The sequence below is a fragment of the Epinephelus lanceolatus genome, chromosome 2 (genome assembly GCF_041903045.1).
Source record: "Epinephelus lanceolatus isolate andai-2023 chromosome 2, ASM4190304v1, whole genome shotgun sequence".
NCBI classification, from domain to species: Eukaryota; Metazoa; Chordata; class Actinopteri; order Perciformes; family Serranidae; genus Epinephelus; species Epinephelus lanceolatus.
Window position 1 is genome coordinate 40,823,208 of NC_135735.1, and position 121,896 is coordinate 40,945,103.

Consider the following 121,896-nt stretch of genomic DNA (forward strand, 5'->3'; position numbering starts at 1 on the left):
CACACACACACACACACACACACAAAAAAAAACAGTCAAAAGTGTTGAAATCTTACAGTTTCCATGATGGAAGTCAGTTGAACGGCGTTCAGTCAGTCTCTGTGAGTCTTTAGTCCTTGTCAGGATGCAGCAAGTCCTCAGGAGAAGCGTTAAGTTTGAAGAAATCATGGAGTGATAAACTTTTCTGGACTGCTCTCTGTGTTGTCTGTGTTAAAATGATGACCTTGTGTATAAATAATGCACCTGGAGACAAACCATAGCAACCGTGGAATCCTTCACCTCCATTTTGTGCATGTGTGTTCTTACAGCCACATCTAACCTCTGTGTGTGTGTGTGTGTGTGTGTGTGTGTGTGTGTGTGTGTGTGCAATCTTCTTCAATAAAATAATTTCACTTTGCTATCAATGTGACCATTATTGTTTTATTTATTAATAATTCATATAAATAATAATTAATATTAATAATTAATAAAATAAACAATACCAAAAAACAGAGCTGTCCAATCAGTCACACATAAGAAAAGTCATAAAACTTTACAAAGTCTGCAGAAACAGTTCCTCTACAGAAGAGATATGGATTAGGCATTTCACATTTTTGTGGGAGGCTCTACAGAGACTCTCATGTCTGTAAGTTAGTCCTTTCAGTCTTCACTTACAACTCCCTAGAAATGGGTTTACAGAAAATTAGAATCAGATATCATCAGATAAATAAACAGACAACCATAATGCTGCAGTGTTTTTATATGCAAAGACTCTGCCCACTGCCTTTATTATTTTATTTTATTTTCATGCTGCTGTGTTCAGGACAGGTGTTTCTGGACATATAGCCCCGAGCCAATCAACAGCATGCAGGTGAGGTCTGAACTTTATATAAATGCAGTGACCAAACCGTGAGCAGCGCATATCCAATAACCTGACGTTATCCTTACATTGGATGAATACATATTAACCCTAAAGCAGGGGCCTGTATCACGGAGCGAGATCAACCTTTCCTGGGTTACCCAGACCTATCCTGGGTTGACTAACCCTAACAATGGCAATCACGATAATCAGTATCACGACACTGGATATCAACTCAGTAACTCAACCCAGGGTTGCTTTATCAAGAACCGTGAACGCACACGCAGCGGACCAATCACAATCATGAGAGAAGCGCAGCATCACTGAGCGTCACTGAGCATCCTCACAGAGCGCCGTATGTGAGGGAAAAAAAAGTATTTCTCATGAGGATCAGAGATTAATTCTACTAAAATATGAGGAGAAAAGCAACATTACAGAAAAGGCCAACACCGTGGCAGCTGCAGGAGGAGGAAACATGCGTGGCAACGTATAACGGGATGAATAATGTTCAGTTTTAGTTTAGATTAGTTTATTTGCACATAATGTTAAAAACAGACAGTATAAAATTTACAAGATTAAAAAAAAGAAAAGTGCCGGAGAGGTTAGAAGCCACTAAAAGCTTATCAAAGAAATTCCCCTGTCAAAACATCAATGAAATCACGTAATAGAGAAGAAAAAAAAAACCGGGTCAGGAAAGAAGAAATAGAGGAGGAGAGAGGGAAAAATCAAGACAAAACAAGGTAGCAAATAAAATTATGTGTAAGTTAAATTACCATCACTGGTTCAAGCAGCTACAGTACCTGTACCTGTACATCTGACACTGATCACACCCTTGAATCCCATGAAATCAATGCTGCGCAGATGAATTGCGTGTATTACAATTATTGTCTAACATCATTGCGTCTGATAAATTGGTCTTCTTTGTCATAACGTTATATATGCTACAATAAAGCTTAAAGCTGACGCCACAACTAAATCATATCAACACCAAATTGATAGTCTGAATACAATCATCCTGATATTGAGCTGTGTTAGAAATTAACAGCTGCGCGAAAATATACCTATTCTCCCTCTTTAAAAAACAAAAAGGAAAATCCCTCAAACACCATGAAGTGTAGGCATGATGGGCTACTTTCCACATTTCCAGCAGCAAAGCTGTCAATTAGGCCCATTATGTTTAACAGGGATCATTTCCTCCAACAAAACAAAATGTTGGCACTAATTAATGGTGCTATTAAGTGTCCGCAAATTATCAGTTTCTTTCTTATGAAGGGGTGGGATGAAATTTCGACTTCTTTCCACTCCTTTTTGAAATATCTTTTCATTGTCTGTTGATGTTGCTTTCTTTCTTTTTTTTTTTTTTTTTTTTTTTTTTTTAATATTCAAAATAAACTTTCAAATCAAAATCAAATTAATTAAACTTCCTGTCATGACTGGGCTGCATTTCTGCGACTCGAGTCTGAGTCCCCATCTCTGTGTTGGTGTGAATGCTGAATTTTATTTTGATGCAACTACCAGTGATGGTGGCTTTGCAGCCATTTTGCTGCTGTTTTATTTTGACTTCTGTCAGTTATTTATTCCAGCTGGTGATATTGTAGCTGTTGGGGGTGGGGGGATGGGGGGTGGGTATCATATTAAACTTGAGGACCTAAGGCATCCATTAGTACCAAGTTAAGCTGCGGCAAGTCAAGCTATCTTGTCGGAAAGGGGGCCAAGTAAGACTCTAAAGTTACACTAAATTTTGTTGAAGGAAAAAGGAGCATTGCCCTTTCTCAAAATGGTGTAATGAAATATTTCTGCATACCGGGGTCCCTAAATTGCCTTGGAATTACATAATTTGGGTATAACTGGAAAGGTGAGAGTTGACACCCATATACTCTTCACACTATTTCATTTCTGCACACAATTTGACCATTTTATGACTAAGTAGCCCTCAAAATTGAGTTAATATGAAGAAAAAAAAATGAAAAAACTTCTGATTTGATCTTATGATTTATTACCTTACAGTAGTTTCCTCAATTAGTTGTTAATTTGATTTTCTCTAATCATTCACTGGAGGGCATTTTCTTTGGCACAGGACAAATATGTGACTACCTCTGCTTTTTAAAGTAAGAAAACAAGGTCTTAACAACAAGTATAAGCTGATACAAAATACATGTGGAAATATGGTTAATCTGACTATAATAGCAGGAAGAATGAAAATGTGTAGGAAAATGTCCTGCTGCCTGGATTTCCTAACAGCTGGCCCGCTCATTATGCAACACAGCTTAAATACAAAGAAAGGACCCAGAAATTCTCACAAGCAGCGAGCAGACCTTCTGCACAGACCTATTCACATATTACACACCATCAATTGGTGACTGACAGGTGAGTACACAACCAAATAATACAAAACTACAGAAATGTCACAATATTGCAGATAGCAGCAAAAACACAACAGCTTCAGATAAACAGCATACAGCACAAAATATAACCTTAATAACATTAACAGGCACACTGCAAAGATAGACAGTCTCTGACTCACATTTGTTGTTTAAGTCCTTTCACCTTTCTTTCATGGAGATGAGGCAGACACTGATGTCCAACTGCACTTTGACAGCCTTTCTTTTTTATTTTTTGGTTTATTGGCAAGAGTCTACTCCCTCTTTGGCAGTCATTTTGTTTGTTTGTTGACAGTCTTTGTTTCCTCTGTCTTTGCTACATGGAGCGAGCTTAGCACATTAGCCGATATGATTAGCAACACTGGAAAACTAGCTAACGTTTCTGCTACTTGGAAGCTAACTGTTGTTTCATTTAAAGTAACTTATGTTGTTAACTTTCTGCTTTGTTTTGTGACGGGCTTCACAATATACAGTAATTAAGAGTTTCTTTACCTGCGACGTGTCTGTTAACAGTTTTGGAGTGTCTTTAAAGAGGACGCTTTTAATTGTTTGACACTTCAATGTACTTTAATTAGGAGATGAAACTCACCTGGCGTTGATTTCAGTAAGGGTGTAATATCCCGTTTCCACCACTGACACATGGGGGCGCTTCTTCTTCTTCTTCTTCTTCTTCTTCTTCTTTTCATTTTATGGCGGATTGCAATTAGAAGGTGCATACCGCCACCTACTGTACCGGAGTATGCAGATGAATTACTATTATTTCATGTGGCTATTGTTTAACCGAGATATAACAAACAAACAAACAAACATCCAAAAATAAATTACTTGATTTAACAAAAAAAAAAAAAGAATTACGTACTATATTCATCTATACAACTGTGTTTCTTTCAAAAATTGAATCAAGGCTTTCTGGGCACCTTTTACCCCATCTCCATACATCCCCATTATTCCCTCTAGACTCCACTCCCTTCCTATCTCCCCGATCCGTCTTTGCAGCTGTTCCCTCTCCTTGATGTATTTATTGCATTCCATAATTATGTGTTCTGTATTTTCTGTCTTTTTACACTGTAAACATTCACCTGACTGTGATTTCCCTGTCATGAATGATGTCTGATTAAGTCCTGTGTGATCAAATCTTAATCTTACATCCTCCCTCCTGTTTCCCCTCAAAACACCCTTTGAATGTATTGATTTTTGTACTCTATAATATGTTCACCCTTTGCTGGCTCCATCCCATCTTTCTTGCCATTTACTCATTATCTCTTTTTTAATTATTGCTTTTCCTCCCTTTCCAAACAGAACATGGATGTTATATGTAATATTAGTTGATCTTTTAGCAATTTTATCAGCTGCTTCATTACCTTTAAACCCTACATGTGCAGGCACCCAACAGAACCTTACATCCTTGCCTATTTGATGCAGTCTATACAGGCTCTGATGTATTTCAAGACATAAATCAGGTCTTACAGAATCCATAGATTTAATACAAAGTAATGCTGCCATAGAATCAACACAGAATACCACCCTATCCGGCTTAACATCTTCCACCCAATGCAGTCCTATTATTATTGCCATCATTTCTGCTGAGAAAACTGACAAATGATCGGAAATCCTACTCCCTATACTGGATTTTGTCTTTGGTATAAACACCTATGCCTACTTTACCAAACTCATCTTTTGACTCATATGTGTAAATGTCTAGATAGTTGTAATATGTACTTGTTATATATTGACCTGTCATGATCCCTATTTCAAAATCAGCCCACTCCTTCTTTAATTCTTTTATGTTGACGTCTACTTCAGGTTTCATAAATAGCCATGGGGGAACATTGCTCACAGGAGTAGGGGAACTAAAATCATAGTAATATACTTTTTGCTGTCCAGCCAAATCCATTTCCCTGTAACCCATATTCACAACATTCCTGTAACACCCCTTTAGCTGGATTTTCATTGCCACACCCGCATAGCCTGATCCAGTATGACATCATCAGTTTATCCCCTCTCAGATCAACTGGTACCTCTCCTGCCTCTACTTGAATTGCATTGATAGGTGTTGTTCTCATTGCTCCTGTGCACATTCTGAGAGCTTTGTTCTGAATTCTTTCAATTCTGCTGAAGTGTGTCTTAGCTGCCCCTCCATACACAAAACATCCATCATCAATTGACGATCTAATTAAGGCCCTATATACATACATAAGTGATTCTTTATCAGCTCCCCAATCTCTTCCTGCTATTGCTCTCATCAGATTGACCACTTTTTTACACATTGTTTCCAGTTTTTCTACATGTATTTTCCATGTGTTTCTTCCGTCTAACCAGACTCCCAAATACTTGAATACACTGACCTTTTCCACTGATTGCCCATATAGCTTGAGATTTTGATTTTCCCTCCCCCTTTTTCTTGTAAAAATCATGTAGCAAGATTTACTTGGTGATAACTTAAACCCCCAGGTATAGAAAAGCAGTCCAGTGGACTGGTTTGGGCCTAGGAAAATGCCCTTTTTATAGGACAGGGCTCCACTGACAGCGATTATGCAAATTCTACACACACAACTTAAGCATTTAATCCAAATGACCTTAAGATTTTTTAGGTATAGTATGTTTTTTTTTTTAAAAAGGAACATTATTTTGATCCTAAGAGTGGAGATGGGTACCTCGCATATAGAATCAAAACCATTCAGAGGAATTTGGCTTCATCTGAGAAACGACCCATTCAGCAATACTCTGGAGGGACAACTGTTGAGCGGGAGTCCGGTACATCTACTACTTCGGTTACCCTGAGTGAAGACCAGTGCAGAGAGGCCATTTCTCCCATGAAGCATTCTTCTGATAAAGAAACAGTCAGACAGAAGATGAAACTGACCTTTGAGTACAGGAAGAAGATGACCAACGACCCAATTAAATGCTCCACCATCCTAACTGAATTCCCATGCTTTCTGGATGTGAAGGGCTTGGTTATGCTTTTCAAAAAGTTATTTTGTATGGGGTTACATCTCTAGATGCTAATTCAGGTTGACAAGTAATTGTAAACAAAAACACTCCTCTTCTTCTCAGATTGAACAGGATTTTGTACAGCTGTTTGGAGAGGAAACATCAGCCAAGTTTTTGGAGAAGTTGCCAACTACCTTCAAGCAGAAGATCATCCAGCTAAACAAGACCCTCACCAGTCAGGGAGATGAACTCCAGGCAGGAGCTGATCGAGAAGGCAGAATCTACACTTGATGAGGGAGCTGACACAGATGCTGACGGTGAGATGATTAAAATGTGTCATTTGTATTGATGCTGCATTTCACATTGCCACGTCTGTGTTCATTTAATGGACTGGTTATTCTCCAGAATGACACTCCAAACTATTTTTCAGTTGAGGACTGGTGGCTTTAAATGTCACTTAAAACATTTTTATTCAGGATTTCGTCTTCTTTTAGGATGGGACAGTGACCTTTCCTCCATCCTTCTCTTGCTCCATTTGATTCCTCCTGCATCACAAGGCCGCAAAAGAGCAGGCAAGATGGCTGCATCCCGAGCCGAGCATCTTCTTGTGAAATTCCAAAAGGTTTGTACTGGTATTCATGGATAGATGGGTCAGTGTTGCTGCCGTTATAATGATCTAATAATGGTGTTGCTTTTTGTCATCTTCAGGCAGGAACTAGTATACAGCAGCACCTTGATGCGATTGACCAGAGCCAACAATCTTACCTTCTTGTGGGACCAGGAAGAGCAGCATCCATGCCTACTACATCATCCTGGACAAGCGAGCCTTGCCATGCAAGTCAGTGAGTGCTGTTGGTGCCTTCGAAGAACTGTTCAAGGCGCACTTTGTTTTTGGTGCTGCTTACAATACAAGTCTGCGCAGCATGTACACCTTTGTACAGACAACAGTGTACAATATAGACATTGGGAAGGTTAAGGAGACCCCAAGAGTCACTGAGCTTAGAGCTCGACTCCTGCACTAATGCCTCAGGTTTTATGTTTTGTTTGCCATGCTCCTCATGGGAGTACCAACTTGCTTGTGAGGCATCTCAAGTCGGTGCGTGGAATGTGCCCTGGTAGAACTTTAAGACTAAAATGTAGTCAGGCAGGTTGTTATGGTGTATTTGCTACCTTTTCAGGCTTTAGGAAGCATTTGAACAGGGCACATGCAGGAGATTGTCCAGTTAATGCAAACTTGTGTGCTGAGAAAACGACAATGAGCCAAGTAATGTTGATTTACCTTCTACTTCTAGTTATAGCCATGTTGTACCAGTAACTATCAAGAATATACGCGAAATGTGTGCGTCTGCTATTGCGCAACTGCATGCTGCAGGTGTAGGTCAGAGAACTGTAAATATGTTTGTGTCATCCATGGAAGAAGTTCTTCAGGAGATACAGGGTCAAGCTAAAGACATAGCTACATGTACATATTCAAAAGACCCAGAAACTGTAAAAAAAATCAAACAGTCTTTTCGGGATATTGAAAATCCGTTCAAAACTTTGAACTCAGAATCTAAACGAAGTGCTTATTATAGTCAAAAATGGAAAACAGTTGAACCAGTCAAGAAAGTCCTTGGTGTGAGATTTGACAGTAGAAAAAACAAAACAACTGGAACTTGTGATCAAATAGCGATAACTGATACCCTTTCTTATGTTCCAATTCTTGAGACATTGCAGTCAGTTTTGAAGAACCCAAACACGTGACATGTTTTAGTCAGAGCACAATCTTAAAGATGGAGTTTACTATGATTTGAAGATGGGCTACATATGAAAAGTCATCCTATCTTTTCTAAAGAGAAAAATGCATTACAAATCCCACTTTTTTATGATGATTTTGAGGCAGGTAATCCATTGGGATCAAAAAAGGGTATTCATAAATTGGGGGCGTATTTATTTTACTTTGAGTAATTTTTCCCCTAAGTTTAAGTTAAGTTTAAAGTGGATTTTCAAACTGTGTTTTCTGAAGATGACCAAAGAGTGATTTTCCGAACAAAACACATGCACTCAGAGCTTTGTAAATCTATGCAGTCAAATCGAACAGCACCTCATCTGTACGGTGTGAAAGACGTTTGCTTATTGAACTCTCTGAAGTATTTCAATACGACTGAGAATTTTTCTGTTGATGTAATGCACGACACTTTAGGAGTTGCACAATTTGAGTTAAAACTTGTGTTACAGTATTATGTACAAGCCAACTGTATGACTGTAAAAGATTTGTGCTTTAGAGTTCAATCATTTAACTAACCCTATACACAGACGGGCAATCGTCCACCTACAGTCAAATTGGATGATGGAAGCAATGATTTGGGACTAAATGCTTCTCAGTCCATTTTCCATTAATATTCGGTGATCTCGTACAGAAAGGTGATTCATATTGGCAGCTCCTTCTCTTACTACTGCAAATTGTAAATATCGTTTTTTCTCCTGTTCTAACTGAGGGTGTGACTAACTATCTGAAACACTTAATTGCTGAACATCTAGGGATGTAACAATTACCGGTAAAATAATAAACCACGGTAAAATTCCCGACTGTTAGTATTACTGTTTCAAATTTTAATTATCGGGTCGGGTCCGGGCATTTTTAGGCAATTCTGAGCAACAAGCAGAAGAATTGGAAGACATTTAGGAATTTAGACATGGGGCTCTAGTTTCCCGGCGCAGTGCAGGATGGCGCAGGGTGGCGAACCCTGCGCAGAGCTAGTTTCGAGCAGCACAACCCGAGGCGCGCTCAGTTTGGTAGTTTGGCAGACTGAGGTGCGCTGAGATGGGTGTGGCGGCGCAGCAGGGGGAGGTGTCGACAGATCCAGCTTGGCACAGTGACAGTTTCGTGCCAAAAGGCTTCGCCAAAGGTGCGTTAAAAGCTCGCCAGCTGAAACCAGGTCTACTGTCAGCGCAGGGGGAGCGCAGCCGGTGTAAGCCGAAGTTTGGCTGACCGGCGGACAGTGCGCACACGTCACCAAAACCTCACAGGCAGGTTTCCAGAATATCAGGCACATTAACGATGCAATAAATACCCACAAAAAACACTATTCAATGCAACTATCTGCAATCAGCACATAAATGTATCTTTATATCGACTGTTCCGTCACATCTGATGTCAGATCAAAGGGGATTGGCACCGTTTGGCACGTTTGGCACACGTAATGGAAACCCAACCTGATTTGATGAACACAGCTGCAAACTAATGAGTTCACATCCCTCTCAGCCAACCACAAACAGCCACAGCATCAGATAGGGAGTATATATTCAGCATCTGTCATCTTAGAAAAGTCAAAAGAAAAGAAACAGAGTGAGACTGCGAGAGAGAAAGAGAGAGAGCACACGAGAGAAACGCAACATTGATTTACAATTGTGGTGACCTCCTCCCAGGCTACCTTTGCATCATCAGCCCGTGGAGGTCTGCTCGCAGTTCCGTATATTCGGACACTGCGAGCAGACGTCCAGGACCAAAACATCAGTTTCCTCCTGGGAGAAGTTTGGCTGTCTGACGCTGCTGTTCTCTTCTGCCATGGTGAATTGAGTAAACTCTCATTACGCCTTCGCGCGGCGCATTTAAGGGCGAGGAGAGGGGCTCATTTGATTGGTGTGATGTGTGTAAAACCCACTCCACGCCTTCTCTCCTCCCTCTTTCCGACTTGGGCCGGCAGGAGGGACGGAGGTGTGAAAGAGTAGCTGCGCCAGGCGCACGGTGTGCCAAACTTACAAAATCCGCCTGGCCACACCCAGTTGGCGAAGCGCAGGTGCGCTGCGCCCCGCCTCGCCCGGTCTGCGAAACTAGAGCCCTAAGAATCAATTTCTATCTCACTGAGCTAATTAGTCAGTGACAATTTATGTGTAGCTTCACAAATTGACTAAGCCAGACGTGCAGGTTTAGCAGCCGTCCATGCATGGAAAAGCAGATTTCAAACCACTGTAAAAAATTCAGTTATTGAAACAAAAATCTGAAAATACACATATTGCATCTAGACAGCATGGAGATGTTGGTAATTTATTTTAACAATGATTGATTTGCTTCATAAATGAAAAACTGATGTTTAACTAGTTGAGCTATGTGCAAAGTGAGAAGCCTCAGATGGTTTCACACTGAAATATTGACACTGGATCTTTGTGCAAAGTTTGGTTTATTTTCAAGCATGAGAAGGCAGATTTTCTAGCAGAAAAAAAGACTTGAAGATGCTGCACAGTGATCAGTCACGCTCAGGCAATTTTAAGCAATAAGCTGGAGCACAAGAAGATGATTACATTACAATGTGGATTCTGCACCAGTTGAGGCTCCAACCCGCAACCTCTGGAACCTAAGACGGTCATCTACCGCTCTGAGCTAATTGGCAAGTAGCAACTCAACAGTGGCTTCACAAATTGAGTAAGCCATTCACTGTTGTGTAGGAAAGCAGCCATCCATGCATGGAAAAGCAGATTTGAAACCACTGTAAAAAAAATCAGTTATTAAGACAAAAATCTGAAAATACACATATTGCATCTAGACAGCATGGGGATGTTGTTTGTAACAATGATTGATTTGCTCCATAAGTGAAAAACTGATGTTCAAAATTCCCATTTTTACATTGACTCCAATTGTTCACATTAGAGCAAAATTCAAAATGCTGTCAAAAATTCCGTTTTTGAGATAAAATCCTGAAATTTCCAACACATTGTCTACCATGACTCTAGAATTTTGTCTTTTTTTTCATGAATATTGAAGATTTATTTAGCAAGAATTTGCATGTATATGTTTACAGTAGGCCTACCGTTTACAGTCAAACATTTTGATGCACTGTAGGTTCAATTTATGATAAATTAAAAATCTGAGAAACGTAGTTTTTGTAGGATAGTCTGAAGATGCTCTGTAGCAAGTTTGGTGTCAATTGAGCAAAAATTGTGGAAGGAGATAGGTTTAAGAAGTTTTACAGTTTTTGAAAAAAAAACAGAGTGATGAACTTAATCATTTTAATAGGTTTAAATGTACAAAAGTTTCTTCAGTATTGGGGCTACAGTTTGATGAAAGTTGTGAAGTTGTAGCACGTATGGTTGATTTGTTATGAATTTTCAAAGTTTTGAATGCTTGCTGTAGCGCCACCATCACAACTATTGGCTTGAGTTTACAGCTGAGGATATCTGACATGAGACTGGACCTTTGTGCAAAGTTTGGTGAGTTTTCACCCACGGGAAGTAGGATTTCCTCGGAAGAAGAAGACGAAGAAGAAGAAGAAGACGAAGAAGAAGAAGTATAACTAGGATTACAATAGTGTCCTGGCAGCTTAGCTGCCTGGACCCTAATTATCATTAAAACTGTGTTTGATTACTACACTTCGAAAACTCACAGTGATACTGCTCATTGTCTAGAAAAGCAGCAGCAGTAATCAGACACAGTCGCACATACGCAGTTTGCAATGTTTGGCCTCTGAAAACATGACGGAAGGCACCCAGATGGACAGTGCTCCGGAGATTGTTACCCCCTCTGAAAGGACAAAGTCTGAAGTCTGGACGTATTTTGGGTTTTATAAGGATGCTGAGGGGAACCTAATTGAAGATAGTCACCCTGTCTGCAGAAAATGCAGGAAAAAAGTCTCCGCAAAGGGGGGTAACACTTCAAATTTGATGAGCCATCTCCGTGACCACCACATACTATACAGCGAGTGTACCTGTGCCTGGTACACACTACACAACTTTTCTGCCCGTTCTGAAAGTCACTATGTCACATTACACGATTGTGGAGTCATAAAATCGTGCCGTGACTTGGCCGACAGACATGACACACTACATGATGGTACTCACCAATTATCCCCGGTCGTCTTTCACGGCGTGTGTGATGTCATCGGGTTATTCTTGTCCTATTACTATTATTTCAGTCACTGTGTCTGTTCATGTTCCAGCCAAAATGTTTTTGTACTAATGTAAAAAGTGCCAGCAGATGGCAGGAACTACATTTAAAGTACTGTATGCAAACATTCAAGTTACTGAATCCTCCACAAGTTCCTACAAATGTTTCACAATAAAAGCCTATTTAGAAAATGGAGGGATTCTCTCAGCTGAGGTTATAAGGGGCTTTTAATTTGAAACAAATTCAGGAAGTGTTGAGTTTAAAATGACGGCGCGATGCATTAACTTTATCAAGGCAAACAGAAGCGGATAAAAAGTACAAATATAAAAACACAGAGGGATTAATAAATAACGGACCATCTATAATGTAGTTTGTTTCAAATGAAGCTGTTTGCTAGCTTGATGCTAATGACAGTAAGGTTAACTCAGCGGGTTGACAAAGTGCCTCTGCTGTTTCACACCATCATTTCCCCCTTTTACTCTGTGTGGTAACATCCCTAGAGGAAATATTAAAAAGGCTGGGGTGTTGTTGCCCTACAGTTGTCTATGGCAGCGTCTTATTGTTGGTTATGATTATCTGTCACTTTGTTATGGGACCTGCATGTTAAATTCAGAATGTACTGGTATGAAATATTTCAATGATTTAATTGATTTATAATTGAGGCTCTATGAGTTATAGTTTAGAAATTAGAAGTTAAAGTAATGTCAAATATACTTCTATTGATTAAAGACAAAGCAGATGGAGAGAACTTATTTATATATATAAAAAGGAAATTACCTACGTTCACCAGACAGCAAGTTCATTTTTTCACACACTGAAAAATAAACAATAACAAAAATAGGTTTACATCAGCAGTACAGCATGAAGACTTTCCAACTAAGAATGATTCTTAATTTGGACTCAACTATCAGAATGTGGACTACAGCACACTCCAGTGGGCTTACATTGCACTTCAGTTTTACTAGACTAGAAAAACAGAATTTTTCTCTTGATGCTCAGAAGTAAAAATGCTTTAAATATCAGAATTCAAGGAGATATCAGCTGGTTGTTGTCGTGTTAATGAAAAAAAAAGAAGAGGTGTCATTTACCTGCCCCTGAAACTACAAACAAGTTCATACTTTTTTCATTTGGTATAAATATATTTTTCTGCTCTGGATCAGAAGGGCAGCATGGAAGCAAAGTCCACACACAACTACTGTTGAAAGTGTTACGTCCATGTTCTCCCAAAGCACATTTAATTGCACATGAAAAACAATTTATGAATTCAACTAAATCATATGAAAATAGAGCCAAGCATGTATAAATATATGTGCATTTATTTGTGCATAAACACTTATTTTACCATACTTTACCTTTACCTTTACTTTGGGTCATTTTTAACATTCAACCACTTTGATTTCCTGTGATACACAGGTTTATGAAGTGTCAATGACATGGCCTATGTTATACTTGACCCCAGGATTCACACAGTACCATTTATTGTTGCCACTGTGACAATAATAATACCATGACCATATGTGCCCAGCAGGTGGCAACATTGGCTATGTTCCACCATAGCCTTAGTCAAGCTAAATAATGCATCTTGTTCCACTACTAGGTCTACTCATTTATCTCTTATACTTGGCATAGTCCATAAAACCCTGAGACAAATTTAGAAAACAAATACAAATCTCTATAAATCTTTATGAAATGGCAAGCTTTCTGGCTACCCAGAGTGACGTCCAGTATATTTGGCCACACTGTCAAAACCACGTTTTCCTCACAGGACACAAAAGTATAAAGTGAATCTATCCAGCTCACTATTGCCTCCTATTCACTGAACATCCTGGCTTCCACCAGAGAGACGTGCTTACAATGTAGTTAAATACAGTAATGAGTTTGTTACAGAGGATGGTGTAGTTTAAGGTTTTATTTGAGAAACACATAAAGACTGGCAGATGTCAGTAGCTGTAACTAATGAAGTCACCTACCAAGTCTTTCTTGTAATTTTAAGTGAACACACCTATGGTTTATTGCTGTGAGAATCTTAGCAATAGAAATCCAGCCCGTGCTTATGCTTCTCGTCAAATGAGTTGTTTTGGTGATCAAAGTCAGATTTAAATATGGACCTCCTCTGGAGCCCAGGGCTTTGATGAGAGGTGAAGAGGTGAAGCCCGGAGCTGTGTGGTTGATGCTGGGTAGATGCAGTGGCCTCATCTGGAGCGTGAGAGGGCCAGCCAGTAGAGGTGCTGCCAGGGAGGTCCACAGTGAGTCTTGAGTCCAAAAGATTCTCCCTCATCTGCTGGTTCTCCCTGGTTGCCGCCTGCCACACCACCTCCAACTCTTCCTCTAATTCCCTGGAGGAGGAGAGGAGAGAGGGCGAGGAAGTCAGTTATTCAAGTGCAAGCTGATAGGGTAAGATAAGGGAAATTAAATACATTTTAAGAACAGACTGAGGCAGCACTGATACACTGAGGGTAAGTGTGTGTGTGGAGTCGTGAGCAACTTTAGATTGAATAACAGGTGACATGCAACACTGCTGAGGTCATGAAGCTCATTCATACATCACTGTGGGTGCAGCAAGTGATCAGGCTGATCACAGGAGGACCAACAGGTAAATCTCTCTCTCTCTCTGGAAATCATTTGCAGCCATCACTAATGGCTGATTCATTTTAAATGTATCATGTCCTTTAAAGCTGGGGTAGGCATTTTTATTTAGGCACCACTGGACAGAAATCCCCTGATAACTTTTGAGCATATTGTAATTCAAACAGACTGAGAGAAAACTAGACTTCTGCACTTCCTTTTGGCTCTGTTTTCATGTGTTAGAAAATCTAACCTGTGACTGGAGACTTTGGCCAATCACAGGTCATGTCAGAGAGAGAGCATTCCTATTGCCTGTTCTACAAATGCAGATACGTGTGCATGTCCCTTTAGTGAAAGCCTGATTCAATTGGGGAGAGTCCTGAGCAGCTACCTACACTGCAAAACATCTCAAAAAAGGAAGATGGACTAATCAAAAACAGAGTCTACAATAGAGCGTCTGATAATAAACAAACAGGGTTCCCATACAATTTCTGGACAACATTTCAAAATTACAATAAAACTAGAATAAATCAGTGTGTGAGATTTAACTCTGGGTTGCATATGTCCGTGGTTGTCTGGTAGGAGGGGCTTATGACAGAGAGGGGAGAGCTGCAGGAGGAGGATGTATTTTCAATGTCTGCCAGGGTTTTGGTTTTTTTGGCCCTTTCCAGAAAACTGCCAGCGGTATCTGCTGATTTCTACTGTGCAACTGCCACGACCATCATGACTACAGCAGACATTGGTGACACCCTGGACACACACTGGCTGCAGAAGCTCACACAGCTCTATCTCTATCTACATTGTGCAGAACACTGCACAGAAACACTGTGCTGCTGGGAGTACCACTGCATGCGTCATCCCTTTCCCCAATTATTTCTAAGTAGTGCCTGAAGCATTATATTGTCTAAATGAAAAAAAAGGCCCACAGCAGCAATGGGCATCAGAATGTGATGAGCAGAATCATGGCTGTATTTGGTTTAGTTAAATTTCACAAACTGCAAAATGAAGGGTTTGTGCATAGTAGGCTCAAGGGTGTGGGAGTGTGCAGGCAGCATGAAGAAGATCTTGTAAAACTGCATCACTGCCTTAAACTACACTTGGAAAGGTCAACCAAAAAATGTGCCCTTTATGTTATAAATGAAGTGGCTTAAACATTAGAAACACCTCATTATATTGCATTGCACTTCAAAAGCACCACAATCCCAGCTTCCAATCTCAAAGTTGAATCAACACCTCTGAAAAGCTCAACATTCTAACCTTCCTAAAGGCACGACTCATTGCAGAACAAAACAAATTGGTTTTAGCTTGATGTACCTAATAAACTGGCAACTAAGCTTGGTTTCATCATTGTTTTCCATTCTTCCCCCAATGCAAAGAAATGCTTTAAAATCACACCTTATGATGCAACAACCCATCTCACATTTATACTGTGAAGAAAAAAGGTTCAAACCTTGGCTGTCTACACAAGCAAACTATGAGTACTATTCATGCAGTTATGTACAGGAAAATATTTTGAAGTTTCAATCTGACTGTTAAAAATAACATATTCAGCTGAAGCACGGGCCATAACATCCAACATCTGCAAATTACATTCTTAAATGGTGGTAGCTTTTTTATGGAAGACATTTTGACTCGTCAAAGCAGGAAAAGCGCAGGTGAAACTAATCCTGTTAACGATGGCTCAGTTCCATTAAGTGTCCAAATGACCTATGACAGTGAACCAACACCCTTAAGCTGGCTCACCTAAATGAAATGCAGTCCTTTTTCATGCCATCAATTACACCTGTAGATGCGGTCTCAATTAAAGATTTAAACTTGAGTCAGACTCCAGTCACAACTGAGATCACTCGACTTGACCAAATCAATAAAGACTATGACTTGCGACTTCACTTGGACTTTTGACCACATTTTGAAAATACTTGACACCTTCCCCCATGCCCACAGATTAAAAAGTATGTTATCTAAAAAATGTGTAAGGACTCAATTAATTTCTTTTCATTTCCAGAATGAACTTTTGTCAATGCTTTTCATTCCCAGGAAGTCGACACTTAATTCCCCAGATGATCAAATTTGTTTAAACCAATGCAACAGCATCCAGTCAAGTTGCAGGAGAGAACCGTGAAGGACTAACGTTACATTACTGAGTGCCACTTATAAAAAATGATACCAAAGATAATGTTGAAAATGTTGACTTACATGGTGGACAACAAAATAATAAGCTGCAGTATGCAAAACATACAAGTTGAAAAATACTGAGACGCAGCAGCTTGCAATGAACCTGTTTTAACAAATAAATACAAATCGAACAAAGCATTCATTATTTTTGTAAATTTAAGATATATCAGTCTGCTGTTAAAATGGCATTGCATTTGGTGAAGAACCCATTATGGCCTGTTTAGGACTCAAAACTCAAAGTTTAAGACTTGGCTCTTGACTTGGGCATTGTTGTTCTTGACTTGGGACCTGAGTACAAAGACTTGAGAATTACTTGTGACTTGCAAAACAATGACCTGGTCCCACCTCTGCTTTCTACGCCTGGATTCCAGTGCATTATTTCTCCTTGTGTGCTGGATATACTAAAAATTTGCAGGTGTCAGTTTGCATCTGAGGTGCAAAGAAGGTTATGGAGGGAAAAGAAACCGGAGATTAGTCAGATATCAAGATCAGAAGACTCTAACCCTATATAAACATCTGAAGCTGTAAGAAATACTAACTGCTTGTGATCAAACACATTTCACTGTTTCCATATGGTTGACTGGTGCAGGCACTTTGCATACACATAACAAACACAGTGACTGAACAGCAGGCTGTCTGGCAGTATAACAGTGTGACAGAGGCAGCCAATTTACACAGCAGCTCCATCAAGAGAGCTTCAGGAGATACTCTTTTCATCCATACCTGTCTGTTTGTTGTTGTCAGGTATATGCAACAAATTGTAACCAGATTTAACTGAAATGTTCTGGATAAACATGATTTGGGTCAGCGTATGAGTTTATTCGATTTAATGTTTCCACCAGTGTCCTTGACATGCACTAATGGGTAAGTTGGCATGCTGTGTCACTTTGATTGGCAATGTTCAAACCTGTGTAACAAACCACGTCGGAATGGATTGGATTAAACCTCATGTTCCCTTTTCGACTATGGATTCATCACCCTCCTTAAATCATACCATCTCTACAGGGTCTAATGGCCAAAGACTTTCCACATTTTTATTCATATGTTCACATGTTAATAAATATTTTTTCACCATAAAAACGAGTCTCTCCTGATTGAAATGAACTCACCAGGCACAATGCAGGAAGAAGTGGAGTGTTTCTAAATAATGCAGCAATCACTGGGCTCTGCCGGTGTTACACTGCATTCAGAACATATGGGAATAGTTATCAGAGTGGCATGATTGTTAAAGGAAACTGACCTGTATGTGCTCCCACATTCAAACTAAACTGATGCTGTGAAACGCAGTTTTCTTTCAGAGCACCTTTTTTATACTCACAAGGTTTAGGCTATTTCAGCAAATTAACAGCAATGAGAGATGTGATCGACATTTGAGTCTGGTCACACCACAGTTCTAAAACGAGCATAATGTCTCAAAATGTAAATGTGGTCTCAGAAAAAAAAAAATCTATGTTCAGTTACCTAAATGTGGCTTTAAGCTTTTATTTAAAAGAGCCGTGTCAAAATGATTAAACAACCTGACCTTAATCTGAAGTTAAAATTGTCTATACATAACCAGAATTTTAACTGCAGCAAAACCCGTTTGTTGCGAACAGCAAGAGCAATATTTTTACTCTTTATGTGACAGCACTTGAGATGAAATCCTGTATGCTAACTTAACATATACTAGACAAAATGCTACCTTTGTAAACCTATAAATATTAAGGTTTTATTGAGACCCTGCGAGACATTTGTCATAATTATTTCGGCCATTACTTTTACATACAGTAGACTAAATATTAGGTCCACCAGCTGTAATGTGTTCAAGGTACAAGGCCTTCACTTTCACAATACTAACCACAACACATTATCCATCTTTTAGAGTTTGCGCTTTTGTCACATTTTGGTAAAAGACTGTTCTGATGCATTTGAAAACCAAGCAGACCGCTCAGACGGGACAATAAACCACAGCCATGACAGTAATGCTGGAGTTATGATCTCTTTGCTCTCATGACTGGCCTGCTGCATCTCCAGCTGTTCACTGACTTATGGCAGATGACTTTCAACCTTTCCCAGCTGATGCTGTTACTACCATACACTATTACCTGTTATCATGTGAAGCTCCATACTTAGTTAGTAGGCCATGACAACTGAGCAAACTCCATTTACTGATGTAAAGCATCCAAAAAGTTGAAGACAATTTTGTCAATTATTATCATGGTCAAAAATTAACTTTCACTTTAAGTACACTACTGAAACTGAACTGTCTTAGTTATGCTTTATACACAGACGATCACATGGACATGTACTGACTTGGAATTGTGACGAGGAAACTTTTATATGTTTCATTCTCCGTGCGGGTTTCTCCTTGTAGCAAACCCATATTCTCTCAAACCACAGGGGCAGTGAATCTAAAACTCAGCATGGTTCTCCATCTTCTCCACCTATCTGCTTCAGTGTAGTTAGAAAAACTTGGATCAGGCAGGCAAAACCTGCCGCATGGGATCCTCACAAAGCAGTGTGTCTGATGGTTAGATGTCACTTTTGCTGTGCTGTGCTTGCAGCTGCATCAAGCATAAATCAAGCATTAGACAGCAAATGTGACCGAGCTAATCTTAAGATGTAGAAAGCTCTTTGGCCTGCTATTGTAAAGTGGTTGTTTGGATGGTTCCAAATATATTGTAACTACCATATGTGCAAAGCGAAACTCTTTCTTCATTAAGTTTTGACAATATGTCCAGGCCAAAGACCAGCAGAGGAGTGCTGAAACCATTAAGTCACAATTTACATCATTTAAAATATATATTGTACATATCCATATTACTTTTTTCCTCCCTCACATGTCCAACACACATGCACATACTCATAACACTGAGACAGATCAGTGAGCAAAATTAATGCCAGCTTGATGTTTTTTTTTTGTTGTTTTTTTTTTTGTGTACATTTAAAGTTTGATGTTGACACTCCATGCTTAAGTTTCTCTCTGCTTACAGTTCATGATCAGTTCAAACACCGTTCCTTTAATGCTGGCCATTTGCCTCTCACTATATTTATACTTGCTGGTTTCATGAATCAACTCATAACCTACTATTTCACACAGAGAGATAACAGACAGAGGGATAGTGATAATACTAAAGAATATCAGCTCCAAGGAGACAGCACGTAATTACCTGCATGTGCTGTTATTGTTGTAATGGCTGATGGATTAAAGCTCTTACGTCACATGCTGTTCACACGTCAGCAACTGAAGCAATCAGTGACCCTGTCTGGACTCTGGTTAGCTGCTTATTACAGTGGAGGGAACATCAGCATAACTGTACTTGCCTCATAATGAAGCTACAGATGAATCTGCGTACAACCTGCTGGTTTGAAGAGGATGACACATTCTACCTCTGCCTTCTGACTCTTAGGTTGATACATGTTTTTATAATGAATAATAATGACTCAGTTTAGCTGGATTCAAGAGGTACCCAGTGAACCAACCACTATCCATGCAACATTAACCACTTATGATACAAGTTAGGCATGTACTTTTGTCCTTGTTACTTTTCTGTGTAAAAGCAGTGAAACAAAGAGTTTACAGCTATACTGGGAGATGTATATACTGGAGACAATGCTAACATGCTAATGTTAGCATTGTCAGCAAGCACTTTGACAAGATGGGTTGTTGATGGGGTTTTAAACACAGTATTTTCAATTACATTTTAATTCATTAAGCACCTCTGAGAACACAAATCGATCTTGACTGCATTGCCTTGAAATAAAAAGAGAAAAATGTTTTCATTCTCATTAAAGTAAAAAATTCATTGATGTTCTGTCAGTGACTAACTAAAAAACATTTTGTCCCTTGTCTTCCTTGAGTAAAGACCCTCACAAAATCCACCAATTTCTAATTACCTCCAACCCAAACAGCATGCACATATACGTTACCCATGGCATCTGCACTCATCATTGCTTCCTATGAAGGTATTCAGACAGAATACACAGATAAATCTTGCAGCTATAAGAGATGGACAATTCAACAGGAGCATGTCCGTCTGTGCATTTGTGTTTTGGTGGGACAGCTGTGGTGACCACTAGGCTGCACAGCTGCAGTCTGACCTATAAGGAAAGGCTCAGCAGCAGCTCCACTGCCTCAGTACATCTCCAATACAATTATAGCTAGCCATCTCAGGATTTGGTCTATCACTCTGCAACAGAACCACCCCCCCTAACCATCCTCGCCCTTGTTAGCCCAGACACTAACATTATGAGCAGTGGAGTTTATATGTCTGGCTGTCAGACAGCCACAGGGAACATCGCAGGCACTTTCATTAGACAATCAGGCCTTAATTACCACTTAAAGAAAGCCTCTGTCCTTCTGTTTGATAACTGAGGAGAAGTGTGTCATTTCAGTACAAATACTCACATACTCACTTCAGTACAAACACAAATGGATAATATAATAGTCCTAGATCCAGACAGATAATGCCATGGCTGAGTAATAGTCGACTGTGTGTAACATTCAACCATGTCAGTGCCTTTTCTAAACTGAATCTGGCTATAGATCAATATCTTAGGAGAGGGTGCCAGAGGAAGTTTGACGTCCAGCCTGCTTTGGGCAATACCTGGACATCAAAAACATGAAAAATAGGTTTAGGGTTTTTTAATAGGGATGTTCTGTTCTATCCTGGATTTATTTTCCATGTAATATGTTCAAATGGCTTCCATTTTATAAAAACAAAAACTCTGTCATTGATTTGCAACGTGAATTATATTGCAACACTCAATAAAGCAATAAACATGTCCACTCACTATGGCTTATTTCAGTAGACCTGAGAAATTATATCTTGATGCTGGTTGCAGCTCTACAAACAGCTTATGGATTACCTATGTGAGTGGAGTGCTGCTATTTGCAAAGTACTCCTACTGTGCGTCGATGCCAGACTTAGCCCTCGTCTTGCTTTAGACCATGAAACAAACCCTCTAGAGAGAAACTGGAGAGCAGTGGGCACAAACAGGCTACGTTTCCATGCTCATTTAAAATGTTGTCTTGAAAGTACTAAGTCATCGCTAGGAAGTCAAGTTGCAAAAGACTTGGTCACAACACAACCCTCACAAAGAAATACAGCACATGTGCTTTTCTTCCAATGTTTTATGACCACCAAGTAACAAGTAACAAAAGAGGAACAGAGAGTCGATCATGATCCTCTCTGGTCCTCTCTGCTAGAAGCAGCAGACTCAGAACCACTCCTGAACCTGATAATTAAATACCACTAAAAATGTGTTTATTTGCATTTATGGGCTTTAGCATAAATTATGCATGGAGTTCCAAGTGTGTAGGCCATTAACATAAAATAGTGTCAGCAATTTACACTGCTTGTTTTTCAACATGTGACAACAGGAGATTAAGACTGCAGCAACCACAAGTTCCAACATGCTTGTAAGGAGGAAGACTGAATGTGTATATATATATATATATATATATATATATATATATATATGTGGATATATATATATATATATCCATATACAGCTGCATCAGTGTTTTACCAGGCTCACACAATTTCTAAATAAGCATAAGATTACTCTGCATTAAATAATTCCATCTGACCATTAGAAACCTTAAGACAACACATACTATTTTCATTGACTTACAAATCTCTCTACAAATATTTTACTCACATTAAAAAATCCATAAAATTATTACATATGTATTCTTAATCCACTAGTATAAACTCATTGTCAAACAATTCTCAGTGCATTCTCAGTCAAATCCAGCAATTTCAGCCAATTATAACGATATCCTGCACAGAATACTGATCTCATTCAATCCCATATGTAATGCAAATGGATTATATTATCGGATGAAAGAATTTAATTGAATGCAGACCTATTGGTCAAAATGTGAATACACCAGAGATGTCAGCTACCTTTATCAAGATCACTCTTTGCTTGTATGTGGCAAATCTTTCTATGTTTTTCTGGCTGTGTATGGGGAAGACAGGGCTGGTTTTGGAGGGGAAAAAGTGATCTGAAGGCTCAATCCCCTCCTGAGCTCGTGGAGGTCTCAGGCAGTGCTGCTTCTCTGGAGGCTAGGCAGAACTCAGCAGGCAGGCGACAATCACAGCCTATCAGCATGTCTGCTGCTATAACACAGGCAGAATACAAAGCAGTGGATCAGAGAGAAAAGAGAATGAGGCAGAGATAGATTTTTCTTCTGTGCGGAGGTGAGAAGTTTGACTTCTGCCGAGTGTATCGCTACTTGGCTGAACTCCTAATGCTCGAGCTGAGAACAGCGGAAATCTGGTTTCTCAAAACCACAAGTAGGACAGAAAACTCACCCAAAACTACAGTGATAGTTTCACATTTTTCCTGTGGCTGGTAACTAGTCTACTCTAGATGCTGTTATTTGGAGGTCACTCAGGGCTTCACTTGCATGCACCCCAATGACTTGCAGCACACTGGGTAGGATGCATGTTTGGTAAATCCGGTGGTGACTGCAGTTTCACAAGGCCAGAAGTACAGTGGTTTGTAATGTTATGAAGCCAGTGCAAGTGGCAAGTGATGTCTGTGTGGTAGTGTGTGAGATTTGTCATGTCGTTGCCCTCGGGGCAGAGTAGGACAAGACCTTCTAACAATCTGATTAGCTAGCTTTCATTTGATAGCAGCAGGCAGCAGGCCCAGAGAGAGACCAAGCTAAAAACAGACATACCAGCAGGGGAATAAAGGGGAAGTGGTTGATTGTTTCAGAGGCAACAAAGTGCTAGTTGAGTTTTTCAAGGCTGTCACACTGTAGCAGTCAGAATATCCTGAAATAATCTCTTCCTGTACCAACTCAGATGGTCAGTTACATGGTATTTCAGATATTTTCCTGTAAACGAGTGACTTTTTCTTTCATTGCAAGTGTTTTTTTAGTAAATACAACACTTCCCCCACTATGACAGGTCAATTAGCTTAATGCAATGGCATAGGGTTGATAATATTTACAAGTAACCTTCTTTTACAGTTTATCTCTCTCTTCTCTTATCTTCAGACACATAGGCATCAAGTACTATCTTAAAAGAATCAATAATATATATGTATATACACAAGAAAACTACACAGTATACATATACTGAGGTCTCCAATAATGATTATTTTCACTGTCGATTAGTCTTTATTTATTTAGTCTTTTATTTTCCTGATTAATTAATTGGTTGTTTAGTCTATAAAATGCTAGAAAATGAAGTGTTTCCCAGCGTCTAAGATGAAGTTCACAAATGTCATGTTTTGTCCACAAACCAAGCAGCAATATCCAAGGCTGAAAAATGAGGCTTATGTGGAAGTGCCAAAAACTGCAGTTCCTCTAATGGCCACTTGAGGTTGGCTCCAAAACAGAGTAAATCCCTATAGACAATGATGTGATAGTAGCTACGTCCATTATTTATACAGTCTGTGCCGAAAACCAAAGATATTCAGTTTACTGAGAAGTAAAGAAGCCAGAAAATATTCACATTTAAGAGGCTGGAATCAGAGAATTTAGACTTTATGGGTAAAAAATTATTTAAACAGATTAATTAATTATGAAATTATTTGGCAATTAATTCAATAGTTGACAGCTAATTGATTAATCAATTTATCAATGCAGCTCTAACATATACAATACAATACAAACAATATGACTAACATACATTTTTTTTTAATTTAACCTAAACTTATTATCGCCCATCACCCCATGGTGATGGGCCTTTCTCTGGAATTCCAAAATAAAATGTTTCATGCACCATTTACGCAAATCCTGTTGAAAATCAAATGTGGTTGTTCCACCCTGAGCAATCTAGACTCCCAAGTCAGTCTTTAGACGCTTTGCTTAACTAAAGACTGATGTCTTTCTCCCTGATTTTGTGTTTAGATGGGCAGATACAATTTCAGAGTTTAAAAAAACTCCCTATGTTGCAGAACCAATAGTAAATCCGCAGGGCGGTCCTTCGGTGGCTCGCTGAACTCTTGTGCTCGTAAACATAGTCCGACTGCGTTAAAAGTTTTAAACAAAGTCGCTGTAAGTTCTTCATTTCCACAATCTTGTGGACTGAGCACACGTTTGATAAAACGGAGTTAAATCTCTCGGCATCCATTTTCAAGTTCTCTGTGTGTTTGTTTCCTTGTGGATGAGAAAAGGGGGAGTGCACATATCCGGGAGGGCGTGTCCTTTTAAAAAATGCAAGAGGCGTTGCTTTGTTGCCGGCCGTTTTCTCTGGTGTGTTAAACACACTTTAGACAGGAGTGTCCCCAGACTATCAGAAGGCAGAGATCTCTGATTGTCTGGTGGCGAGACTATGAGCAATCTAGCATCTGCAAATGAGAAAACACAGTGGGGTTTGGATGACTGGTAGACACGGACGGTCCTGACAGGGCCAACTGGTTAAGTGTGGGGGGAGATATTTAGAATTGAGCAGTATGATCTGCTGTGTGCATTTTTTACAGCAGTGTCAGCATCTATCTCCTGAACCCGGCAATGAGAGTGGCACTGCAACAAATCTAGAAGCTACAGAGAATACATAGATACACAGTAGCAAAGGAGCTGAGATCTTGCTTTAGAAAAGTGATGTGTTGTAATGTGCTATTGCTGCTGCGTTACCAGGTTATACTCTTGTGGTGTCTTGTTTACTCTCACCTGTTGAATTGCTGTCCTGCTGTGAATTGCACTGTGTTGTATAAAACTAGATTGCTACTATAAGTCAAGGCTGGTACAGACGATAACATTAGAGATCTTTAAAAAGATCCAGTAACGTTAACATAACATCACATAAAACGTTTTGATAAGGATCCCTTAAAGCTGGAGTCTGTACTTCCACATATGAATGAAGGTCTGTTACATTCAAGCTTGTGCCAAATAAGGTTTGGGTCTCTATAGCTAACTTTCTCGATTCATGACAGCTGTACAAGGCCTGAATTTTTACATGACGCCTCCATTTCCATTCTTTTAAGGCTTGATGTTATACAAAATTAAAGACATGGCCAGATTGAGTGACAGACAGTCAGTGAGGTGTGGCCGCAGTTTATGAGTCAGATTCACCCCTCCCTTCTCCACATGTCCACCCTCTTCTGGCTCCAAAACAAAAAAAGAACAAGATGGCGACAGACAAAATGCCAGACTTGAGGTTTTGAAATAGGAGTCCACAAAGCAATGGGTGATGTCACAGTAGCTGCATCCCTAGTCTATTGTCATACATATGGATAAAACAGTGTTTGTGTAATTACACTCACTGCCACTTGGGGGGGAAACAACAGTCCTGCTCTCCATCTTTGAAGCTTCTTTTACTGTTTTTTTTTTTTTTGGCCACCTGGGGGCAGTGCAACAAGCTATAAACAAAATATTGACATACTACCAACTTATGTAGTTGATATGGGAAAGTTGTTCACAAACAGCTGCTAATTTACACATCCAGCAGACACACAGTGACATTGACATTCATTTGGTGTTTCTGGCCACCTCCTGAATGTCAGTGCAATATTCACTCTCTGAATCTAAACACTGTTGGTTTGTCACTACAAACCACCGCTTTCACATACACATAGCTATTTGATGCATTATTTATATAAAAATATTGGTTATAGTGACTTTAAATTTGGTCATTAAAGTCTCGTGACCAAGTATATACTGAGTAAGGCGTTTAGGTGTATGCTCTCTATTGGACAAACTGAGTAAGCACTCACTCATTCTGAATTACCTTTAAGAAAATCTGTCATTACTTCACTATAATGTCCTTGTGACTTATAAATCTGTCATAATCTAAATAAGATAATAATTGGACTGACTTATTCTTCTTGGGGAAAACAACAGCAGGAAAAGATGGACAATTTCTAAGAAGAGTGACACCCATTTCTTTGTCTAGACATCTCTGTTTCTTGCCAGTAACTGTTTTGTTGATGTGACCGGCTGTGCCTCTATGTGCACCTTTCTGCTGCCTCTTGCTGTCTCTGCCCTCCTTCTTGCTACAAATACCATCTCCTCTCTCTTTCTCCTCCTCCTTTCATTCACACATTCTCTCCCTATCCTCCTCCCTTTTCCTGCCTGCCTGCATCCTACCCCTTCTGCTCCCTCTCTCTCTCTCTCCTCCTCGCTCCCCTCCTACCGTTTGGACTGCAGCAGTCTCTCCTCAGCCTCCTGTCTTTCTCTTAGCAGCCTCTGCAGGTGAAGGATCTCCCTCTGGTGAGAAGCTGTCCTCCCCTCCGCTGCCTCTTCCAACACTGCCAGTCTGGTTGACGCCTGCCTTCGGTACACCTGCACACACACACACACACACACACACACACACACACAAACAGAGGAATGAGATGTGGAGTGTTGCTATGAAAGAGGCGGATTTACATGAAGGACAGAGCAGCAGAGACAACTGGAGTGGAGGAGGGGGAGTCACACTCATTGGGACAAGGTGAGGAACAACACAAACACACACACTGAACTGCAGATCTTTTATGGAGAGACTGGTGTGGGTGCATCTGTCCTTCTACTGCATTTGTGTTTATTTGTTTGGATGTGTGTGTTTAGAGCAAATAACAGTTCAGTTTTAGACCAATATTTAAGTTGTTGTATCAGCAGCTGGTGAGCTGCTGACAGTTCAGAACTACTGCAGGTAGTTCAGTGCACACACACTCATACAAGTGGAATACATGTTCATTTTTATGTGGATTAGTTTGCCTCAGCTGATGCAGAATAACAGTTATTGCAATAAAGCCAGAAATAAATCACTAAAAGAAAACACTGTAAGAGAGAAAGGAACGCAGGGGAAAATAAATATGCACAAAAAGAAACACAGAGGGTGGATACTGTGTGTTGCTACACTCTGTGCTCTGCATTTGGAGATTTAGTGATGAGAAAAACAAGGTCTGCATAAGGACAAACGCTGTGTGTGTGTGTGTGTGTGTGTGTGTGTGTGCCTGCCCTCTATTTGTGTGTGTGCATAGGAGTTTATCACTCTGTCTGCATGATAAAGGTTAAAGCAAACAAGTCATCTTCACCTTTTCACTCTAAATAATTATGCACTAACCAGTAGCTGGCTTGTCTGGATTTGATTCAGAGACATTTTAAACAGCAGCAGTTTTGCAAGCACAGATTTGTTTGTAGATTTGATTCTGATTTAAATATGTATATGTATATATATATATATATATATATTTATGGGCTGTATTTCTGAAGCTGTCCTATTCCTTCTTCTAGTAATTATGATCCTAGCGGTATGTAGGCTGGTGAGTTGTAATTATCTTAACATGATGTGTCCACACAAATCATAATTTCCCCCCAACTGCTCCTGTCTACTACAACCACAATGCATTGAAAACATGGCTCCTCTTTAAAAAGCCTTTTCCAGAAAAGCACCAACAGATGTCAAATACTTTTCCATAGCCAAACAAATAACAACCAAGGAGACATTTATGTTGTTCCCCACAACAAAAACATGGTACAAGTACATTTATAATTTATAATGACTGAGTGCTACTGAATCAGTAGAATGTGAAGCAGACATACAGCAGAGCATCAGGTTGCTGAGATGAAGTTTCTTTTTAAAATGAGTGAAAATGTTTCTCTCACCTAAAATACTGCACTCAGTGCTGTGTCAGAACTACATGTTAAAAACTATTAAGAATTACATGAAGAATTTTTATCACCATTTAAATAACTTAAAAGCAATAATATGATACATTTTCTAGGATTTAACCTATGGTTGGGGTTTTAAATATGTTCACTTGTATATGGCTTAGTGTTTCGTAAATTCTATGCATTTTCCTATTTTTTTTCTTTGGACAGAGGGCTTGCTCTTAGAGTGGTCACCTGATGGAAAACAAGTAAAATTAAACAAAATTAACCATGATAGAACTGAGAGCTGAGAGCATGCCAAAATTGTTGCTCCACATAAAAAGGACATAAGTAAGGCAGTTTGACAGTAGTATAGTCTTTCTATTTCCACACTCTGATGTTATTTTTTCCTCCACATGGTGAGAGGCTGTTGGGATAGCACCTCTTTCACCAAAAAAATCCCTTTATTTGCAGAGCACCTGTAGTCCACATAGATAAAAATCAGACCATCATGCATAAAACATTAAATCATTATCATTGCGATCAATTACTCATTTCATGACAGATAAATAACCTCCTTCATCAGAGTCACAAACCACCAAATACATTATGTAGCCTTCTGGCTTACCCAATCAACACGTGCATAATTACTGACCACAGAGTATGAACAGAACCATGATGCAGTAACATGACACTCAGGACTGCATCATCAGTATGGAAGGCTACACACATAGTGGAAATGTTTGTTCAGCGGTATGCACATTGACAATGCTTACTATATGTATGAATGACAATGATAGCAGTACCATATGCCCTGCAGCCTATTGGTATAATTTTCTGACCAAGGGGCATAAAGTTATAATATTTCATCCCCAGAATGATCATTTGTGTATCAGCTACTTACCCTGTGTAAAATTTAATTCTCGAAGAAAACTTTCTTTTTCCCACATGCCACCATGATAAATGAAGAATCCAAAAACAGTTGGAACAGTTGGAACTTCTGCACAAACAGTCTCAAGCATGGACAGGAAGTTCAAAGGCACCTGCTTTCCTAGGTGCTATCAGGGCGTGCAAAAAAAAAATCAATAATAAAATAACAATTTTGAGGGCACAGTATTCCTCCAAGTCCTGAACAGTCAGGCCCTGACATCGATTGGACAGATGTGAAATACACATACATGCCTTTACCATTACCCTAAGCATATAATTTACAACAGTGTTATTATACCATACCAGTGTCATCCATTAAATCATCCTTAAAGGGCACAGATCAAGATATATGAACTGACTGCCTCTTGAATTAAAAGGATGGCACCATTTCTAAAAAGATTTTCAACCATGAAGTGTCTTGTTTCACCACAGACACTTTGCCTTACACACAGATCAAATACAGTATATTACATAACACAACCTGGATTTTTTTTTGATAAGATATCAACCAGTGCTGTTACAGACACCACTCATTATTAGTTTTCAGCAATAATTAAATTAAGTGCATCATCAGATCAACAACTGAAAACATTTCAAAGACTGTGCTTTTCACTCATTGACCTCTGTGTAGCTGTTAGGCTTACTAACTGCATGCTGTTGTGCATGGAACAGGCCACAAATTGCTAGCAGTGTTTCAGCAAGACAAGATAATATGCAAACTGTGAGTTAGGCAGTCAATCATTGTGTCACAAGTAATGTGTCTGACTGATGAAGTATCTGACCTGGTTTTTATTTATTGACATCTTACCCAACACTGTTGAGTACAGGCGTGTGTGTGTGTGTGTGTGAGTGTGAGAGAGGGAGAGAGAGAGAGAGAGAGGGAGAGACAATGTAAGAATGACTAACAATGCAACTGGATACACAGCTCAGGACCACACTGACTTAGCACAAAGAATCATATGAGAACTGAGGAAACATAATCTACATACTGTATAGCTAAAACTAAGCCCATCGGTTTTATAATATTAGTTTAGTGGTAATTATTATTGATCTAGTATAGTTTAGTAATGGTGGTAATTTTACACAGGCTTCGCCTTGTAACAATCTACACGATTGCTCACTTAATCCTGCATAAGTGACACACTCACCTCTCTTCTACCACTGTTTCTTTGCAGAAGAACATCTAGGTGGTTATTAGGTGGTAGTATATGTCATCAGCCCCCACTCTGCTGTAGTCTGACGTACTTAGCGGCCAGCAAAAATGACAGGCAATTTTCCCATGCCCTATTTCATGGCCAAAGTTTGGGATCTTCTAAGATCCTACTGGTTCTTACAAGTAAAAGCTCTGACCATGATTTCTCAGTGTTTGAGAAAGTCACAAAGTGCTTAATCAAGCCAAGACAGTAATTTAACCAGTCCTCTCACTATGTTTTGACAAAGCTGCCTTGTTTTAATATGACCAAAATAACCCATATATTGACCGATATCACTGATGTAAAAGGGTCATCATTTGCACTAATTCAGCCTGGGAAGACCGCCCTGATGATGTGAGCTCAACATTCTGTTTCACTCTCAGTATCAGTCTAGACTCAGTTCCACCCGCCTCATATCCAGAAAGTAAAATCCAATTGGGGCCAATCAGGAATGTGCACCATAGCTGACAAGGTAAGCAGCCAATCATGGTCTGTGTTGTAGCTGATGACGTACATGCAGGCCGCTGCTTGCAGAACAATAAAGGTGGCTCCGGAAGCAACAAGCTAACTGTAATGTTAGCAGAGTAAACACAGCAATAAGTGAAATTATTGAAGAAATAGAGTCAATAACAGTAATTAAATAAGAAGAGTATCAAGTGGCTCTGTTGATGAAGATGAAGGAGTTTGCCTATGAAGGCAAGTACTCCCGCCCACTGAAAGATTTTGGTGCGGGATCAAGTCCAGAGTGATACAGAGAGTGACACAAAATGTTGAGCTCACGTCATCAGGATGGTCTTACCAGGCTAGCAATAATCTGGAAATGTTTAACATAGTCCAAAGCTTCCTATGTTAGTCCAAAACTGTAAATGAAATTCATATTTTTAATGTATCTACAAATCTATTTGTTGGAGTTTGCGAAGGTAAAATGAATCATAATGTGTAGTCTATAGAGGATATATACAGTGAAACAGACGGGCACATCAAAGATGGCTCGCAATATCAAACATCTTTGCCAACAATGTTCAAGACACTCACAACTTAAGTTTGAGCAGCTCAGAAACAGTGGGGTGGCTACTGCACAAGGCCCCGCTGACAAATGGATTGTAAATATTTATCTTATCTAAATCTAGTTCCATCATATGCTGGGCCCTTGGCCAGTTAAGAGCCTTAGCCTTCAGTAAGGGCCCAACTCTCTCCTAAACCAGCAAGCAAATTTGCAGTTATACTCGTACTGAATAGCATTGGTATTTTCTGTTGGAGAACCATAACCTGCGCAAGCAAAATGTCTTTAAAGCTGGGTCTGAATCTCCATCAGCCCCCCAGGGAAGCAGCAGGGCGACAGCATCAGCCCAGCCGAAGCGGTGACATTTAGCCCTCACAACAGGCTGAGCAGAGCAACGCTAAACCAATATACCCCCCCTCCTAGCTGTAGCCCAGAGGCTGGCTGACCTTCTCCACACAGTAACAACAAAAATACTAAAAATTCAGAGCAGACTGTTTTTTTTAAACTACAATCCAGTGGGGGATCAGTTGTATTAAAAATGTTTTTTCATTATTTTTCAACACTTTTAACACAAAGTTCCATTAAGATGGTGCAGTTAATTTGTGGTGTGAGAACATATGAACCAACTACAGGATTTTATGAGAGCAGATATGCTATTTTAGCGTGATTTCAAAAGCTAAACTACTGATAACTCCATGTGCTCATCATGAAAAGTGTTCAGAAAATGATCTTATAATTGATCTGAGTAACACCATGTATATGACTTCTTTATGTAAATCATTTGGTAACCATGGTCACACATATGCATGTCAGCGTGGGTATTTTCCCTGATTAATAGGTCAAAAGCTGTTAAAACTGCTGTGCTTTATCCGACTCCATGCACTTTGTCAGTTCATTAAATCTAATTAAAAAGTGTGTGACAGCAATCCCACATTAATAAGCCCCAAATAATTGCTGTACAAGACGCTTCCTTTTCATCCTGTCTCTACCTGTGAGTCATTATTCATAACATGTGCTTTGATTTGCAATCTCATAATAGCCCACTCATAATGCTTATAACCAGTTATTTCTTTGTGAACTCACCAAAGAGTAACCAAACTGTCCATCCGGTACCTGTTCATTTGTAAAAAATCAGTGTGAACCGGAAAAAGACCAAAACTAAAGAGCAACAATATATCATTTTTTTCCCTTGGTCCGGACCAAATGAAGAGAATTATAGGTGTGTTACCACACTTAAGAGTCACAATTATGCTTTACTGCACGTGAGCATCAGCTTTCCATGTGTTATGCTTATGCTTTAAACTTCCAAATGTTGAATATTTATGTGTTGATATATATATGGCGTCCAGACTCAGAAATGGTCGTCCATATGAAACCGAGCTGAAGCTGATCTCTTGGTCCTACTCCCTATTCAAAGCCAACCATGTGTCAGCGCTGCCGCATGTCCTGCCTTATGCTAAAATACGATTTGTGCTGCAGCCAACAACTGCTTCTAACGGTCTGAATGGACAGTAAATCTTGGGCTTGTGTTAAAGGCTACTGTATAAACACCCTCCTCTGATTTAATCTGTCAACCTGCCACTATTCTAATTAACACCTCACACACTCTCTTTCTTTCATTTTTGTATTCTTTCAGTCTCTCTTTCTTTCTTTTGTATGGATCCACATTAGCTCCTGCATTGTGACAGAGCGGTGGACACAGGGCCTAAAGAGCAATAAAATCCACAGAGGGAGACAGTTAGGGTGAATGGACAGGTCAAACAAACACAGGACTTTGACCCAGAAGACTGGGATATGAAACTGACTTGTTTTCAGGCACGAATAAGTAAGTCACATCAAGTTGTCACCTCACATCAAGTTACATTTAGTGCGCAACAGGACGAAACCCAACAATGATTTTTTTTCATAAACCTAACCTAACCAGTGGGGTTGCTGATTCGTAGGATCGATCATATGAAGTGTGCACAAAATTTCTTTATATATATTTTGCTTCCATCTCTCTGCCCTGCTCTACTCTACTTCAACGCTACTTAGCTCTCTCTCTACTCTACCAGTAGACTACCACATCCACCTGTTGCACAAAACGCACACAGCAGTGTTTCCCCTAGGATGGAGTTGTAGCAGCGGAGGTGAAGCACACACATGAAAAATAATTTTCACATGCGTGAAACTTTTTTGTATGCTTGCAAAGCACAGCCTGCTGGAATGTTTCTATGTATCTACTGGCACCAGAAGGGCTCTTTAGGACTAAGTACATACAGTACATTTGTGCACAGTAATGAGCAGGTGAAATGTCTGTCTAGCTTACATATGAGGTGTCTCAAGATTTAGGAACATACAATTTTATTGAATATAATAAAAGTAAGAAGTCACATGACATGCTGCTGTTTTGTGCTATGACCTATTTAAGTGCTGGAAGTTGTTATTTATGTGACAATGCCTGAACGCAACACAAGCTCAGCACGAGTGCCGTGCTGCGCTGCTGTGTGAGCAGCGTGGTTGTCTGTGTGTAACAGCAGTCTATTGATGGTTATTTACACACTGTCCATTTCAATAACAGCTGACAAACTGCATCGGGCTCCGGGTCAGGTTTGGTCAGGAAAATGCGGCCCGAGCTGCTCTAGCGTGCAGAATTGCAGGAGAATTGTCAACGTGTGACCATGTAGAGACATAAATGACACGATGACATAACACCATAAATAGTATATTGTTATGTTATTATATGAAGCGTCCGTCGCGCAAAATAATATCAATGGGGGCTGTGGGCAGGACATTGTTACACAGCGTGTGCCTGTGACTTCAAGTAGAGAGACCGCTGCATCAGAGCCGAAGGAGCACGTTTTAAAATACATTTATTTAGTTATTAACTTTTACTATTTTTAGCAACTTGCCCGATCGGGCAAGTGAGTTGTTAGTTTACATGCCCGACCTTGAGTTTTACTTGCCCTGGGCAATCGGGCAATCGTTATTGTTGAGCCCTGTGTGAATATGTAAAACTTCCTGAATGTGAAGAGCACTTACTTACAGCTAACTTTTCTTGGCTCAGTAAAAGTTAGAAATGATACACAGTGTACAGCATAAACCTCAGTGTCAAGAAGGATCTGATTTGCCACCTCTGAAAGGACTCTGCTGTTATGCCCTTCTAGTTAAAAATCTATGGCTTTTGCCGAGGAGTAAAGCTCCTGTGGTATGGGAGCGTCTACAGGTGTGAGAGGTTGGCTTGAAATGGCAAAAGATAACTCTATGGGGTTAGTGCAATGAAAGAAGTAAGGAGTAAGCCTCTTTGTGTCTGCTGGGTTTGAAAAACTTCAGAGAAAGAGGATGTAACACCAGCATTTTTTCTAATAACACACTAATATGCAACACCTCTTGGTAGAGAACTGGGAGGCCAACACAGCCCACAGCTCATTAAATTGCTTTCCTACTCAGGTGTGTCACAAACATCTGCCAATGCCGAGGTCAATGTCACAGTTAGTTCTAGTCATAAATAAGTTCACAAACACGTCCGTCTATGGGGGGTTCAACTTAGTCAAGCTGGAGAAGAAGCAATAACATACTGCAAAACACTAGTATGTTTAGGCACATGACAACTCATGATTTGGAGTAATTTTTTCTTTGTCTTGATGGATGGTACAGCAACACAAATGGCTAGCATGGGCCTGATTCATTACATGCTAATGGTGTGCTAGTGTTTGGATGGAGAGGTCACCAATGATTTGTTGGTTTTTAGTAGAGCTGTGAAATTTGAAGCATGTTGTGGCTGTAAAGAGCCTGATACCTTTACTTTTGTGTTTATCCTTCTGGCTCTTTTCTCATTTCTTTTTATCACTTCTCTGACATATAATCATTTAGACTTAGAGGTAGAATAACAAAGTGAATTGTTTTATTCCTGTCTTGAATTTATGCTGTGTATTTCTGCAGAGCAGAGCTAATTGCACTGACAGATAGTTGTCAATTACTACACTGATATGTTGTTCTTCTTACAGTATGTGTTCTACATTTTGATTAGGAGGCAACAGGGCACAACACTGCCATCATGATGTGGATACTGTGGTTGTAGTTACTGTGGTATAAAGCTGGGCAGCTATTCACTCAATCAGTGGCAACAATTATACATGGATGTGCACTACAAGAGACCAGCAGCTAAACACTTACAGTGTCAGCAGGGCTACCATCATGTTTGCACTGGAAAACATGGAGGCTAATATCTGAAAGCACATTGAGAGCACTTTTTTGGTACATGGGTGGGTAAAAAATAGGCCTCTGAAAGTAAACCTGCATGCACATAGGGAGAACATGCAGTCACCACACAACAGCTCAGTTGGGATAAAACCCAGGACCTCCTGGCTATAGAGCCACTGCTCTATCAACCATCCCATGGCTATCAAAGGTACTTTTTTTTTTTTTTTTTTTAGAGATTTTCTTTCTAATATCTATAACTGACAGTATTCACAAATATATTTGGAACTTTCCTTCAAAGCCACTGGAAACTTGGTCTGAAATATTAAAAATTCTTTGAGCTACCTATTAACTTCATGGTGAATACAGATTTGGGTGGTATACCCAAGTTTGCTAGTTAGTTTAACACAGTAGCTTTCAAACCATGTGCAGTATGCATGGGAATGAATAACAATATTTGGTTACTGTCTGTGCTGCTGTTTGTGATGGAACCATCATGTGGCACAAGCATGTAAATTTGATCAGCACAGGAACGGCGATATCTGAGACTGTGCGACCACTCACCAGTCATGGTGGATCAAGCTGAAAATCGGTCGATGGTGGTCACCAGCAGCACGATTGGTGTATCTATAGGTTTACTTTTTTACTCGGCTTGAGTATCTAATGAAGCTCGTTCTGACAGGCCACACTGTCAACTGTGACTGGGTGAGCTAGTGAGCCACAAACTCTCAGCTCTCACTTATGATTTTGTGACAGTGTCACTGAGGCTATTGCTGTGAATTCTGTATCTACACTGAAAGGACCTACACCTCCTCAGAAAATGTGACAAAGGGGGCTACGGGGAATTCCAAAACAGCGATGAGTCAACTGGCCAGATAGTATGTTAAAATTTCCCATTAACACATTATACAGCTTCCTTATTGGTTTACTGAATATAATAACTTCACTCCTTTTGTTTCCACATCCTGTTTGTACCAGCATATCTGAACATTATAGCATGCCATTGTTACAGCACGTTATGTTTTAGTAGTACTGGGGCGTTGGTGGCTTAGTGGATAGAGCAGGCGCCCCATGTACAAGGCTGTTGTCACAGTGGCCCGGGTTCAACTCCAGCCTGTGGCCCTTTGCTGCATGTCTCTCCCTCTCTCTATCCCCCTTTCACACTTTACTATCCTATCAATTAAAGGCAAAAATGCCCTAAAAATTAAAAAAAAAATGTTTTAGTAGTACTCACTTTTCTCCTGGCTTTACACTCTTGTGTGTGTCTGCAGACAATTGCTGCTTGTGATGAAAAACGCTTAGACAAATGTTGTCCTGACACAATATTTTTAGTGTCAGATGCGTCATTTTAGAGCCGCATATTCATCTTTCTGACAGCCAAAGGCTGGAGAAAAATGTCTGAATTTATGTTTAGATGAGAGCAGAACAGTTTCACAGATCAATGCACAGAATGTGGAGCACAGATGCTATAATTAATTATACAGCAGTGTGTTTAGATTAAGTACCAATCCACCCGATGAATCACAGATACCTACTTTTCTATCAAACAAAGCTGAGTACTACCTGACCCAACCCCTAATTACCCCCCCTAATTGAAAAGCTCCGTGGCTTATGTTCATGTTGACTGGATACTGTCCAGTGATATTCAATGTGTTTAACAACTTGTGTTTTGGTTTAATGAGTGACTGTGTTAACTGGTAAGTTTCAGCCAGATGCATTCATGGTTGCTTGTGGTAACTTACATAAATGGTAGGCTAGATAATAAACATAGATGAGTATGTATTTAAAACTGATTAAAGTAAAACTGAAACCTTTTAGAAGCTTTCAGAAGCTTTTATTTTCTGTTTGTGTTTCTAACAGCTGCTGTCACTACGAGAAACCACGATTCATTTAGTTGATTCATCAGTTAGTAGGTCACTCATTACACTGAAACACCAGTTGCTCTGAAACAGTCGTAATCCTCTTAAATATCAACTATGACAATGACATATGATGGCGTTGACTGTAAAAGGGTCTATTGGTTGTTTATAATGTCAGTGATCTAGACCTTAAAGATTACTGTAACTATAATGTCAAAACCTTAAGTTTTAAGAAAATAATACTCCTTAAGTTTAACGAAAATAATACTCGCAATAGAGTGTGCCAGGGCTGACGTCAAAACCCGAAAGGTTATCATCGCGCTGGTTCCCGGAAGAGAAAGTGAATGTGATTTTTGCATTGCGTTTTGGATTATGTCAGAAAATAAGCTCTGTGGCTAACACAAGTTTATGATACTTACAGGTTTTGTTCAGTGAGATAATCTTCACACATGAACACCTTTCATACCGCATTTGAAGCTTAAATGCAATCGCCAGAAGTAAAAAGCTAACGTTAGGCTTTAACGGACTACATGACTACTCCACGGTCGCATGACTCTTGACGTCACCGCCACTAAGCTTTCAACTGATTTCGGCCGCTTTATTTTAAAAACATTGTATAATGGGGAAATCGGATTGTTTAAGCTAAATAAGAAGCTGTAATGGCGGACTGCCAGCACTCTTGCTTGTTCGGGGGTGATGACGTTTAATGTCCCCGACAGGGTTTGTAGTCGTATTGAGCAACTTGTTAGCAACCGCCTTTTTTACGACACGTAAAAGCTTCAAAATTCACAAGTAGGGTATTTACTGACGTGTTTTATGTCGTAGAACAAAACCTGAAACTCGCTTAAGCTTTTGTTAACCACAGACCTTATTTGAGGCATTTTACCAAAATCCCATTCAAAAGAAGTATTGACTTTTAGACAAGAGAACCGGAAGTGCTAAAAGCGCTAACGGAGTTCCAGGTTTACTGGCACACTCTATAGGCAAAGTTTTTGTGCTGTGATTCAAAGGGGTATCTAAACAATACAGTTGGAGCCTATTCTGTGTATTTTAACATGCATTTTTTTTTAAAAGAAGCTAGGGTACCCCAAGATGGCTCTGTGTTTACCTCTAATTGCTGTTAACATGATGAAAGATCTGCTAAGCAGCATGAACATAATCCTCTGGATCAATGGCATAATTCAGAGAAGCATCACCAAGCAGATATTCTGACATCAAAGGTCAAAGCTATCATCAACAATCCACACTGAAAGGAGACAGAGGAGAAGAGAGAGGAAGGGACAGGGGAGCATAGAATATAAGGCATGGGAAAGATAAGTGTCCAGTCTTGCCTGTCAGATATAAAATGGCATTTTACAAATTGCAAGACACACATACTCACACAGACATGCATGCGAACACACACACACTGCACTGGGGGCCTACTGTGAGGTATGTCTTGTCAGACACCTGCTATAAGTTTGTCAGTCAAAATGTTGCAGGAGGTAGATCCTCAGCTGTTTTTCTGTTGGTTACATGGAGAGTTTAAAAGTTTTCTAATAGCACATTGTTGACAGGTGGAAGGAAAAAGATTATTTCCCAAAATTAATATAACTTTGTTAGGGGAATCAGACAGAGTCAGACTCTAGATATAAACCCACCAAACTACCAAGCAGTATTTACCAGCTAAAAGCAAAAGTAAATGGTGTTTTGAAGAGAGAGAGCATAAATCTACTAGCCAATTTCCCCCTTATCATATGCTACAAGTGCAGGTAAACACAGCTTTTCATCTAGTTCATCTTGCCAAGATCTATGCAGAATATTGATTGTGTAATTCTGGCTGCAAGGGTGTCTGGAGCTCAGTGTTGTAGAGACTTCTGTAGCTGTGATAACACAGCTCAGACTTGCTTTTATCTTGGTGATCAAAGTATTTTCCAATATGCCACAAATATGTTGATCAATACACTTTTTCTTTTAAATATATCAAGCTATTGTTGATAGTGGTTTGTAGAATAATTCAAGGTGATACTTTGTTGATTTACTCCATGGGGAAATTCTCTTCTGTTTCGACCTCCTATGGGAGCTCAGGGTGAGCTAAAAAACAGCATGGATGGAGCTGGTAGGAACTCAGAGGCAAAGGAACATACTGTTCTAGCCAACAAGTCCTTCAAATAGAATGACAAAATATGCTGTTAGTGACTGCCCTTGAGAATGACATCTCATCTAACGCCCCTATCACCAGGACAACATAATTTTTCAGTGCCTGCCGAAACCATTATAAATCACTGTATACAGAAAAAAAAAATCTTTTTTACGATTAAGGCTATGATTAAGGTTAGGCCAAAACAACTTAGTTGGGTTCAGGCAAGATCATGGTTTGGATAAAATAGGGAAGGGACATCATTGGGCCCATAGGGCAGATGCACTAGAAATTTTGCCAACCAAGTGGCTAACTTCTGGTTTAGCCCTCCACTAACTTGAATGGGAATTAAATTATTAAATCCTGATTTTGTGTGGGTTGGGACCCTCAAAAAATGTATCCACTGATTTACAGAAGTCTCTTTAACAACATAAGTCTATGTGAAAAAGTCTTTTTGGGCCCCATGGCATCACATGATGGATTGAAAGTTGTAATTCCATGGTTTGGACTCTACGTCAAATATGCTTCAAAGCCTGGTGCTGTTTGGTCTTTATTAATATGGCTGCTGAAGGGCTTTGTCACTTGAACATAAACGTGTTGCAGTGGAGCACTTGCTGAAACAATTTATGCTGTTATTTTTCTAGGGAGGACCATCTCATTGTAATTGCATGTGTTAGAATAGCATTTGATTTAATAAGGAAACAAGGACAATTATGCCCTAATACCACAATAGAGGGGGAGACAGACACACAGAGCAACTTGTTCAGCAGATGTTAAAATGGGATGCAGGTAGCAGTGACACAACTGATGAATCCCAAGGAAGTTGCACTCCAATGCGCACTTGAACGCTAAAAACTTTGTATTATCAGCTGATATATTCAGGGCCGTCGCAACTGGACAGGCAAACTAGGCAATTGCCTAGGGCCCCGAGCCGGAAGGGGGCCCCCAGAGACGGCTGACATAGGTCCATATCAATGACAATATGATGGAACCCCTATAGACACTGCAACAACGACAACATGTTGGAATCCCCCCTAATGGGGCCCCCTACTAGCTGCTGCTTGCGAGTGGCAGTGGAAGTAGGGTGACCAGATGTCCTGCATTGTGCGGGACCTCACAGCATTTCTGTCTCTTTTCACGCGTCACGCAAATTGAGACCATGTCCCGCATGATTGGTTTCCACCCACGCTAGCATTGTTGGAGTACCGTAGTACTACGGTACCTCACGGTACCACTACTGTGGGATAAGTTCAAAGTCCAATCGCAAGAGGATGAGTGTCCATGCGCCGTCCAATAACAGCGCGCGCTGGCCACCTGGCACTCAATAGGCTGCTGCCGTGGTTTGTATCCAGTGACATTTCAGGTATTAGCTTAGCTATTGAGTATCTTAACGCAGTTAAAGTTATTATTTATTTCTTTTTACTTGTAGGTTAGATTTGTTTATATATGCTACAGTAATTTGTTTTCCACAGAGCTCTACGGTGCGAGCATTTTACTCGCATTTGCGACTAAAAATAGTTTTGTGCAAGCAAAACAAATCATTCAGGAGCACGCTGTGTGAGTACAGATTTCAACCAGCAGCAGAAACTAAAGGCGAATCCTGCCGGTTGTGGGTTGAACGGGGGTCACAAGATAAGGGGTTACTGGCGACGGAGAAGTCCGGCTCCAGGTCCAATAATTTCCTCTTTGTTGATTTCATGACTGTCCAGAAATACCTGAACAACCGAGCTGTGGCAGCACACAGGTATGTGATGTGTCAGAGGAGAAACGAGCCGTTCACATTTCTCTCTTTGTGGCAGGTAACGGTCCACAAACCTCACCGCACTTTAGAGACTGTTCTTTACTTATGAAGGGACTGTTCTTTACTTATCAGGGGAGGAGGGTGGCTGGTTGATTTTTATTTTATTTATTCATTTTATTTTGATCTCCACTATGTTAATCACTTATTGATGCTGTTTTTGAAGTATGAATAAGTCAGTAAGTAATTTATTCCATTGAAATATCATTGATGTATTATAGAAAAGTGATTTATCTTTTTATAAATGACAAAAGGCACATCTGCCTCATTTTTGCTGTGGTATCGTGATACTACTCAGAACCGTGATACTTTCACTGGTATCGTACCGTGGGTCCCAACTTCGCGCTGGGGGCGGGTGTCCCACATTGTCCTTCACAAACCTACTCCTTGTCCCACATTTGGTTTATTGGGACCTGGTCACCCTAGAGGCAGGGTGGGGAGGGACCTCCAAGGTGCCTCTTGCCTGGGGCCCCCAGAGTGTCTTGAAACAGCCCTGGATATATTCCTTAGCTAGAATCACACTTTGTGCACCAGATAATGCAGTGAGTGTCATAAGAGTTGTATCCTTCAGCATCCAAGTATCTATTATCCACAACTGCTTTCAGACTGTAATAAGACCTTTATTTTTAGTGAATTGCATTCTAAAGCTACTTGAAGGTGGTAAGGACAAGTGTGCTTGTAGCAGTCTATGGTTTTTTGAAGTCTTACCTAAATGAAGAGCAATTATGAATGTCACATCCACTGTGAGTTTTTTGATTGACTGTGGGTAGTGTGTAACATTCCATCCTGGATGTTTATGGTACTTTTAATGGCCTTGATAGCTTGAGATTATGTGTTGTTGTGGCATCTGACAATCTACAGAAAGGCTCCAATCATTCAGACTTAGTTTACTCTCATGACTTAACTATTCTAGTTTTGATTCAGTATTTCACACAGGTTAAATTTGTTATGAAATTTTGTTTGATCTTGCTCAAGAACACCTCAAACCACATGCCTGGGTAAAGAGTAGACTCTCTGATTACTACACAGCCCAGTCCAGCCTACCATCTACGGTATATGTTACTGAAATTCCAATATACTAGGAGTAACTCTCCAGTGGTTTAAGGAGAACAATAGTAGCATGGAACTGGATCTATAATTACTCTGGAGAGCAAGAACATGATTTCATCTATTCCAGCATCAAGACTTCCTTAATTCTCCTCCAATCAGTTCCTAATTGTCAAATGTCAGCTTTGCTCCACCTCCTCCCCTGTCGTATTGCTCTTGCACAGTGGAGCTACGTGACTTTATTCAGATCAGTGTTTCACCTTTCAGATTCAACATATTTACCTTGAAGACCAACTAATCATTTAATATGTCGATCAGTCAGTCAACCAGGCAGTTAACTAGTCTGTCAGGTGGTACACCAGTCAATCAACTGATCAGTCAATCAGAACACAACTATTAATAAAACAACACTAGGAGGCTGTGGTCGTAAATTTCTTCGCTCTCCATGTGAAATTTACAATATTGCTCTGACTAGTAGAAAAAGAATGGTAGACCGCACAATTACTTCATTGGTTATTATCACTGCCTTTGATAATTTATTGTCTAATTCAGATTCAGATTCAGATTCAGAATACTTTATTAATCCCTGGGGGGAAATTGTTTTAATTTAAATAAAATAAATAAAATAAAATAAAATAAAATATTAAAGTAGACAATAAAATAAAATAAATAATAAAATAGTAGACAATCTGAAATATATACAATATACAATGAAATGGTTGTAGCATTTTGTTTTATAAATAGCCAAATGAGTCCGATCATCAGAGGGAGGAGTTGTACAGTTTAATGGCCACAGGTAAGAATGACTTCCTGTGGCGCTCAGTGGTGCATTTAGGAGCAATCAGTCTCTGGCTGAAGGTGCTCCTCTGTTCGACCAGAGCGTTGTGGAGAGGGTGAGAGCCATGCTGAAGTATCGCCTGCACCTTTGACAGCATCCTCCTGTCTGACACTGCTGTCAAAGGGTCCAGCTCCACCCCCACAACGTCACTGGCCTTTCTGATCAGCTTGTTGAGTCTGTTGGCATCGGCTACTCTCAGTCTGCTGCCCCAGCACACCACAGCAAACAGAATAGCACTGGCCATCACAGACTCATAAAACATCCTCAGCATAGTCCGGCAGATGTTAAAGGAGCGGAGCCTCCTCAGAAAGTAGAGGCGGCTCTGTCCCTTCTTGTAAAGGACTTCAGTGTTCTTAGTCCAGTCCAGTAATGACGCCATCACCCCTCAGTACACTTACAGCTCTATTATTCTGCCATACTCCTTTATGAGCCCTGCCATTTGTCTCTTATCTAGACTCAATTGGCCAACCATATCTCATTATACCTCTCTACAATCCCACTTTACACAAGACCGCTGTGCCCAATTAGCTTACAACCTCAGCAGCGTAATAACCTAGCAATAGTATCCAAGGTATGAAGAAGAAATGTTAAGTGAAAGGCAGTCCACTGCTAATTGGGATGATCTGCAATACCACTGGGTTTCTGGGAATGTCTGTGTATAACATTGACATGGAATCTACAGCAGCCATCAACTGCTAAAAGAAATTAATAGTTAAGCAAATACATTCGTGTCAGCTGCAGTTCCTTTAATGGCCACTAGATGGTGTTTCCAGTGATGAACAAGATGGTGAGCAGTAAATTTCCAACTTCAAATATCACTTGAGAGAACTATGAGCAACCTCACAGATGCTTTGTGTGTGTTTTTCACATAGACTGAATAGTAATCAGATGTAGCCTCGGGGACTACCGTTGGGTTTGTGAACTCCCATTTTGAAGCCTCGAGTTTGGCATTTTGGCTGTTGCCATCACTTGTGAAGCACAAAGTGACCATATTCGGACGAGAGGGAAAGCTGCAGAGGAGCGAGGGGTGGACCTGCCAAAGAACTGGAGGACATTATCCATGGATGGCCTGTACACGTTAATTTCTGCTCTAAAGCTCAGCATTTTAACATGGGAGTCTATGGGGATTGACTCGTTTTGGAGCCAGCCTCAACTGGCCATAAGAAGAACTGCGTTTTTTGGCATTTCTGCGCTGGTTTTATTTTTTAGCCTTGGAGGTTGCCCTGTGATTTTACAACTCTTAATTAAAGCTTTCTTTTTTGTGGGGCTATGGGTGTGATTCCTCATGGCTATTATGTGGATTGTGCTCATATACCCTCTAACACCAAGCTGAAAACAAAGTCAACATTGAGAATCTGGCAGAAGATAAAGAAAAATAATGTTTGGTTTTGGAAACCCGTGAAGCCCAGTGAAAACCTGTGGTGATTAATAGCTTTGCACATAGTGTTCCCCCTCACTGACTATGAACCTCACAATGGCACTCTCTGCAAGGTAATTACTCAACTCAAACCACAGTATTTAGCTCTACCAACCAAAGCTAATGACAATTTTTGGAAGTGTTCAAAATATATTCAAAGCCTCTACAGCCAATTGGTTACGGTGCATGCCAAAGAGTTGCACCATCCCTGGCTCAGTTCCAGTTGAGGACCTTTGTTGCATGCCCCCCCCCCTCCCCCCCCCGTTTCCTGTCTCCCCTTCAGTTTTGACTGTCCCAAAATTTAATTGGCTTTTTAAAAAATGAATTGATAAATGGCTGGCACCTGGTGCAGAACAAATTATTTAGAGTGTGACATGCACAGGTTTGATTGGTTTTGTACAGTTTAAATAGAGGTGTGAAATGCATAGACAGAGGTGTTTTGTTGCATGTGTGGATCTACTGGACGCTCTACTGGAGAGTTCATGCATAGTGACAGCTGGTTGCAGCACTTTGCCATTAAGGGTAGCAATGAGGTAAAAAAGAGCAGCAAAAGCAAGAAAAAATCTGATGTAAACAATACTGATGTTTCAAAACACTCAAAGACGATGTTTTATGAGATACGAAAGACATTGTTAGACCGTATGTTTGTTTGCAATGTAAACTCCACAGGATAGATTTATTAACAATTGTAACCACATTCAAGTTCATGTTGCATAACACAGATCTGGATTTTATCCTGCCCAATCACAGTGCAGTGCCCTTTCTTTACAAATGTATTTGTCGCAGATGTCTGGGGAAAACTGGGTGACTCTGCTCCTGGGATTGATGCAGCATGAGCTGGTTCTTTCTGACATCTTTCTGACATGTTTCAGAAGGGTTTTTAACGCAACAGACTGCTGGCTGAAATATTTAGCAGTCAGCAAGTCACAGAGAGGCCTGCTGGGCAATCGCCAGTGCAACATTCACCTATTCAATCTATATTTCATGGTCATGAATGAATGAATGACTGGCTTTTCTTTATATAGCATCTTCCTGACGGGAGGGGGACTAGTTAATGAAATGTAGAGGTTAAGTAAAAGTAACAGGAATGAGGTAACTGCAACTACAACTCACTGATGCACTCTGTGATTTTTTTTTAGGTTTTACTAAACCCCTACCAAACCTTTTTAACCTTTACTGAATCATACATAAGTTGACAAATAAACCTGGGCCTGAACAAAGACTGGAAGGCCACTTTTAAACTCTGCTGCAACCCTGTCTTTGTTTATTATCATGTCAGGGGGGTAGTCGACAGAATGCACAAAGTCCTTTGCCATTTTAGCAGACATTAATGTCCTCCTCCAGGTATGTTTTAAAGTATGTAAAATACTTACACTTATACTACTACTTTACTTTACAAGGATTCCCCACATTATAACAGTTTAAAAGAACTCTGAAAAAGGGCTGTAAGCCAATCCACTCTTTCTCCCTCATTGAGAAATTCTAGATCGGTCCCCCAATCTGCCCACCGCTGCTGCTTGCGGTAGGTTTTGCTTTGCACCTTCTCCAGTGCAGCTCGCACTAGTTGACCGTTGAAAGAGTGGTGCATTAACGTTAAAGGAAACACTGGAAAGATTCAGCCATACATGTTTGAGCCTCAGTCAGACCAAGATTCAGATGAAGAGTCTGTTGTGCACCAAAATCAGTGACAGACGTACCAGAATGTTAAGTGTAATTACCATCTTTATTTATGTTGTTTGTTAGCTTGCAGGGTAACTAGCAATGGCTTACACAGTGTTAGTGGTTGTGAAACATACATAATATCTGCTGCAATGTTACAATGTTAACACTGGCCCAGTTTGCAGCCAAAAACTACAACTCTACCATATTTGCTGTCAAAACCTTGCTCCTTGCTCTCTGCCCCCCGGTCTGCGCAGGAATTTCGTGTTTCTTTGGCGGTGTTTCCCGTATCAGTCAGCGATTGGTTTGCGTATTAGTGTAATGTACTTACGATGTATATATCATATACATATAATGTACATAAACTAGCTTGCACAGCATATGTTGGAATCTTAGATTGTAAGGAGGTACACAGACATCACCTCCTTTAGTGGAAGAATGAAAAAACACCTCGCTAGTGGCAAACTTTGCACAGATACAAGTCAGTATAGCCAAGGTCAAATATTTAGGGGACATAAACACAAGAAAAACAATTTTGAGTGGAAGAGGACTTTGAAAATAAGGAACACTGAATATATTTTAAATATAAGATGTCCATGTCAGGATGTTAAAGAATTCCTTTATCAGCTCCTCAAGGTGAAATTAAATTTTTTTTCACGCTGTTGTTATTTTACAGATTACACACACACAGACCTGAAATAAAGACACATGCATTTATGGAGAGATGTCAGAGCGAGAGGGCTGCCCATGGACAGGCTCCTCAAGCAGCTGAGGTTTCAGTGCCTTGCTTTAGGGCGCCACAGCAGTGTCCAGAAGCATGAGCTGGCACCAGTAACCCTCCAGTTCCCAAGCAAAGTCCCCATAGACTGAGCTACTGCCCCTGTAAACAAGCCCCATATGTTTTGAAAATGAACAGGACCAATACCACTGAGTAGTTGTTACCTTAACTGGAGATGAAGACCCCAGCTGCTCACCTCTGCTCTGAGCTGGTCTCCCAGAACTGGATGGTTGGAAATTTTAACTTGCCACCTCAGAGAGTTGTGAGCAGATCTAGAATCAGCCTTACTATTCAAGCCAGGACTCGAATCGACCTGGGGCACAGAGTTCTGACCCCATGAAAACATTCCATTACTGTCCATGTGGGGGGTACATGTAAGGCAGAAGGAGCGTATGTCCACACCCAGTGATGACCATCACAGGGAGATCGAGAGGCAATGTAGTTTTTACTCTTTGGATGCCCAGTCTGTGCCACTGTGGGACCACTCCTTGTTCTGGTATGCCCCTCTATGGACACAATGTCAGCCCCCCACAAAGAGGAGGCCCAGCAAGCACCAGGGACATAGAGACCATACAGTGGGGGATGTCTGTTGCTGAGGACAATCTCCAGCAGTTCTTGGCACTATGTTTGTTGACTCAGCTACATACACGGTACCTGCCAATTAATCTTATTCCCGTCAATTGCTCTTGGCAAAATTGATAGTGAAACCCACCAATACCATGGGGGCCTTTTGGCACACATACATGTGGTGTCAGAGTCCCAAGGCACACACACACACACACACACACACACACACACACACACACACACACACACACACAGTCATAAACTGGCATGCTGACATAAGAAAATAAGTCTGTTGAAAAAAGAAACTACCATTTGTTTACCTATAGAAAATTGTGATTCACAATTCAAACTTTGCTGCAGTCTATTTCAAGAGAAGAGTGCATGAAAATTAAGTCTGTTCTCCCTAAATCTGCCGAAGACATCATAGAGTTTCCTACCTCTTTCACTTTTAATAGGTCAGAGATACAAGCAAGTATAATCACACATATTCCACAACCCCCAGGAATGTTCAAATCCACAGCCCAGTTTTTATGCTTTATGACAGAATAGAGTTTAATTATGAAACTATTGTATTTTCATATCTTGAAGATGTTAAAATCAAGAACGACCTTTTATGCACCTCAAGATGAGCGTGATCTCGCCTGCCACAGTAAGGGTCTGAGGCAAAATACAGGAGGTGGGGGGTCCTTACCCTCATTCCTATTCATGCTAGGTGTCGGTGGGTACATGTTTACAGCTATTTGACCTTATCAGTGATGACTGACAGTTTCTTGCTGTTCTGCATGAGGGAACTGATCATTGGGAGTTTTCTCATGTCAGCCCTGAATTATGTACAATCGCACTGAAACTGTTGGCATCAACTAATACTGATACCAGGGTGAATGTAACAGTTTGTACACACACTAGCCTAAACCTTTGCCCCAGATCATAGCTTGAATCTGTCTTTGTGGGTGACGTGCCAGTGAGAACTGTGTTTAAAGGGACAGTTGACCTCAAAATCAAAAATGTTTTTTCTTCCTCTTACCTGTAGTGTTATCAGTCTAGACTGTTTTGGTGTGAGTTGCCAAGTGTTGGAGATATTGGCTGTAGACATGTCTGCCTTCTCTCCAACACTCAGCTTGTGGTGCTCAAAGTGCCAAAAAATACATTTGATAAACTCCACAGCAACATCTCTTTTCAGAAATCATGACCCTATTACTCGAGATAATCCGCAGACCTTGTTGTGAGCAGGTTCATGTGGGAAATATTTTCTTTTAGCAGAATTGCTATATATATTGCTATATATATTATTTTTAACTATAATACTTCATAGTCAATTTCATTTAGTTTTTTTCCATCTTCAAAGAAATGTTGAGATAAAGGACAACTTTACATTTTCCAAAAAGGTTTTTCTTTTTACATCCTTCAAAATCAAGAAGGCCTCGCACCCCCCTATGAAACTTTGGTGAGCCGTGGTGGGGGTTGAGTCCCCAAGTTTGGATTCTGTATTCTGTATCACTACAGACCAAATAAAAAGCTACAAAGGGCTTTATACAATCCATGGGATGACAAATAAATAATCAAACAACCTAAAATTTACAAAGTAAGCTTCAATTCAGGGACTGGTCATTTTAATTTAGATCCGTAACAACATTGTATTCCACATGAAATAACCAAATCACCAAGAAATGGGGAACGAGCAGCTGTCTCTATCACCTCTCCCCAAAGATTAGTAGCATACAGGTCTCCTGCTTTGTCACAGAGGGCTCTGGGATGACACCCTGATCCAACTCCCAAACCATAAATCATTCATCAGCAGCAGGTACAGAGAGTAGAAGCAGCCAGAGAGTAAGGAAGAGACCTGACCTTTCCCTGCTTGGTAGAGATACAGCAGATAACAATAGTCAGAATCATCTGCTTATTTCAGCACAATATCCAATGTTCTGCTTTAAAATCACATGTAATACTGGACTATATAAATACAGTACCATTATGCTTCTAATTCACTTTTTCTCAACATGTCTCTGCCTCTACATTCTTCTCACCTTCCCCAGAACATGACTTGAAGATGAGCTGTCCTCAGGCTGAGTTAGAGGAGGAATGTCCTCCACCAGAGGAATTAGAGTGTAAGATCTGTTACCAACGCTACAATGTCAACAATCGCAAGCCTAAGATCCTGGACTGCCTGCACCGGGTCTGCGCCCGCTGCCTCATTAAGATCCTGGACATTGCAGATGGAGCAGGTTTCATCTCCTGCCCCTTTTGCCGACACCAAACTGAAATCACAGAGTACGAGGTGTCAGCCCTCCCTGATGATGCTATCATCATGTCCCATTTGGCAATGCGGGACAAATCCTGGAGTTCCGACCACAACAAGGAGGTGGTCCTGACTCCGACGAGTTTCTCTTCCTCCAGCCCATCTCATGACTCCTCCAACTGCCTGGTCATCACTATAATGGAAGTGCAGAGGGACTCACAGCACTCCCCAAGCAGAAATGGCAGCTCCGATGTCTATGCTGAGCAGAGCCTGGACTCAGTATCGATGGGCTCCAATGGGCTGGCTGATCAGGACGCCCTGTCCAAGTTCTGTAATCATGTCCCACGCATCCTGGTCTGGCTGCTGGGTTTCTTGTACTTTGGCTCACTGCCTCTAGGAATCTACTTGCTGGTGATTCAGAGAGTAACACTGGGCATTGTATGTGTGAGCTTGGTGCCGTCAAGCCTGACAGTTTGCCTGGTCTATGGGTTCTGCCAGTGTCTGTGCCAGGGCATGTGTGACTGCTCCTCCAGGGGCTGATAGGATGCTATCAGAGGACTGGTAGTGCAAGGATGGGATAAAGTCAGCCACAGTAAACAGGTATTTGATTTGATTTGTGAAAAGAAATGGTGTCAAAAGGTAAAGAGGGTGACCTCTCCTATAAAGACTTTGCAAGCCTACCAGTCAGTTATCTTCATGCAAATAATGGGGCTAGTTAAGAGACCTTTAGTATTGGTCCAGGCTTTTGTTAGGCCAACTGCTGCAACTCAGAGACCAGTCTGGCCCAACAGAAACAGAGCCTCTGACAAGATGTGTCAGGTGGAGCAGCGCCTGAACCTACAATTCTGTGATGTATTTCTGTATCCTTTATCTGTTCTGTGTTGTGTGTATGACCTAGTCCATTAATCTGTGACTTGCATAAGGACAGCACTGATAGAGTCCTGGGCCCTCATTTATCAACACTGTGTACCCAACAAAAATCTTGCATGCAGTCATCTATTTTTTTTTGTTTTGTTATTCTGAGGATGATAAGTTAATTAACAATTGCATTTAAGCATGATTGTTTGATTTTCTCTATTTTCGTGTCATGCACATGAAGTGCCCAACCCTCCTGGATTTACAAGACATCAAAAGTTCAGGTGCAGTGGTCAAACATCTCATAACATAATTACAGGTTATTTTACAGCTCAGTCCTCTACAAAATATTCTACCCGCTTTCCAAAGTTTGGCAAATAAAATCTGCAGCAAAAACGGTTTCATTTCTGAAGCACAAGTCAAGTTTTACAGTGATCCAGCCAAAGTAAATTAATATAAATGGATGTCATTTTACTGAAAGCACACCCCTTATGTCCTGGTAAACAGGACGGTAAAACAAAAAATTGAACCTCATTGAGAGTCTCACCTAGCTTACACATGAATAGATAATTGCAAGTTCCCAATAACAAAAAGGGCGTAAAATCATATTGTAGGCAATATGAACACAAGTTAAACTTTAAGGCACCTTTGGGCAGATTGACAGTAGAAATACAATACAAAATACATATTATGCAAATATGTCTTTTTTTCATTTACCTTTCATTTTTAGTTAGTGTCCATCATGTCTAGCCTGCATTCAAGGTAGTGTTACCAAATATTTCTTCTCTCTGTTTAAGCTACAGGTAACTCAAAGTTGGATATATCTCAATCATGATACTGGTCTTGCCATGAGCTCCTAGAAATGCATTGAGGAAAAGCATTGGTGCGCTGATATCTATGGGCTGAAAAGTTTCAGTCTGTTGAACCTGTTGATGTAAGACTGTTGTAACATCTTTACATCCTGGTAGAAACACTGCTCTTCCAGGGCAATGTGACTAACAAAGAGTGTCCATTGGCAGGATTTTTCAGCATAAAAGTTCAAAGTGCTCCAGGTAAGAAAGACAAAGGATATTGACATATAATGCACAGACAAGGCAAGGCAAGGACTAAATACCCAATTAACTGTAAACTGGCAGTAATATTTTATTTACCTATTTTACTGTCACAGCAGTGTCTTTGAGAACACATGTGATGAGGCTGTTGTTGTTGCATATTGAATGTGTCCATCTCCATCTCTATCTTATTCTCTGCCTCAAATATAAACAACACTCAAGAGTTTTTGCGTTGATTGGATTTTTTATTTTTATTTTTTTGATTTGGTTCAAATAAGGCATAAACCAGACTCAGATCTCAGGTTCTTTGATACTCTTTTAATGTTAAGCAACAAACTTTCCATTCAGTTCCTTGTTGGGTTGAACATAGCAAGGCTGCTCTGTTGTATATGTGGTACTGCTTGTAAAAGGCTCATTTGGCTTGGTATACAGTTTATGTCTATGGGAGTCCTCTGTTACCTTCATGCTGTAAGTCACCATATTGAAGCAATGTGGATTTGATGTTGTGTGGCGCCTCGAGATTGTGTGCATTATTTATGTGGCATCTTGATTTTTATTTGCATGTAAGAGAAACTTTCCACTACATGTACCATCATGGCATATGGACTCCTGAAAGAAAGGTCACAATAAACTATGGTGTAATTTTAATGTAATTTCACGTGCATGTGGAGGAAAAATGCTATTTTTAGTCAAGTCTACTCAAGCTTTAAGTTCCCCTGTGAGTATTACAAAGTAGTCTCCTCTGTGACTAAAACATACATTTTGTAAGTGAAGCCTGTTGTTCACGAGCATGGTGGTGTAGAAATTGTGAGGTTTATAAATTCACATTACTTTAGGGGGTGCTTGGGGCAGTTATGCATATTTGACAATTACCAACTTTCTTGTAGTCACAAGCATTCTACATTTTACTCATAGGAGTCAATTTATAACCTTTTGTGTACAATGTTGATAACCGAGGGCCCTGGGATGATGACTCTTAGATATATTAAATGATAAACTTCAGGTGATGCTATTTCTCATCAAAATGGATATGTAGCATTTTGTGAAGGGGGGGGGGTGATTTCATGCTAACCTGTTCCTCTATAATGTAAGTCCTGTTTATTCTAAATGAACTGATAAATGGTAAATGGACTGTTTGTTCTCTGATGTTGGGGTTCTATATTCTTTTTACCTTTCCTTCGTCACCGTCCTTCTACCGCTATTTCTATACCATCTCTGTTTTCCTGTGTTTTCCTGTGTTTCTCTCAATGATCTACTGACTGCAGCTCTCAGCTTAGTGTCACACTACTGATTACAGAAGCTACAATGAAATAAATGTAAAATTATTTTCTATATGTTGCTTATGTACTTATTTTATGTTTGCTGCCTGCTCATTCAGTCCACAACAATCAACAGTGCTGTCATCAAGGACACAGGATGCTGTTTTCATATTTTAAAACGCTAAAATTACAAATGTGTGGGCTTATTTGTAATTCTACTGAGAAAACAGGAGATACATTTCAATCTCAAATCCACTGGATTTCTGAAGTCTCTTAACACAATTTGTAACAGGATTCTCCAAATCGCAAGAAAAAATGTTGGTATTGTGAGTTTCTAATACTTTACATTTGCACATTATTATCTAGCAGATATGTTTACTTGTTTCAATTATGTTTCAACAATGCTGAGGTTAACATGTTGCTATATTTAGGCACAAAAACCACTTAGTTATGGTTAGGAAAACTGTTTTTTTGTTGTTGTTTTTTTCAGTTTTGGTGCCAAAATTATGCCAGGAAAAGCAGTGGTGTCTCAGTGTTGTCGTGACACGATCCTCACTGACAAATTGCTACAAATGCCTATGCTTAGAGCCTAGAAAGCTGCTGGAAAAATGCTGATGGGTCGCTACAAACGACCACATTTGCAACCTAAAAAGCCATTAAAAACACTGCAATGACTCGCTAAAACACAACTGGTTGTGTTGTTTGTTGGTCTCCAACAGTAGTCTGCAGCTTGGCAGGCAAAACGCCTAGGTAACACACCATCCGCTCCACCTCCCAATGACAAAGTAAGCTCATATACTACATCAATTTGAAAACAGTTATGATACATATGAAACATGCAGTTGCAACACACTGCTGGTTTGCAGAAACATACAATGCCAACATTTTCTTCTGGTGACTGGGCTGAGATTCTCTGTGACATTACATGATTGATGAGATGGAGGTCTGGCTGCACAAGATAAATTTCAGGTGTCACTAAATAGTGATAGCTCCAAAGAATGACAACAGAAGAGCTATTTTCTTTTGCAATGAATGATTTTAACTGCATGGTAGTACCTCATTTTTTTTAAGTACTATGATGGTCAAAGTTAATAAAGTATAAAGTACTGGGACTGGTTTATAAAGTACAACAACTAGAGGCAGAAACATTTAGGAGTAAGAGAAAAGAGAAACCAATAAATGTGAGATGACAGACAACAGCAGCAGGTCAGACAGTAGAGAGAGATTTCATTTTCTGCCCAAGTTGGCAGAGCTGTAGGACACAGTGTTCGTCAGTGGAGTGTTTGTCCTGCTGGTTTTATGGTCTGACATATTCAGGAGCCTGCTTTCATGAGGGTCAGGTGACAGGTTACTTGAAAAAAATATTACTCTCCTCCCCTACATCTGAAAATGACCACATTGGTCAAAATATAAGACAACCCTGAATATGAGAAAACTCTGTCTGGGTTACTTGGGGTAATCCACAGACCTCACTGACATCAATTTCCAAACGGGTTCTTTCTCTCTTTAAAAATGGTGCCAATTACACAATGTGTAGCGTAGTGAGGTGAAGTGTTGCTTGTCAAAGAAAAGTTAAGAATCCTTGAGAATTCAACTTTTTTTTCAGCTTTCAAGTACAAGCCAGAAAGTGTCTTGAAACACCTAGCTGCTAGCTGACACCATTAGCCAAATTGGGCTAATGAGTTAAGTGAAAGAAGTTAATTTGTTCAAGTCTTTCATCACCATAATGAGCTTGGAATGGGAAACAAAGTAATCTTACACTGATGTCAGGCACCACGGGTCACGCAAACCTGTGACCTGGCTATATTTATACATGCATTCACTAAAATATTCAACATTTTAAGGTGTTCCAAGGAGATGGAGGAGCATTAATTTTAATTACACATGAATAATGTAGTCGTAATCTGCTTTCTCCTTATGGCACACAGTCCTTATCTTTTCAGTTTATAAGATGGCAACATTGAGATCACAGCTTGATAAGAATCAAAGGAGAGTTGGAGATGATTATAGAGTTTATGGCCGGTTACTAAAAAGAAAGCAGCTGCTGGAAATTGGTAGCATTTCACCTTGGTATGAAAAGTGAGAGCAAGATAACTTTGAATTAACATTCCCATCTCAGAATAAATCACCTACTGCTGTGAGACTGAGTGTCTCATCAGCAGCCCCCATGAGCTGCTGATGAGGAATACAAAAGGGACTGTGCTGTGGAAAATCTGACTGAAGCAGGTAAAAAGCTATGGCAAAAAAATCTATTTTACATTTGCAATTCAATTTTGATGTCTTCGGGTGAATCACTGAGCTTTAAAATGGACCATTTGTGAAAATGTGCAGCCATCATCTTGTGGACTTTTATTGTCATTTAAACTGATTGGCCTCCATCAAGTTAAATGAGTTGAGAGTTTATTCGAGGTCGTCAAACAGGGAGGGGATGGGGATGAGGGGGAGGTCATGCGCTGGTGGGAAGATGCTGCATCTGGTAGTTGAGAGTAAGATCCCAACAAAAATCTTTTTGGCTAAATTCTATACATCAAAATAACTGATGGACTGTCAGACCTGGGGTAAATTTGATTGATTTATTGTCACTAACAGTAGTGGAAAAAGTGATCTTTTGACCATCCTTACTGATGTATTTCACTATTTATTTTTGTACATCTGCACATATATGTCTTTTCTTGGATGCTCTGTCCATACTGAAAAGTTGTGACTCATTAAGAGATACCTAGTCTCTATATACAGACTCTCCATTCAGTGAATGTAGAGTCTGTAGGCAAACCCCGGAGATCTTGCCTCCGGAAGAAAAGTGGAAGAGCCCTGATTTCCGGTTGTAGGCTGTTTGTAGTCCGCGTGATACTGACCAATCATGTTTCAGCCAGCTGCAGTTTTGCCGGGTTAAATGGTCCATGCGGTGAGGCGGAACATAATTGGCATCACTGCAAACTCTGAATCCATCGCAATGGTTCAGCATATTTACTTATATATAAACAGAAGTCGGAAACAGAAATTCACCTCCTCCGCCCAAATCAAACCAGAATACCAAAAAATCGGGGGTCTGGCTGTATCGCCATCTGCCGGAAGTAGGACGCCGAATACAGCCGATGGGTTCCGAGAATGATAGATACCAAACTCCATTTCCACATGAGGCAGATGTATGAATGACTAGCAATGTTAACATATTGTTGATTTGGGCTTTTTTCTCTTCAGGATATTCAGAGCCTTCATGCCTAATGGAATCTAAGTCAACCTTACAAATGTGCTTGTTTCAGTAGGTATCACCACTGATGGGGAAGAAACTCATTTTATGACTTTGAAGAGTTTCACATGTTTCTAATAAGTGTGGGTTTGAGACTTAGATCAGGATCAGGCTGTTGAAAATAAATTCATATCTCTACATAAGCCTATATCATTTTTTGTTTCTTCCCTCCCTTTACTATCATTTTGCGTGAAAGGGGTTTTTATTAAGTTACTTAGTGAATAGCATTTTGCGATAATATATTACTTACTATCAATAAATGGTTAACATTGCACTGAAATTTTCATGTTGTTTGATTTGGTTGTAGGTGAGGTGCAAAGGCCTCTGAAAATAACAGAATCTTGTAACTGCACACAGAAATGTCGTATGCTGACATGAATAATAATATTCATGCAGTCCTGTGTAGAATCAAGACATGAGGCTAAAAGAGCTTTTCAGTCACAACCACTGAACCACTGAATCACTGCATCATATCGCCAGCATTGAGGAGTAGTGAACTGCCTGTAATAAAACTAGGAGTTTAACTATATTTTGCAAGTGTAACGTGTTTGTAGTTCAACTACACTCACAAGCATTTAAATAACTTTTTTGTGCCGTTTTGTGTAGTTCACTACTGACACTACAAACAAATTTGGGCCATAGAGGGAAAGAAATGCATTTTTATTTTACCAGTTCTGTAACTGCAATCAAACTCTCTTTGAACAAACTAGATGTGACTGTATTGATTCTTGCTAGATATTAACAAATGTTCAGAGAAGCTGTTGCATGTATTTTTTAGAAGTTACCGTGCGAACTGAGTAATCCTGCTTGGTGCAATACCCCACCCAGACTCGTGATCAGAGCTGATCAGATCAAAGGATGAGAGAAGCGACTGTTTGTGAGTTAAAGCAAACTTTTAGACCCAGCTCAATGAACAGTTGTGTTTCACTTTCACTGGGAAACACTGCGGGGTATTGTTCATACACATTAAGTGATGACAAGCAACACTGACTGGGCTAGATCCCATTTTAAATAAAAGGACAATAAAGCAAAAAAGTTAAATATCAGTCTCATTACAAATACAAACAAAATAAAAAACCAAGTATCAAAGAATGACAAAATTTAAAGATTTGATGCAAATTGAAGAAAGAATGTTCCCGGTGCAGTGCAAACCCCCTCGTCACCATGTCTGTAAATGTTTCAGTGAAGGAATTCAAACATCATTACTGTGGTGCTGACATTCTTAATTGATTTATTGATGAGTCAATAGACAAAGTATAATTTTGATTAATCATTTACCTAAGTTATATAACAAACATGATCTGGTTATATTCTCGTAAATGTTGAGATTTGATTTGTTTTCTTTTCTTATGAATTCAGTATCTTTAGGTTTAGGGATGCACCGAAATGAAAATTTGTGGCCGAACCTGAAGCCGAATAATATTAAACGCTTGGCCGAATACCGAGTACCGAATACCGAATATCGTTGTTTAGTTTTTCATTAGTTTTTGCAGATGAACCCCCTCCAGATTAGTGTTGTCACGGTACCAAAATTGGATCCCACTGTACGATATCATGGTTCTGAGTAGTATCATGATACCACAGCAAAAATGAGGCAGGTGTGCCTTTTGTCATTTATAAAAAGATAAATCACTTTTCTATTATAGGCTACATCAATGATATTTCAATGGAATAAATTACTTATTGACTTATTCATACTTCAAAAACAGCATCAATGAGTGATGAACATAGGGGGGATCAAAATAAAATAAATAAATAAAATAAGAATCAACCAGCCACCCTCCTCCCCTTCATAAGTAAAGAACAGTCCCTAAAGTGCGGTGAGGTTTGTGGGCCATGAACGGCTCATTTCTCCTCTGACACGTCACATACCTGTGTTCGGCTGGCTCAGCTGTTCAGGTATTTCTGGGCAGTCATGACGCCAAGAAGAGGATATTATTGGAGCCGACTTATCCGTCGCCGGTAAGCCGATGGCCGCCTTATTTGACAGGAATACATTACTGTCTGTGTCTGTGACCCCCGTTCAACCCACAATCGGTGGGATTCGCCTTTCGTTTCTGCTGCTGGTTGAAATCTGTAGGCTGCACGCACAGCGTGCTGAATGATTTAAGCCTATTTTTCTCGCTCAAAACTTTTAAGTCGCAAATGCGAGTGCAGTGAGGGACAGATTGCCACACTGCCGACATTTTACTCAGCCCGTCACGGCACGCTGTTTGATTGCGTTATCAAAACACGCCGCTATTATTCGGCCTTGCTTTTAACTTATTCTACCGAATACCGATACCGATAATGTGTGTGTTTTTTTGCAATATCCAGCCGAATATATTCAGTTACCGAATATTCGGTGCATCCCTATTTAGGTTGGTTGGACAAAATGAGAAACATGAAGACTTTGTGTTCCAGTAAATAGTGAGGGGACATCAATACCAACTGATGCAAGAATCATCTATTGTGTTGTAGCAGGTCTATGAAAGTAATTGTGATGAACGCCTAGATAGCCATATAGTTACAGCGCATACTGTATGTATACAATGTAATTCCAGCCCAAGACAAGAAAAGAAAAGAATCCCTGTGTTATACAGCTCCAACACCTTGAGGGAGAAGTATAATTCCATATAATTAATATCTAGTTTAGCTGGCAGGGAATGAGAGGGTAGACTAATGAAGTATAAAAACAAGAAGGAAATAATGTCCTTGTGCACATTTAACATTTATAACTCTCTTCTTTCAATGGTCTGATTACCACCAATAGAACTCACATTCATACACACACACACACACAAACACACACCTCTTTTTCTCTGGGCCGTTGCTATAGAGACACAAATAAAATTGACAGAACCACTGAGATATTTCCCCCTGATGTGGCTTGAATGACAAGAGCTGCTGACAGCTGGAGCACAGAACACTGGTCCTAGAGCAAGGCACTAATACTGCCTGATGAATGCCACGTTCACATTTGGCATAACAAACAAAGGCTGTGCCAATTGCTATTGCAGGACAATTGTCAACCCCAGAAGTCAACCAAGATGGCACTGTAGGTATATGCAAGTGGAGAAAAGGTTGCCATGGTGATTCCCTTGACTAGTCTCCATGATATTTCTGTGGAAAGGGATAGATTCCATATGATTTGTGTCACAGAGTAGATGAAAGAGAAAAACGATGCTCTGGATTGATTCCTGTCCACTATCAGTCATGACCATACTTATGTCTATTACAGCCATCTATACCATCTTACATTACTTTTCCCTTTAAAGAAAAAAACACTGAAGCTATGGCAGGTCTGAGCAAAGTGGCAAGTTAAATGTGAAAATTTGTAATGCAATGTTGCCTTTTAACTCAAACTTTTAGAACCGTTGCTACAACAAGCTGCTGCATCATCTTATGGCCCTCATGATACTGATCCCTCTGTTTACGATCTACTTATTGCCAACTGGAAACCTGCTTGACTATGTTTTAAATTATGTCTTGTACAGTATCTAGATACAGGTCTCAGTTTGGCGTGTCCATGTCACATTACTGTAAGTCCACAAATTTAGCTTTAAATATTAGTATTAAGGTACAGTTCCAGCTGGCAGAACAGTGTTAAACATTAGCCAGTGGACTGCAGTTACAGTACAGCAGCAGTGGTATCAGTTAGCAGCAGACATCAGAGAGTAATGAGCTGCAGAAATACAGTAGATATAATCAAACAATGTGTTACTGCCTAGAAGGTCCTGTCCACTGCCACACATTAAAGCAAGTCAGCACCATAACTACAGGTAACAGCAGTGTCACAGGGACACCCTAAGATCAATGGACCAAAGTCAAAGAGACCAGCACACACAGCAACACTTTTATCACTGCTGATGTTTTCTTTACATTTGCCATGCTTACGGTGTGGGCTGTTGATTCTACACTTTGTTAGAGATGGGAAAATGCAGTCATATACCCCATTTCCAATTTCGCGAAAGCACCAGAAAATAAGGTTAGTCAACAGTAGACAGCATCATGTAGGCTAGTGAAAATGTTATAGTCATTAGGTATTTTTTTTTATCTGTTACTTATTCAGTCCCTCCTTCCAACTCAGTGTTGACTTAGTTGAAACGATGTTCAGTTGCTGCTTGGACGGAGGAGGTTGGAATTTGTGGCTGATGACAAAGAGTCCCAGAAGTTACCAATAGCCACACCGGAAAAGGGGCAAAATTTAGTGTGTCCATCTGGGTGTCATGTTTCCATCACTGCTGATCAGGGTTGATAAATACCCGTGACTGATACAGGACAAAAGCCACATGTTGGTGAGTATTTGTGTGCAGTTGGTCCAGAGGGAGAGGGGCTCTCAAGACTCAGAGCTCAGCTTGAGATGGCAATCTGGCAATCGACACAAGTGTTCATCAATTTATGCTTTCTGAGTGTTGGAGAGTGATAAGAGATGGATTATTAAGTGCAGTGGAGTGGACTGATCAATATGAAATAGACTGGAGGGTTATCTTGGGCCAAATTAACTTCAGGTAAATGCTGTGTCTCAGTGTGGACCATTGAGGCAGCAGCTAAGCCAAAGTTGTAGCCTCGCATGCTACCCTGGCATCAGAGGTTAAGATCAGATTAACCTGCCTGCTGTGTAGCAGTGTAGTTTCCGGGCATAGTTGACTGGGAAAGACTTCCCCCATCTTTAGAAGAGAATTCACAGAACTTTCAGGGGCATTTACTGTAGTATGAAAGTGATGTTTAAAAAAAGGAACTTACTTTGACTTCTTCCTGTAGTTTTCCGAATCGGACTGTGCCATTCAGAATTCTCTTGACGAATCCCTGCTTTTCCTGCTGAAGAACTGAAGCCTGGGGAGGTAGAGAGGGAAGACGGGGGGTTACTGATCTAAGAGAGGAGCACAGAAGGGGGGTGAGTGCACAGTTGGATGAAGGATGTGAAGGATTATGGGAAAGATGGATAAAGGAAAAGAAGGAAAGATTGTTGAGACTGTTGCCAATCTACATTGCTGTGTAAGGCACATACACTGCCACAAACATCCTATTTTCAGTGTTATATGACCAATTAAAGGTAGACAATAGTAGGTGTGCAGAAAAATGAGAAAGGAAATTCATAAAACAGCATACAAACAATGGTAAAATACCTGTCAGCCTAAAAAACACAGCTAATGTTGTGCTAGTGTGGCATAAAATTAATTTAACTCCTGCTTGTGCAGTATAATGAAGGTGTTTTACAACTAAGTGATTGCACATTGCAATAGCAGCCAAAAATCCCCAATGTCACATCATTTAAGGCTGACGTGGATCTTCTGCACCTACTGTTCTCTGCCTCTAAAGAGTGGGTACAAATCAGCACAGGTACGTTAAAAAAAGATTGTGGTTAAAAAGAAAAATGTGTTAAATTGCACCCTGCACCTACACTTTTTTAAACCATTCCTCTCACTGATTACATAGTCCTGCACACCCAAACCAATTTCTCACTGTGCCAGCACTAGAGAAAGGTCTGGCTGAACCCAGTATAGTTCCACACCAAAGGAATAAAACACTCTCGGTTGTATGTATTTCTTTAACACGGTTGTCTTGAGCAGCACTAAGCCCAGATGCAATGATGGTAAATAGTCTTGGGTGGAACATCAGCACGTGGGAAAGCAGGTCCTGGCATTAAAATGGCTACATCCCCAAAAAAGAAAACGCCACATGAAACATTAAAAGATGTTTTAGCGTGTAAGTTGCTCGCTCAGAGCGTGGTGTGTGTCAGGTGTACTAGTCTACTTGTGTTTATTGTTGCCCTCTTGGCCATGTTGCTCTTGAAAAAGATTTTATATCTCAATGAGACTTTGCCTGGTTAAATAAAGGATTTACGTAAAGAGACTGTTGTTGTTTCACACACAGTTTTAAAATTAAATTCGAAGATAGATCTGGCTATGCGAGACTAGTTTCATGTGGAGGAGGACAATCCCTCCCGAAACACCACACATGTACCTTTAGTCCACATCTTGTGAGTCAGACCACTGATTGCATAATTAGCAGGACTGAAAAGCAAAGTGCAGCAAAGAGAGACTGCAAACCTCAATCGGGATGTAAAGATGTTTTTGTATTGTGCCTAAAAGGTGAACATCAGCTAAGTGTCTTGGATAATAACATAAATACAGTTATCCTGGAAGTCATAGCCAGACATAGAAAACTACAATTATAATTTAAGTGACCAGCCAGTCTTCCTCAGCAGCAGCTCTACTGCTCACATTATGTGGTCTAGCCACAACACTGCAAATAGCCAATAATATCTGTACTCACAGCACACACACACACAGAAAATCACGCACATACACCATTGTGGTCATCCTGTTCTCTTGCAGACAAATCGGCTCTTGTTAGCTTTAGACCCACTTCTCTAATATGGTGTCAGTCTGACCTTCTACACATGATGGGCTCTTGCTTATCATCTAAAAAGCAAGCCATGGCAAAGTCCCTGAATCTATTAACATTTACCAGAAAAACGTTCTCCCTTCCTCTGCCATACACGTAGCCAACTGAGCCAAGTACATACTTAATAGTTTTATGTGTTTCGGCTGAACTCTATTTTTTTTTTTTTTTTTTTTTTTTTTTTGACATGCTGCATCTTATGGCTCTGACTGTATATTCATCTAACAACATCCCAGAGCACCTCCTCTACCATGATGGAATTATCATTAAAAAATTACCAGCCCAGTCAGGCATCAAGGCTCTGAAAGAACAAAATGTGCTATTAATGGAACAGGAGTCTTCTGTTAATCAATACAATGCAGTTTTCTATAATTTCATGCTTGTGTATTTATTCTTGCTGAAAATAGATCTAATTTTGAGGGAAATGTAATGCTGAGCAAATTACGTTTTCTGTTTACATAATGAGAAAATGTTGCTAATTAACGTAATTGAAAAGTCAAAAATTATTCACTGACAATGTATTTCAGTTGTTTTGTACACTAATACACCCTTAGTGACTAAAGCATTATTTTTGCATTACCACCTTTTTTTAAATCAAGACTTAACCAAAATCACAATCTTTCCCTCACCTTAACCAAAGTGCTTTTTTAGCCTCAACCTAATCACAGACAGGCGTCTGGGTGTGAACCCGGGGTTTTAGTGTCTCAGTCCAGCACTTTGTATGTCTCCCTACAAATCCAGTGCAGTACAGACATGTAGTGTTTCACTAACTCAAAGAAACGCTGTCTCTGAACATAACACAGACAACAATTACGTTGTCATCACATTGTAATTATGAATGTAATTTAGTGTTATACAAACACAATTTGTAGGAGACAGGCTTACAGATTTACAAACCCAAGAGATACATTTTGAAAGTGATGGAGAGTGCAGATATAGTCCAGTGCTGGGATTCTCCCAGAGGTTACCAACTAAGAAAAGAAATTTAATTCTGACTGATTCCCAAATCAGCCCATCCATCCTGGATGGGTGAGAACCATGTGGGTACAACCCAAAATAACCAAGCAAATACATCAGCTTCATCAAATATGCTGAGCTGCTTCAAGTGCCACATTACTAGCACCCTGGAGCTGGTTACTCCTGTGCTTTTTTCAGCTGAGACATGCCAAACTGTCTGCTGTAAAAGAGGTCTATTACATGCACCTTCGTAAATGGAATCAGTGGAATGTTTAATCAGTCACATTTATCATATCACCTGCTGTTATTTGCAGTATCATCCCTAAATCTCACTGCTGACATGAAGAGTGCACTTCAGCTGATAGGGAAACTGCACCTGTTTGATAAATGATGCACACAACTCCTGGCACAAAAACAATAGGTTTTCAAAATGTGCGCTCAGACTCTTCTGTCTCTTTGGACCAACAGTCATCAGCCACATGCTGCACAGCTGCTCCTTATTACTCAATAGCTCCTCAGTATATGTAGACGGCAGCTTTATTGGACATTTGCCAGATTGTCTGTGCTGCCTTGTTGCTGTAGCATTTGACTGATTCCTGCCTGCCAGTTTATGTTCTGGGTGACTGCCAGCTCTCCTGTGGTTGTTTTTCTAATCCGACCTGCTTTCACAGCAGTTACAAGCCTTACAAATTAGCAGGTAAACTGCCTTTAAACCCTGCCTGCAGTGCTTTGGTGTCTGCATTTGGGTTCAATCATCGGTTGCCAAATACCTAACCTAGCAACAGTCCAAAGGTTAAATAGACATCTGTTTGTCCTATTTGCTCGGTTTGAATTAAATTTCAAAGTGTTTACTTCACTATTTCTGCAAGAAATCAAACCCTATGACATATTAAGATAATGTATGATAATGTGCAGTAACATATAGTATAGGAGATAATGTGATACTGAAGTGTAACATAATATGGTATAACATGGGACATAGAATATAAGGTGAAATGTAGACATTTCATATATTGTATGTACTATATTATCTCTATATTAAAGCAGACAAACACTAATTATTACTATATGATATTATGTATTATTTTGATATAAGCTGTTACTGCAGATTATATATTAATCTTACCACTGCTAATCACACCACTATCACTTCACTTGAGACAGTGCTGCATTATTAGCTGAACGACAACGCTGGTCATGGATGCGGTACAATATGTGTACTGCTTGCCTTGCAATGTCGAGTTTAACTGCTTTTGTTTGGTTTAATTTTGTTTAAATCATATTTGTATTTTAATTTTTTAGATTTTATACAATATTCTATATTGACTTTTCTCTATTTATCTGCAGCACCTTTGCAACAACTTTCTCCTCTACTGATCAATAAAGGCTTATCTTAAAGTTAATTGGTTAAAAAAAAAGATTAGATTGTTTTGTGTTGTTGGTTTTCAATGGAAAGCGAGCAATTAGTTTTTGAAAAGTAGAAATTATTTGTGTGTTGGTGTGTGTATGTGAGCGTCAATTCCATCATGTGTCATACCCAGTCAATCTCAGAACCTATTGGATATCGGTCTGATGATGATTTAGCTTCTAGGGACAATAGCCAGTAATTCAGGGTGTTTTTGTGTAGCCAACCAGATATCTAGCTAATCGAAATGCGGGCCAGGACTTCATCTTCCGTGCATTGGTTTTTGTTTACTGTCTGAGCTGGCATACAGCAGAGACATGATGCTGTAAACGGATATATACATAGAAATGTAGGTAGGCTTTTTTTTTAAACTTATAAAAAGCTAAATTGTCATCAGATGATAGCTGATGGATTCAGAAATTGCATTTCAGCAAATGCGTTTGGCCTCTTCACTGCTTCCCTAGAGTGATAGAAGTGTCAGCGATATTACATGTGCCTGTATGTGTATGTATGTTCATACCTGAAGCCTCGTTACAGAAATTTCCTAAATCTAAAATCCTCTCTAATCTCAGTTTAAGATGACATTCAGAATTTTTGGCATCACAGAAACATGTTTCCTTACAGGATTTAGAAAACAAATCCCATCTTATCTAAGGATAGTTTAATTCAGCTATTACACAACCGTCTAAACTAACTGTCCTAAATTCAAAATAACTACTAAAAATGTTTTTAGGTCTGTATGGTAATGACGATGAAGATGAGGAACAACACGAAACCGAAATATGATGATTGAAACTCTACTCAAACCTCCCGGGTGAGGGTGTCTGATGTAAGACCCGAAACACCCAATGACCCCGGTAACATCACTGAAGATGTGTCCAGGTTGCACCACAAAGTGTATCTAAGTACTACTCAAACTGCATGATGACACTTTAAATTTTAATAAGTAATTCAAATGAAGTAATTAATTAGAATAAATAATTAATTTAAATAATTAAGAGGAAAACTGTCAGTAAAGGTGGGGTTTCCTCTCCTCCAGCAGCATAGTTACTGCCTCTGACTCCTCGTAGCTAAAACTGAACACACAAGTGAGAGCTGCTATTATGGCTTGTCCATCTGGAGTAGCCTATGGGTACATTCTAATCAAAGACACAGGCAGTCTCATGTAAAATCTAAACATAGATACAGGCATGCATTGTTGTTGTAACAGGAAGATTGGATTTTTCCTATCTTTGAGATTAATTAAGTTAAACTAGTACAAGCAGTTAGGATATTTTTCTGTAATGAGGCTGATTTCACCAGGGTGTCAGTAGTAATACAGTTATTATGTATAGCATGTGTGTCATGTGATGTAAAAATCTTTCTACAGTGTCAGTAGCATCAGTAGTACCATCTGCAACAGCTGGTCTCTCTCCTGGGAAATGTGCTCCGCCACAGAAATGACAGCTCCCATGTATTGCCGAGTCTTTTCCTCTTTAAACACACACTCTTCCTTCTGTCTCTTCAATACACTCATCCGTCTCTCAGCCTTCCTGGGTGATGGAGAGACAGGGGAGAAGAATAAAATAGGCAAAACAGCATTAAAGACAGTGAAGGAGGGGAAAAGATGGAGGGAGAGAAAAACAATGAGATGTGAAGGAAAAGGAACATGGCAAAAAAAAAAAAAGCAGGACAAATAAAGACAAGGGAGGGAATGAGGAGAGATTTAGAAAAAATGAGGGAGAAAAATGTATTTGGGGTGAAGGGAAAGGAGCAGAGCAGACAGAATACAGGGAATACAAGAGAGACAGAGTTAACTGGATGATATCTTGAGACCCTGCCATTTTGTTGCAAGTGGGGTAGAAACGCTGTTAATCAAACACCTTCTGCCAATCTTCACACTTCAGAATGAGAAAGTCCACATTAATCTCAGCTCAGGTCTACCAGGAGCAGAAGAAGGTTCCAGAGAAAAGAGCAGATTTATAAACAGCTATAATAACTAACCAAATTAATCGTGTACTGTAGAAAAATAACCTTTGACGTTTGATGCTGTTGGAAAACCACTGACAACTTCATCTTATGCCCACAGAGAGCATTAAATTACCCTCTCACACTAAGATTTGCATGATCATTCTGATTTTACTTTACAGCATAACTTTTAAACAGGGAATAATACTCTGAGGAAAGGAGATGATCTGTATCTTCAAAACAAAGTGTCTCTGAGCATGGCTCAAGCTGTCATGCTGCTGACCTTCCCAGCAACCAGGGAAGAAGCCACAAATTCAAATCTCACTTCAGGATAAACTGGGTGTTACGACCAGTGGCAGAAGGCTGAGGGAGATGTCAATCAAACACTGTAATGCCTGCACACTCCTGAGAAGCGTCCTAATCAGGCAGCATAAATGAAAACACCTATGTGGGTGGACACAGGGTATGAAGGGGGTTTGCATCATCAAATTCTTCAGCATTTAACACCATAACAAATGAGAGAAAATGTGTTTCAGCGGTTTCACTTTGTAGTGAAATATTAAAGGTTATGTTAACACTACCTAAATTATGAATTCCAAAAAAAAATTTCTGTGGCCTAAGAAAGTTCCATCAATATCTGAGAACATGAGCTACTTTCTCTCGAACCCAGAAACCACAGAAGTCACAAACTTGTGATGTCACTGGGTATAAAGTCTGGAGCTGCTCCACAGACAATAAATGGAAGCCTGATTTTATCACTCCACCAAACATTTGTTTTCATTCTTATACCTAAACAAGCTTTATTCTGTTGTGGTGTTCTCAGTGCTAAAAGATAAAAATGCTTAGAACATTTCCCTGGTGCTCTCAGCGTCATTTACATAATCTTTCCCCAAAACATTGTCTATGGAGCAGCTCCAGATTTTATACCCTGTGACATCACAAATTTAAGTTTTAGCACTCCAGATTTTGGATTTGGGAGAGTTGTTCATGTTTACTAACATTGTTGGACCAGAGGAATTGTGAAAGTCCCCTTTAATGGCCACATATCAGTTATAGAAGATTTTCAAAGTCGATTCAACAATGTTGTCATTCTCTTTTAAATAGAGCTGCAATGATTCATCGATTAGTTGTTTACTATTAAATTAATTGCCAACTTATATTTTTACATAGTTTTATTTCCACGGTTCTCCTCTGGCATTTTTTTTACATTATTATGTTTTTCACATAAGAACAGACTGTTATACACAGATATTAAAGCTGGGCAAAGGGGGTGAGGGAAGGAGACTACTCAAGCACAACAAAATTTATGTGTATAAAATTGCATGGGTTGTTCCACTGTGGAGGCACCAACCACGACCTCAATTCTTTATTTTAAATAGATTTATAAAAATACCATCTTTTAAATTGACTTTTTAAAGTGGACTGCAAAATTAAATAAGATCTAGAGGCATGATGACTGGATTGATAATGTAGGACAATGATAATTATCAACCTATTTAATAATCAATAAAACTGTTTGAGTAATTTTATAGAAAAAAAAAAATCAAGCTTCTTAAATGTCAAAATTGTCTAGTTTCTTCTCTCCTGTACGACAGTCAACTTCTGTAGACAGTATCTTCAGGGTGTGGGTATATCAAAACATTTGAGTACATCATCCTGGGCTTTAGGAAACACTAATTGACATTTTTCACCATTTTCTGTCATTTTATAGCTCAAACAGCTAATTGATTAGATTGAGAAAACAATCGACAGTGAAAAGAATCATGAAGGGAGTCCTGCTTTTAAAGAGATCTGCAAATTGCATAACTTTGGGCCGAAAATTATATCAATTATATCAAATTATAAAACATGCAAAACAAAAGTTGGACCAATGTTGACTGCACATTTTTGGTCTCATTAGCAGTAAAAGCAGCAAAAGCAGTAGGAATAGTGACAGTAGCAGTACCCCCCCCCCCCCCCCCCCCCCACACACACACACACACACACACACAAAATTTGGTTTGAAAGGCAACATTTTTTTAACATCATCCCACACTTTTGGCCTAAATATTTAAGTCAATTGTGTGGTGTCAGCAGGTTTCTGTTTGAAAATGTCAAACAACTTATCATCACAGTTTGAGGGAGGATACATAACCACAGTCTAAGGAGGTGTTTCTTATTGGTAACTGACGGTGTCAAACACTTCTTTAAAGTGTCGTGATGGAATTGTGGCCAACTAGCAGGTTATAGGCTTCATGTGTGAGATGATATCAAACTAAGACAGCAGTATATTTAGTACCTGTTGGCTTGTTTGGTGAGCTCCTGCTCAGTCTCCATTCTCTTTTTATCAGCTGTCAGGTTGGCTTTGTCCAGAGCCAGACTCCTATTCTCCTCTTGCAGGCTGGACAATCTGAGAAGCAACTCGTCCATCTCACTCCTATTCCTACCCTCCTGCTGCTCCAATTGTCTGAGAGCCAAAAGCAAATTGTACAGCACATTATGATAAAACATCTAGCACTTGGTAAACACTTTTAAACAAAGTGTATTCTGTCGCTAGAGATAAAGATAAAAACCCACAGAGAGTTTTCATAATACTGCTAACTCACATCTTTATACTACATATTTTGATTAACTTAGCTTTCCTTCCTAGCCATATTAACTAAAGCAATTAGTTTTTTTTTTGTCACATCTCAGTGCCACTCTCTATTGCAATAAAAAATGCAATGCTTCTGGTGCTTTCATACATCAAGCAAGAACATGTGTTACTATTCAGTGTTCAGTTCTTCTCTTTCTTGAACCTACTTTACAGAAAAGAAGATCTGTGTCCCCGTTCAGGAGCAGAACTGTTTTTAAAACGGATTGGTTCATCTTTTAGCAGAGACATATTTGATTAAATGAGACATTGTAGCAGTACCGTCTGAGTTTCCCAGTAATGTTGCAGTGTTCCTCCCAGGTGATGGCATCCTTCAGACAGGCCCGCAGAACTTGCACCTCCTTCTCATTTTTCTGCACCTCCCTTCTTCTCTCTTCCAGGTCCTCCTGCAATCGCTGCTTTTCTGCCTCTAACAGCATCAGCTGCTTAGACACCTTGGAGACTGCAAAGAGAGGAATGAGACAGGAAGAGGTAGAAGTGTAAAATGGAGTAAAATAAACAATGTAATGAAATTTTAACCACAGATCATTTTTGCTTGTACCTGTTGTTTCATTTGAACAATTTCTTTAATTTTTACATTTAGGGGGGCAGCACTCCAACCATTTGGTATTTTCCTGACTGTGATCTATTTTTTGCTCATCTGTATGGTAGTCTGGCACCCAGCTTTAGTCTTAAAATGCCTACTGAAGGTAACACTGCTGTGTGATATTTTAACAAGATATGAAGTTAATATTTACAAGAAGAACTCCTGTCCAGTCAGATGCTCCTGAAATAGCATCTGACTGATGCAATTACATAAACTTCTTCACCAAACAATTTTTGTATTACTTGCTTGTATCATCAGTGTACTTATTCACTGTTAAAAAAAGACAGAATCTGCCTTTGGCTGCAGATTGGTGGTACTGTGTGTTCACATTGTACCACCCCACCCGCACCTTCCAGCAGGTGCGCTTGCAGACGCCCACATAGTCACCCAAGATGTACCTCTTTGTGGTTGTTGTACCTTCAGAATAGTGTTTGCTGTGGTTGGCCTTGGCTTTCACATGCTGAGCCTCCAGCTGATCAATCAGAACCTGGTTTTCCTGCAAAACCAGAAGGGCCTGCTGTTGTAGCTGATGACTGCAGGGAGGAAGGGAGGGAGGGGGAGAGGGACAGAGAGAGAAAGATTATGTCTGTCACAAAAAGCGGCTATAATATGGCAACATTAATAATCGCCAGCTTGCCTAACTGGTGCTTAAGGTTATATCTTTTTGAAATAGGAATAATTTTTACTTTTAATGCCACACTCTAAATGTACACAAAGATGAACAGAGAGCAAATCACCCTTTCATTTTACAGCTGTGGTTTACTAATGTATGAAAAACTTGCCACTTTATGAAAAGTGGTTGCATAAACTTCACAACCAGCCACAACTTTCTGCCTCCACCTTTTAGTATCAGGTCAGCGTGATCAGGTACCTCAACAGAGGAGTAATGAAAAATGAGGACCGCATGGAACAGTTCTATTGGTACCTCCCACAAGTTTTCACAATGGAAACGCAAAAATTACCATTCTAATGTGTACTGAACTGATCTGTGTGGTTTAGCTCTTGATGACTGGTTTTGTCATGCAGTGGTGCACTGGAGTACAATCAACAATCTCTGAGTGACATGATACATGACTAAGCAAACAGCCTGACACTTCGAAAAAAATAGAACTCCCCATAAAGCCTGAGAAAACCAGATGAAGTAGCATCAAGCTTGAGATGATGAAGGGTGTGCAGGTATTCGACTGAGAGCCACTTAAATGATTACTTGGTCTGTATGCAGATGGATGTACTGTAAACAGCCCTTAGCACTTGTCTCATATGTCAGTAAAATAATAATACATCATGAATTATGTTTCTACAGAAGGTAGTATTTAATTTCAACCCTGTTGTAGAGCATCTAACCTGTAGTCCCTGCCTGCCTTCACTTGAGCTGGTGATGTTATTAATCATGAATATGGAGCAGTCAGTTACTGTTCAAAGTCTGGTTTTCTGTTCAGTAAGTTCAGTAAGTAAGTGCTCCTAATAATATTACCTGCCAAATGCACTAAATGTAAATGTATGCAAATACTGTATATTGAAAATCAAGACACACATGATTAATGTCTTACTCAAACTTTACATTGTTCTTGAGTTGATACACAATTTAAAACAGGTTCAAATGTCTCTGTCTCACTTGTTGGAGCTACTTAAGTAGATATTGAAAATGTGTACGTGTCAGCAGCACTACGAGCCGGATGCTGGATGAGTAGTGATGGGCACAGAAGATGTAAAGATTTTACTACATTAGTTTCATTATTTATTTATATAGTAACAGACCCAGAAATGGGCAAGCAGCGGGACAGAAGAGAATTAAAGAGGTATTTAATTTTCACTACATCATGGGAATGAATGGTAACGGCAAAGCAAGTGCTGACAGTGCTGAACCAATGCACACACAAAGAGTATATTTCTTCTTACCAGTTCTTCTGGGTGACCCCTCCGATCTTTGTTATTTCATCATGGAGTCTCTCATTTTCTTTGATTACTTCCTCTACATGAACACGCAACCTCTTCACCTCCTCCTGTGGTAAACAGACAAAGACACACAGGGACCTCTGATTTTAAGGACAGCAAAACAAGAACAAAAAAGAAATCTTCAACTGTATGACCACCTCTCTGCTAAGGATATGATAACACAGTTACTCACATTCTATCACTGCAATCTTAATAGCATAAGACCACTCTGTGAAAATAACTGAAAATAAAAACTTAACTCTCTGTTGTCTTGTACTATAAAAAAACCCCACACACTGTTAATAACCCTGTTATTATGACTGTGACAATTCAGTCAGATAAACCTGTGTCTTGCAGGTTTTGATCACATGCATTGCATATATTCGAGGCAACACATCAACAGTTTTCTGCATGTGTCTTTGATAACATGTCACATTCTCCTGAATGATCAGATGACAGGTGATTGAGGGGATAAGAAAATACACATATACTTTACCTCAGTGGTTTGCAACAGTGCATCTTTCTCATTCATTCTGTCTTCGTATGCCAGCAACAGAGGAGATAAATACTTCACGTCAAGCTACAAAAAAGGACAAAGACAAATGATCCAAATTAGCTACAACATTAAAGCCATGAATCTTTTTCCATATAGGGCTTATTCAAGGCAGAAAAATCACTTTTTAGCCCACTAGTGTCACTGGTTGAAAAATCTGAACTATATTAGGTGCAAATATATTTTCTATACCTATGCAGGTTTCCAGTCACTGTGTACAAACCTTTGCCAAAGCTTCCAAACTATCAGACCAGTTATTTGTCACCAGGCTGAGTTTATATGATTTTGCATGTTAAATCCACATTAATCTGCCGAACAACCAATTTAGCTTAACAGGTACCATCTTCAATTATCATGCAACAGTATTAAAAAAATGACTTGCCTATTAAACTAGCCAGCCACGTCAAGCAGACTGATTAGCTAAATGTGATGGTTAACCAGCCATAAGCTTAGACTACTGCCCTGCCACATTGAAGTAATGTACTGTACAGCTATGTAAAGATACTGACCAGCCAGGGAGGAGGAGGTCCTGTCTTTGGTAAGCCACCGATTCTGGAGCTCTGGATAAGACACAGTAAGTAAGAAAGTAGTAAGAGAAAGTAAGAAAGTCAGTCATCATACCATCAAAACCATTGTTAATATGGTAGCTTTTCGGTCCAGTGCGTAGGATTTAGGGGGATATATTGGCAAAAGAGTATGGATGTTTTTATTAGTTCATAATAGCCTGAAAATAAGATTTTTTTTTTTGTTACCTCAAAACGAGCTGTTTACATCTGCATAGGGAGCAGGTCCTCTGAATCTTAAGTTATTAAAGGAAAAAAAGGTGAGCACACATTAGCAGGTGCTGAGTTAGCAGCCCATCCCTGACGAGCCAAACTGCTTCAGAGAAACATTGATTTGTAACGTAAAACCTGCTTTACTGAGTGTTGTTACCATTTTAAATTACCTGGTCTGTTTATTTTGGAGAGGAGGAAACATCTGCAAATAATTTCTGAACAATGAACACTGGAGGAAATCTAACCAGGAGAAGTTTCAAGTGGTTATAGTCTGCAATCCTCACCACTAGACGCCACTAAATCCCCCTACATCTTACACACTTGACCTTTAAATGTTGTCCTTCACACAAAGTAATTAAATATACTGATAGAACCAGAGGATTAAAGTCTGAAAATGTTATTTTGCTGCTTCTTGTATCCAGGTGCTTGAGGAGTTTCATAGCAAAGTTAATCCAGTTTTTCTGTAGCAAAGAATATTAAAGTTTTATACCACAGAACAAATGGGTAATCAAAGGCAAATGGCAATATTTATGTAATCCACGGAAGCAGACAAATTCTAGCTTGGCTAATTAAACTAATTCAGACTTATCCTATATTGTAGTACTGCACTGATCTACTACAAAACTACTCCCTATTATTTTCCTTTATCTCCTTCTTTCACCAGCCACACCACAGCTGTCAGTCATGAGTGCTAGCAGAGACATCCAGCGACAGCAGAAGCAAACTGGTAGTTATGAGAGCAGCAGATCTCTTGGTGTGAAGGCACAGCAGGATGCAGCCATGATTAAAACCCAAGGCCAGCTTTCTTCTGCAGTGTAAACAACACTAACAACCCAGAATGGACAGACAGCCATGGGGGAAGGGACTGCAGTACAGAATTAAACAGACTAAAATTTCTCCTGCTGGTGAAGAGAGCAGAGGAGAAGAGTTCACTAGAACACATACACCTGTTTCCATTAAATTCTGGCAACGTGAGCGAGAGTGATACAGGCTGAATGATAAGAGAAACGGTCCTGGTGCAGTCCCTGATGGCAGGGACTCTTCGACAAGTAAGCTTTATCAAGGCTGCCTACACAAGCCCTCTATCAAAATTCTCATGAGCAAGGCACAAGCCCATAGCTATTCCAAGGGGGCTACAATCAGCTTGACGGAGGTTTCATTTATAAACTTCCAATTCATGGTTTTGATTGAAAGCAAAGGTGCTACCTTGTAGCTGGTCATACCTCCTGTTTGGACAATGGTCTGAAGTGGGTTTGGTAGCGGCTCAGCTCCACATTCAGGCGGTGAACTGTCAACTTGAGGGCGTCATTTTCATCCACCAGCTCCTGAGCATGCTGCCTCAAATTCAATAGCTCGGCCTGGTTGCCTGTAAGCACCGAAGAGCAAGTTATAAATATTTTTTGAGACATTCCATAATGCTCTTATTCAGAATACCACAATAATTAAAAGAACGCACTAGAGCGTTTCAGAAATGTCCAACAATTTACCAAAAAAAAAAAAAAAAGCCATATTCATGCAGCATGTCTAGTAGCTTTGCTTTTTATCTTTTTATTTTTATGAAAGTAAATAATTTAATTTAATTTAACCTAATTAAAAATAGCCACATTTGATTATTATGGTTTCAAGAGGAAGGAACAGAGAGGGCTAGTGAAATCTAAATTAAAGGTGACTACAAGATTGCTTTGGTCTTTCTTCAACGTGGCTTTGACTCTCCATGTGATCAACTGGCTGACCCTGAATTACAACAGAACTTCACCCTTTCAGTATAATAAGAGAACATGGCAGCAGTACTTTTCCATGCTGCTTCTTTCTGCTCACCACGAGCTCAGAGTCTCTAATCATCGAGTCAACCTGCGACCAATTTCAACTGCCAATTTTCCATCCATCATTTAAGTCTTTTTGATTTATTTCCTTTTCATGTCACTCACTCTCACCCCCTCACCCTCTTCTTCTCAGCATGCTGAGATGGTGCTGTGGAGCTCAAGGATGAGAGCCATACCTTCAAACAGCATCTCCAGCTCCCTTTTTTCAGCCCTGCACAGACATCTATCTGATGTGACTCACTGCATCTTTCACTTCATTTCTTTTCCCCTGTTACTCCTTATTTGACTCTATTGAGTCTCTTTCCTTCTTTCCTATTTTCCTTCTCTCTGTCCCACTGTATATCTCCTGTGGTTCCTGAGCTACTCTACCTGCAGATGACCTCAGGTTTGAGGAACCTTGGCTGTGACTGATCTCCTGTTCCAGCCTCTGCAGTCTCTCCTCCAGTAGCTTCTGTTCATCTGCCATCCGTGTGTTCCTCTCTGGCAGGGCCCTCGCCACCTCCCTCTGCACCTCACTGGACACCTTGCTGGGCTCTGGGGACAGATGGGTAGGCTGTTTTGGGGTTTTGGCTTGGCTGGGATGGTCGATGGTTAAGATGGGTAGCACAGCTATAATAGGGAAGGGAAATTCTTTTAATGGCAGTACAGAAATGAAATAAATTGTGAAAATGTGCTACATTCCCCAGAACTGTAGGCTCAAAATGCAATTCTTATGGGAATATAGAAGTATCTCAGATGGGGATTACATCAACACATCAAGAAATGTGTGTGTGAGACGCAGAAATTTTCTTGAACTTTATATATATTAAAAGTGTATTTTAGGCAATCTCTGGACCATATTAAAAGACTGTAACTAACAACTGTATTAGAAAGCATCATATACACGAGTAATAACCTAAGCAACAGAGTATCATGGATGTATCAGAGGATGTATCATGAAATAATAGAGGTATATGGTGAAGGATGCTTCTTGTCACAGTAAGACAGAAAACAAGAAACAAAAGCAGAAACCCAATCTACTGTTTAAAAGTGCCTCGCCACTGAGTAGCAGGTAGTGTGTTGCAGTTGTCCTTAATTGCTACCAGTGTCTTTCTCACTTGAGGTGAGAAATCTTGCAGCATGGAAGCTTGGAGAAACAAACATGCAGCATGCCGAGCACCCTGGAAATAAAACCTAACAATATAAATGTTTGCTACTACATTAAATACAACTGAATATACCTGGCTTATACCTCTGTATATGTTGTTTATGTATACTTTAGCTTGTCACAAAGATTGGCGCCAGGGTAAAGTACAACAGATACAGATATTAATTCCCATCAGAGAGTACTGGTCAGTCACGGCATGACATAGCACAGAAAGAAAAAGACGTTAATCTTTTTTTTTTACTGATGTGCTATAACCCAAAAGCTTGCAATTTGTCAAGTGTTTAGCAAAAGAAAAAATACAAGACAAAGTGAGAAGCAGACATGCAGCAGGTTACTGTCAGACTCACACCTACATGGCACATCTTCTTTCCAACTTCCAGGGCTCTTCCTGGCAGATGCTTTCATCTTGGGAGAATCACAGCTGGCCTCAGGAGACTGGATACTGGTTTCTTCCGGGAAATCTGAAAGAAAGAAAACATTATGCCATCATTAAATGAACACAATTGCAGAAGTAGTACAGGGTTCTATGTGCTTTACTATATAACCCAATTTTACCATGAACTGCATATTGCTCTGTAAAAGTGACTTTCTCCATAGCTTAATGAGTTACTTTAGAGTGCAGCCAACCTCTATGTAGCATACACAATTGAGTGATTAAGGTAGGAGCATTTCAGGGACACATAAAACATTTTAATTTAGCACCATCAAAAGCCTGAGGCCAGCGCTGGTAATAACAACTATAATGAGGCTTTCCATTTAGCTCTAATGATGTGAGGCTACATTATGTCCGTTGTGAAACTACATTTTGGTTGATTAAGAGCTATATATTTGTCCTTCGCTTAAGGCTGAGGAGTCATATGTGGTGTGGCTGAGTCTCTAACCATTCTTTTTTATTTTACCTTCTTAATAGAAAACTGTACATCTCTGTTACATAGGATTAATGGAGGTACATCAACATTTAGTGAGAGCTCCATAGCTTTGTTTTTCTCAAGAATTTCACATCACACTCTAATTTTAAAGTGCGCCAACAATACACCAACACACCCATCATAATTTCATTTGTTTTGCCTCGTGCTATTTAAGAGATTTTCAAAGTGCATTTGCTACATCATTAGACTTTATTCCTCTGTCAGTTAGCTATTACTAATTATAACTTTTCCAGTTACTCTATGTACTGCTAGTAGCTGCTAAGAGATACTGTTGTCTATTTACTGACACCCAAAACAATGGTGTGGAATAAAATCTCAAAATGAAATTAAATCACTCCCACTCACTGGATGGTTTTAAGAAGCAGCTGAAAAAATGGATGCTGAGTAAGTTACTAGGGATAGACCGATATGGATTTTTTTAGGGCCGATGCCGATACCGATTTTTTTCCATCACCCTTAGCCGATGACCGATTATGGACTGCCGATTTTCTTGAGCCGATATTTGGGGTCGATACTGCTTTCGCTCCCTCTATTTACATCAAAAAAATGACACAATAATAACAAATATTACAGGTCTCAAGTTTAAAATAAGAAACATTTATTGAACAGTAAAAAATACTAAAACAAGATGGAAAGTTGAGGTAGAACATGTAGAATATTATTATTATTATTATTATACATTCAAATAAAAAAAAGAGTTCAGTGCTCTTAAATCTTCCAGTTCCACTACCACCAGTTTCTCCTCCATCTTCCAGTCTTTATAAAATAAACAAATATTTAAGCTGAAGCATAAATAAAACAACAACTACTGTACACAGTAGGATTCGCTGCATGTGCACTGCAGGGTCTTCCAGCAACACAGAGCTGCCCGTGGATGCCTGTCTGTAAATCATGCCAGGGAAAAATAAATCCGCGAACCCACGCACATATCGGCCGATGCCGATACAAGTAAAAAACTCAAATATCGGCCCGATATAGCGACCGGCCGATGTATCGGTCTATCCTTATAAGTTACTATACTGAAACATCCTTTCAAGGACAGGTCTATGTTTTGGACCGGTTTCTGAATTTAAATGTTTTGTTTTTTCATAATTTTTCATGTCATGCCCTTTTCCTGCTTGCCTCTGAGCCTCAGGGCCACAACAGAAATAAGTAGTGTGACTTTATTCTAATATCCTGATGAATTTTAGTGCATTTTAGTGAATTTGTGTACTGTATTTAAATTTATCAGATGAAATCAATCAATCAAGAAGACTAGTGAAAAAAATGATAATATGAGGACATTGATAACTAAAACTGTAATTTTGGGCTGTACATTACTCTTAATAAACAGCAATCTAATGCACATCTTCCATAGATTGCTTCAAACACTGTACTCAGCCTTTTGTCTTATTTATAGGTGGGGTTATTTTGCCACTACCGACAGACTATGAGTTAGTCACTACTGTGTTCATTCACTCGTGTACTATCTGCCAACAGTAGTTCAACCATCTCCTGTTAGTGTGAAGTCAGTACCTGGAGAAGGCACGCTTCTGCCAGACATCTGAATCGGCTCGGGTGTGTTGGTCTGGAAGACAGACAGGCAAAACCAACAGACAGGCAGTCAGACAGATAATGAGTACGTCTTTTCAAAGAGATTTCCAAAGCCCTGCTGCCTGGATCCCTTTTGTGCAGGGCTATTTCAGAGAACACTGCCTTTATGGCCACTGTCAAAATGTGGAAAATAAGATCTTGCCGGCACATTTATTGTTGCAAACCTTTAGAGACACATTTAAGCAGTGTGAATGAGTCACAGTGGTGAGTTCAATGTAGGAAAGAGCCGCAGTTGAAACAGAAGAGCAGGAAAGAACAAAGGAGGAATGAAAAACATGAATGTGACAGAATGAAGAATGCTCTGAAACTATAACCTGTTCATTTTACACCATAAGTGAAAGTCTAATGGCTCCAGATAAAACTATCAGGAAGAAAGAAAAAGACTCGCAACACTGTAGCGGCTCCCAATAAAAAAAAAAAAAATACTTTCTATCATCATAGTATCATAGTATAAAAGGACAACGGTTCGGGAAACGTTGTCCTTTTATACTATGATGATAGAATAAAGTATTTATTTATTTTTTTATTGGGAGCAGCTACAGTGTTGCGAGTCTTTTTCTTTCTTCCTGATCACGTCTTTTCGACTCGGCACCTGGTAATATGGATGTGCGTGTGTCTACCTCTCCAGGTACAACTGTCACATGATTGGAAAATCAATTAAATTCATATAGACTGAGATGGCAGTTTATCAGGTACACCTAATGCTGTCTAAAACAGTCCCACCCTCATGAAGGTTATTCAGAGAAGACTTGACTCAACTGTATGATTATTTTGTAGGCTGCAGTTTGTGGTGCTATTTAACTATATTGCTTTATACAAACACCTGTTTTTGTCATTTAGCCTTTACTGATATAAATGCAGTGGACAAAATAGCAGAATTCCCTTCTAGTTTTTGTGAGGTTTACCTAATAAACTGCCAACTCTGTGTACATATGAATTAAGTAATTCACAGTACAAACTGTGAATTACTTACACTAACTCACATCCTCACCCTGAAAGATTAAGAGCAGCTGAATGTGGCTGTCAGCTTATGGTCCTGTTGATTTATGAAGGCATGAACAGATGTTTCTTGTGGATCGTATTTGTATGGATGTGTATTCTTCTATCAAAATACACTACTGTGTGTATGCTACTAAACTGGGGGCTCACCTTAGATGTAAGTTTTATGATTAAGGAACTGAAACACCCTGTCCTGTATATTGCTAAAATGTTTTCAGCTGACTGGTGACAAATATTAATAAAGCAGCAGGCAGCTAAACTCTGATAGCCTGGAAAGACAACTGACAGGGGGACACAGAGCCTAATGGAACCATTATAGGTGAGCAACCCAGTGTAGCAGTATAAAGGACAAGAACATGAATAGAATAAAACAATGGAATAAAGTCTGTGAGAGCAGACTCTTGGGATATAATCATTGGGATGTTGGGAAGAATCTCACAGGCAGAAATTACAGATACAGACCATGGAATAGACTTAACTATGACTGGGCAGAGAAAGACATTTAAGGTGTGTAGCTGGGAAAAAGTAACCACTACTGAAACCCTGTTGTCAGCGGCTACCATATATCACAATTACACGGTCAGTTTTCAATGCAATTACAGAGTTAGAATAAGACCAAATTGCTGCCACCTGAATGGCTGGACCATCACAGACAAACAATTATATCTTACATGACAAGTCTCAGGATATACAGAAATTATATGGCGAATGAAGAAAACCTGCAATGGTAAAGAAAAGAACAGCTTTGATACAAAGGAACACTGAAAGAATATCTCAACACTGCAAGCAACAGCCTTAAATTTGACTACTGACCAGAACAAATCCTGTTACAGTAAACTGTACAAAACACTCCTCTAAAGTTAAAGACAAGATATAAATTACATTTACTTTATTCTGTGTGCAACTGTGCCACCCAGTGGATCTGACTGGTATCACAATAACCACACTTGGAGACAGACATCAGAAACTGATCCAAATATAAAAAACATTTGAGAAAGAAAAGTAATCCTCCCTCTAAACAAACACTCAGAATCAGATATTCTGATTTGTCATAGCAGGAAAGGCACATGTGTAACTGATAAAAATAACAACTTCTCAGTAGTCTATTCCAGTGTACACATAGAGCCCTGGAACTGGCTCACCTAAATGTTATGCGTGTTGTTATTAAGGTGTGCCATTCCTACTATGTGGTCTGCTGCCAGTGGTTTAGCCTGGTTAACTAGTTTGCTAAAAACTCTCTGACAGCAGTTAGTTATGGTGGGAAGAATGTTTCTCATTTGCTTTCAATGACAACATTTTTTTACATTGAGATCAGAAACACAAACACTTTAGTCAGAAACTTGCTCACACAAAACAATGCAATCTCCCCGCAGAATCTCACCTTAGGTTTCAGTGGCAGGGAATAGACAGGTTCTCTGATTGAACAATCCTCCCGTCTGTCAAGCGTTTGGTAAACATGCTCTTCCTTGTCCTCTTCACTCTCCACCTCGTCTTCCTGGTCTTCCAGCTCCTCCTCTGAGTGGTCAGGGGAGTGCAGGTGTGGTGCGCTGGCCAAATCCTCTGACCATCTGTCTCTGAGGAGGATAAGAAAATAATATTGCACAGTAACAGTAGAGGAAAAGGTAGCTGTATCCTATTTATTGATATTTTCTTAAAATACATGTTAAATATTTTTTTTAACAGGCCTTTTTCACAGAAGATATTTTGACTTGTCATAGACAGAAAAGCACAGATGGATGTAATTACATTGACATTGGTTCCAGTAAGCCATATCACGGGGGCAGTGTGCCAGCATGCATAATACAAAATCCCTGAAACCAAAACATCTAAATGGAATTCAGCCATTATCAAGTTAATCATTTACACCTGTGTTTTTTCTACTGTGATATATCAAAATGTATTTTATTTAAAAAAAAGCCTCCTTAAAAGAAGAAGAGAGAGAAACGAATATAGCATTTTAAGTCTCACTACAAGGTTCTCTTGAGATAGATATTCTCTCCCTGAACATTCTGTGTCCTGCAGCACCAGAGCACACATTCATGGAAACAGATGACTGAAAGCAGGAGACAACCCAGACCTATATTTCAAATGCATACTATGCAGGAATTGTCAACTACTGTTTATAAATAGTAATGTCAGTGAAAGTGAAAGCCAACCCAAGATTCACTGTATTTGAATTTCTTTCAGTGCCGTGTCAATGATTTTCATAGCTTCTTCTTGAATGTGTGCTGCTTACTGTCGGGCACTTGTTTATTGCCTTCAAATAAAGTCCCCACCTCACCTAGCTGTGTCCAGAAACAGCTTAGCAACACAGCAAAATAAGAAGAAAAAGTGGAAATACAGGCAGAGGGCTGGGTCCCAACAGATAAATGTGCCGCCACACACTTCTACTGGGTCATAGGTGGTGATTGAGAGGAATTACTTTTGTATAAATCTATGCATATTCGTTTTTTAGGGAAGTCCTGCACAGTATACCTTTAAAGATATTAAGAGAAATCTAAGTAAAATATTTTGTGTAAACACGATTTTAGTTTTTAGTTTTGCATGGTCGTGTGTCAAATTTTACAGACACCTCTTTGCTCTTGTAAATCCTGGTGGAAATCCTACAATTTCTACTTTGAGAGAGCTGAGATAATACTTTTGCTGCAAAAATGTGTACCATTTGGCCCATTTTCTACTGTGACATGCTCGATATATACAGCCCCAGGTCAGATTTAAACTTGGAGCCACCACTTGTAGTTAGAATCATCTGTCACAAAGCTTGTGATAACGCTTGTGTATTGAGGGAGTTTACCTGTTGAAAAGTGCTCTGCTGATGTTTGGTTCAGATAGGAAGGACCCTGATTGGTCGCTCTCAGAGAAAGACCTTGGCCGCGCAGGGGGGATGGCCCATGTCTGTCCAGTAAGCGAAGAAGACAAGATGGCTGCTGCTAAGGCTGATCTGTAGATGGATAGGAAGACAGATAGTGTGTAGTATAAGCACAACAAATGCATACTGCTTGTGAAATAAAACATTTCAAGTCATAATTAGTTATTTCTGATGTTGATATTGATGTAGTACATTGTTAGAAGAGGGAGCATCTCCTTCAGTTTGCCTAAATGAGTTTGACAGTGTTGTTTTAAATCCAACATATAGAATAGTACTGCTGACTATGTTGATCAGATACAGTATGTTAAGCAAAAAGAAATTATGTTTGTGAAGACAAGCGAATGTATAGTGAAGCGTAGTGATTGATAAGTCAATAATGGCAACAGTCTTCTGCATTGCAGTGTCAATGACAATGAAAGCTTCAAGGATGAGACAAGAATTCAGCTTTTCTACCACATTTAAATAATAAGTAATTGTTATGACAGGACAGCATGAAGTCACACTTAGGTAGGTAATACACAGAAGTACATTTTTCAGGAAATGTACAACTTGAGCAAATGGGTCAACAATCTGTTAGCAACAAAATGTTACTAAGGGAACTCGTAGAGAATATTTCCCATGAAATTGCCCTTAAAGACACTGCATTGTGGGGGGTAAGGAGAAAAAGGGGAGGCTGTGTTTTCTCTGAATTCATTCAGCAGTTAAGCACAAACTCTGCAACTTTTCACCACTACACATGATGATGTGACATTGACCCCATGTGGCTGTTACCCTCGATTCCTAAAGAAATAAAAAACAGGTACAAGCTAGATATTACAAAACTAGTAGCCTGGGAACCAGACGAATCCGTGAGCTCCTGTTTCACCGCATTTGCGAATTGGTCTGGTGACACCAGGCTAACAAAATATTGGTTTAACAAGGAAACCACGTCAGAGGAAACACAGCAAATTGAAGGGATGTTGGAGGTGATGGAGAGTGTTGGGTACCTGGGCCTCTCAGGTGAGGGGTCTGGGCTGCGTGGGGGTGGGGTACGAGGCACAGCAGGCTTGGGAGCAATGGAGGCAGCAGGGATGAGACCATGAGCTATGTGCTTCTACACAACACACACAGAGGAAGGTTAAGTTCACATAGACAACACACACAGTATGGGTCCTATGACAATGGTTGAGGAGGGTTTTAGTGCTTTTTTTCTTGCACAATGAACAGTTCCACACCCAAACTGAGGAAAAACAAAGAGGCTATATAAATGAAAGGGAAGGGTAGGAAGGATTATAACAGAATCACAACATGACCCCTTGATAAACGTGATACCCAACAGTGAAGTATTCAAACCACAGCCTGTTACAGCAGTAGACTTCTTCTACTGGAAACACCACTGTGGCTGTTATATTGGCCACAATATGTCCAGTACTCAGCCGTGAAACATACTATAACTGCCTTTCTAACGTTAAATAACGGCAGAGGTAACGTTAAAAGCTAACGTCACTTTTCCAAGTGGTGTTAGCTTTAGCATTTCTGAAATATCTAACTTTTGCTAACGTTAGAAGTTATCTAATGCTAGGTCAATGTTAGCTAACTGATAAAAAGCATTTAAGCTAGACGGTTAGCTAGCTAAAAATAGAACAAGGTTAACATTATAAATATCCTTTACAAAAGACACGAAACTTACGAACTCCTTGTCTTTCTCCCTCCTGAAGCTGAATTTTAACATCGTGGAAAACAGGTTTTTGACCCTTGTTCAACAGGCTAAAGTTAATGTTTCGGTTTAGGTGAACAGCTCGACTCGTTCACCAAGAATTCTTCCGGTCAAATAGCATTTGAAAAGTTTACCAGTCATCGCCATGTTTTTACATTATCTGTACTATTTTGCCCTAAAACGACAGAAAAAGAAGCAAGCTAACTACATTCAACAGGCTGACTTTTAGCAGATTTCTCGTATCTAGACGCTTCACCACAAGAAGGCACCTGACTACAAAAGTAGTGCTGATTGGCTAAGCGTGAGGAGAGAAGCCAATCAGCGAGTGGTATGATTCACCTAGCAACGACGTCCTTACCGACCAGCTGCCAAGCCAACAGGGGGCGATGTCGTTTCATTTAGTGATCGACTGTCACTGTAAGATCTCTATTTATCTTTCTTTCTTTCTTTCTTTCTTTCTTTCTCTCCCTAAGATAACATTTAACTAATACATGTATAAGTGTATAAGCTACAGACATATAATATGCCACACCATCCGGATGTCTTTTCCATTCAGTACACTTTGTTGTCTGCCTGTTTTAAACTGTTAAACAGCTGCAAAACTTAGCATATAAACTAAAATACAGATGTTTGTGGGAGTCAGTGTTCAAACCTACCTGAATATACCCATATAGCTACCACTTCTGATTGATAGAATTGAGTTTCTTCAAGCATAGACAGGGAAATGCATCTTCTCGTAATGGGCATCCATCCATCCATTTATCCATCAAGTTTCTATTTAATATTTACTTACCAAAGCGATTGTAATAATATACTTAACAAAAGACATATATTTTCAGCTATAAATCAGCTGAAAATAAGTTTTATCTAGTGCTGCCCTTTGCCCTAAGGGATGGTGGAAGTGTCAATCCTTTGACCAAGAGTCAACAGATTTGGTCCCTGAAATATGAATTCTCCTGTTAAAATAAATCTAAACACTGAGGGGAATTTGACCCCATGGAGATTCAAAGTTCAAAGCTACGAGAATAAACAGTCAGCCTTTCATTTCAGTAAAACAACCTACCGCACAAAATAACACACACACTATGGTATGAAAACACACAGAAAAGTTGCCCAGACCTTGCTCAAAGGCCATGAATGGTATGGGTGAACAAAGGCCTGATGGGTAAAATTTAATCACGTTGTTTCTCTTCTGTTTCCATGATGGCAGATTAGGATGTCATGTGATCCCAGGCCAGACGCCCAACAGTTACAAACCCATGAGTATTGACTTAGTGTGTGTTGGCTCACTGAGGGCTGTGTTCAAACTTCATTCCAGTCATTCCCTGCCTGCTTGGTAGCTTCAATCACTGAAATACACAACCACAAATACATATATATATATTCAAAGGAATCCAGGAAATTTGTTTTGTCCCCCTCTTTTATTGAGATTTGAGTTTGTACATATGACACAAAGACTTACAAAGCATTCACACCACCGTTGCTATGCAGTACAGACAAAGAAGCAAAGGCAACCTGAAACCTTTAGAAGAACAGGTACCATAACTCTCTGCATATAGACCAAGGCAATAAGAATCACTATACACAGCGAAATGCATTAAAAGATCTGTTAAGTCTACAACACTCTCTGTTAGCACTTCTTAATCAATTACTGCACATTCTTGTTGTACACATATTGTGATATTTTCCTTTATGATTAAGCATGAATGGCACAAAAGACACCATATTAGGTAAACAGAGACAGTATTGATTGTTACATCTTCTCAGTGTTACTGTTTAAAAACATCTTAAAATACCTTTACATAGACAAAACGTACCAGTATATAAGTTCACCAAAGGATTAAGCAAGGCTAGTAAAATACATTCCTCCAAGAAACCAACCAAGAAATCCAACGTGCAAAAATTCACAACCTGACCATTCAAAAACTTGTTCTGAAACCTACAACACACACATATATATATATTTTTTTTTTGTGTGTTTTTTTTTTTTTATTACATAAATAATTTGATTATCAAATGTGTATAAGAATCTACTTTGTAGATAAAGAGATAGTCCAACACTGCAGTGTCAGTAAAATGTGGGATGTGTCTAGCATTAAGACAGTTAGAGACAAATAGTAGAAACCTGACTGTGGGCTTTGATCAAAGTCACCGCTGGGTGACCGGCTGTCCACGTACGATGCAGGAATGTCATCGGTCTGCCCACATTCTTCCCTTCTGGAGACAAAATAACCTTTGAACTACATCAAGATTCACATTAACAGAGAGACGCGGAGCTCACGCTCGACTTACAATTGGACAAACTGCCAGACAGCAGCAAAACTGATAAAAGAAGGTATGAGCTGGGTAAGATGAGTCAGGATAGTAAATGGTACATCCTGGCGTATCAGGGACACGGAGGCATTTTGGTCTGTGGCATGACTGGTACATTAAGCAAACCTAAAATACCAATATTTTCATTTACACTGTGTCTCAGGATTGACACTCAGCAGAAGCAATAATCCTCAAAGGCTGTCTCACAAATACAAAAGTGACAATAATACATAACCAAGGTATATATATATATATATGATTTTTTTTTTAGCAGCTTATAGAACATTGCATTCATCAACTCTCCCCAGACAATAAACAACTGCACAGCACCCTTTGTTTTTCCCTCTGTCACTGTTTAGCATATTGCAACAAGGCTCATAACATCTACACATCTATTTAGAAAATGTAGTTCAATCTCCAGAACTGATCCATATCCACTGATTGCAACATGGCAATGACCTAATCCTTCACTCATAGCCTACAGTATGAAACAGACATGTATTGAGGATACACAAGAACTTAATTGCACAGTGCACGGCTACATCAGTACACAATGGAACAAACAAGGGACTGTTTAAGCCACGATAAAATTACCCCCTTGCAGTCGAGTACAAACCTTCACTGGGTGTGTTTGCACATCTTTGTTTTCGTCCTTCAATTCGTCTGGAGCGTTTCATCAAGAAAACATACTGAGATGACAGTTTAACTTCGAGGCCTGTCTCAGTGCTGTGTGTATAAATATAGACTGGAATGATAACTGGTATGTTTTTCCCACTGTGCAGTTGTACTGTGCTGTACGCATACTGGCATGGTACACAATGATTTCCCATTATGTTTGGTGTGCAGTCCGGTTTACTTCAGATACTGAACTGTGCTGGGAAGGTGCCCATGGACCAACATAGGCACCGACTGTATATACAGTTTATGGCACAGCCACTTTCCAAGGTAGGTGGCAAAAATGTCATCATCACAGTGGTGACATACAAGCTTAATGCACTACTGTTCAGTATTCCAGTGGAAACACCAAAGGGCACTGGTACTGTACCATAGCCAGGTCCAGTATGGGTACAACACAGTACTATATACAGCCATACTAGGCCTGATAAGCACACCGCACCATGTTTGCAGACAGTAAAAGGTCTGCAGCTAGCTCAGTAGAGGGCACTGTTGTTGTTGTAGGAGCTGGAGCTGGGGAAGGTGGGACAAGGTTTATTCCAGGGAAGGGTGCCGGAGTTGTCGGCTGTGGGAAGGCTGAGGGTGCTGGCACTCTTCAGCCTGTTTTTCAGACCCCAGCTGAGGAAGGATGGCTTCTTGGTTACTTTGCGAGACTTGGAGTTCTTGTCGTCGTCATCATAGGCCAGACAGATCATAGAGTAGGTCTTGGGCAGGTTTCCGCAGAAGGTGGCACTCTTGGTAGGCTGGACAGAGAGATCGACGGTGACATTTAGTGGAAAGAGGCAGTCGTTGTTCGTTTAGTCAAAGAGTTGCTCTGGACGCCATACAGGCTCAATCAATATATGGAATCAATAAGTCAACAATTCAAGTTAGTCATGTTCTCAGTGTTTCAACACAGATGTTAATAAATATCCAGAGTCAGTCAGAAGCAGCTGTGCCTGATGTGAAATGTGAAGGGGCTGAACACAATAACAGAGCAAGATGTCTACAGGTATTAACACCAATGTTTTTTTCAGACCTTTTCAAGATAATTTTTAACCAAATTTAAGACAGATTTTTTGACAAATCATATTTTTGTTATTCAAGCATTGTAGGTAACTATAGTGAGGGTTGCATCTTGCTAGATATTGCTGTTTCTGTCCACCCTGTGCATGTCCCACTGAGAATCAGCCTAAAACTAACTGAATTTAGTTATTTCTCCTGATAATTAGGCTCATAAAGAATTTCTTACACATTAAAATTAAATAACTGTTCTGCTGTGAATTTACCAGTTTACTATCTGGTCAGATTATTTCAAAACCCACACAGCTGGAATCTGTTTTACACACACATCATTTCCAAAGATGTCTTATGGGAAACTGTATAGACAATTTATGTTGGCAGAAAACACTACCTCAAAGGACAAATATGAAACTCTAACTGTGCTGTTTAGTCATCTAAACAAAGACCAATTTTGCTGTCAGTCAAGGAAACCAGATGGATGACTTTCTTTTCTCAGCCAATAGTAAGGAAAGAGGGCGTGGCGTACCATTGAAGGGTTGCTGTCCATGATGCTGATCACCTGGATTTCAATCCCCTCCTCATCAACATCCTTCAGCAGCCGCATCACGTCGCTCACACCCAACCATTTGCAGTCTGTGTCGCCCACAGCAACGATGTAGTCCCCCTCTTTTAGACCGTCAGTCTGGAAAAGACACAAGGGGGAACAGGAGTCAGAGAGGAGGGCCAGTGCAACGTCCTGATGCTGCAGCAGACAGAGTAAATATTTACAGCTGGAGGTTTGTTTGAATGGAAACCGAGTCAGGTTCACCTACTTTCCTTCAACACCCTGGAGACAGCTGGGATCAGCAGAGAAAACACTGAGGTTTAGTCCCAAACAAAGCTTTTTTTTTTTTTTTTAACAGCAGGCCAAACATTTGGTAGAGTGTATGTGTACCAGGGCACATTATTTTATAGCTCTGACAAATCTGTCTTATCTACATGAGCTCAGCTATTCCCATCTGACTTGATCTGTGTTCACCAGAGGCAGGGCAACAACTCCTGAGTATCAGTCAGTTCTAAAATAAATCCTGTTGAATTCAGTATTAAAAGTTATAAGGAGTTTGGCCTAGTTAGACTTATGTAATACTACTAATCTGTTTCTCTGCATAGCCTGCAGGCCCTAATAAGAGTCTGCTCTTTGTCAGCACCTCTTAATGAGCTGTCAGACTGAAAAGGATTGCAAAGAGTAAATACTCTCTGATTCTTAATTAAATTAGTAGCCAGAGTGGCTGCGGAGGGGGAGGGAGCGCCTCCAAACATTCTTTGAGGCTGAATCCCGGTTAGGTTTCCGAGAATTACTTTATTTAATCAAAGGTTCTCTGAGCAAATCAGACTATGTCATCGGAACCTATTTGATATTCAGGGAGCAAGCATGCCTGAAATTTCAAGCTGTTAGTTCTGCCACTGCAGACAAAGTCACTCCCTGCTAGTTAATCCTGTGTCAGGATTAATATGTTAATATTGAGCAGCCTACGCATCTGGCTTTTGTTAAAGTTTAACAGAGGAGAGGACTGAACATGGCCCCTGAAATATCTTCTGTGCTTTAAAATAGAATAGTTTGTTGATTTATTTCAAACAGCCTGCAGATGATGAAAAATGTGAAACTACAGATGGATTCACATGGTTTATTCCATCAACTACAAAATCTGTTACAGAACTAGAGACTGAGAAGAAAGAACTATCACTACATAAATCTAAAGATGATGTTTGCTGTGATGGATTACCTGTCTCAAGATAAGTTCAAGACTCTGCAAGCTGATTTTTTTTTTTTTACCTTACTGACATTAATTGAAACCAAAGGCTGGCTGCAAGATAGGAGCTCAATCTTCACGTGTTCAACCAAAGGTAAGGAACATAGGTTAACTCACAGCAGCTGGGCTGAGAGGGTCCAACGAAACCACCTGGACTGGTGATTCTCCTTTCAGGGTGAAGCCCAGGTCTCTGTCCTCTGGGTGAAGGTGTATTGTCCGTGGGGCTGTCCACCGCTGCTTGGCTGAGAAGACTGACAGAGGGCCCTACGTGGAGACAGTGTGGGGATACTGGGGTCAATATGGCTGCACGTTTTTTTGACTCATTTGGATAAGATCCTCTCCTTTAAGAGTTTTAGAGTTCACAGATTATGGTGACAGCCTGGGGGAAAACTTAAAATCCAGCTGTATAATGCTTTTATAATGCTTTTTAGTGTCCTTACAGGCTAGGTAAACATAATAAAAGTCCACCTGTCATCTGTGATCAGTACATATACTGACTTTATACAAACTCGAGGGGGTACATGAAAGCCAAGTGGCCATGGAGTATATTTCAAGGATCAAACTCTCTTGCACCTTCCCCTTTTTATCAGACTTGCATTCTCGCCAGGCCAGTCACATTTCCTTTAGAAAAGGTATACAATCTTTATTTTGCTCTGTAAACAAAGTGATTAATATCAAAAACATTCTCAACATACTGAACATGTTACTTATGTCTACTTGAATGATGGCCTGCAGATGTGCAGCACCTACCATACTGTTAAGTTATAGCTGCAAGACACAACGATGGCTGCAGTTATCGACTCATTCTTATAAATGATTATTTATTTTGTAGTATATGACATGTAAAAGCTTAGTTAAATCATCCTGTCATCCAATCATATTCAGGAAGCTGTAACTGCCATCTTAGGTATTTTTTACTTGTAAAATAACTTGAATGTGTAATTGATTAGAGCTGTCATCAGTAACTATGTTGATCATTTCAATAATAAACAGAACTGACCACAAACATGTCCTACTTTTTAGACTGCCAAAGCCAAATCCTATGCCCCATTAATACACTTCTTATCTGGTGGGAAATCTCTCCTCCACAATCCATCCTATGTAACAGCAGGATGACTCCTCTCATCCCTGCTCCTTCAATTATCACCGTAGTGATTGTATGGAGATAGCGCCGGATTTAACTTGTCAGTCTCTCGTTACTCTGTGGATCCAGAAGGATTTGAGTCTTGTAGCTCAGCCGGTTAATGAAGAGCTAGGTTGGATTTTACAGCAGGGACAAGAGAGGTACTGATTCACAGAGGCTCCTTACACCTGTTGCCTAGGAATGTCTGCCCCTGACCTCCTTACTAATCATTCGCTTCTTCATCCTGATATTAATCATTTTTTGTTGTGGTACTTTTAACCCGGGCTAGATAAAAAAAAAATCACTCGCAATTGAATGCGTCTTTCAGAGGTAGTGAACAGAAGATCTAGTTCCAGTGATAGAGGACGCCAGTGCTCCCCTCCCAGCCACCAACCTGGCACTCAAGCCAGGGCCAGAGCACCTTTGTCCATGGTTAGTGTTAGTTTTGCATTTGTTGCTATGGGTGAAAGTCCAGAAGGCTTTGGAAACAATATAGGACTTTGGATTTGTTGCTGTTCAAATGTGTCAAAGCCTCCAGGACACTCACCCTTGGTTGGTTGTATTCAGAAATACCAAAAAATAAACTCTGGGTATTAAAAAACAAGTATATTTTCAATGTCTAAAACACAACTCCAGAGCCATTTCATGTCACTTGATGAATAAACCAACCATTTTGTATGAAAAAACAGCATTATGAGTGGAAAAATATTAGTAACCCACATACCAGCCTCTGGAAGAAGTCTGTGACTTTCACCTTTGTGGCCGCAGGAATCTCCATCTCTGCTTTGTGCTCTGTTTTAGCTATCGAAATAAAAGGGAGAAAAACAAGGCTGTTATTCTACAATGTTTACTGTCGCAACCACATTTTAACTGTCGCCCTGCAAAGAGGCGAGCAGGGAGTTAGCAGTGTAAACATTACATCAGCTGTACCTGGAATGAAATGTCACTTATCACATCTGATTGCAGCAGGTGTGGTACACAACACTGTTGCCTTTTTATGAACCGTTTCCTGAGAGACAAAGCTCACAAATGAACACACTGGTGCTGCTTGACATTAGTGTCATTTGTGAAGTGTTTGTTGTGGTGACACTAAGGCGACTAAGGTTAGTTTCTATGTCAACCAATGGAAGAATAGCCGTTACCTCAGAGACTCAGTTAAACAACCGCTGTAATTGTTGTCTTCTCTGAAAACACTTAAGACTCACAGATGATGTCTGGGGCCTCCATGTAGTCAGTGAACTCTTCCTCATCCTCATTTTCGCTGAACTTGTTGAGAGAGCGCTGGTGACTGGCTCTTAAAATATCCTGCAGGGTGTCCAGATTGTTTAAGTGTTGGCACAAACTGAAGATCCTTAGAGCCTCCTCATGACCCAGTATGGCCCGACGAATGTGTGCTTTACCTGGGGAGAGAATGGATAAGGAGAAGTAGACAGGGGAGAAGAGGATAAAATACAGGGAAGAAGAGGGACGAGATGAACAGTTAGAGTCAGATCTGGTGTTATTGGCAGGGATGCACCAATTTATCAGCTGAACATCAGTACGGGATGACGTTCGCCTTGTTGACTGTGGCCTATCCGCAAATAAGATGACATTCACCAATGGCACTGGCTGATGTTTTCCTGTTGTGTCACATCAATTTTGAGCAGGCAAAAAAGTAGGGCTTCAGATTGCTGACATCCTGTCGTCCCGGGACAGCAGAGAGCGTGTTTGGGATAAAACAGTGGACACCTTTGGGACGAAGGATGCAGTGAACTCACTATTGACCTTATTTTTTGCTGATAATGCTACACTGTCAACAACAAATTTGTGTTGAAATCAGCAGGAGGAGAGCTAGTTAATATTAGCTGTTAGCAGCATGTGGTCAGAGTTTCATTATGACAAGTTCAAGGTCTATTCAGTAAAACTGAGTATTGGGCAAGATGTGTTCAAATGCAATCTTGTAAACTGTATTTTTGGTGAGAAACTAAAAAAACATACAGTTGTTTTTAAGGAGAAATTTGTATATAGCAATATAAAGAGAATTCTGGTATATTAATATAATAAAAAAGCTTTTGAAGCAGTTTTTGAAGTTATTTTTGATGTAAAAGAGAGATGAAGGACTGAATGACTTTAAATCAATTCAGCTATTTTTTATGTTTTTCTGGCACAAAAGGGGGAAATAAATAACGACAAAAAACACATGGGTATTGGTATCAGTCTAAAATCCCACAATCGGTGTGTCTGGTGCTCTGCTGTGTTAGGTTATCTTTCTTTGCCTTCTGCTGTGCCCAGCCTGTGTGCTCACCCTTACCGATACGTTCACGTTCATCTTTCTTTTTCAGGATGTCAAGAGGAGAGCATCCCTCAGGAAGGCGATCATAGACCTGGGACAAGGTCTTCTCCTGCTGGTCCTCATCGTCACTGAGACCCACTGAACACAAAGACAGCAAAAAAAAAATCACTATTAAAATCATTAGAAAACTGAATGTTGTTGAGATCTGGGTCAATGCTCATACAAGTAGCTAACACTGTCGAATGATGTGAAGCCATGATTGTTATGTGTTTGCAGGTCATCTGTTTACTACAGCAGTCTTCATTCTGTGCTGTTTCTGCGCTGAGTCCTCTCTCTTCAGTCCTGTGGGTAATTGCTCTATTCTCCTCATTCACACAGGAATCTGTTAATGAGCTGCCAAACTCAAAGCTGCTTCACTCCATCGTTCCTCTATTCAGTCCTGCAACATTCATTACACTGGGTAAACTATGACCAGCCACTGTAAACTTCATATAATCTGCTGCATTTTGTTGGACTTGGTTTTCAGTTTCATCTCTCCAGAACTGCAATAGTTAACGTGTAGACAGGATGAAAACAAGACCGCAACAATGTTAATGCATAGAAGCAGGACAGTTTGAATTATGGACCCATACAAGGCTGGGAGTAACAAATCAACTCTTTATGTTTTCTACTAAATGATTAGTTGTGAAGTCTATAACATGTCAAAAATAATGACAAGCTACCAAGAACTAAAACAGTATGATACAAAATTAGCAGCAGCACTACTGAAGGTTTTGGTTCACTCACAAACATCCTTCTCTTCCTCTTTTTGCTCAGTCGCTGGCTCTCTCACTTGCTCTCTCTGCCACTTGATTATGTAGTCAGCGTTAAGAGGCTACATAACTGTAAGCCTCCAGCAGTCTACAGTACACCCACTCGAATTCACTCACCCCAACCATCTCTTTTTCCTTCATTCTCACTCTCACTGTCCATCCTGCCACCAACTTCCTGGAAACTTAGTCTCTCTTTACCATGGGTTGTGTGTATGTGTGTGTGTGTGTGTGTGTGTGTGTGTGTGTGTGTGTGTGTCTCCCTAAATAGCTGTTATGTAACAGCATTGTGGCTGGCTGTGGCTCAGTCCAGCCATCTGACCAACCCAGTGGCCCTGACAGCACTTTAAGAGAAGGATCAGTTTTTCTAGGGTGCTCAAAATCAGGCAGTTAAAATCCTATAACACCAATCCAGGAATTGTTTTACACCTTAACAGCCAGGCTAATACTACAGAACAAGTGGATCCAAAGTGGTACATTAAATGTGCAGACAGAGTGGGGGTGGAGGGTGTTAATGACTACAGTGAATAAACCTTTGCTGACATAAACTCCACTCCTGTATTGTTGTTAAAAGACACGAGGGACAATACTTGTGTTGACTGTGCCACTACAGTTAGAAGATTATTAAACCAATGTGTGTTACAGTGTGTCTGAGGAGAGCACACCTGTCTCTATTTGGCATCCAGGGGACTACTGTACCTGGTGCATGGTACACTATATGCAAATAACTATGCAGTGCAAAAATAGTCCTACTCTGACAGCCATGCTTCTCATGGGCAGAAAAAAATAGCTTGCATGCTTATGTTATGCAGCTTGAATCTAGAACTGCTAACATAAAATAGATGCATGTTGACATTATCTGGTTTTTTTTAAATTTTCCCTGATTTCCCTGAATTCTCAGCTCAACCTCGCTACGTCATCTTTTACACATGAAATCTATGTGAAAAAGATTAAAATCTCTGAATTTTTCTTACACTGGTGGTCCAGGAGCGCTGAGGCTACAAAGTAGTGAGCCATGGAGCGATAGTGGTTGGTTTTGACTTGCGACATGGTGGACCAGAAGAACGGGACATTGTCTTTGATTGGCGTCTGGATCATGGACTGATGGACTTGGTCGTAGATTTCTGACACCTGGCAGGATAAGGAGGATAGAGTTACTGAGAGGACTTTGAAAGCACTAATGGAAGTAAGGGAATCTGACTATGCTGACATTATGACTTTACATTCACTTTACCTACAGTATATCTTACTGAGTCCACAGCTGAAGGAGAGATAGGCTACTGTAAATATGAATGATGTGAGGACTGTGCGTTTGCTGCTATTTACCTTTGCAGCCTCCTGGGCCATTTTCATCAGGGAATTGAACTGGTTTCGGATCCCAGGCAGTGCAGTCTTCTCAAAGAGGCACTCCTGAGCCTGAGCAAGCATCATGCGAATTAGCATACTGAGCATGGCTGGGCTCATGTCGTAGCTGGGAGTGTGGGTGAATGTCTCCTTTAGGTGGTTCAGGACACCTGGAGGGAGAAAGAGAGGTCAACACAACTCGAAATCAAACCAAGGTGTATCAGACACTTAAATTCAATGCTTTTTAAGACCTTTTCAAGATCATTGTCAACCAAATTTAAGACTAATAGTTGGATACAAGTCACATTTTTCTTCTTCAAGAATTGCAGGTAAATATTAAGGTATGAAGTATCTATGCGGCCCAGTGCAGAGGTAGGTTTTATGTAGAAATGTGGCTATTAGAATGAGTTTGGTTAATCTACATTTGGGCAACGGGTAAGTGCAAGTATGAAGTAAAAAGTCTTAGATTCAGTGATTGGGTCAAAGATTCATAACATCAGAAATGGATTAATTAAAAAGGATTAATTAAATTAGATAAAATGTTTGTGGCAATCAAAACCTCACAAATTCAACTCTAAGACAATTAAGTGATGTTAAAGGCATACTATTTATTTGAATTTAGGACGTTTTAAGGACCTGCAGACACCCTGCAAACTATTCCATGGAAACAATAATACTTAAGTTCGTTTGAGAGGACGTGAAGCTCTATAAAGACAAAACTAATTTGATTAATGGGACTCTACAGACTAAGGATTTGTTTCAGTATTTTGCTTGTGATTTCTTCTAGTTTGGGTTCTGGTCTCATGTGGATGTAGGCTAAATAGTGAAAAGAGAGGTTATAAGGGAAATTGCATTCTGTCTAGCCCAGACTCATGAAATATAGCGCCCCAGCATTCAACAAGTTACTGAGATACTAATAGTTAGTACTTCTAGTAGCAGTCTGATAGTATACTTAAGGGTTTGGGTACCAGGGAATATTCATGGTCAAAACTCAAATAATTCATTTGGGAGAGGCATACAGTCTGCTGGTCCACGAAATGACTTCAGCATGTTGGTACATTAACCCTAATTACTGACACTCTCTTATACAGATGTTTTAAAGGGTTCCACACAGAGAATTAAGTGATCCAGTTTATTCCTTTCCTTGGGCCTGTTGCTGTTACTACAGTATCTAGCACTAGCAGTGAGATCAATGTCTGCGCGCTTCTTTAAAGCTGAGCCAAGACACAAACCTTCTTAAATTAGTTTTTCATGTTCAATGGAAGCACTAAGAGCATCTGCATTCCAACTGAGAGCGCCTCCCTCTTATTTTACAGATTAATAACCTAGCAGCAGAGATATGTAGACAACTTAATAACAGAGCACTGCCCCGCGAGTCTTACTCTAAAGTTCTGCCATTGTTGGCTGGCTCCTCCCATTCGCTAAACCTCCCCCTGTGTCCCTGGCTAAAGGGCACTGCAGCAGCCCTTCTACAGACAGCATCCCCTCATCACCTCCCAGCTCAGTTTATTACTGGCTCTGTACACTAGTGACAATGTTCTTCATAACAACATAATTGTTTTTACTTAGTACATGCCGAAATTATAGCCATCAAAGCAACATAACTGAAGCCATGGCCTTCTCACAGCTGTAATTATACTGCGATACTCCTCATACTGCCAAGTCATAATTCTATCAAGACTCGTCTGAGCTTCCTGAAACCTCAGAGGGTTGGAAAACCAGTTCATATGATGGGTGCTTCTCTCTGGAGCTCAGCCCACATGACAAGAAGCCAGAGAAATATCAACAGCATTCATTCTCCATCACAGAGCAGGAGTCAGAGGGTGGAGGCTGGCACATATTCTGAAAATAAGGCTGTTGTCATGCCAGTGTGCTTTTGATTGTGAACAGCGTGGGCCTTTTCAATGTTAAGCTCATTAGGAAATGTGTGCAAGAGGAAAACATTTTCAGTCGAATGGCTATTTTCATGCCATAGTGATGGCCTGATTTACATATTATGTTTGAATAAACAAAACTATTAAAAAAAGGTGCTGACATAACTGTTTATTATTCACTCTCCTGACTTTCTTTTTCTTTCTCTTTGTGTTCTTATAATTTATCATAGGTGCTCACTGAAGAATTTCTGCCAGTGAAAGCATTTCAGAGACTTAGTTTCTCCTATTATTTCTCCTTTGAATTACTTAAACCAGGAATTGCATGGGATCACAGATATGCCTCTTTTTAAGAAATAAAAACAACAGTGTTGGTAATGACACTATAAGATAATTTCTAGGCTGGTGGGAGAAGAACTATCTGTTAAAACCAGTTTATGACTCCAATGTCTTCCTACCTGCAGCTTTCTGGAAGGAGGAGATGGCCTCCTCCAGGCCGGCTATCGTCTGTCGGTCACTACGGGTACCGATCTGAGAGTAGAGGGCGGCCATGTTGAAGAGGATGCTGGCCTTCTCCAGTGACAGGTTCTGTTGGCATACTGGCACTCCAGTGAAGGAGTCATACCTGAAGGGAAGGGGAATAAGCCCTTAATATTTATTTTTGTAAAGAATCAAAGCACTCACATAGTGCCTATAGAAAATAAAGATACAAAATGTAAGAGATACAGGTAGTAACATAGAATATGATAATTAGAGTTAAAAATATTCTCTGTCAGAATTAAACAGGTTAAAACAGCAAGAATAAAAGCCTGTCTCTCATAATTTATTCTAAAATATCTTAAGTATGTGAATGTTGAAGCCTTGAAGTTAATCTTCTCCCTCCTCTCTATTTCTGCATGACTGATTAAAGTGCATTAAGCATGAGGTCAGCAGAGGGTCAGATGCTTTTTGAATACATAGTGCTACATGCCAGAAACTATTTTTCAATCGAGAATCACTATATTATTTATTTTATTTGCCCAGATTCAGCATTAATGGCTCTGATCTGACAATAACAAAGGAGAAAGTTGCTAAAACTAATACGAGTGCTTCATTCAGACCCCCTTAATTCACTCTTGAGTTTTAAATATCTAAAGAAAATTCCACTGTAAGGATTTTGACTTTGTCTCCTCATGTAGACTACTGTTTTTCTCTCTTGCTCTTTAAATGGAAGTTTTCTTCTGCCTGGAACAGGCCCAAAATGCAGCAGGAAGGTATAATCAAATCAAAAAGCTGCGATCAAACCAGTCCTTTCATGGCTCAACCTGGCGCCTCCTACCAGAGATGCACTAGTTTATCCATGGATTTGAGGAAGTAACATGACTGAGCCTTTACTGTTTAGGCTCAAAGGCTTTGAAAAACCCTGGTGTAGTGGCTCAAGGCAGCTAGACTGGATGCAAATGCTTTTGTAGGCATTTGCATCCATTTTATTTTGTCCACATATTCACAAAGTAAATTTTAATAAATACCCTCAAAAATTGTATTACTATTATTATCTCAGAATTATTGTTGTCATTGTTTTTAATTGGTGCTAATTAGTAATAACTGATGTATACCAGGTGAAGAAGATGCCAGTCTGGCGAGATGGGGAGAAGAATCGGCTCTCCATCAAAGGAAGATGGCCGAAGTATTTCGCCAGCAGTTCCACCCCGGATTCGTCTCGACTTGGCGTTCTGCAAGCCTAAGACATGGAAGGAAAGAGATTTGATACTCTGCAATAATGGAGAAGTTTTTCTCATTTGTAGTCCCTGGACAGACACTACAAAGTCTCTCTCAGAAATCCTAGGGACCAATATCTCAACATCTCAGGAATTAAAATGACCAAGAGTAAAATGACCATAAATTTGCAATAGCTGCCACCACCTACACGCATGCATGCATATGTTCATGCAATCACACACATAAAACTCACAAAGGATTGTCACTAGCTCAATGATGCCTCCCTACGACAACCTGTTTGTGATTTATGAAAGGGGATGTGACAAAATAGTGTGTGCATGTGTATGTGTATGTCTGTCTATCTGTGTGTATGTGTCAGTGTGGCTTGTAAAATGTTTGGTCATGTTACATGAATCCATTTAGGAGTTTTCCATCTTTTAGGTTATTGGCCAATGGTGACCTATAAAGCTGCTGGTCGCAGCTAAAACACCACATATTAACACATAATGTCTGATCACGCTGTGTGTGTACACTACCTGTCGCAGGTCCATCAGGTCAGCAATCTCATCTTCAAAACTGCTCCCGTCTTCGCTGTAGTGCTCCAAGATGAAGTCCTGTCAGAAACAAATAAAACTCAACATCTCAATACAATGTGTTTCTGGACAGTTGTTGGGGAGTGCTCTGGGGCTTAACTGTGTGACCTTTCAGTTACTAAGCAGCCTCTCTAACAACTAATCCACATCATTTTTAACTGTACACAGAAGCCACGTCCAACTGTGTAGTGCCAAGTAGGCTGATAAGAGCTGTCATTCAATCAGTGCTGGCCAAAGAGGCAGGAAACAATAAAAGGTTAACAAAGATTGAGGTGTGATCGCAGTCAATAAGAGGAGGAGCATTAATATGCTCATAAAGTCACAAAGTCTCACGATGCCTGCCAACAAACCAGACTAAGATGCGATGCACTGTCAATGTGGCATCATGTAGCTAAGTTCCTGCAATGGGACATACCTATATGATAACTACTACTTTCAATTACCACTGACCTAGTTTAGTTAACAAGACAAATCTTTTTGTGGAGGCTGAGTAATTGTTCCTTAGTGAATAAATAACGTGTTATGTCATAGCACAGGGCGCAGACAACATGACCCAAATACTTACTAAAAGGCCACTTTAATTTTGTGTAACTAAATCCTTACTAAAAACACCGCCAGCCGATGTGGGTCCTATTTACTGTATGCAAATTAACTTTATTGGGGGCGGCAGTAGCTCAGTCCATAGGGACTTGGGTTGGGAACCAGAGGGTCGCCTGTTCGAGTCCCCGTCCGGACCAAAATATGGAGCGTGGACTGGTAGCGGGAGAGGGGCCAGTTCACCTCCTGGGCACCGCCGAGGTGCCCTTGAGCAAGACACTGAACCCCCCCAACCACTCGGGGCGCCTCACCAAGGGCAGCCCCCTCACTCTGACATCTCTCCACTTTGTGCATGTATAGGTCCTGTTTGTGCATGTGTGTGTCTTTCAGACCTGTGTGTAATTGACAAGCAAGAGTGAAAACATTGAATTTCTCCTCAGGGGGATTAATAAAGTAAATAAACTTAACTTAAACTTAAAAAAACGTTATAACCCTGTATTTGCATAATTTTGTCCTTAGGTTCCTGTTGGCTGTTCAGTTTAAAGGCACAGTTCACCCCAAATTAAAAATATGTTTTTTTTCCTCTTACCTGTGATGCTATTCATGGATTATGTTGATGTGAGTTGCCAATCATCGGAGATAATGGCCTTGGAGATGTCTGCCTTCTCTCCAATATAACAGAAATAAATGGCACTTAGCCTGTGGTGCTCAAAACTCGGATAAATAGCACTATGTGTAAGAGGAAAATAATGTATTGTAGATTTGGGGATGAACTGTTCCTTTAAGACTGCTATTCCTCCCTGTCCATAAAGTCTGTGTTTATACCATCAGGATGTTTGAAACTGTTCTCCTTGACATATAAAAAAAGAAGAAGGTAGATTTACGTATTTAGCTGATGATGAGGACATGCAGGTGAGAACCAATCCTTTAACCTCTTTGGAGCTCGGTGAGATGGCAGTCGTTACTTTTAAAGGTCAAAGTGCTCTCTTAGCATAAATCCTAGCTTAAAATTATGATACAAAAGTCTTAACATCATAACATTCTGTGTCTTACTTTGAGAAGGAACAAAATGTCTGACTTACATCAAATGAAAAATTCCTCATGTTAACTATTTATACAACTTTTGCTGTTGTAACGGATGGGGTGGTAAAACTGTAGTTGTTGCTTGTGTACCTTGAAAAAGGTGGCGAAGTCAAGGTCTTTTGTCTCCTTCAGACCCAGAGCAATGAGGGGGATGTTGGTTGTTTCCCTGTGAGCAAAACACAAAGACAGAAATAGAGATGTTATGATCGGCCATCTTATGCTCAGTATACGGTAATAGTAATGAAAGAAAATATTCTTGCAGTTTGGTCACACACATGTTGGCAACAAGGACAATAACTCAGTAAATGCTAATAAAACATGATACAGCAGGGCTTTACACACAAAAGGATCTTATCTTAATGTGATTGATGTAGGTGAGGCATGAACAGAGAAGCACTGATACATTAATTGGTTAGTGCTGAAGAAACGCAGGCTCTAAGGTGTGGCACAAGATATCAAACAATGAGAAACTCCTTTTGACAACAGACCAAGCCTTGTTGGGGATATCATATCAATAACACAGTCAGATTATAAGTAAATAATAATATGTGTAGTGGAGAAGCTCCATCACACCTTGTTACTTGGGAAAGTTTATATTTTAGACTAATCTTTAGTGTAGTTTCATAGAGGTGGAGTCAGGATTAGACAGATGGTGCTGTAAGTACACACACTGTAGGAGTAAGGATTTAAAAGGTGAATGGGGCCCCAAGTCTCCTTGTCTTGTAAAGCCTCACATCTCACTGTTGATAAATCATTATGGAGTTGTAGCCCTGCTTCAGTAACGCTAACGAATCTTTCCCACTGTCAGAGCAGGCTCTTTCCCTTCTATTTTTTTTAACCCAATAAGAAGTAAACAGAGGCTGTCATAAAACAGCAGGTTAACCTTCCCCTTCTGATCTCAGCTGTAGCTCTAATGGTTTGGAGTTTTTCTGGTTATATGAACCTGGAGGTCCTTGCTGACAGATGGAAAGCAGGTTAAGCTTGTTATCAGAGCTGAGGAAATATAACCTGACAGAAACCTGCTGCTGATCAGACAAAGTATAAAAAACAAAAACCCTCCACCCACCGAAAGCAACAGAATGAGGTGTTACTAAATAAACTGCCCTTTGTAAAAGCAAGCTTGTGGTTGCTTCTGGATTTGCTAGGCATTTTTATTGAAAACAACTTCCAATGAGGGCAACAGTAGCACAAACATCAGTTCCAACATCAACAAGTCACCCCGAACCTATTTTAATCAGGACTCTTTGCATCAAAGGGATCAGAGATTTGGTAAAGCCTGTCTACTGCACAAGACATCAAAACCACAGGGTTTGGAAAAACAACTCTTCACACTCATTCATCACTTGATGATAAGGCTGCATTCCTCTGGCATACTGGCTCTGTGAATCACAGAAAACCTCATTCATCAGTAACACTGACGGAGCAAGATAGAGGCTGCAGTATAATCCATTAGTACTTGTAGATGAGATCACTGGTCTTTTCTCTGGTTTGGCAGAAGGGGGGGTGTGGGGGGGATCAGGGTATCTGTTCTGCAGGGAATCTGAAATGTTAAAAGCTTCTCAGAAGCTCACTCACCCTCCCCGCGCGTGCGCACAGACACACAGACACACAGACACACAGACAGAGACACACAGACACACACACACACACACACACACACACACACACTCAAACCCTCCCACCCATCGTGTAAGTGCCAGTGTGCAAGACATGGAACAGATCACCATTGCCAAAGCAGTCAAGCGAAGTTCTGGTTATCGCTAGACAGAGCTCAGCACGACTTAAACCCTTTACTAAATATCAAAACAATGTTGAGTCGCACAATCAGCATATACAGCAAACATTGTTTTGTTGTATTACACAGTACACTGACATGTTTCAATCTAAAAGAACACGTTGTGGCTTCTCAGCCTCGTTGATCCCAATGGGACTTGAGTTGTGTCTCATGTAAGTTAGCAACACACTGAGTCTCTTTCAAAGGAATAGTTACACATAGGAGTTATGCTTATTTGTTTTCTTGCCCAGAATTACATGACATAATCTGTACCTTTACCATGTCTGTCAATCAAATATGATCTATACACTTATCTTAGCATAAAGACTGGAAGCAGCAGGAAAGCCTGGCTCTGTCCAAAGGTACCTACCAGCACCTCTAAAGATCACTATACCACGTCTGTTTAATCCAGAAAAGCTCAACAAGTTGTCGTTGCAACCAATGATTGAACCAAGTGATTTCATCTTTAAAATCTTCTTTATTTCAGATTTATTAACCAAATCAGAAGTAAGAAAAAATATTCATTTTGTTATAATACAAAATTATCCCCCCCACTTTATCATAGTATTCATTATTGGTTCATTAAGCACTCAGTTGTCAGTGGTTGCAAAAGTTGAATGTCTCATCTCTCTAATCTAATCTCAGATAGACAAGTGCAAATTATTCTTTCCACTCTATCTCAGCAAGGTAGCAGCACTCTTAATGAAGGGGCCTGTAGTGCTGATATCTCTATCTTACTGTTTTCATTTGTCATCACTTTAGCTATGCTGATTCAGCAGGTCCGTGAGTACATTCAGTCTGTTGTCCAGATCAGGAACATGACACAGAAGAACTGAACAAACATAAATGTACAAGCATAAGCATAATGTTTAACAATGTGTAAATGAATGAGAGTTAATAAGACTGCCAAGAATACAGTTATGCTTTTTTTCATGGGGTGGTTCAAAGAGTGCAGAACGTGTGTTGCACCGGTCACACATTCTGTCATGCATTACCTCATGCCAAAACCAGCTGAATCTGGTCTGAGTGAGTAATAACCTCAGAGACGCTATTCAGGGGACAGTGGACTGGTGGGAAAAGCCTAGAAAGTTGAGGAGAGGTTTTTGTTTCCGTACTTAAGAGTGAGGTTGTGTTTCAGGCTGAGAGGAGGAGGCTAACTCTCCATTGTGGCTGAACAGCATCATCCCACTGAGACACCTGCTCACACTTTCTCAACATATCCAATATTCCCGTGTGCACGTTACCTTTACACCTGTGTGGCCTTTTGTACATGTGGTGGTGTGAATATGATGACGTGAACATGTTTGACTTTGCACGCATTTCATTTTCTTTTAAAACAGACACACAATGGACAGCTGATGATAGTTTCACAGCACGCCTATTGTCTGTGGATGGGGCAGGTGTTTCTCTAAGAGCCTGTCAAGGAGGCTGAATGTTCCCACACTCGAGTATGTCTGATTCCATGTGACTGAGGACACTTGGGCCTTGAGACTGTACCAAGAGGCCGCTGCTGAATTTTGAGGATGTCCATATTAGGTAGCTTGTAATCTAAATGAGGTTGGTTGGCAATGTTTTCTCAAAGTCCAAAAAGAGGAGGCTGTTACTTATATCTTAGAGCAGGACACCAAACCCCTTCACAGCTCACACACTGTACGTTTCTGTGTGTAACAAGATCAGTGAAACCACTGATTGGAACACAAAATATATTCAGGAAAATATCTGTCTGTGTGGATTCCTAAGGGATGAAGTCTGTCCTCTTACTAACTGGCACAGGGAGTCCTGCCTGTCTAAAGAGATGATTTATTGAAACCATGTTAAAGCCTCCTGGTCCTTACAGCAAGGAGACCTTGTAAGCAAAACAAACTAATCTGGGTGTGCCAATTAAAGTTGGCACATAAGGTCAACTGCAGATTTATGCCAGAATTTAAAGGAACTAACTTGCAGCTCATTAAAATCCCTAATAAATGCTTTTGAGGATTAAAAAAAAAAAACAGTCCATAGTAGCCGCTTGTTGCTTTGGAAAAACCTTGTAAGATTTCTGTCAATGACCCTTTACAACAGTTACCATAGTTACCACCATACAACACCTCTTATCCCGCAGTCCTCCACAATCTCCCTACCTTTCTCTTCACTCTGTTGTGATTTGTTGTCATGGGCAACATGGCATCCTCTACAGTAGTGTGTGCTGCTATAGTGGACACAAAGTGATGATTATATGTTTTATACATGTATTTTTATGGTGTAGGGATCACACATGCATGTAGTATATATGTAAATGCATTTTAGTGTTGCCTCGTGTGCACCTGTGTTAATGTGTAATGCAGGTTTAGCATGTGTATAGTGTGTTTTGTGTTGTTGTGTGGGCAGATGGCTCATGGAGGTCTCAAGTGTTCTTAATAAGACGAGCCACCTAGAAGCAGATGTGCTTCAACCTGAGAGCCTTTTCATCATCAAAAATCGCATTAAAAACACTATGTTAAAATTTTTATTTTTAAGTGTTTATTGCCTTCTGATTAAGATGTGTTATCTCTAAAACTGAGACCCAGCAACTGAAGCTGAATTGCTGTTCTTCACAAAGCATCACAGTTAGCTTTAAACCTATTTGGTTATTTTGTCAGTGGGTGTCATGTTATCATGAGGAAATGCATTAGAAGTTATTTACAGCACAGACAGATGTCAATTACTTCAAATATATACAGTACAGGCCAAAAGTTTGGACACACCTTCTCATTCAATGCGTTTTCTTTATTTTCATGACTATTTACATTGTAGACCTGAAATGGTTTTCCAACAGTCTTGAAGGAGTTCCCAGAGGTGTTTAGCACTTGTTGGCCCCTTTGCCTTCACTCTGCGGTCCAGCTCACCCCAAACCATCTCGATTGGGTTCAGGTCCGGTGACTGTGGAGGCCAGGTCATCTGCCGCAGCACTCCATCACTCTCCTTCTTGGTCAAATAGCCCTTACACAGCCTGGAGGTGTGTTTGGGGTCATTGTCCTGTTGAAAAATAAATGATCGTCCAACTAAACGCAAACCGGATGGAATGGCATGTTGCTGCAGGATGCTGTGGTAGCCATGCTGGTTCAGTGTGCCTTCAATTTTGAATAAATCCCCAACAGTGTCACCAGCAAAACACCCCCACACCATCACACCTCCTCCTCCATGCTTCACAGTGGGAACCAGGCATATGGAATCCATCCGTTCACCTTTTCTGCGTCTCACAAAGACACGGCGGTTGGAACCAAAGATCTCAAATTTGGACTCATCAGACCAAAGCACAGATTTCCACTGGTCTAATGTCCATTCCTTGTGTTTCTTGGCCCAAACAAATCTCTTCTGCTTGTTGCCTCTCCTTAGCAGTGGTTTCCTAGCAGCTATTTGACCATGAAGGCCTGATTGGCGCAGTCTCCTCTTAACAGTTGTTCTAGAGATGGGTCTGCTGCTAGAACTCTGTGTGGCATTCATCTGGTCTCTGATCTGAGCTGCTGTTAACTTGCGATTTCTGAGGCTGGTGACTCGGATGAACTTATCCTCAGAAGCAGAGGTGACTCTTGGTCTTCCTTTCCTGGGTCGGTCCTCATGTGTGCCAGTTTCGTTGTAGCGCTTGATGGTTTTTGCGACTCCACTTGGGGACACATTTCAAGTTTTTGCAATTTTCCGGACTGACTGACCTTCATTTCTTAAAGTAATGATGGCCACTTGTTTTTCTTTAGTTAGCTGATTGGTTCTTGCCATAATATGAATTTTAACAGTTGTCCAATAGGGCTGTCGGCTGTGTATTAACCTGACTTCTGCACAACACAACTGATGGTCCCAACATCATTGATAAAGCAAGAAATTCCACTAATTAACCCTGATAAGGCACACCTGTGAAGTGGAAACCATTTCAGGTGACTACCTCTTGAAGCTCATCGAGAGAATGCCAAGAGTGTGCAAAGCAGTAATCAGAGCAGAGGGTGGCTATTTTGAAGAAACTAGAATATAAAACATGTTTTCAGTTATTTCACCTTTTTTTGTTAAGTACATAACTCCACATGTGTTCATTCATAGTTTTGATGCCTTCAGTGAGAATCTACAATGTAAATAGTCATAAAAATAAAGAAAACGCATTGAATGAGAAGGTGTGTCCAAACTTTTGGCCTGTACTGTATGTTGCCACTTTTATATTTCCATATCACTATCATAAAGTCCTTATTGTCTACCTGACACGTGACTGCGCCAACACCTGTGTCATCATGACATATATACTCCATTTTCATCCACACCCTGTAAACTTGGCTTGTCTTACAGAGAGCAAACACCAGAACCAATCGCTGTCACACACCCATACATGCCCGATTATCACACCGAGAGATGCTTTGCGCTGGATGCTTAGTTTGCATACAAGTTCAGCTCTTAGTTTCCTTGTTGCTTTGTGCATTGTGTCACAAGAACCAGCCGGTCCAGTCTAACAACAACAAACCCTTGCACTTTGCCTTCATGTTTTTTTTCTGTATGTCTCGGTCTCCCTCCATGCACCCATTTCCTTTGCTCCTCTGTCATCAAGCGCCTTTCATTTGAAAGAGTGTATGATGACTTACCCACAGAGTATCAAAGCCAGATCAGCTTCTTGCTGGCTGCCAATCAACACGTTGTGTTTTCTATATGAATAGTCGTCTGAGGTTTAGGTCTCCAGTTTAAGGACTTATGCGCATACTGAGTGTACTCTGGCCAGTTTTCACTTCTACAGGTCTGGGAAATTAAAACTGGGATCAGATTTAGATTAAGGCCAGAACTGCACAGAATTTTAGGTCATTGGTGTCCTTATTACGTGACAAGAGGACTGGCGCCAAATTCTTTTGTGTCAAGTCTGGACAGCTATGGCTGCTGTGCATGCATTTTAACATTCAATCATTTTAAAAGCATCACCACATGCAGTTAGCATGAAAGTAAACCTTTAATTAATCTGAAAAAAGTAAGTCATTGCATTCTATTGCCTGCAAATGCATTGCTACTGACAACAAAACCGCAGTCCTTTCAAGTGGCAAGGTCAATCCTGTGTTGCTAACAAACATGCCCACAAAAAAAGTTGCAGTCTCACAAGACTTTGTTTTCTGTTTTAATTTTATCTCCATGTCACAAATCTCTAATCAAGCCTGAATGGCAGATGTAGATACCTTTTTAATGATAGTGCTTGTCACTTAAAAGCAGCTGACATTTTGTCCTAGCTGTGACAATAGTAGAGTCAGTCGTAGTAAAAGATGTAACAGTAATATTTGGACTTACTGGGTACTCTGGTAGACCTCCACTGAGCTGTTAAGTCCTTCCAGCTGTCCCATCAGCAGCTGCAGGTTGGAGTTAACATAGCTCAACTCCAACAGAACCATCTCTTTAACCTTGTTGTTAGATGTAGCCCTGCACACAAGAGAGATTGTGGAGAAGACAAACAAGACAGAAAGGTCATAAAACGTTTGAAATGAAGAGAAGAAATATCAGCTTTGTTATTATCCACTTAGACGTAGCCAAACTCTCCTGCAGCTGATTATTAAAACAAGCGTGCTTCCCCTGGCATACTGGACCACAGACCTGCGTCACTGTACCCTGCTGTGCACTCAATTTACTCTCCAGCACACGACAGCTTAACCTAGATCTGTGAATCACAGTCAGAATCTCTTTGTGGTTCAACAGCTCATTCCCATCATACAATCATTGCTTTAAATAAAATCCACCACCACATGACAAATGTGATACGACTGCACTATATTCATGCAACACAACTTGGAGAGGTCAGAAGTGAAGGGTCCATTAAATCTCAGTATTTATGGAGGGAAATATGTATGTAGAGCACGGATGTGTAAATAATTTACTGTATTCGTGTTGAGGTGAGGAATATTAGAGAATTACACTAAGTATGTTTGTGTGTGTGGGTGTGTGTGCAAGACATTAGGGCTCACTGCACAGCAGAGATAAGGTTGTAATAATGCATGTGACGCATATGTGTGTTTGTGTGTTAGCATACAAAGACAAAGTGGCTGGATCCTTTGTAAGGCAGAATTTATGATGCATTGTCAATCCGTGAAAACACAACCTGCAATTCACATGCATCCATGGTGATGCAAGGTAACAAACACACACACACACACACTTTGGTGGTCTCACTTTATCCTTATCTCTGTTTTACAGTGAATCCTAACACGTTCTCTGTCAGTCGTAACTAATGGGAGACATACACACGTACACGCAGTCCAGAGATGTTTCACTGTCTGCCTCTCTGTCACCTGATCTTTGTCTCTCTGTCTCTCTAACCTGTAATTACAGAGGATGTGACTTTTAACAAGAAAGGTGAGATGTGAAGAAGCGCTGCAGGCAGGAGTTTAAACAAACATAGTTAACCTGAAGGTCAAAGACCTGAAAAGAGAAAAACTAGGTTTTGACCTACATAGCTGTTGATTCCTGATTTTATATTGATAATTTATTCTCTTATATTTGAACATTTTCACAGAGAATTTTCCAAAAGTTACAACGTGAGCAGAGTGTGTTGCACATGTGGACAACGTGTTCTAAGTGCTAAAAAATGTTCAGTACCATTATATCCTGGGAAACAGATGTCATCACCTGAATGACACAATCTAAATTTTAAAAAAAAATGAATAACATAATTCTGCCTTACATATACTGGTGCATGTTTTCCAGACTTTCAACTTTTCAGGAATCAATAGTCTCCTGCCAGCATATGTTTGCAATAGTCTAATCTTTAAACCTGGGTCACTCTGCTCTAAGGTCCTGATTCATGCTATTAAAGTGATCATAGTTAGCTGTTAACATTAGTCACGTTGGTATTTCTCTCCATACAACACAATAAAATATAACAGGAAAATCAACCATCAACCCCTGTTTAGCACTGACACCATGCCATCACTTCCTTATGCTGAAGGGGTTCTGTGGAGGTTTGGCCTGGGGAATCCATCAGGGTGGAGGAGGCGGAGGTGCCGTGGTTTGGACAGCATAGATGCCAGCTCGCCAGCCCAGAGGCTGTTATTAATATCTAATTTAATATCTAATATCATCCTACAGAGTGTGGGAATAAGACTGTAAACCAGCAAGTGTGGTTTCACTGATGTACCCCAGTCCACTATTCTGGAGAGGCTGTTTTTGTGTTTTTTGGCAGATTGACACTTAGTTGTATTTTTCCTCGAAGCCTTTATTGTGAAGAGAGATATCTGGTACTAACACTGGTTGGAGTTGGCACAGATAATTACTCTCTATTAAATAAACGTGCATTGATGATTTCATCAAGGTTAGCTTGTCTTTGGTTTGAGGTCTTACATTTTTAACAGAATACCTGCATTATATACAGTGTGGGGTTTGAAAGAAAAAGCACTACATACGGATGTCTGTGTTGATTTCTGCTGTGTTGTTTTTCCTGTATTCCTGTTGGTCTTTTTCTCTCTACCATCATCACTGACTACATTTACATGCACAGTTATATTCCATTATTGTTCCGAATATGACATGAACAGCATATTCCATTTGGCTATTCCAAATTAGGCCTTATTCCAAATTCCATCTTTCAATTAACACATTTGGGATAATCTATTATTAGGGTTTCAGGAGCGTTCTTTAGACATGTATACATCACTTTTAAATTATGCGCCTTAACTGGGGTTTTTACGGCAGTTTGTGAGACACAGCCTCTTGCCTGTTTACTTTCAGCTCTGCATGTTGTCATGGATACGTCGCACACAAACCAACTAGCCAATAGTGTGCAATGCTGTGGGGTAGAGATGCATGCCCAAGACACCTACTTTTAAACATTATAAAAGACTTGGATGGATACCAACAGGTTTTGGGATATACACAAATATTGCAACACCAGCCTTTTCAAGAATGTGGTTGAAGGAAAGAAAGAGGGACTGTTTACATGGTCCAACAAGTCTGACACCTGTGGATAACTTTGAAAAAATCCTATTTTGATGCAAAGATGCAAACACGCAGCTCCCGCCGTTCCACTTTTCCATATTTTGACATGATAAACGACATGTTAGGGCACGTTAATCAGAATATGCATGGCTGCATGCAAACAGGAATATTAGTAAAAGATTCATTCTCATTAGCCATGCAAACAGCTTAGTAGGAATATTGTCCTTTTTGGAGTAAGGTCAAAAAACAAAACACTTGTGCATGTAAATGTAGTGAGAGAAGAGAAGAGAAGAGAAGAGAAGAGAAGAGAAGAGAAGAGACTAGAAGAGAAGAGAAGAGAAGAGAAGAGAAGAGAACTGGCCTGACCAGACTGACTCCACCTGTTGCTGATAGAGAGAGGAATGCAGAACCAGAGAAAAGGAGGAAAAAAGTGAGGCTGAGGAACTGACGGTAACAAATGAGAAAAAAAAAAAAACCACATACAGTATACTCAATATAACAAGGATTTAGGTTCCACGAGGGCCATAATGACTCAAACTTAACTGAAACTTAACTCTCTTCATAAGATCTTTCTATGCTGCAATTTTGTGATATTCTTGTGAATGTTTAGTTTATTGAGGCAAATCTGTTTTTTAAATGACAATCCAGGTGGATGTTCAAATAGCCAGGACAGCCATGGCAACCATGTTATCCACACACAGATGGAGGCTCACAGGTAGAGCTACAGTCAGACCTGCATTTGATTTATGACCATAAAAATAAAGCTAAGAGCATACCTGAAACTCAGAAACGCATCCAGGCTGTTCTCTGTGCTGCAGCTGGGCTGGCGAAGACGCACACACACACAAGCACACACACACTCCATTTGCCCCTGGCCTTGACTGGGCAGACTATGTGAAGTACTAGAGGAATGTGGAGGCTTCTTAGGCTGACAGAGGGCCAGTGGTCTTGTGCAGGCCTAATGGACATATACACATATATGCACATGCGCGCGCACACACACACACACACACACACACACACACACATACACTCACATACAGCAGTATCCTCCCCCACTAAGCCAGTCTTAACCCAAACGGAAAGAGAGCTGATTCGAGACTCCCAGTGGGAGAAGAGGTCGACCTGTTGTACCTTTTGTTTCTCTAAACTCAGTGACAGTAGATACCGCAAGACACTTTTTTTTTAACTGCAGCCCCTTACAGTTGACTAAACTTAACACAATCCTGACTGCTGCGGGGCACATTATCCTTGCCAAACAGAAGGTGGACACAGTAACAAAAAGAACTGTATAATCTAATGCAATCCAGCACAGTGAGCCTGCAGTAAACACTTCTTTTATGTAGCTTATAATACTCCATTTCTGTTGACACTCTGTCAGAGAGCTGTTCATTCAACTCTGGAAATTTTTGAGGCTGTGCTTTTCCCACGTTTTCCTGTAGATTTCCTACAATTAACTACAATAAAAAGTTATAATAAGATGACTTATGGCTCTAGATGTTTTCTAACTCCTAATTTTGTCTCACTAGGCAGCTAGCTGTTGACAGACTGGGTTTTTTCCAGTATAGCAGGTTTGGGTGGTGCGACATTTAAAAAGTGTTGAGGGAAACACCTCACCCTCCTCTGTCATGCCTCAGGCATAACTTGGATATCAAACTAACCTGCAAATATGTGTTAAATATAGAAAATAAACTGATCTTCTCTCTCTTATCCTCAGCAATTTGCATAGAACAAATTTTATCGTTCTCCAAAAAAAATGGTGGCCTTAAATCTCACAAATAAAAACAAAATAAATAAAAACATATAATGATGAGCAAAAATGTCAGCTCATCAGAGGAAACTAAAACTTCTGCAAGCAAGCATTTGTCTAAATGAGTCACTAATAGCAGAGGCTAATTACAGGACAGTTGTATCAGATTACAAAGTAATCCGACAGTCACCCAGCCTTTCTGACGCATCTGCCTTCAAGGCAACAGAGGAGAGTAACAACAAAAGTCAAAGAGGTACGTCCTGCATTGTTGGTCAAGTGCAATAAAGGCCCTTACACATTCTGTAGAAACTGTGCAGACATGCGTTTTCACCTCTTGACTGGTGGAGCAAAGCTACAGCCTGGCTTTAAGCTCTGCTGACTGCTAAAAAAAGAATAAATATATTTTCTCTGTCCAATGTACCAACATTTTTTTTCCAGTAAATATATCATAAATCAAGCCTATATTTGATTTTACAGGTGAGTGCATATCAAGACACAAGCATTGAACTTAAAAAGGGTTCAGCTTTACAATATCTCAGTTAAACTAAACTGTTTTACAGGATCAGTACAATACTGATACACAAATTATCCCATGTTTAGTCATACGTTTGACTGACACTGGGGTCACAACCTTCCAAATCCAACAATGCGACATACACGTCGTAATTAGCCAGCTGTGCAGAGGTGAGAAAGGAGCAAGGGTTTGGACGTCTCTGTCAAGCTGTCTTTTTTCATTCTTTAAACAACCATTTCTGCCACTTTTCACGTGTACAACTGAGTGTCTTTCAGGAAAGACTGCCATCCCCCTCTCTCTGTTTCTACGACGGCTGGCTTTCCACTCTGTTTTCAACAACACGTTGCATAATCCTAGTCTTTTCAGGTATAACTCAACCCTAAAACAAAGCATGATGGCTGGTTTAAAAACAAAGTGCTGTCAACAGGTCATCCAAAATGTACATAGAAATGCCAGAAACAGCATTCAGACTAATAGCTTTTCTGTAAGACTAAGCCCCTCAGTCAGACTGAACAGAAAGCCTGGGGTTGCAACAAGGTATATGACAAGACAGTAAACTTCCACATTTTTTTCTGTTGTATTTTACCTGCCGAAGAATCTGATCTAAAATACAGCCACTCAATCCTACAAGAACAGGTACTCAAGCAGGAAGAGGACATTATCCCAGTGGATGGGGACACACACTGAGTCTGGGAGCTGTTGACTACTTATATCACATCTTCCTCCACACTAAATTCACCTTTTAGCTCTACAGCCACATGAAACACGACAACACACAACAGAAAGTCAATCTCTTCCTAATCAAAAAAGAAAAAGTGTTTCAGATACTGAAGCTACACAGGCAACAAAATCAACAGGTGCTAAATTACAAAAAGCAAAAGTACCCGTATCTTATCAAAACCTCTCAGCAAAACGCTAACATTTTTCAGATTTTTCTTTCAAACCATGTCACAGTAGCTCTTCGTTTTTATGGTACATGGAATGCTCATCTTTGAGATTTTTACATCATATTATCTTCCCCCCTGTGTTGTTTTAAGTCTCAACAATAATTCATGACAACTCATGACAGAACAACGACAGAGATGAAGCCAAACTTGTCCCAGCATCAACAAGCCTGCTGGGGTTTACTAAAGGTCGCATGTTACACAGTGACATAACTGACCGGCAATACAGACAAACAAGTGATTTATGGATGAATGGTGTCGGCAAATTGAGATAAACTTAGAACAGCTAGCTTTCCCTTATGCAACAAATGCAAATGTGGAACTGTGGGTTTAAACATTCTGCACATACCACTAAAAAAACACTTTGTAGGGAATAAATAAATTCAGCAGACACACAAGTGTATACTTCAGATGCAAGTTTGTATTATCAGTCATCAGTGGAGTTCTTACTTCAGCAGGTTCTCAGCTCCAGCCCTCATCCTCATCTGTTTGATGATCTGCTGGTTCAGACTGGCTCGTTTATTCTGCAGTTTGCTTCGTCCAGTCTGGGCGAACGGGTTACAACCCTGAGACAAGGAGATGCGGGAACAAACATGTCAGAAGGAGATAATATCATGTGTAATAATTTTTTTTTAAAAAAATGACACGGGCATCAAGATAAATGTGCATACTACAAAGAAAGGTATGATGTTTTCCTCACTGCAATCATATGATATGTTTGAATCCGAATACTTCAGTGTTGAGTCAGGGCCAAAACTGACCAGCTTTACAGGTTTATTCTGAAATTTTCCAACCCAGATATGTCAATTCACTACAGCAGAGCTGGCAAGATATTACTTGGTCAATGTGCTAAATGACTACACAGAATTTGTTTGAAATGTTGGGTTTGACATGAATTTAGGGGAATTTTTGTTTTATTTTCATTCCCTAATATAACAATAAAAATAAACCTAGTTTGGGTGTGCAAGGAGCTGCACCTTGTGATACTGTACTCATACTCTCACTCTCTGTATTTACACATAATGGCCTGTACGTAGCTGTACTGTGTGTCCTTGTCCCTATCACAACCACAAGTGTCCCAGCCTTACTAAGTCAACAGGCCGTCACTCACACCAGCACAGATAAACTGGCCGTAGACATTCATACTGGCTGACTCACAGCGTGCTTTAGGTGTGGTCTGTACTGTACTTCAGATGGCAAAAAAGTAGCATGATGCACAGAAACCAGTTAGCTCAGTAAAACCAGTTTACAGTCTTCAGAGTGGAACATTACATTGTGTTTATTTATCTGATTAAGTGTGAGGTCAGCAGCAGAAAGAACTTCAGTTTCTACATTAGTAACATCAAGGTAAACAAAGTCTTAACACTCAAACAACATATGTGATAGATATTCCTGTGACCATAAAACGATTACAGAAACAAATAGAAAATTCATCAGTGTAGTTACATATTCATTTCTCATATTTTTTTAATCTCAAAGTGCATGTAGACCTCTTCTGATAAACATCAGAAACAGGGAGGATTCACTGACTCGAGCTCAGCAGAGCAGACAGCCTGACTCTAATTTCCAAATAACTCGTCTGTTACCTTGAAAGACACAGGTTTTTTAAAATATTTTTTAATGCCTATGACTAAACCTGTATATACAAATTGAATAAACATCACAGCCAAGAGTGCTTACAACAAGGAAGAAATTATGTTAAAAGACATATGAAATTAGGGAGGTATGAAAAAAAAGCATTTAAAAATGAAATTTTATTGCTTGTCACAACTTTCTTTTTTGTTGTTTATTGATTTGTTTTGTTAAAAATTACATTTCCTCCCCAGTTTTGAGTGCCCATTTCCCCTGAACTGCAGTAACGATCACTGTTCAAACATGATGTCACCTTTCACCTGACAGCTGACACTGATAACTACAGGGCATGTGACAAAAAACAAAATCATAATTTTTCACTACATTAACATCTATATAAAATTTCAACAAAACACACACACAAATATAAACATTTAATTTGTAGACCAAAAGGCTCCAAAGGATTCATCATCTATTGATATGGGAGCGTCTCTGCTGGCCAAATGGTTAGAGGGACATGCCGCATACCTGTAACATCCTACATTCAGATCCAGATGAGGATTTTTATTGCTTCATTCCTGTCTCTGCTCTCTTGTTTCCTGTCTGTATTTACACTGGCAACTGTCCAAAGGAGGTTAAAAAACACCCCAAAAGTAATCTTGAAAAGAAAACCAAATCAGTTGTTGATATGATACTGCTCGAAGGGACTGTTTTTATTCATTCAAGTCATTTAAAGTATAGCAGTGGATGAGTGTTTTGCTCCTGCATCACCCGTCACATCTTTTACATTTACACCTGAACTATGTTGCTCCTGCTCTTAACTGTGAGACTTCCTGTTAAATGAGAAAGCAGAAGTTTACAGAGATAGGTGACAGTGTCTCGAGTACAAATTTCAATACCTCAGGTCAAATGGTTGAATTTAACTGGATATTTTTTCTACAACCACTCAAATGTAGTCACCTGGGTGGACCTGTACAAACACTTCAGTGACCTGAGGGTGTAATGATTAACCATTTACACAAATAAGAGCTGCGTTAATTGCACAATAGCGCCATATCAAGGCTGCCGGAGGTGTGGCCCAGCTGGATGTTACAGCAGCTATTCTTAGGATGACAGCAGTGCGACAACGTCAGCGTGCGATTGGAGAAGGCGTGGACTTTATGCAGTATGTTGTCACGTCAGTTATTACATCAAAAGTACAGTGTGCGTGTGTGTTAAAGAACAAGGGAGTGGCTCGTGGTTGATAGTAACCATAGCAGTATGATCTGTTTCCATTTTTGATATGTAGGACATTGTGAAACTTCAACACATGCATTCCAAAGTGATGATCCTGATTCTGTGTAGGAATGTCAGCTGGTCAGTGACCATTACATCATGTCAATAATTAGTTAGTTAAACTAATGGTTTTTATACCACACCTGTAATTCTGGTGAGCTGAAAGACATGATGACTTTTGTGTGTTGGACTGTCTTGGACATTGTTGACTGTCACTTTACATAACAGACCATTTGGATAAAAACTTGATTAACATTACATCACATGGAATTGAACCTCCTGCTCTGGCTATGCTGCTGCCTTGCCTAACCTACTGAATCACAAAGGGCATTGATCCACTCCTACCCAATGGTATAATCCAACAGTACAGCCTTTCTCTACAAGCAAAATACAAAGACAGTCCTGTCCGTTACCATATCCATCGAACAGCCAATCACTCTGCTGTTGTATAACTAAGGCTTCATAAAGAACATGTGGAGCAATGGTTCATGGGATACTAGTTGGTTTAACGACTGGTGGCAGCCATCCAAGCAGAGGCTTCACCCACCAACCAGCTTTGACAGCAGAATGGACTCACAATTGCTTGTTCATCCTATGAATACACAGAATGTGCTCAGTATCTCAATATCCACGCCTCTTAATGACGAAGTGAATGTCAAGCTGAATTCTTATGTTCCCTAATTGACTTCATACATTAAATCTACTCCAATTACACTAGGGACACTTTGACAGATTGCTCAGATGGGGGTGTGCTTCATCCAATCCAAAGAAAGACATCTTTATATTCACTGAAATACAATGAAAGACACAACATCAGATCACAGCCGAATCTCTCATATGTCTTTTTCCAATACAAACCCTGCTAAAGGAGTCTAAGTGTGTCTCTGAGTCAAGGGAGCTTGTCTGGTTTCTGAACCAGGACACATGTTGTCAATTTGTGTCTGTGGTCTGGCTGAAGGACGGCCTCGGGCCAGATTCTACGTCAATGCTCTCGTTGGCTGAGGAGGATAAGGAGAAGAATCATGCCGATTCGGCTTTTTGTTCTGCCATCTTTCCATCCTGCAGCCGTCCAGTGGAGCCTCAGCCAGCTGGAGGTGAAACAGTGGACGGCTGGGAAGGCAGCCCTGAACCACAACAGCTCCCCGGAGCATCGGTCGAACCCAGTGAGGCCTTGTAAATCATTAAAGTCATTTTCACCCAAGAGGAAGAGGGGCACAGAAAATTGGAAGCAAAGATCGTCTTGGCTCCACTTGGTTAGAATTTGACCAAAAAGTTTCCAAATTGCAAATCTCTTTAACATGACACAATGAGAGCGCAGAACTCATTGCTTTGTGGTTTCGGTGAATGTGCAAGCCTTTCTATACTGAGAAGGGTTTCCGCAATGAAAGTAAAGACTCCTGAGTGCTTAACTCTGAGAAATAAAGAGGACAAAGGAAATGCGAAGTGAGTGAGAACGATGGGGAAAGTAGGGCTCTACAGTGTCTGTTACAGTAATAGACAGCTTGTGATTGAGGTATCAGGCTCTCCAGTCTCCCATCAAGTCCTGTGACAGTGCCAGACCCTGGCTCCCACTGACATTTTTTTTTTATAGACACAGGAAGTGCAGCACAGAGCCTAAATCCAGACAGCGTTCAGAGGGGGATTCGGGGGGATTGAGAGACACAAAGGCCCTGTTCAGATGCCCATCTAAACAAGCTTGTCTATAAAAACACTCCGGTTGAGGACACTAGTACAAATGTGGAGGAATGAGACATGCACCACAGCATGGCAGACAGGGAACTCAGTGAAAACACATTAGATAATCACTCAACCACTGCCAAGTGCTTTTCTCATCGCTTCAAATTCACAGCTCTTGAAATGTAAACAGTTACAGGTACAGAAAATTTTAACTTGAGAGAGGTTTCACTGCTGGTCCCCGTAAAGTGAATGTTAATTACTTTAGATTGCCACTATATGATAGCTCATCAGCTTATTGGCATGATTAAAATGCATCAACACCAGCAGGGAAAATACTCCTCTTATCTCATCCATTAACTTAGATAACATGGCACTGACGTTTACATTTCAACCATTTAGCTGATGCTGTTATCCAGAGCACCTCCCGTGTGTGCAACTGGAAGATAGGGTTAATCAATGAAAAGGTCAAAGGTCAGGGCTATAGTGGTCTCAGTGTTCCATTAAACACGACTGTCCTGAAAAAATAAGAAAGAAATGAAAACAGACCTCTGAGGACAAACTGAAGTCATTACAAAAGTAAGAACAAAACGCAGCCTGCCAAAACGATCTGAGGGCAGGAGGCTAATCTGACCTAAGTTTACCAGGCGAGTCGACAAAGCTTTTGAGGAATCCCTCACCCACAACACTTCCTGTTAAATGTCAATTGCCATCACACCTCTGACAACCAGCAGGGAACTGATGATGTTCATTATGGGATATCTGGTCACTGACTTTTCTGTCTCTCCCTCTATCAGTAACTGCAGGAGATGCAGCTATTCTTGGAGTCTCACACACACACACACACACACACACACACACACAGCTGAAGCTGACAGTGCTGTGGTTTCTGCTGCTGTTGATGACACATCAGGAGCTGCAGTAATTGTTATGCTAAATTTAAGACTGAAACCATGCTGCTGTTTCAAATAAAATGACACTTTATTAGTTTCATGACTTTAAGTTTTCTCCACGTAGTGTTTTACATACACCTTTGAATTATGATTTAGCCCACTGTGTCCAATACATTAGCAAAATATAGTTTCTCACGTCAATTAACATATAGCTCGTGACTGTGAACATGAGTTGGCTAAATTATACCCTGTAGTGGGTCGAGCATGACGACATATAACGTTAGCAAAAATGACAATATAATTATATCTAGTGAAGAGGGCATCGTCAAATGCCTAATGAGGTCAGATATTCCTGAAAATATAAAATATGTATAAGCTCCAGTCAAGCCGTAAACGCATCAGAAACAGTAAGATAACAGTTAGCTAAAGTCGTTATTTGTTAGTTTGCTACTGTAAAAAGTCCGCTGGCATCTCCCCGTCAGTGTACACGCATATATTTTGCTCCCAAAGTAAAGTGACGTAAAACAAAACTCACCTTTCTGAAATAGCTGCTGTCTCCTCCGCTGTCTTTGATACCGTTTGGTAGAAGCGTGTCCGTCATCCTGAAGGCTCAGACTCTGACACTCTCCGAGGAAAAAACACACAAAACAAGAGAAATAAAAGTGTATTAAAAGCAGACCGCTGCTGTTCAACAGGTGGGTATCCTTCCTCTCCTCCTACAGTGTGTCTGTCTGCCCTCACTCCTCTCTCTCAGGGACTTTTCCAGCTGAAACCAGAAACTCCGCCCAAACGAGAAAAGAAAAGGACTGGGTGGTGCGTTCACGGCCGAAAAACCCTCGCCGGACGGCACCTGTTTCATTCAGCTTAAGACAACTTTACTGACGTTATAGTACGTGAAATGGCGTTATGACATAATTAACAAGCTACCACTTAGAAAACATTGTCCACTGATACAATACATTTCTCCTCAATTTATGTTCGTAAAGCTGTACCATCTGGTGCACCGGCTCTCCCTAATAATCATTGTTGACAAAAAATAGCTTGGTTAAAGGCCTCGTGGTTTTGTTAAAAGCTGTATCTACAGTTTATATTAACTGTCATTAAAATGCTAATTTTGAAAGTGAAAAACAAAACAGAAAAGTGGGATAGAAAATTCACCTCGTGCTGAGATAAAACCGTAATTATAGCCTACAGAGTAATAATTACGGTGTTTATATGAAGCTATAAAAATAATAATCACCTAAATGCCAAACCCAGCCTGGCTAAAGGATGTCACATGTTGATCCCTGTGCCAATGTAACGTGCAGTCCCATACGACTACCAGCCCTCATTTATGGTTTTTGGCAGACGTGCCAGTTACACAAAAATTATGCAAAAGTTCTGCTTCCCAGTAAAACCAGAAGGTTTAGCGTCAAACCTGTTTTTCAGTCTGTCTGCACTCTGACATAAGTGGAACCTAATACTGTATACTGCACTGTATCTTTAAGAGCAGAGGATGATAGTTTGACTTCAAATTACACAAGTTGTTGAACTGGAATGAAGAACCAAAATGGTGCTTATCACATATGTCATCACATCAGCGATTCTCACATGGATGATTGCAGTAATACTGCCTTGGTGAAAACAACCGTTGTATTGTCTGAGGCTGACATGGCAGCATTTAGAGCACGACTTTTAGTATGTAATTTAATATCCTGTCATATCTCTTAAGAATATGTACTTGAAGTTGTTAAAAATTGTTTAGCAAAAAAGTTCATCATTGTCATGAGAAAAAGATATAAATGAAAAATAATGTGTGTTTTAGTTTGGAGTGTGTTAAATCCACTCTGGGAATTTTCTATTAGAATTATACTTTAACAACACTTTTCAGTGTTGAGCAAGTGTTTGTCCTTTGCAGACATACTGTCAAGGACACACAGTTCTCCCACATGTGGTGAGAAAGACAGATGGTAC

General features: G+C 40.1%; 3 protein-coding genes and 1 pseudogene across 5 annotated transcripts; 2 read left to right on the forward strand and 2 right to left on the reverse strand.

Annotated features, from left to right (window-relative positions):
* The window catches only part of LOC144458949 (uncharacterized), a 9,713-nt pseudogene extending 2,541 nt beyond the window's left edge, over positions 1 to 7,172 (forward strand).
* Positions 7,173 to 12,701: 5,529 nt separating this feature from the next.
* On the reverse strand, positions 12,702 to 84,796 carry cep89 (centrosomal protein 89). 2 transcript variants are annotated; one of them, XM_033624537.2, is made up of 18 exons: positions 84,515 to 84,796; positions 83,832 to 83,938; positions 82,771 to 82,917; positions 81,358 to 81,550; positions 78,900 to 78,951; positions 76,809 to 76,916; positions 75,678 to 75,917; positions 74,709 to 74,851; positions 73,219 to 73,269; positions 72,653 to 72,736; positions 72,121 to 72,224; positions 70,639 to 70,754; positions 69,897 to 70,077; positions 69,282 to 69,449; positions 66,447 to 66,588; positions 61,033 to 61,122; positions 26,827 to 26,975; positions 12,702 to 14,346 (listed from the first exon to the last, which is right to left on the reverse strand). In XM_033624537.2, the coding sequence occupies exons 1-18, from the start codon at positions 84,554 to 84,556 to the stop codon at positions 14,037 to 14,039; spliced, it is 2,427 nt and encodes an 808-aa protein (XP_033480428.2). In that variant the 5' UTR covers positions 84,557 to 84,796; the 3' UTR covers positions 12,702 to 14,036. The 2 variants fall into 2 exon arrangements, with proteins under 2 accessions (XP_033480428.2, XP_033480600.2); XM_033624709.2 differs by lacking the exons at positions 12,702 to 14,346; positions 26,827 to 26,975 and adding an exon at positions 60,331 to 60,657.
* LOC117255667 (E3 ubiquitin-protein ligase RNF182) lies at positions 26,915 to 53,128 on the forward strand. The gene is made up of 2 exons (XM_033624833.2): positions 26,915 to 27,126; positions 49,689 to 53,128. Exons 1-2 carry the CDS (start codon positions 27,063 to 27,065, stop codon positions 50,429 to 50,431), a joined length of 807 nt encoding a protein of 268 aa, XP_033480724.1. The 5' UTR covers positions 26,915 to 27,062; the 3' UTR covers positions 50,432 to 53,128.
* Positions 84,797 to 85,943: 1,147 nt separating the features above from the next.
* Positions 85,944 to 120,717, reverse strand: rhpn2 (rhophilin, Rho GTPase binding protein 2). 2 transcript variants are annotated; one of them, XM_033626515.2, is made up of 15 exons: positions 120,479 to 120,717; positions 114,980 to 115,095; positions 108,688 to 108,816; positions 101,742 to 101,817; positions 99,975 to 100,052; positions 99,336 to 99,460; positions 98,199 to 98,365; positions 95,852 to 96,039; positions 95,500 to 95,656; positions 93,735 to 93,854; positions 92,650 to 92,844; positions 92,169 to 92,245; positions 90,439 to 90,585; positions 89,058 to 89,213; positions 85,944 to 88,272 (listed from the first exon to the last, which is right to left on the reverse strand). In XM_033626515.2, exons 1-15 carry the CDS (start codon positions 120,542 to 120,544, stop codon positions 88,006 to 88,008), a joined length of 2,064 nt encoding a protein of 687 aa, XP_033482406.2. In that variant the 5' UTR covers positions 120,545 to 120,717; the 3' UTR covers positions 85,944 to 88,005. The 2 variants fall into 2 exon arrangements, with proteins under 2 accessions (XP_033482406.2, XP_033482413.2); XM_033626522.2 differs by having other exon boundaries at positions 86,505 to 88,272; positions 92,199 to 92,245; positions 120,479 to 120,715.
* Positions 120,718 to 121,896: the final 1,179 nt, after the last annotated feature.

Coding starts and splice junctions, on each gene's coding strand:
- cep89 (XM_033624537.2), bottom strand. CDS start 84,556: ATGTTAAAATTCAGCTTCAGGAGGGAGAAAGACAAGGAGTTC. Junction 81,551..82,770: donor AGCAGAGCACTTTTCAACAG/GTAAACTCCCTC, acceptor TATCCTCCTCAG/AGACAGATGGTCAGAGGATT. Junction 72,737..73,218: donor GACCTCCTCCTCCCTGGCTG/GTCAGTATCTTT, acceptor CCTTTTTTGTAG/CTTGACGTGAAGTATTTATC.
- LOC117255667 (XM_033624833.2), top strand. CDS start 27,063: ATGAAGGACAGAGCAGCAGAGACAACTGGAGTGGAGGAGGGGGAGTCA. Junction 27,127..49,688: donor GTCACACTCATTGGGACAAG/GTGAGGAACAAC, acceptor CACCTTCCCCAG/AACATGACTTGAAGATGAGC.
- rhpn2 (XM_033626515.2), bottom strand. CDS start 120,544: ATGACGGACACGCTTCTACCAAACGGTATCAAAGACAGCGGAGGAGAC. Junction 108,817..114,979: donor GGAGCTGAGAACCTGCTGAA/GTAAGAACTCCA, acceptor TCTTGTGTGCAG/GGCTACATCTAACAACAAGG. Junction 92,246..92,649: donor GGAGGCCCCAGACATCATCT/GTGAGTCTTAAG, acceptor TTATTTCGATAG/CTAAAACAGAGCACAAAGCA.